This window comes from Cryptomeria japonica, chromosome 10, assembly GCF_030272615.1.
Source record: "Cryptomeria japonica chromosome 10, Sugi_1.0, whole genome shotgun sequence".
Taxonomy (NCBI): Eukaryota; Viridiplantae; Streptophyta; class Pinopsida; order Cupressales; family Cupressaceae; genus Cryptomeria; species Cryptomeria japonica.
In genome coordinates, this window is record NC_081414.1 from 820902128 (window position 1) to 821046306 (window position 144179).

A 144179-nucleotide genomic window follows, 5' to 3' on the forward strand; every position below is an offset into this window, starting at 1 on the left:
ATATCCAATCAATAAATCATCTCCATAACGTGTCATGCTAATCTGGAATAGATAGCGTATACCAATCCATAACCTAGACCAATCTACCGATAACGACAAATATGTCAACCCAATTAGACCAATAATCAAAACACCAAAACCAAGTATCCAAACCATGTCTTAGACATAATCAAGTGATCTCCAGATGATAACAAGTTATCATCAGTGCCAGTGAATCCATATAACTTGTCGGTAAGCATATACCTATGATTATGCATAAGTCATTGACCTTGCCAGTGAACATAATGTGTTGGTTCATCAGTAAACCAATATAACCATAGTGCCAAATCAACAATGTAGATCTCCAGAAGGATAAGTGTTGACATCAATGACAAAACTAATGCAACACATCCATAATACCAACAAGAAATGTATACCTTGTAGATCTACAACTTGATGATGATGATTGCTTTGCTTCTTGAATGTGATCACAAGTGTTGCATGGAATGGAATGTAACATGACAAAACCCTAACACACATACATGCTTGAAAATGCTTGATGATGTATATCTCCGCCTATGCTTTCTTATCTAATTCTTTCTTATCATTCCTGCCTATGCAAATGAGAAAACCAACTCCCTTTTTATACATGCCTAAGAAGATTAATTCATCATCAACATCGGGGAGATTTAGGATCCCAAAGTGTAGATAGGGCCGGGGGGACCTATCTTGGGGCCACCCTAAGAGGGTGGGATAGGGGTGCCACACCCCTATCCAAGGAGGATAGGGGTGCCACACCCTATCCTAGAGGGACAGGGGTGTGGCACCCTTGTCCTGCCCTATCTTGGGGCCTGAAGAGGGTCCTGAGGCTACCTCAGGGCTCAAACAAGAAGGGGTCAAGGGGTGAAAATGTAGAAATAGGTCTTGGCTAGGAATAAGGATGTCATCGCCAAGGTGAGGACCTCAAATGTGGTTAAAATTGCAGGAGGTGCAATTTTATGACACTACATTTAGCACCCACTTTAGCGGGAGTATGGCTTACACCACTACTGCTGGTAAAGTAAAAGGAAGAGAGAGATGAAGATGAGAGATTCTGAGTAAGATCACAAGAAGTATAAGATGTCACTAATCTCGAGGAACCAAGCCCACAATATTAAGATATTAACTCACTCAAAAATATGAAAGATCACACAACACAAAAGGAACAAGACGCACATAACACAAACAAAGCACAAAAGACACATGACAAGACAATGCACAAGATGACAAACCAACTAGCCAAAGAGAGCTCAATACTCAGATACCTCAATAACTAATAAGGACACAAAGACCAATTCCATCACATAAACACAAACAATCACATAAAAGAGAAAAGATGACATCATCTATGGACCATCAATAACAAAACTATGGGTTCATGAGAGGAAGAAGAGAGAGAACATGAATACACACTTTGGTGATCCATGAGAAGAAAGGCAAAAATGAGAGAAACCATGGACTTCTCACCCCTAAAACTAGGTGATCCATGGAGAGAAGGACATGGAAATCTAGCCCCCAGAGCCTGTTTGGGTGATCCATGTAAGGGAGGAGAGTGGGAACACTGTTAGTTCCACCCAACCTCAAGAGCGTGTGTGTGCAAGTGAGGTTTGAAGCACCTCATAGGAGTCTATTCCTAAGTATGCTACAACCCTTTTAGAATGTATAGTACACATTTCAAGAAAGGCGTGACATTTTTCTCTAAGAGTTTGTGCTCTAGTTTTCAGAATAATCACCGTGCAAAAAGTGGTGTCATCTTTCTCTAAGAGTCTATGCTCTAGTTCAGAAAATGACCCACTATATAAGAAAAGAAGAAGTCAAGACACCTCTCTCTAAGAGTTTGTGCTCTGGTTTCGAGAATGACCCACTCTACAAGAGAAAAGTGATGACAACTTGCTCTAAGGGGCTTCCCTCTGGTTCCAAGAATGTCCTACTGTACAAGAAAAGTGATGATACCTTTCTCTAAGAGGCTGCCCTCTGATTCCAAGAATGTCCCACTGTATAATGCATAAGAGAAGTATAGTACAAAGGAGCAGCGTGGGTGCCCCCTCTTAAGATGTCAACATAGGTTGATGTTGATATCTTAAGGAAAGTAGAACAAGGATACCTACCTTCGTCGCAAAGAAGATATCCATTATTCAACAATTTCATAAATCCAAGCAAGAGAGGGAATACTCTTCAAGAAAGGATAAGATAGTTGAAAAGAGATATCCTGCTGTAAGTGTAAAGGTGTGTTAAAGACAATGCACCACTCAGAGGGGGGTGAATCAGTGGTTCTCAATCTTTTCCCTTTAACTATCCTATATGTGCATACCAATTATCAGATCTAACTCAATGCAGACTTCTTTCTTAGTGGGCATACTAATCACAAATGCAATCACACATAAAAGGAACATCACATAACACCAACATATATGAGGAAAACCAAAGATGAGAAAAAACCTTGGTGAGAAATGCTGGTGGAGTCTATTGCTCCAATCCATCCTCATAATGGATCCTTGATTATAATGTTTAGGGAACCAACCTAAGGAGCTCCAACCCTTGATTTTAGGGAACCAACCCAAGGAGCACCAACCCAAGAGGCTACAACCCCTGCACAAAGCTCCAACTCAGTGAATAAAAAACATAATCATTTACAAGTTAATAGCCTTGTTATAAATGAGTTTTATAACTCTTCTTCAAATCTGTCTACTAGATCTTCTATCTAGTTCACTGTCGGTTCTCTCTCTCTCACCCTCTCACTACTACAACCTGATCAGTTCAACCTCTTCTCCTTCTCTACCAGTTGTTTTTGCTAGTTGTCTCTTCTCTTAACTACTTTATTACTCTCCACCACTGGTTTAGATAACTCAGTCAGATATCTACCATCTAATTCCTGTTGGTCCTCAACTTCCCTTCTCTGCAATCTGCTTTGGCTCTTCTCTACTAGTTTAGTCACCACCAGTATACTTCTCTCATAGACTGACTTGTAGACTACTAGTTCCTCACTATTCCCAGTTGATTCATTCAACCTAGTTCTCTCTCACACTCAGTCTCTCTTCTGATACTCATTCAGTACTTGACTGATCTCTTCTCAAATGCAACAACACTCTCTCATTCTGTAGCTTGCCGGTTCCTTTAACCTCATCGGTTGAACCTTCACCAAAACCTATTACTAGTTGTCTCCCTGCTACTCAATCTCTATGATCCTCTATAGATATTGTATGCAGGAAAAGCAGGCTGATAAAACTCAATATGCAGAAAATGGAGCTCTATGGAGCCTTGCTCACACACCCACAAGACTTCTTGGAGCAAGCTATGGAGTAATGAAGTATCACTCAACTTCCCAAGGTTGGTCCCATGGTTCTCTATCTTACACGGTCCCTCAAACCAATGTTTTTGCTCTCAGATCATTGAGCAAAATGGTTTAGGGATGGCAAATGCAAGAACGAGGGATGCTTTTGTTGATTTTAAGATGAGATGCATCCTAGACTATGCATGATGCTAGAAATGCAATAAACTAACTATAAGATGACAAGGTTAGTAAACAAACTATCCTATCATACTATATTAGTTAATGATTTAAGCTAATGATAATAGAAATACTCTAAAATGCATATTAGATTAATTTCTATTTTAAAGAGAGGCTAAATGATGAGCATATATGAAATGAAAGCTTGAATGTATTTGAGCATAAGTATGATACTACAAACTTGGATGATTTTTAAAATGGAAGAATGAGAGCTCTATTTATAGCAAAAATAGGGCAATGGATGGTCAGGATTGAAAGATTCAATTAAGGGTTGAGTTTGAAAGTTGGGAATCCATGTTTGCAATTGGCACCAATGAAATGGTGACAATTGTCAACATAAGGTTGGTTGAGAGGAGATGTAAGAAGCATTAAATGCTTGAGAAGACCTCATGGTTGCCCTAGGGGTTAAGGGTTAAGGTTAAGTTAAGATTATCCATTGGATAAAGCTTTTACCCAAAGAATAAACTCTTGTGCAAAGGTTTAAGGATAACCATGGTCAAAGCAATAAATGCTTGATGAGACCCTTGGGTTAGATGGAGGTTGAGTTAATGGAAATTCTTTAACCATGTAAGAGGGTTTGAGTTAACTATTAATGGTTATGAAGACTTTTGGGACAAATTTGTAAGAGTCCTTCCAAATTTGGGGGCTTTCAACAAGTTAGCTTGTTGAATGGATAAAGGCTTTAATGCCTTTTGAAGACTTTGCTCCAAATTTGAGAGGTGACCTCCTCAAATTTAGGGAAAAGTGATAATGGATGCGTTTGGTTTAATTAATCAGGATTAGAAGAATCTAGAAGAGGTTAGAAAGAGGGTTAGGATGCAAGTGGGAGGTGTAGGATTTTGCAAGTGGGTGAGGGAAAATAGGCTTTAATTGAACTTAATTCAATTTGGTTGCAATTAAATAAATTAGATTTATTTAATTTAGGATAACTATTTTAATTAAATTTGAATTTAATTAAAAGTGGATAGGAGGGATTTAATTGAATAAAATGATTTATTCATTAAATGGTATAGTGAATTTAATCGAGTAATTTACTTAATTAAATAGAGGAATGCAGAAAATTTAATTAAATTGAATTTAATTAAATAGAGAAATGAACATAAAATATTCATTTAGGAATATGGTCATTTTTATACGTCTACATTTTTCCCCTCTTTGAAGTGACGTGTGTGCACATGTTATTTCAAAGAAAATGATGTGTTATTGTGATTTATGATCAGATGAAATTTTTATATCGCTTTTACGATTTTCACGTCGTGCCCCAGATTTGATTTGATGTGTGATGCCCCAGATTCGATATTTGATGGTGATGCCCCCTTGGGAGATGAATCAATATTTTAAAATTTTTGATTTGATTTGGTGATTTGTGTTTGGTGTGTATGATTTTGTCTATGTGAAATGTTTAAATTGATTCATCTCCCGATAATTTACATGTTTTAGGGTATAAGGGAGACTGCAAGCAAATTACATGGCCAGTTCCCTAACCCTAATTTCATTTTTCTCCTATAAAAGGGGAAAAGTGCTTTGATTTGATTCATTTGTGCATTGTTGACTTTGGAGAAAAAGAATTTGGAGAGAAGTCAAAATGCCTATTCCGTATTCCAAGCATCGTTTTGAGCGCGTTCAGAGGTACCAGAGACCTACCGCATATGGACCATAAGTAAGTCAACATATTTGACCCTTTTTTGATTTTTGATTTTGTCATTTTTGGTTAGTTTTTTATTTTTGAAATTCGGTTTTATCGGTTTAGCGCGTCAAAGTCATAATTTAGCGCATACGAAAATTTAGGTAGCGCATAAAGTTTGAATTTAGGGCTACGTCCGAAACAAAATAGTGTAGCGCATAGAAGTTCTAGGTTAGCGCATTGTGGGAAAGTAGCACATGTTGAACATAGGGTAGCACGTCAATTCAATAGGGTAGTGCATGAGCAAGACCTAGCGCATAAGGGTCATAGGGGTTCGCATGGGTAAGGGGTTTTAGCGCGTAGGGTAGACCTAGCGCATAGGGTCAAATAGGTAGCGTCAGCAAGGTATAGGTTAGCACATAAATAGGTTTTAGCGCATAGGGTAGGTTGGGTGGCGCATTGGGGAAAAAGGATAGCGCATAGAAGAATTCTAGTGCATAGGGTAAATAGATTAGCATGTGGGGAAAATAGCTTAGCTCATGGGTGTATTCTAGCACAGGGAGAATCTGTTTTAGCGCATCAGGAAAAATTTTGTGAGATGGGGTGATTTGTGAAATTGTTGTGTTTTGTTGTCATGATTTTTATTGATTTGTCCAATATGAGTGTTGATATAACTTGTTTTGATTTGCGATATTTCAAGTTATGCATAGATATTAATGTGTTGTTTTGATCAAAGCATGATTTGTTTTTGCACTTTGTTTCAAGTTCAATGTGTGAAGCCTGATTTGTGTTACAAGCTAATATGGGTTGAAAACTTGAGTTGTTTTACAAGCTGATATGGGTGGGAAACTTGAGTTGTTTTACAAGTTTTGATATGGTTTTTGATAACTTGATTTGTGTTACAAGCTAATATGAAATGATAGGATGTTGAACTTGATGTAGATGAGCAAATTGTTTCATGTTGTTGATGTGATTTTGATTTTGATATCATTGTTTTGATTTGGAAACTGATATTGGACTTGTTTTGCTGGTTGACAAGAGCGATTGGGCATGGTTCAGTCATGTAAGCGATTTCCTAGGCCTTGGACTTTGATACCATAGTTGGCACAGGCCAACCTTGACATTATCGAGAGATGCGGTCTGACGTCCCTTTTGGATATGCCTCGGTTCACTGTGAACTGGGGGTTACTTACAGTGCTCGCAGAGAGGTGGCACAATGATACAAACACCTTACACTTTGCCACGGGTGAGATGACAGTCACGCCAGAGGACTGTTACAGGATTCTGCACATACCAGTAGTAGGTTCACTACTACCTTATGAGCAGTTGGAGGAGGGTGGCACAGAGGAACTTCACCGCATATTTCACGATGAGACAGTATGCGGATATGAGATCCCTTGGCAGGAGTTCTTAGACTTGGATTATGCACTACTTCCATTAGTACTGGCAGGGTTTATAGGTGGCTTTCTATGTCCTGACCGCAAGTTGAAGGGACTATCCATGGGATGGGGGCTGGTGTTAGAGGACATGGTTACACAGGGTCGCAGGTTTGCATGGGGATCAGCTATGCTAGCCCATCTGTACAGGGATTTACACAAGGTGGTATACCTGGGTTACGATAGTTTGTCAGCTGGCATGATGCTCCTACAGGTATGGTGCTAGGAGCACATTCCAGCCACCAGGCCATTAGCAGACAGAGATAGGCCCGTTGGATGTGCCTATGCCTATGAGTACAGGGGTCTAGTTGTCTAGCGGAAGCTGGGCAAACTAGAGCATTGGAGGAGAGTGCTAGATGACATTGATACGGTCACTTGGCGACCGTAAATAGGGTGCGAGGTATGGGCAGAGGACGGGCTGGAGATGCCCTATGTTTTATGACGAGATACCTAATCGGGAGGATCCCATTCGTGATTGAGAGGTTCGTGGTTACCAGAGTTTTGTGACAGTCTGATCGACAGTAGGGTATACCTCAGGGGGCTTTCTTGTATGCACGGTGGAGGTAGGACATACCAGATTAGGGTCCGACTATTGATAGTGTGGTGGCTATGGAGGAGTTTGTTAGTTTGGCAGGCTAGATATGAGATTATGCCCTGGAGATTTTTGATGCAGGCATGACAGATGAGTTTGCCAGATTGTTCACTGTGCGGGTAGTGGCGAGGATATCGGATCCAGAGGAGATGCGGTCGTCATTTGATGATGATGATGATGAGGGAGGTGGAGACAAGGAGGATGATGAAGATGGTGGGGGAGGATGATAGGGGAGAGGAGATAGAGGGAGGAGAGGAGAGAGAGGTTTGGAGAGAGCAGTGAGATGGGCGGTGAGAGATAGAGGTAGAGGGGGGTTGGCCCTTGGAGCAGGTGGAGAGGGGAGGGTGAGAGAGGTTTTAGCTACAGTGGGGGGGACTAATGAGGCAACACGACCAGTGCAAAGGAGGAGGAAAGATGTGCTACTGCCTCCTACACCGAGGACAGGCAGAGTTAGAGGAGATGCCCCGGAATAGGTACCGCTATGGGTCTGGATCCCCACTCATGTTGAGGATGCACAAATTAGGACCCTACAGGTGACTGTATAGTAGCTGTAGGCACATGTATTGATATATCAACGACAGATTGCACAATTGACCACTAAGCGAGACACGGAGATAGAGCGGTGGGGTTGAGCGGAGGAGCTTGCAACAAGCATACAGAGGGCAGCGGTAGGTGGTCCAATGAGAGACACCCTGAGAGAGCTATCTTTGAGAGCTCAGGAGGTGGAGTACTACCGTTGGCACTATGAGGCTGCGATACCCAGGGATCACTGAGTACAAAGCTTTACACAGTCGAGATCTAGTCGATCTCGAGATACTGGGTCGTGGTCCGAGAGCCGAGGTGTGACAGGGCCATCGAGACATGATCCCCCTGGAGATCCAGGGGTGGGGACTTCTGGTGCCAGACCATCATCGTCAGGGGATAACCATACTTGAGAGACATTGTCTCTATTGTATTTTTGATCATTGTATTCTTTGTACTGGACACAAAGATGACAGATTTTGTACATTTTTTATCATTTTTGAGATATATATATACGACATCATTATCTTTGATCATGTGGTGTGTTATATGGATGTATGTGCTTATGTGTTCTTTGCTTTACTTTATGATGATGCAATGCTTAAATATATGATATAATGTATGATGTAGGATGTATGCTTTGATATGGTTGTGAGATGTATCTTAAAAATGAGATGTATGGTAATGATATGCTGTGAGATGTATCTTGAAAATGAGATGTATGGTAATGATATGCTGTGAGATGTATCTTGAAAATGAGATGTATGATATGATATGCTGTGAGATGTATCTTGAAAATGAGATGTATGGTAATGATATGCTGTGAGATGTATCTTGAAAATGAGATGTATGATATGATATGCTGTGAGATGTATCTTGAAAATGAGATGTATGGTAATGATATGCTGTGAGATGTATCTTGTATGATATGATATGATATGAGATGTATCTTGAAAATGAGATGTATGATATGATATGCAACTAATTATTTTTGGTAGCATCCTCATTCTGTATTTGCCATCCTGATACAACCATATGTTGTTTTCTTTCTTTGTAGGTATCATCATTGAGCATTGATTTGTTTAGGATATGTTGAAAATTTATACAAGCACAATGGTATAATTGAACCATAATGACCTGAGAAAAATTTACATGATGTTTGATTTTGCAAGATAGCACAAGCATCAAGGTATAATTGAACCAGGACGACCTGAGTGCGGATTGCATGTAAACAGACAAGATTAAATCATTTGTATGCATGAAGTGGAATCATGCCTTTAGTGATATTCAATGTATCACATCTCAAGGCAAGTATTCACACAGTACAAGTGATCGCCTCCCAAACAGAAGACTAAGAAAATATTGGAGGTTCCCCATGATCTCTAGCTGTGAAGCATTTAGTGAGAAAAGGGAGAGAATCCAATAATTTTAAAAGTTCAAAATGCAAAAATAGTTAAGATTTTATGCGATAATGCAACATTTACTACTTCAGAAAATCATCCATCCTTGGTATTTCTGTGATTCTTTGTTTTGTTTTGTGATGAAACGTAGTTTTGTTTGTTGGATGCAATGCTTCTGAGTTTTGGAAATAGTTTTGATGATTTATTGCCCCTAGTTGAGTGTGCCTCTTGATGTGAATATGTACAGTGATTTCCAAGCCATGGTGGAATGTGGTAAGAGGATATATATGGATAGACTAGGATAGTGACTACGCTAAGTATGTCCTGAATGGGTATGTGTTAAGTGTTAGGTGATGGCCGATAGTGTTTTGATAAAATGGTATGGATATAGATAGAGGAGCCATCCTTTCACAATAGTGCCTATTTACCAGGTTTTCACCAGTTGCTTTTATTGTACCTTTTTATTTGCTTTTTTTGAATTTTTTTGCTTCTTTTTTTTGGCTTGTTTTGGCTTTTTCCGTGCATTAGATTACTCAAGTGTAGTACTTCTTCAGATGGATGTTGTTAGTTGGTTCGTCAAGTACATCTCCTTCTGAAGTTGTTAGCTGATAGGCACCTGATCCATAGACTGATATGATGCCATAGGGACCCAACCAGTTAGGTTCAAACTTCCCTTTCTTTTCTCGATCTTGCTGATTTCTTGGATTTTCTTTGAGGACTAGATCACCAACTTTGAAGTTGCGAGGGATGACCTTGTGATTGTAGCTCCTGCACATGCATTGCTGATATGCCTTGAGATGAGTGTAAGCATGTTGACATCTTTCATCTAATAGTTCAAGTTCTTGCAGTCGATTAACTCGATACTCTTCATCAGGGATTAAACCTTTCAAAGAGACTCTGAGAGATGGGATTTCTACCTCCAGGGGTAAAAAGGCTTCTGATCTATATACCAATGAGTATGGTGTTGCTCCTGTAGGTGTGTGGATGCTGGTTCTATATGCCCAAAGTGCTGGATTAAGATGTACGTGCCAATCTTTACCTGCATCATTTACTATTTTCTTTAGAATCTTTAGTATTGTCTTGTTAGATGCTTCTGCTTGACCATTCCCCTATGGGTAGTATGGTGTAGAGAACCGATGTTGGATTTTGAATTTTTCACATAGTTCTTGGACATCTTGGTTTTTGAAAGGTCGTCCATTATCTGTGATGATTGAACTTGGAATACCATATCTGCAGATCAGATAGTTTAGGATAAAAGAGGCAATTTGTTTCCTAGTTACTATGGTCACAGGAACTACTTCTATCCATTTGGTAAAGTATTCTGTTGCAGTTATAATGAACTTTTGTCCATTTGAAGATGAAGGATGAATTTTGCCAACTAAGTCTAGTCCCCACTGACAAAAGGGCCAAGATGTTGTAAATGGTTGTAGTTCCTATGCTAGTGCATGTATCAGATTGCCATGGATCTGACATTTAGGACATTTCTTGGTGAAGTGGTATGAATCTTTCTCCATTGTAGGCTAGTAGTATCCCATCCTTAGAAGCTTTTTAGCAAGAGTAGTACCACTTGAATGTGTGCCACAAATACCTTTATGAAGCTCATGTAAAGCGGAATTAGAATCATGACAATCAAGGCAACGAAGAAGAGTACCAACTAGACCTCGACGGTACAAAGTATCAGCAGTAAGGGTATAACGGACAGCTTGCCGGATAAAATTACATTTCTGGTTACGAGATTGGTCAATGGGTAAGATATTGTTCTTGAGGTAGTCATATATCGATACATATAACGGAGAATCTGAACCTGTCAAGGCATAGATAACATGGGATTCATAGTGGTCATAAGCTGGGGAGAATAGTTGCTCTACCAGGAACTCGTAATGACTCTGTTGCTCTAGAATTTGTAGTAATGAAGCGATAGTAGCCATTGCATCGGCTGCTTTGTTGTTCAACCTTGGTATTTGCTCGAAGGTGATGTGCACAAAATACTATTTGAAGTCATCCACCATTCGCTTGTAGGGTAGCAGCTTGTCATCCTTTGTCTGATAGTCATTGTTGATTTGATTGACGACTAGTTGTGAGTCACCGTAGACTTTTAACTTTGTGATTTTCCATTCTACGACCATTTTGATGCCTATAACCAATGCCTCATATTCAGCCACATTATTTGTGCATGGGAACATAAGCCTATATGATCTTGGTATAGTGTTTCCTGAACCATGTTGTGTGTAGGATCTGTCAAAGTATAGGGTCCATTGTTTGGTAGAAATAGTAAGAACGTCCCTATCCAAAAATTCAATCTCCATAGTTTGTTTTCCTAGTAGTGGTGCTTCAGCCAACTGATCTGCAATTGCTTGTCCTTTGATGGCTCATCTTTCTGTGTATTGGATGTCGAATTCACTAAGAATCATGACCCATTTGGCTAATCATCCCGTAAGAGCTGCTTTGCTGAGTAGATATTTGAGAGGATCAATTTTTGCCACTAGCTTAATTGTGTGTGGTAGCATATAATGTTGGAACTTCTGAGATGCGAAGACCACTGTTAGGCAAGCCTTTTTAATGAATGTATAGTTGAGTTCATAGCCATTCAATGTCCTACTGATATAGTATATGGTGCGTTCCTTTCCTTGTTGATCTTCTTGTGCCAATAGTGCCCCTAGCGATATATCTATTGTTGAGATATATAGGATAAGTGGCTTTCCTGCAATTGGTGGTACCAAAACTGGTGGATTCATCAGGTACTGTTTGATTTGATAAAAGGATTCTGCACACTTGGTCTCCCATCTGAATGGTACATTTTTGTGTAGTAAATGGTTAAATGGTAGACTTTTATCTGCTAGCTAAGCGATGAATCACCTGATTGATTGAAGTTGTCCTTGTAGAGATCTGAGTTGACTTATATTCTTTGGTGGTGGCATTTCCATAATGGGTTGTACCTTTGCTATATCTACTTCAATACCTTTAGCTGAGACTATGTAGCCTAGTAACTTGCCTGATGTAACCCCAAAGACACACTTCTTAGGGTTCAGCCTGACTTGGAATTTCTCCAATCGATCAAAGATCTTTGTTAGGATACTGAGATGTTCTGCTCTAGTGAAGGATTTAGCTAGTAAATTATCCACGTAATCTTCCATAAATGTGTGCATCATATCATGAAAGATAGTTGTCATTGCTCTTTGATAAGTGGCCCCTGCATTCTTTAAGCCAAAAGGCATAACATTCCAACAGTATGTTCACCAAGGATAGGTGAACGTGGTTTTATCTTGATCTTCTGGGGTTATTTTGATTTGATTATAGCCTAAAAAACCGTCCATTAGTGATAGCATTGCATGGCCTGCTGTGAGGTCCACAATTATGTCGATACTGGGTAGAGGAAAGTCATCTTTTGGACAAGCTTTGTTGAGGTCTTTGAAGTCAGTGCATATTCTGATACTACCATCTAGTTTTGATACTGGAACGATGTTGGAAATCCATTCTGCATAGTCAATGGGTCAGATGAATCCGACATCTGATAGTTTCTTTAGTTTAGTTTTGACCATGAGTGCCACCTATGGATTCATCTTTCGTAGCTTTTTCTTGATTAGTTTAACTCCTGAAGAGATGGACAAATGATGCATGATTAAGTGTGGGTCCACCCCGGGCATATCAGCATATGACCAAGCAAAGTTAATTTGTTGTTCTCTAAAGAAAATGATGAATGCTGATCTTTCTTCCTCTGTTAGAGATTCTGCATGGTGTAGGTTTCTGACTGCTTCTGTGGTACCAATGTTGATTGATTGAGTAGGCTCAATCAATATGGGTGATCGTTCATGAAAGTGCTCAGGAAGAGTGTCAAGTCTCCCATTGTTAGGTGCCTTAATAAGGTTTTCACCCTCAGATGCGTCCTTTATTTTTACTTTTTTGTGATCTAGAGCTACCATTGACTGGTTTTCAGCATCAGATCTTTTACTTGGTTCATTTTTGTGACCGAGAGACTTGGCACTCCTGGGTTTGCAGACATCGTTACTTTGTTCACTGGTAGAGCCTGTTTCCGGATTTACGGTACATAGGTAATGGATAATAGATTCATCATCTGGGAAAATTGGTATATCATGGATTTCAGGTTCATCCTAGTCGATGAGGTCAGGAAAGACAAGCGGTAAGGAATCGTTAGGTGGATCAAGTTCTGCTACTGTAAGTGTTAGGACAGAGTGTTCATCGTGATTGTTCTTGGTTTTAAAGAAGTCCAGGATTTTGTCGAGGTCTTCGATGGTATTATCTTCCGCATAGACTTGTTCATAATGTTTCTGTTCACTTTCCTTCGCGCCATAGATATTCTACGGTCCAAATTCAAGAGGTCTATCTTTTGTGTTATGTTCTTCTTGAGAAAGGGATATGGAATTAGTATCATTAGGGATATCTGTAGTAGCATTGGAGCAGGTACCCCATTCATATTCATTGGAATAGTCTCAGAGGCATCATCCCAGATTCTATCAGTGCTGTAAATTGGTATGTTGTATGGTGAAAACAAATCTTTGATAATGGATACCATTTTGATAGTTTTTGTTGATTCTGTGTCAGATCCGGCTTCTATTTTTTATATTTGTTCATAGACTGTGCTTCTTCAGGGAGAAACAAAGGTATCCGGAGATGATATTATTTGTTCTTGAGATATTGGTGTTTGAATATGAGCTACTACTGTAGATATGGCCCTTTTATGTTTTAGAAGCTTTTCTTGATGTAATTTCTGATCTTGATATTCCCGTGCCTTGCGGATTGTTTCTGCTGATTCAAAGAGTGCTTCCTGCCAGGATTCTTCTTTGTACTTCTTCTTTACTTTCTATTGAGGTTTTGTAGTTAGGTGGGGTGGCCTTTTTAATAGGAAAGTGAGCTCACAACCCAATTCTATCTTATCTCTATTAGGTTGTGAAGGAAGATCTATACGTTCAGTGACTCCTTTGCATTTCCCAATAGGTCCTTTATCGTCATATCCCATTTGCTACATGATTAAGTATCCTTTTCCATACGGGTGTGTAGGTAGAACAATGTCCAGAGCAGCTGCTTTGTTATCTTCTTCCTCATCTTTGTATAACTAGCTAAGAATATCCTTGTCTTTTGATTCATGTGCTAGAGTGCCCAATTGGATGAAGGTACCATCAAATTTGGTGATGGGCTGAGTTACCAGATGCTTTGATGTAGTAGGCAATCCATGAGATTTGGGTGATGTCGATAATTTAGCCAAACATAGGGGCTCCAAAGAGTATTCTCCCATACCTTGGTCTTTGATTTGCATTTGCTGCTTGAAATCTCTAGATAATGAGTTGGGCTTTGCTGTTTGTAGATCTAATGTTGAAGATCACCGCTTTTCTCTATTATGAGGAACCAAACTATCCTGGGCTGCCCCCATTGCATTACAATGTTGAAATGGATTGTGATCAGCAGATATGGAGATTTCTTGTCTGTCATAAGGAAATTTGACACATTGGTGATATGTAGAAGGCACTGCCTGCATTTCATGTATCCAGGGTCGCCCTAACAAAATATTGTAGGTGAGATCTATGTCTAAGACCTGACATATAGTATCCTTTTGCATTGGTCCCACTTGAATGGGTAACATCACGGTTCCTTTAGAGGACCTTTCCTCATCATCGTATGCCTTTATGGTAATCTTCTTGCAAGGATCAATAGACTCTTCTAAGAAGTCTAATGCACGGATAAGCTTTAAAGTACATATATTAAGTCCGGCTCCTCCATCTATTAAGACTATTTTTACTTGGTGTTTGCAAACAATGACTTCGATATGGAGAGGAGTGTTATGCGGATGACTCAAGGAAGCATTGTCATGCTCTGAGAAGGTGAGGTTATGAGGTCCTATTATATGGGCGACCATGGCTTGAAATCTGTCCGTATCCAGATTTTGAGGTACATTGGTTTCCAATAGTGCTTGCTCCAATATGTTTTTGTGTTTGGGTGAGAGTTTCAACAATTCTAGTATAGATATCTGAGCTGGAGTTTTGCATAGTTGGCTAACCAAGTCATATTGGATCTTTGGTGTAGTAGTTGTAGGTGCAGTATGTCCTTTTAAGACATATTTCTAAGTTTGGGTTGTCACATTGACAGATTCATGATCATGCTCATCTCAGATGGTGATGACATTTACTTGATGATCTTCAGCTGATCTGTGATTTATGGTGTTGTTGTAGATATGGTTGATATGAGCTCCGCGTGTATCATTCAAGGTTGAAGCTCCATCTTTGTTGTAATTTGGAAGAGGATTTTTAAAGGCTCCATGATCACCATTTGTTTTGAGACCATCTACCGTTAAGTCACCTCGATCAATCATGTCTTGCACAATGTTTTTCAATCTCATGCAATCGTTCGTCCGATGACCCTTGTTACAATGGAAATCACAATAGTGTGAATCGTTCCATCAAGGTGGTTTGATTTGGGGTTCATAGTTGCTCATTGCCGGCAAGGAGAGAATTTTATTTGCCAGAAGTTCTTTAAATGCTGATTCTAGTGATTGCCCCAGTGGTGTGAAGACACGCTTGTGGAAATTGTTTGTATTATCGCGTGAATTGTTGTTAGGTTCTAGATTTGCATTTTTGCTTTGAGTATCTTTGGTGTTGTTTGCGTTGAGTTGTCCTTGATTGGAATTTGGTGCATATGTGTTAGCATTTGGATTAGCATTTTTAGGATTTTTCATAGTTTGAGGATTTCCGAATAATGCAAGCAGTGGTTGCTTAGATTTGGGATCATGTGATTCATTGTTGCCTTCATTTTTGTTTCGAGTCCAAAATTGAGATTTGTCCAAGTTGCTGTTGTTCTGGTTATTGTAGTTTGATGAGTTTGTTCCTTCCTTGTAGAATTTGAGTGTTCCCTTTTTGACACATGCTTCCTCTACTTGAATGCCATTTTCAATCAATTTAGCGAAAGACGGTATGCATTGGAGTTTTAGCCTGTAACTCATTTCACCATTCAAGTTGTCGATGAAGATCTCCATTTTCTCCTTTTCAGGAATATCTTGAGGATATCGTGATACCATACGCCGCCAGCGTTGAAGGAAAATCATGAATGTTTCATTGTTCTTTTGTTTGGTGTTGCAGACATCTAGCATGGTTATGGCACGTTGGATGTTATAGGAGTATTGTGTTATGAACTTGTTAACCAATTCATCAAACGATGTGATAGGTGGTGTAATTTTGGATCACCATTCCATTGTTTGTCCTCCCAAGCTTCTTGGGAATAACCTCATCAGATAGGTGTCATCATGAGCAAACTCAAGACTCATGGTACAAAATTCTCTGACATGATCACGGGGATCACTTTTTCCATTGTACTTGTCAAATTTAGGCACGTCTAAGTTTGGAGGAAAAGGGATCATGCACAATCTTCTGTCAAAAGGATAAGGATAGATTTCGTTTAAAGAGTACCGTACTATTGTCCCTTGTTGCATGTCCTGCATTTGCCTTTGTAACATTTGCATTTGTTGAGCAAGGGCAGCCAAAGGTACATTGTCTTGTCGAGGGAAAAGTTCTTCCCTTGTATTGATCCTAGGTTGAAATGGTGTTTGGAATGGTATATTTTGCTCGGGAAGGTATTGTCTTGGTGTATGTTGCTCCGGTATGTTTTGATCAGAGATGTTTTGCATTGGTGGATTTTGTTCTGGTATGTTTTGATCCAGGATGTTTTGTTCAGGGTCTCGAATTTCTGTTTCTCATTGTCGCTCTTGATATTTGTACTACTGAGGTTGTGTCCTAAACACGTCTGTGTCAAGGTTGTCAGGGAGTTTTACTCCTTTACTTGTGAGCATGAGCAAATATATTTCTTTGTCATTTTTCATAAGCCTTTCTACAAGCTTTTGGAATGAAGCGTTTTCCTGACATTCCTGAAGAAGTGCTTCAGAAATTTCAGTCTCCTCTAGGTGTGGACCTTCAAAAGGATTTGACAACCTTCGATTCATACTAGACTCTGTGTGTGTCTCGCTTTGTTGGTTTCTTTGAGAGCGAGTAATAGGCATTTTAGTAGAAACTTTCAGTGACGAAGGGGACAAAATCCTCGTTGATATGTTGCTTGGGGGTGGGTGGTTCTAGTCAAGGTGTGTTATAAGTGATACACTCATCAGGCAAGAATGTTGGATTGATCTTTCCTCCGTGGTTTACGATTTGATTAAAATAAGACTTTTGACAATATGCTCTTGTTTTTAAAGGCTCTTTGTCAAATTCGTTGGATTTGTTTTGGATATAACGTTTGACGTGATGAAGGAATACCCGATGAGATTTGAAGAGTTGACGATTGATGTATAAAAACTTATTTCTCTTAATGAATTTGGAAAAACTAGGTTGTTGTTTCTTCAACGTGATGTTACGATAAAGGCTCTTTCTTCTCAAAATATGGGGATTAGTCATGCATGAGTGATCAATGGTTTCCTTTGATTTGTTTGGATTCAGTTGATCTTGTTTTGAAAATTTCAAGTCTTACTTTATCAAAATGAAGGTTTAGATGCCCCTTCATGACAAAGTGTGTCAAATGATATGGATAAAAGCCTCCCGATATGGAGACTTGATTTGACAACCTAAAATTGTTTAAACAAGTGTTTTTGAGATGAAATCCGTGAGATGGTAAAGGATTCTGTCGATACTTATGATGAGGTTTCCGGATTATGATAAGATAGATATGTTTTATCGTGTGATCAGTTTCGGATTTTTACAACGTTTGTTTTGATACAAATTTATCTCAAGAAATAACCTTTAAAGTTTTGTTTTTGCTACTCCACTTTGATGAAAAAATGTGGTTGATGAAAAGAGGCTTTTGAAAATGTTTTCAAAAATTTTAAAATTCCTCACTGTTTTGCCCCTTGTCTATATGTCTTTGGTCATGTGCTAAAACAGAGACGAAATGCGCTACCAAAATTACTCTACATGCTAAAAGAATGACCACATGCGCTAGGCTACCCCCAAACACGGGCTAAAGATTTGACTGTTCAAAAATTTGTTTTCTGCCTGTTTAAAAATTTACGTGCTAACCTGGGTCTGTGACATGCTAACTTTTAAACCTGATGCACTAATGTTTGGTTGCTACACGCTAAGCTGATGCTTCCACTCGCTAGACTGTTTCTCTAATGCACTAAATGGTTTGACACTGTTTTGATTTTGGGATAAAATGCTGCTGTTTGGAATAGACGCACTAACTTAATGGTTTGATGTGCTAACTTAAATACCCTAAGCGCTAAGGAGTTGTCCCCACGTGCTAATCTGCCCTGTATTTATTTATTTTTATTTTTTTCTTCAATTGGTTTTTTATTTGCAATTTTTGGTTTTGATCGTGAGTTTTTCAGTCTAGATGGATGATTTTCTGAAGTAATAAATGTAAGCACAACACAAAAAGTACAACCATTTTGCCTAATCTAACAGAAAATGTATGTTCTGCGAGGATGTGTTCAAATCCCCAATGTTTTAACAGGTTTGGATACGAGTAATACGCTTCAGAAAGACTCTTTATTCAAAGGTCATAAATAACATCATAGCCCACTAGTCTCGATACTCCGTCAGCTCAAACAGCCGTGTCACCCCCTAGAGGGCGCCCATTTTTTTGCCTTTTTCCAGAAATTAACTCAAAGTGAATCGCTTCACAGTTGAGTAGTTATCTTGGGAGATATATGGTGAGTAATCTTGGGGGCGGATTCTTCCCCACCCTTGCAATATGATGTTATAAATGTTTGGTTATTGACTCAGTTCAAAGTTTCTATTTCTATGGTTTGTAATTAGGCTTCCTGTTCGGTCGTCAGTGATAAACTCCCTCAGGAGGCTTCCCAACCTTTAGAACAAAGGCTTTACGTATCTCAAGGATACTGTGGGAAGGCTAATCACTGCGTGCAACTGTTGAAAAGGACTTTCATCATTTTTCATTTTTGATTATAGTGGGTTGGAATACTTGGTGTCAAAGCCATTCCCCCCTTAGATCGTTCCCTTCACACTAGCCATAAACAACTTTAAGAGTTGATTTCAACTCCTCGGGAAGGCAGGCCTGCTAAAGAGTGTAAATGCTTTGAAGGAAAGAAAGCTTTTTAAGAGAGGTCTAGTTTTTTGGATCACCCAGTTAAGGGGAGAGCATATACCTTCCTCTTTCAATTCAAGGCAATCAAAAATTCTTTTTAAACCTTCAATTCAGTGATTTGCTAATCTCTACTTGGAGATGTTGCTCCAAGAAAAGCATGGTGTTCTTTTTAGTTCCTCAAAGCAATGATTATTTAATCTAGTGAAAGAATCTGGTCAACAAAGCAAATTTATCACTGTGGTCAACAAAAGAAAATTAGAAAAGGGGAATAACTTCCCTCTTTTGATTTTGAACAAAACTTCATAAGTGAGGTTCTTTCCTTTGCAAAATTTCAAAATGAATCCTTTTATGCACCAAAGGATGGTGAGGTTCTTTTTAGAGATATTTTTGCAAAAAGAAAAGTTTGTGTTGTTTTTTTTAGAGCCTAAAATGAAGGTTTTCTCCTATGAAAGCAAGAAAATTTTGATAGTGGTTCTTTTTATAGCCCAAAAATAAGGTGAGTTCAATTTTAAGAGAAGAAAATCAAATTTTAAACTAACCTAGGTAAGTTAGTAAAAAAATCTAACTATCTTAATCCTAAGATGAAGCTCCTATTTGCAATGAAGTTGTTAGAAACTTGCAAAATAACCAGTTAGATACCTCAGTGGACTTCTATAAGTCTAATTTCTAACTTTTGGTTACAATGTTTGTTTTTCTTATTTCGGTCTATGATGCACTACAGAACAAACTGTATGCGCTACAAAATCACAGTAATGCGCTAAAATAAGCCGGTGATGCACTATACTGTCTCTGGGATGCGCTACTATGTGTACTAGAAACGTTGCTTTGTTTTTCTCCTGCACCAAAACTTATAGGAAAAATTAGTAATCTTATGCACTGATAAATGGACTTTACATTCTAGGTGATGGACCCCACGCACTGAACAGTGAACTGAATGCGCTAGGCTATTAACCGGATTCGCTAAACAGTTAACGCGCTAATTCATTTTTCTTGCGTACCTGCAAAAGTGGATATATTTCAAAACTGATTAGATATATGGGGTAATGCCGCACGGTGGGCACCAGAAATGTATGCGGGAAAAGCAGGTCGATAGAACTCAATATGCGAAAAATGGAGCTCTATGGAGCCTTGCTCACACACCCACAGGACTTCTTGGTGCATGCTATGGAGTAATGAAGTATCACTCAGCTTCCCAAGGTTGGTCCCATGGTTCTCTATCTTACACAGTCCCTCAAACCAATGTTTTTGCTCTCAGATCACTGAGCAAAATGGTTTAGGGATGGCAAATGCAAGAACAAGGGAAGCTTTTGTTGATTTTGAGATGAGATGCATCCTAGGCTATGCATGATTTATGGGGTTTACAATTAATTTCAACCAACTCTGTAACAACCTCACCAGTGCACACTCCATCTACCTCTGCATGCATGTCCACCACCTTGACTCCATGTGGCACCTTTGTCGACATCCACCTTATCTTGGACTTCTATGTCAGTTCAGACAGGATCACCGACTAAACAATAAACTGATCCTTCTTTTCTGCCGGTTCTCTAACCCTGCCAATGTCTCACACTTTACCAGTTACCCTTCACATCTGCACTTTACTGATCTATTAGTGGAACACCTTAACTATTCACAAGACATGCCTATCCATACCATGCTCATCCTCATCAGGTAGGAGCACATCTCTTATCCTCTTTGCTTCCTTACCGGTTCCCATAATTACTGGTAGCTATCTCAATGACACCATGTCATCAACCTTCAATTGATTCCATCTAAGCATTTGCATACCGGTTGCACTCTCTCTGTGTAGTTTTTGTTATTCCTTTCATCATCATTAGTGTGAAAATCATCTTAGCTGGTTTGTAAAGGTGACAAACTCATCACTTATTTACTCTTCCTTTTTTGTCTGGGTGGCTTAATATGCCTTCTATGTCTATCTAGTGCTTATCCCTAATTTCATACACTTAAGGAATCCTTTTTATTCACCCATAGATCCAGTGTGATCCTTCAAACACCCACCTTTACCTCTTCTTCCTTACCTCACAAAACTAAGATGCATACTTTGCATAATAGGAGATAAGCTCCACTTACCAGTGGGAGTGAGTCCTTGTCATCTGCATCTTGCAATGTACTCATGTGGCTTCCCTGTTTGTGTAGCATATCTTCAAATAGGCACATGTGATCTGGTGTAGGCACATTCACTTCCAGTCATCTCTTCCACACAAGTCAAACATAGACTTGTATACCGGTGACTCCAGTGGTCATTCCTCTGAATGACATTCTTCTTCTTTACCAGTGACCTAAAATACTAGTTCACATCAATGACTTCATGTCAATAATACTCCCATACTGGTTGTCCTTCTATACTGATTGACATTAATGAAAACACAATGCCAACAATCTCCCCCTTTGGTATTGATGTCAACACATGTAGTATACGACATACTACATAATCTCTCTCCTCCTTTGTGAGATCCAAATCTTCCCCTTTGTATAATCCATGGATTCTCACACATGTAGTATGCGCTATACTACATAATCTTTCTCCCCCTTTGACAATAATGGCAAACAACACTGTCAGGGTTTCTCACTTCCTTGTATGTTCCAGTCACTGTCAAGTATTTATCTCCCCCTTTTTTCTTTACCAGATGCATCAGGTCTTTTGATACCAGTTGGTACAATTTCTCAAGTTACAACTCTGGAGATGAAGGACTCTAGCACCAATTGACATCAATTTATTAGAACCAAGTGTTTATGCAAATTGGAAACACATACATATACAAGTCTGAAACCAATTGAAGACCCATGTGTCAGTGAATACACCATACCTGCCGATCAAACTGCATAATCTCTCCTTTGATATGAAGAATTTATTTTGACCGTAATTAGATGATATCAAGTGTTGAAGCTGACACTGATGTCAATTGTATCTTTTCACATACCAACTGTATGTTCTCCTATGCAGGTAACTCTTGCTTTTTGTAGACAACTCTTCCGGTGATCCAGTTGTGATTTCAATAGGATACACATTGAAACATCTCATAAATCCGGATACCTCTAAAACACAAACATATTGGTACAACCATAGACACTTGCACACCCTCTGTGTCCAGAAGGTCAGATATACATAAGAAAATATGGTTGTCAACTCCCCCTGAGTTATACATCTCAGGTCCACACTGCCAGTCAGGTCCAAAATCAAAGCTCCAAACTTCACTATATACCGGTTGAGCTATACATTTGTGATCATCTGATGATATTTTAGTTCTATTATATCCACCACAACTTATGACATGATCTTGGATGTACACAATGCCATACAATGTAATCATCATGCCAAGAGTTAAACTGGTTAGCCCTTAAGGGATGTATGCATACATAATCAAAAACCAGGCCAACATATGTCATTCATGTCTTCATCAACACCACCTGAGACATAGCTTCCCTTTCCATGTTATCGAGGCTAATGCAATGATCTCCAACCTCATTATCTTAAATATTCTGCAAGTACCTATTATCATTCATGTTGGTGATATGCTGCACATACTGGTTTCCTATATCAGTTCATCATCACTACCGAAGCACCTTCCTATGACTCCTAAAATTTTGTGTCACTATGTATCTAATTTCATTTGTTAATCTCCATCCATTGACATATGATCCAACTCTGATCTATAGGTGTGTAGCCAAGGCAACCACTACACACACTTATCTTCTCATTTCCATCCTTCATACTAGTAGCATCTTGTTCTTCCAAGTGGCCTTCTTCACTGAGGGGGTGAATGATCTATTCAATATGTTACTCCCCCTAAGATCCTGCATCTCCTTTAGGCCTTAGGAGATATCACTTGTACATTGAATACACATTTCCGGTCCATGGTCTTCTTCCTCCACACTTGCTTGATCTCATTCTTCTTCCCATTTTAAGTCATGGGAGCATGTCTTACTTTCTTATACTGATGGGTCCTATCATTTCCAGACTTTGCATCATAACTGGAAGTAGTACTATAGTAGCACACAATAGAAATCCCAACTTCATGATTGGGGAATCTCTTAATATACCAGTTTGACCATCTTCTTTTGGTCATGTTGCTATGACTGACAACTGAAACCGGTGGATCTCTTGATCCTATAGGGACATTTCTCCTTTGATTCCATGCAGTCCTCTGACTTTTGTATGCTCTGTATCCACTTCTATGCAGAGCATAGTTTCTATATCAACCTCCATATGATTTTAAGTTCCTCTTCCTGCATTCAAACTCTCTATGACCAATTCCATTGTAGTTATAACAAACATTATTTGTATAACTAGGAGAGGAAATATGCATGTATCTACTCCTGGATACATTTTGATCATATGCATGATATCTATGAGATCCTATATTGTTCCTTCTAGATCCCTTTATACATTCTTCTTTCGTATGGCCGTGACCATTACATGAAAATGATTAACCAAACAAGGATGGCATATGAATTACAAAATTATTCTTCCATGCATGAAGTGATCTTACTGGTCTGACATCTTCATTTCTCCTTCTTTGACAATGGATCCTGGGTAGTCCATTCTTTGGATTTCTTCCATCTGATCTCTTCATCTCCCACACTTGTCTTGACATGTGGGCAGTAGCATTTCTTTGTCTTCTACCGGTAGGAGGTCTTCTTTGCTGTCTTCTCCCATCTTCCCTTTTCCTTTGGGATCTACATTTTTCCTCCTTCTTGCAACACCAATCTTTATTCTTGTCTCTAAGTCTTCACCGATTGTGGTTTGATCAACCTTCTTCTGGGGAGTATTTCTAAATGTGAAGGTCTAACCGTTGTTTTCTCCATTTGAGGAGATAAACATAATATCATTATGGGGGACATTCTTGTTGGTGGAGCATTTATCGACACCACTTCCTGATCCTCTGGTATCCTTGAAATGCTTTTTATTCTTCAACATCTTGTCTAACCCATGACTGCTACCATCAAACTAGATTCTCACCTTGAGCTCATCTTGACACTTCTCAAGGTCATTATAGAGAACCTCCATTTCTCTAAGAGGCTACTGATATTATTTATCCTTTACTTCTAGCTTAGATACTAGATCTTTACACTGACACTCCTTGGTGTCTTATTCTTGAGTCTTCAACTCTGAGATACATTTTTTTAGATTCTTCAAGGCATTTTATCAACCGGTTTTTCTCCACTATTGCAATATTCTTGAATAACTTTCACTCATTCCTCACTCTGCTAAGTTCTTCAAGTGCACTTACAAGCTCTTATTTAAGATCAACTTCTACTTCCTTTTCTTCTTCACCATCACTATCACTGCCAAACACATCTTGTCGGCAAGAGTGATCTGCATGATCATTCTTAGATGTGTTCCTCTCATATTCTGATTGTTGAGCCATGAAGAGGTGGGTTCCTTCTTCATCAATGTTTTGACTTCTAGCAGATCTGTCTTCATCCTCTGCAGATACATGAGATGCATTTCTCCTTATCATCACAAGTTGGTTTTTCTGTAGTGGGCTCATTGTTGGCATTGCACACTCTAATGGTAATTGAAGGTAATTGAAGGTGTTATCATTGATGGCAACCTTGCAGCCTTGTGGATACCTTTAGGCAATCTTGTTGCACTGACAGACACTTCTGATAGACACTTCATCGGTAGTGACAACAATGTATACCGGCACCCCAGCCGACAGGAACAACTTTTATTTATTGTATTTAATTGTAAATATCTTTTGTAAAGCCGACATGGTATATTGTAATAAGACTCATATATGTATGAGATCTTGTAAATAATTTTGATATGGATAGAGGATATAGAAGATGGATATGGTCGAAGTGATGAGCGAATATTAAGGCATGTTTTGTATAAGGTTATGGTTATGATATGAGCTTAAATCGGTACTGAACTTGGCATAGAAGATGCTGTATTGTAGCAATACATTTTATTGGATTCTCATAATCCATTTTGTAAGTTAGTGAGACTTCCATTTTGTAATTGAGCAGTGAGCTCTAGGCAGTTGGCCTTCCTACATGTGCAAGCACCATATTGTAAGTAATATCCATTCATTGGCTAGTGAGTGTGGGTCACAAATCCAACCGAGGTTTTTCCCACACATGGTTTCCTCGTTAAAAATCTTGTGTTATGGTGTGTTTTCTATGTTGTCTTTATTCTTCTGATTTACTACATTAATTCTTATTTACCAGTACACTGTTTTGGAATCCAAAATACTTAATAAAGTCAAATATTATGCTAACCGGTTAGATACTGATTCAGCCCCCCTGTCAATATCTTTGGGACTATCATTAATCCTAACAATTGGTATCAGAGCTTAGTCTTCTATTTTCAAAAGCCTAAAAACTTGAGGAAGATTCTGACAATGGTACAGATGGACAACTTGAGAAAGAAATTAGAAGGAGCTCTTGCAAACAATGATGAAGAAAAGTTGAAAAATATCAAACTTGAAGATGATCTAAAGACTGCACAAGAATTCATTCAAGGAATTCAGGAGAATCTCACTATTATTGAAAATAAAAGAAAATAACTTCATGAGAAGATGCAGAGTGATGATGATGAAAAAGAAACTCTTAATGATCTTGTGAACAAATTGAGGCAAGAAAACAGTACTATGAGGAATGAAATGCAGGATATGACTATGAGATTTTGTAAAGACATTCAACACAGGAAAAACAATGAAGATGACTTGACTAGGAGACTCAATGATGATGGAAATGAAAATCTAAGACTCAATCCAGAAAATGATATGTTGAAGACAGATCTGATTCACATGCAACATGATAAAACTGAACTTATGAGATAGAAAGGAATTTTGGAAAATGAGTTGGCTACTGCAAATCAGCACAAAGAGAAATTCAAGAAAATTTCAGAAGAACTTGATGATATGCTGAAAAATGAGAAACCTAATGGAGACACTAATGGACTTGGATTTGAAGTTGGGAAAGTTTCGGTACTGCAAACAATCATGATCACAGTAAACTGGTAAGACAACCTAATTCTTACAAATTTAATGGGAAATGCTTTAACTATAACAAGTATGGTCATAAAGCAAATCAATGTAGATCTAGAAACAATCAGAACATCAATGCACCCACTAGTCAATGTTCCAAATGTAATAAAATTGGTCATAATTCAAAAATTTACAGAATGAATGTGAGATGTTATGTTTGTGGAAGATTTGGACATGTATCTAATCAATGTAGAACACAAACTAGTATAGGATATGGAAAGGCTATTCAGAAGAACAATGTGACTTGTTATGCCTGTAACAAGATTAGACATATTGCAAAATTTTATAGAAGTAAGACTTCACCGACAAATAGTAAAGGAGCCAATTTGAAAGGCAAAGAGAAGGTAGATGAGGTAAAGAAAGAATTTTCAAAATAGTGGATTAGAAAGAGAGATTAGAATGTTGATGAGACTATTCCTTCATCAGTAGAACAAAGTATTACACCACCGGCAGGAGACTCTTCATCCAACTGAAAAAGTAACCCTTGGCGGTATTGCAACAAGTTGAATATCATGCAATTTTACTCTTAATTGATGGTGAGAAGATGAACTTCTTCTTTACCGGCAAATGTGTTAAGTTTCACTTAATCGACAAGCATTTACTCTAGTTGTTGGAAGAAAAGACATTATAAATCAATGTTTTTCCCTCTTTTTCAATTCACCGAGCATTCAAAATTTTAGAGAGCGTGAAAATCCAAGTGAAGGCATCCAAAGTGAAGAAGTGAAGAAAGTTCTTTCAAACACTCAAACCTATCAGGCAGCTTAAGGTATTTATTAATGGCTTCCTCCTTTGCTCCGGAATTTATTGTAAACCCTACTGTTGTAGAAGTTGTGAAACACCCTAGGCTAGTTTTTAAGATCATTCCCGAGATAGAAAAATAGGATGATTCCATAGGTACTTTTTCTAAAATCCCAAAAGGAGTTGCTTGCGCAGAAGACCCTAGAATCTATATTCATTGCCATATTGAGGAATTAGGTTCTGAGGAAATATTGAAAATGTTTAGAACTGTTATTTGTGATGAAAATGGAAATGTAAAACCTGAGCACAAGATAATTGAAACCTTAGGTTTTGTGGAAATCTTGGACATCCTTGAATTTCCTAAGGAGGTAGTAAGGCTTGTCCTTAGTAGGGTTCATGGAGAATTCTTTTGTCTAGATTCTATTTGTAAAATCACCAGAGAATCAATTAGGGTAGTGATAGGTCTACCCTCCACTGATAGAAGGCTAGATAAGACTAAGAAGGTTCCTAATAACACTGTCATGACAATAATAGGAGCAACACATGATAGCAGATCCCTGAGAGTGAATGATGTTAAGGATGTAAATGTCAGATTCATAAGCATGATCCTAGGATATAAAACCACACATGCAAACCGACTCAACTCTGTTTCCAGTCTTTGTATTAAAAGTGCATATGATATGGTCAACAATGATGCAAAGATGGATGAATGTGAGTGGTTAAAGGATGAGTTGATAGATAATCTGAAAAAGATAAAAGGAGATAAGAAAGGAACTTTTCATTTTGGCAATCTCTTGGTATGTCTGATGTTGTATCTCACAAAAGAGGTTCCTGGTATTGGTAAGAAAGACTTTGGTTATGATATATTGGTAGGCAAATAACTGTTAGAAATTTTCACTGGTATAAGTACTGATAAGGATGACAACATCATAGAGTACTTCAAAACCTTCAAAGCAAAAATGAAAACAAGAGAGAGACTACCACAAATTATTGTAGACAAATATGAAAAAGAACTATGCTTTGTAATTAAAAAGGATGAAATCTGGATGGAGGCAGTTCTTCCTAGAATTGTATGGGTAACAAAAATGGGGTATGAGGCAGATGTAAACATCATTGAAACTTATGCCAAAGACCTATTAGAAGCCCCTAGAGAACTAGAAGAAAAGGTTTTTGGAAACGCAAAGACAATAGAGAGTGGTGTACAGACATTGAAACAAAGGAAGAAAAGAGAAAAGTACATTAGGAGTGCAACCAAGCAAGTGAAGGACATAAAAGAAAACATAATGAACATAACTGGTGTAGTCACATAAATCTGTCCACTTAATTAAATGAATATTTAATATTTATTTGATTATTTAACCATCAATTAATGAATTAATTAAATTAATATTTAATTAATTCATCTTAACCCTCTTCTCCTATTAATTAAATAAATTATTCAATTTATTTGATTTAATTCACTTAACCAAATTCAGACCATTAATTAAATAAATAAATCATATTTATTTAATTAAATATTCTCACATTTAAATAAATTAATATTTATTTAAATCCCCAAAAATCCCACCTCTCACATTTAAATAAATTAACATTTATTTAAATCACCTTTATCCTCCACCCACTTGTATTTTCCTACAAATGCAAGTTGCACAATTATTTTAAATAAATTATTTATTTAAATCACCTTTATCCTCCACCCACTTGTATTTTCCTACAAAAGCAAGTTGCACAACTATTTTAAATAAATTACTTAGTTAAAATCCTATTTATCCTCACCCACTTGAAACCTTTAATGGTTTCCCTTAAAGTCTTCAAAACTTGATGGCTTTAAAGTATTCAAACTTGATGGCTTTAAAGTCTTCAAACTTGATGGCTTCCTTCTATAGTCTTCTTAAGACTTTAATGGTTTTCCTTAAAGTCTTCAAGCCTTTAATGGTTTCCCTCAAAGTCTTCAAGCATTTTAATGCTTTATCTTCATTTTTCTCATTTAAATAAATTAATATTTATTTGAATATTTATCCAAATGCAAATTACACCATTTAATTGAAATAAATGATTTTATTTTAATTGAAAATACCAAAATTTCTCCCACTTGCATTTTCCTACAAAATCCACTTGCATGCCTAAACCCCTTCTAGAATTTTCTAATCACTTCTAAATAACCTAACCCCTTCTCTAAACTTTGTCACATTCCTAAGCAAAAGGGAAGTCACTTCTCAAACCCTCAAAGTCTTTGATAACCATTGAAGGCTTTCAACCTTCAACCACTAAATGGCTCAAAGTCTTTGATAACCATTAAAGGCTTTCAACCTTCAACCACTAAATGGCAACTATTGAAGGCTTTCAACCTTCAACCACTTAATCCCCAAAGTCTCCAATAACCATTAATGGTTACCTCAAACCCTCCCACATGGTTAAAACATTTGTTTTGACTCAACCTCTACCCAACCCAAAGGTCTCATCGGGCCATTAATGCTTTGACCATGATTATCTCTTAAACATTTACACAAAGGTTTATCCTTGGATTAACTCTTAATCCAGTGGGTAATCTTAATTTGGACTTGACCCTTAGCCTCTAGATAACCATGAGGTCTTCTCAGGCCTTTAATGCCTCCAACTTCTTCTCTCAACCCAATCCTATGTTAACACTTGTCACCATTTTATTGGTGCCAATTGTGCACATGGATCCCCAACTTTCAATCCTAACCCTTGTTAAGATTACTCAATCTTAACCCTTCATTTCCCCATTTCTTCTATAAATAGAACCCTTCTCCTCAAGCAAAAAGGAGAAAAGCATTAGAGTATTGTTGTTATACTGGCATTAGCATAGAGCTTTTTCATAGCATCACTATCTACACTTGCATAGCATTTGCTTATCATATTCAACCATCTTGAATCTCCATATGGCATCCATGGCTAGTGCTAAAAGCTGAGAGCTACACTCATTTGGGACTTGGAGAGGAGAGGAACAAGGGAGGAGCAACTATGAGCATCTTGATTAGCTATTTTATTCTATGTTTATATGCTTTCTATTTCATGCTTAATATCTCTCTTGATATGCCTGTTTAGGATAATCTTTTGTTGCTAACACTAACGTTTGTTTCTTGTGCTCTTGTGTGTGTTGCCATCAAACAAATTTTCTAATCCTTTTTGCAGAGCATCAACTGGTATTAAGGAATTTGAACTTGAAGGATTACAACCGGAGGCACATCTCTCACCGATTGGCACATCATCTGAGAGTAAAATTCCTACAGTTGAAGAGAGTTGATAGGAAGAGAAAATCCTCACCAGTACCCTCTCCTACATCCAAGAAGAAAAGGAAGAAACAACAGGTAGTGAGACCACTGACAAAGAAATTGACACCCAAGAAAAAGAAACAAAAATAGGTCATACCACCATTGGACAACTTATTGAGTGAAATAACTGATGATGGCAATCTATCTAATGTGATAAAACTATACAATACATTTACTGATGCAAAAAAAGAAACTATTGAGAACAACATTATTTTACATCTTGACATTTACAAGAAAGTATTAATTGAAGTTGTAGATGATTTTCCTAGTGAATTATATAGGCGATTAGATGCTAAGAGGTTAGCAATTATGGAGCTAGATAAGAAAATTAAAATTGAGAAACTACTAGTTGTACATCCAGTCATATCTGTAGAGGAAATTGATGAATTGATTAGTGAAGCTAATAGAATGGTTTTTGCAAGTGAACACTGGCATGTGAGCCTAATGGTTGGCAGGGTAAATGGAATTGCAGAAGAAACTATAGACAAGTGGGACATTTTCTTTGTTGAGAAAGAAAAACAGGAAGAGTTGAAAAGACCGAAAATTTTCAAAGTTTATCAGAAGGACAAAGACAAGGGGAAAGGTAAGGTAGGTGGAATACCAAACATTAAAGTAGCCGACAACCTACCACCACCTTTAGTTACTCCATCAGTATAGACTGGTAGCATACTAGCTACTGAAAATGTGGAAACACCACATGAGGATACTAACCTTGAGTCAAAAATTTTGTACACTATGAATATTGACACTCAGGAAGTAAACATTGTAGTTGATAAGGAGAGCATAGAGGAAAAGAAAGATGCTTCTACTAAGCAACCAACATATAACATTGGGGTTGAAACACAAACAGACAAGGTAGAACAAGTAGAGCACTCAGTGGAAACATTGGACAGTAGAATGGCTACTAGTAATATTGATGCTAGCACAGAGAAACCCATAAAGACAGTAATAGAGACATTGACAGTGGATAACTTAGAAAAACAAATAGAGAAACAAGCAGAGAAACTAACAGAGTCACAGGTACACATTGAGGTAGTGAAACCGATAATCATTGAGAAACCAAAACCATTGCTAGTAGAAATGCAAACACAGACTGACCCACTAGAGGTCGATACAAGCAAAATGTTTACTCCCACCAGAAGCACAAAGATTGTAAAGGTAGTTGGCTAGACATCTAGTACTTCACTGACAGAATTTAGACCTACTAATGTGACTGAAGTACTTCTGGATTCAATAAAGAAAATAATATATTGTAATGCATTGGCCTATAAGGCAATTGATGACACTATTCCTATTCTTAAGATGATTGCACCCAAATGCAATGTAGATAATGTAAAGGATTCTTTAAGTTAGTTAGAGACATTGTCTAAATATATTACTGGTAATATACTGATAGTTGATCAAATAAATGAAGAAACATTCAAGGAGAAAATGGAGAAGGAAAAAGGAAATTTTTTTGAGGAAACAAAAAACAAGTGCACAGAACACATCAATATACTTTTACCGGCACTGAATACAACAATTTTGGAGTATAAGGAACTGTATAGGGATATTTGGAAGACAAATTTGTTAACAATGGACATTGATAAGGAAATAAGCAAATTTGAAAAGGAGATAGATGATATAGCTGATAATATCATTGGTTCATCTGAACCTATATCAGTTATTGAGCAAGAAATTGCTGGATTTGAGGAAAAATTTGGAGAAGTTAGAGAAAGAGAAAGAAAGAATCAAGGCAAAAGACAAAGAGCTTAAGCACAAACTCAGTCCTAAATTGGACAACCTTATCTCTCTGAGGAAAGAGATCTCCGAGGAATTAATTCAAGGACAAAAGTCACCAGAGGAACATATGCATCATCTCACCGATACAATCCAGAGAATTGAGGCAACCGTGAAGTACAACAACAGGTTTATACAGAGCTTAAACTTGATTTTAGTAGACATATTCCAGATTGTAACCAACTGGTTACAAAGTTCAAGTTGAAATCTGCACTCATTTGATAATTTTTGGCAACCTTTGTCATTGATGTCAAAGGGGGAGTAGTGGGATAGAGAAAAATGGTTATCAGAGGAGATCATCTACTCAAGGGGAGCACACATTTTTCGTAAAATTTTGGACTTCATTTTTGGATACAGATTTTTGGATTTTTCTCATGAGTGTTGCCATCAATGCCAAAGGGGGAGATTGTTGGCATTGTACACTCTAATGGTAATTGAAGGTAATTGAAGGTGTTGTCATTGATGGCAACCTTGCAGCCTTATGGATACCTTCAGACAATCTTGTGGCACCGGCAGGCACCGACACCGACAAACACTTCACCAGCAGACACTTCACCAACAGTGACAATAATGTATACCGACACCCCAGCCGATAGGAACAACTTTTTTTTATCGTATTTAATTGTAAATATCTTTTGTAAAGCTGACATGGCATATTGTAATAAGACTCATATATGTATGAGATCTTGTAAATCATTTTGATATGGATAGAGGATATAGAAGATGGATATGGTAGAAGTGATGAGAGAATATTAAGGCAAATTTTGTATAAGGTTATGGTTATGATATGAGCTTAAACCGGTATTGAACCTGGCATAGCAGATGCTATATTGTAGCAGTACATTTTATTGGATTCTCATAATCCATTTTGTAAGTCAGTGAGACTTCCATTTTCAAATTCAGTAGTGAGCTCTAGGCAGTTGGCCTTCTTGCATGTGCAGGCACCATATTATAAGTAATATCCATTCATTGGCCAGTGAGTGAATATTGTGGGTCACAAATCCCACTGAGATTTTTCTCACACCAGTTTTCCTCATTAAAAATATTGTGTTATGGTGTGTTTTCTATGTTGTCTTTATTGTTCCTATTTACTGCATTAATTCTTATTTACCGATACATTGTTTTGGAATCCAAAATACTTCATAAAGTTAAATATTCTGCTAATCGGTTAGATACTGATTCACCCCCCCTCTCAGTATCTTTGGGATTTTCATTAATCCTAACACTCATTTCCATACAACTTTTTGAATCTCTCCCATAATATTTTTGTTGATTTGCATCTGTCCACCTATGAGGAAACAACACTAGATATTCCACTAAGTATAGCCTACATTGCTGCTTCATTGCACGGGTTTCTTCTTTTTGCATTTGAATCATTGGGAGGACATACTTTAATAGGGAAACCATTTACAATAGACATCCATACATCATACCCTTGAGAGAATAAGTGAACTTTCATTCTACAACTCGAAATGGAATACTTAGACCCATTAAACATTGGAGATGGGATTGAAATTAAATAGACCATTGTGACCTTAAGCTAGAATCTACCCAAGCTAGAGAAATATTATCAACTGGGAACCTAGGCTCTGATACCAATTGTTAGACATAATGCACCACTGAGAGGGGGGTGAATCAGTGGTTCTCAATCTTTTCCCTTTAACTATCATATGTGTGCATACCGGTTATCAAATGTAACTCAATGTAGACTTACTAGTTAGTGGGGAAACTAATCACAAATGCATTTACACATAAAGGAACATCACATAACACCAACATATATGAGGAAAACCCAAGATAGGAAAAAACATCGATGAGAAATGTTGTTGGAGTCTACTGCTCCAAGCCAGCCACACAATGGATCCCTGATTATAATGTTTAGGGAACCAATTGAAGAAGCACCAACCCTTGATTTTAGGGCACCAACCCAAAGAGCACCAACCCCTAATTTAGGGCACCAAACTAAGGAGCTACAACCCTTGCACCGAGCTCCAAATTAGTGGATACAAAACATAATCATTTACAAGTTAATAGCCTTATTACAAATGGATTTTGTAACTCTTCTTCAAATCTCTCTACTGGATCTTCTATCTAGTTCACTTCTGGTTCTCTCTTTGTCACCCTCTCACTACTGCAACCTTATCTCCTACTGCAACCTTATTGGTTTAGAATCTTGTCCTTCTCTACCTGTTGTCTCTTTTGGTTGTCTCTTGTCTCAACTACTTGTCTACTCTCCACCACTGATCTTGATAACTCAGTCAGATATCTACCATCTGAAACCTACTAGTCCTCAACTTCCCTCCTTGCAATCTATTTTGGCTCTTCTCTGCCAGTTTAGTCACCATCGATATACTTCTCTCATAGAATCACTTGCAGACTACTAGTTCCTCACTATTGTTGATTGATTCTTTCAACCTAGTTCTCCCTCACACCCAGTCTCTCTTTTGATACTTGTTTAGTACTTGAATAATCTCTTCTCAAATGAAACAACAATCTCTCATTCTGCAGCTTGCCGGTTCCTTTCACCTCAACGGTTAAACCTTTGCCAAAACCTATTACTGGTTGTCTCCCTACTGCTTGATCTCTATGATCCTTGGTAGGTATCACACTTAATCTACTTCTCTATTTGGCCTTGTGCATCACTTTGCAACATCTCTCTCTTAGGCATCATCCAATCTATCTTTGGCCCGCATATTTGTAATCAAAATTTCCTGCCAAAAGCAACATTCAAACTTGGTGCCTTAGGGTTTCTTCCACTGATCATGAGGTACATCGAATCCAATCAGATCTCATTTGATCTGAGATCCAAGACAACTATCTACACATCACTGCCATTAACGTGCCTTCCAATACACATTTGCAATGTTTAGTAAATAGGGACAGTTAGTCAGCAAGACACAAGATCAATCATAATAAATGGTTCTATCGATTCCATCACTAGCCTTATTCTCCACCTGGGCACTCTACATCGATCGATGCATCCATCTATTCAACCTTCCTTGAGCTTCACATCTTTGCAACACCTCTACAACACATCCCATGATTTACGGGGCCTACAATTAATATCAACCAACTCTATAATAACCTCATCAGTGCACACTCCCCCTACCTCTATATACATGTGCACCACCTTGACTCCATGTGGCACCTTTGTCAACATCCACCTTATCTTGGACTTTTGTGTCAGTTCAGACAGGATCACTGACAAAACACTCAACCGATCCTTCTTTTCTGTCGGTTCTCTAACCCTGCCAGTGTCTCACACTTTTCCGATCTACTGGTGGAACACCTTAACCGATCAGTAGACATGCCTATCCATAGTATGCTCATCCTCATCAGGTAGGAGCACATCTCTTAGCCTCTTTTCTTCCTTACGGGTTCTCATTCTTATCGGTAGCCATCCCAATGGCACCATGTCATCAACCTTCAACTGATTAAATCTAATGCATCTGCATACTGATTGCACTCTCTCTCTATAGCTATTGTTATTCCTTTCATCATCTTAGCTAGTTTGTCAACATGACAAACGCATCACTTCTTTACTCTTCATTTTCTATCCTGGTGGCTTAATAGGCCTTCTATGTCTATCCAGTGTATATCCCTAATTTCGTGCACTTGAGGCATCCCTTTGATTCATTGGTAGATCTGGTGTGATCCTTCAAATACCTACATTTACCTCTTCTTCCTTATCTCACATAACTAAGATGCATACTTTGCATAATAGGAGATAAGCTCCACTTACCAGTGGAAGTGAGTCCTTGTCATCTGCATCTTGCAATGCACTCATGTGGCTTCCCTGTTTATGCAACATATCTTCAAACAAGCACATGTGATCCGTTGTGGGCACATTCACTGTCAGCAATATCTTCCACACAAGTCAAGCGTTGACTTGTATACTGGTGACTCCAGTGGTCATTCCTTTAAATGACATTCTTCTTCTTTACCAGTGACCTACAACACTAGTTAACATCAATGACTTCAATGAAACAATACTCCCATATCGATTGTCCTTCTATACCGGTTGACATCAATGACAACACAATGCCAACGATCTCCTCCTTTGGCATTGATGTCAACACATGTAGTATACGACATACTAAATAATCTCTCTCCTCCTTTGTGAGATCCAACTCTTTCCCTTTGTATAATGCATATATTCTCACACATTTATTATGCAATATAATACAAAATCTTTCTCCCCCTTTGAAAACAATGGCAAAGGGCACTGCCAGGGTTTCTCACCTCCTTATATGTTCCAGTCACTATCAGGTATTTATATCCCCTTTTTCTCTTTACCAGATGCATCCTCTCTTTTGATACCAATTGGTATAATTTATCAAGTTACAACTTTGGAGATGAAGGACTCAACCATCAACTTACAACAATTGCTTAGAACCAATTGTTTATGCAAATCAGAAACAAATGCATATACAAGTTTGAAACCAATTGAAGACCCATGTGTCAGTGAATAGACAGTACCTTCTGGTCAAACTATATCATCTCCCCTTAGATATGCAAAAGTTATTCTGACCCCAATTAGCTGATATTAAGTGTTGAAGCTGACAGTGATACAAATTTTATCTTATCAGATACCAATTGTATGTTCTCTTGTGCAGGCAACTCTTCCTTTTTGTAGACAACGCTTCCGGTGATCCAGTTGTGATTTCAATTGTATAGACATTGAAATATCTCACAAAACCGAATACCTACAAAACACAAACATACTGATACAACCATAGACACTTGCACACCCTCTATGTCCAGAAGGTCTGATATACATCAGAAAACATGGCTATCAACTCCCCCTGAGTCATACATCTTAGGTCCACACTGCTAGTTAGGTCCAAAACTGGAGCTCCAAACTTCACTATATACTAGTTGAGCTGTGTGTTTGTGATCATCTGATGATATTTGAGTTCTATTATGTCATGCCCAAACTTTTAGGCATGAACGGGATAATTTTTTTTTTAAAATAACAACCTAACAACATTAAATTTGCTAATATGAAACACACTACAAGTTTTGTCTTATCTATGTGTGAGTTAACTCTACCACTAACTCAAGTAAGCGAAAATAATTTAAATGAGGAATACTAAAAGGATTATTTATTATCTCATCAATTTTAATCAATAAATTAATTTAACCAAAAATCTCTAAATTAATTGACAAAGATAATATTAATCTCCAATAACCATTAATTGCTTTTAGGAACTAAATAAATTAGTCCTATCACTTAGATTATTAATGCCTATATTTTATTTTAACAATAATTAAAATGTGGTTAACTAATTTGACTAAAGGGTCAATTAAATCCATAATGTAAATTTCCCTATAAAATTTAGTCTAGAATAGCCTAAATTTAGGTGGACTAAATAATCCCCTAAAGTCAAAATATCTTATAAAGTCATTATAATTTCCTAAACGATTACACTCTACAAGATATTTAAAATCTAAAAAAACATCATATTCGAAAATTTACATGCCCATATGTTTATACAAAACATATATAAAATATAAATACATTATAACATAATAATCTAAAAATTAGACCTTTACATGCATATATATAATCATGTGTAAATATATATATATATATATATATATATATATATATATATATATATATAATTAATTCTTTTGTTTCCTAAATAATAGAATAACAACAAACCCTAAAATTTCTAACCTTATTATTATATATTTTTTTACCCTCATTCTATAGTTTCCTTTATATTTCAAACCTACCCTAACCCAAACCGGGTTAGGGTTTTATGTTATTGTGCAGGGCTGTGGGAGGAGCGGTGGCCATGGAGGAGGAGCAGTGGAGGGCTTGGAGGAGGACTGCTAGGGCGCCGGTGGTGGGCACCCCAGGACACCACTGTGGTTACCCACAGTGGCGCTAGGCGCCGCCCACTGTGGGTAAACACAATGGTGGGCCGAGTGCCCTTCCACTGTGGTTACCCACAGTGGGAGGCCCCCGAGCCGACCACTGTGGTTGCCCATAGTGGCGGCCCCCGTGCCACCCACTATGGGTAGCCATAGTGGCGGCTCGAGCCGCGCCGCCCACTGTGTTTAAACACAGTGGGTTCGGCCCAAAAACCCTCGATCAGACTTTTATTTTTTTAAATTAAAAAAATTCCTTTATTTATTTATTTTTGTTTAATATATATATGTTTATATATTTTAAATTTAAATATATATATACATATATACATATATTACACTCTACAAGATATTTAAAATTAAAAAAAATATCATATTCGAATATTTACATGCCCATATGTTTATACAAAACATATATAAAATATAAATACATTATAACATAATAATCTAAAAATTAGACCTTTACATGCATATATATAATCATGTGTATATATATATATATATAATTCTTTTGTTTCCTAAATAATAGAATAACAACAAACCCTAAAATTTCTAACCTTATTATTATATATATTTTTACCCTCATTCTATATTTTCCTTTATATTTCAAACCTACCCTAACTTGAACCGGGTTAGGGTTTTATGTTATTGTGCAGGGCCAAGGGAGGAGCGGCGAAGGGCTTGGAGGAGGACTGCTAGGGTGTCGGTGGTGGGCACCCCGGGACACCACTGTGGTTACCCACAGTGGCGCCAGGCGCCACCCACTGTGGGTAAACACAATGGTGGCCCGGGTGCCCTTCCACTGTGGTTACCCACAGTGGGAGGCCCCCGAGCCAACCACTGTGGTTGCCCACAATAGCGGCCCCCGTGCCGCCCACTATGGGTAGCCACAGTGGTGGCTCGAGCCATGCCGCCCACTGTGTTTAAACACAGTGGGTTCGGCCCGAAAACCCTCGATCAGACTTTTATTTTTTTAAATTAAAAAAATTCCTTTATTTTATTTTTTTTGTTTAATATATATATGTTTATATATTTTAAATTTAAATAAATAAATAAATAAATAAATATATATATATATATATATATATATATATATATATATATATATATATATATATATATATATATATATATATATATATATATATATATATATATATATTAGATGCATAAGATATCTAGGGCTGACTTCTCTATGCAAATATATATTATATATTTTTTTGAACTTTTAAGAAGATTAATTAAAATTTTCAGATTTAAAACAATGTATTTTCTTTTTTTTTAAAGCCCATGTAGCTAAAATTAGAGATAGACTAATTAACTTTAGATTTATTTTCTGAAATTAAGTAAAATGACAGAATTAAATAAATTTAAGCAGCAACTGTATTAGACTAGAAATCATTGAAATAAATCTGAGAGATATGCATGTTAAATTTATTAAACCATGATATGTATTTGGAAATAAATAATTAGGACTAAATGCAAAATATTTCTTTTACTAACATGCAAGCTTTCTACTTTACTCATTTCCCATTATTTCAATATGCATAAGGAGATAAAATGAACCTTTATTTTCAAAACTAACATGCATACAACAAATATTATTTCATTAACTATAGGAAACTTAATCCAAGATAAACATTTCATTTTTGCCACAAAATAATACTTAATAAAAATAATGCATTTCTTTAAAGTGTATTTAAAATACAATATAGCCAACAATACAAATGGGTGAGATACCCAACTAGTCTCTCATTTCTATTAAATGAGGACTTTAAGTAAAATAGATACATTTTCCCCTTTTTGTTTTTAAAAGTAAATACAACATATAGATTTTTATTTACATTTCTGTAACTGAAAAATATAGCATCCCTTTTCTTAATCTTTTTCTGCAAACCAAGTAAAAATAGCAACTCCTAGCTTGATTTTTTTCTTTTCTTTCCAAGCAACCTGCAAATAAATCATAAGGCTTGACCATGGAGTGCTCACCTCCCATTCTAGGCTTACTAGAAGCCACCCCCGAGCTTGGGGAGCCAGGCCCTAGATAGGTTACACACTTGCAAACACAACAAGCAAGGGAAAAACACACAACAACACTTTCCCAACCAAGGCTACACTTCATCACAAAATGTGATGATTTTACATGGGTAGTAGTGGACCAAATACCCTGAGGAGACTGTAAGAATGGTAGATCACAAAGCCACCTCATGGCAAACAAAGATATATCATAAGTTCATTAACCCCACATTCCTTATGACCCCAAGGCATTCCTGCCATACTTTCTCCCCTTATGACCCCCAAATTCACAAACCATGCCATGCAGCAAGGGTCACATATACACCCCTTGAGATCACTCTCATACTGAGAGCCTCTCATTCAAGGGTTGTCAAACTCCTATCACTCACAAGGCCATCCTACTCTCCCAAGAGTAAAAGGCCTTGGTTACTCCCAAATCACAGGAAATGCATAAATGAATAAAAGAAAGGTCGCATAATAATTTTTACAAAAGAAAATACAAGACAACAACTTTTTCATTCAAACAATCTTTCCAACATAAACATGCAACTTTAAAAAAAATAAAAGAATGAGATGAACCAACCTTCAATCTGCCCAAAGCTTTGCTAGAACTAGTTTGAGGATGAGCAGCCCAAATCCACAAATCTTCCTTCTACAATTAGCCAAAATTCTTTCCCAAAGCTGTATTTTTCAAAATTGTATGATTTCAAAAAATGGAGAGTGGGTGATTACCCACAAAATCTCTTATCCTTGCCTAAGAAGACCTCAGTGAGAGTTCTCATAGGTTTCTAAAACTGAAAAAGGAAAAAGTAAGAAAAAGTGGAAAAAGGATATCTCATCAAAAAGGAAGGTTATCTAACCTAGATGGCACCTTCTAATTCCAATTTTCCCTCACCTTAGGAAACCCACTTTTTGAGGTGACTAAACAGTCACATGGGAGTAGACACATGCCTAAAAACACTCCTAACCCATAGGTATACCTTATGGACTTTAGGAAACACCTTTAAACTACCCCTAGGAGTCCATTTGACCCCTTATAAACCCATCTGAAGTTAAATTTCGGGTCAAACCTGTGTTGACCACTCCAAAGACTCTCTACCCAAGGAAAATTTAGAACCACATTCAAATGTTTGAAAAATCTATGGTTGAAACAACTCCCTCCAAGAGACAAGTCAAAAATCAAGACATAAATCAACACATGTGTCAAGTGACACAATAAAATACATTACAAAATTACACATGAAATTTTTCTTTTGTTGGATTTACACAAATTAATAAATTCAATTTAACACACATGCATCATTTACTTTCACAAATAAAATATGATACATACGGGGTGTTGGCTCTCCAAATAGACAACCCCTAGTTTTACGAACGTACATAGGTCTAGGTTTGGTTCTCCATAATATTTCTATGGTCACATGGATAATTTTCCTTACGCATCCCAATTACACATTAGTACTTCCACATAGCCTCATATAATATTTAAACACATGAATAAGAACACATATCAAACACTCTGTATACAATTGACATTAAACAAAATCAATATATTTTGTATCAAAATAAATCCACATAAGTAATTATCATAATCCTCATAATTTTGATCCATACATAAGACATGCACCCTATTTCTATCATCATAGTAAATTCCTACAAATCCAATAATGATATACATCATCACAAAGTTATCCTATTCTAGAATCATATAGAGTTCTATATCTATAATGCATAGAAATGAAGCATCAATATCTATCAATGTTATCTAAATCATGGAATCATATAATTTCTAAATCCATAATGCATAAAAATAAAGCATCCATAATAGTCTCAACATGAAAATCACTGAACTGCTAGGATGAGTCGGGGTAGGGCCTCACACCCTCCCCCTCTAGGCATGAACTTCCTCCTAGAGTTCATAAAAAAGATGGGGGTACTGTGATCTCATACGTGTTGCATCCTCCCATGAAGTCGTAACCTCATCATAGCAATCCCACTGGACCCTAACCTGGTCCAGCTCTTGACCTCGAAGGGCCAGCGTCCGGCATGCCAAAATGCGAATGGGCTCCAAAGCTAGCTGCCCATCTGACTCCACCTGCAAGGCATCCCAATATAAAATATGAGACTCATCATAGATATACTTCCTCAAAACTGATACATGAAACACATCATGGATGCATGACAGGCTAGGTGGCAATGCTAAATGGTAGGCAATCGGTCTTATCCTCTCAAGGATCTCAAATGGTCCTACAAAGCAAGATGCGAGCTTAGAACCCTTTCCGTAATGGATTGGACTCTTATGCGGCCACACTCTCAAGAAGACTCTGTCTCCAACCAAGTAGCTACAATCTATCCTCTTCGCATCTACATACTTCTTCTGTCTATCATGTGCCTCTCTAAGACGCTGCCTAATCAAATCCACATGTTGCTCCATATCCCGAACTATCTCAGGACCAATAGTAACTCTGTCCTCTATGTGGTCCCAACTCAATGGTGTCCTACAAGGCCTACCGTATAATGCCTGATAGGGTGGCATCCCCAACAAAGTGTGATGCCCATTGTTATAGGCAAACTCCACTAAGGGAAGGTACTCTTCCCATCTGCTCTGATGGTCCATGACGTACATGCAAAGCATATCCTCTAACACCTGGTTAACCCTCTCTATCTGACCATCCATTTCTGGATGATAGGCTGTACTGAAATTGAGCTTGGTGCCCATAGCTGCCTGTAATTCCCTCCAAAAGGAAGAAGTGAAGAGGGAATCCCTGTCAGAGATAATCTTGCGTGGAAACTCATGAAGTCTGACAATGTCTCGCAAGAACACCTGTGCTAATGCTGGTGCTGTGAAGGTAGTCCGAACTGGTGAAAAGTGGGCCACTTTGGTCAACTTGTCAACTGTCACCAAGATGGCATCATGGCGATGAGATGACATAGGGAGACCAATGATGAAATCCATGGATATAGTATCCCACTTCCACTCTGATATAGCATGAGACTGGAGCAACCCACTTGGATGGTGGTGCTCCACCTTGACTCTCTGACACTCAAGGCATCGGGCTACTAACTCAACAATGAGCTGCCACATTCCTGGCCAATGATATAACTGTCTCAAGTCAGCATGCATCTTCTTAACTTTGGGATGTGCTGCATAAGGAGCTCTATGAGCCTCCGTGATAATAAACTCGTGCAATCCCCTAGAAGAAGGTACATAGATGCACCCCCTGTGGCGTAATAGTCCATCAGACTCCAAGGAATAATCCACATATTTCCCTTCTAGAGCATCCTGAGATCGTATCACCTGACAAACCTCTAAATACCATCCATCCTCTGGAAACTGCTACAATATCCGATCTCTCAAATCCATGCCCATAGATATGGTGTATACCTCATGACGTCTCCTACTCAAGGCATCTACAACTATGTTTTCTTTCCCTTTGATGTAGTGAATGTCAAAATCATACTCGCACAAGAACTCCATCCATCTCCTCTGACATGAATTAAGGTTCGGCTGAGTGAATATGTACTGAAGGCTCCGATGGTCTTAATGAAGCTCAAAATGATGACCCAAAAGGAAGTGTCTCCACCTCACAAGTGCATGCACTACTACTGCAAGCTCAAGGTCATGAGTAGGGTAGTTAAGCTCATGAGTCTTAAGTTTCCTAGACTCAAAAGCTATAGCCCTACCATCCTGCATAAGGACTGCTCCTAAACCCTCTAGGGAAGCATCTGTGCAAACCATGAAGTCAGCTGAGGGATCTGGTACTACAAGGATAGGTGTGCTAGTAAGTGCCTTTTTGAGTTCTTGAAAGGCCCTCTCGCACTTCTCTATCCACTCAAATTCTTCCCTTTACGCTAAAGAGAAGTAATAGGATGTGTGACTCTAGAGAATCCCTCAACAAAGCATCGGTAATAACCTGCTAAGCCTATGAAGCTCTTGACCTCTATCACACTGGTTCACACTGACCAATCCATAATAGCTTTGATCTTTGATGGGTCAACTAAGATCCCATCACCAGAAATAACGTGCCCAAGGTACTTGACCTCTGAACAAAAGAAAGCACACTTTGACAAACTGCCATACAACTGATTGTCCCTCAAACACTGCAAAACTTGTCTCAGGTGCTCCTCATGCTCCTCCTCATTCCGAGAATATATCAATATGTCATCGAGGAACACAATCAAAAAATGGTCAAGAAATGTGTGGAATACCCCATTCATGAGGCTCATGAAAACAACTAGAGCATTTGTAAGACCGAATGGAACCACGGTGAACTCATAGTGGCCATATCTAGTGCGAAATGTTGTCTTTTGGATATCACTTTCCACTATTCTCAACTGATGGTATCCTGAATTCATATCAATTTTGGAAAATACTTTGGCACCCTAAAGTTGGTTGAATAAATCATTGACCCTAGGCAAGGGATATCGGTTCTTGATGGTTACTTTGTTCAACTGATGATAATCCATGCCGAAGAGATCTGTCATTCTTCTTCATGAAGATGACTAGTGCACCCCAAGGGGATACGCTAGGACGTATGTGACCCTTCTCTAGGAGTTCCTCAAGCTGCATCTTAAGCTCATTAAGCTCATTTGTAGTCATCCTATAAGGTGCTCTTGAAACTGGCTCAGCTCTTGGTACAAGATCTATATGGAAGTCAATCTCTCTAAGGGGTGACATTCTAGGTAGCTCTAAAGGAAACACGTCTGAATATCCCTTAAGGATAGGATGGTCATCAATCGATGTTTCCTTTTCATCCTATTCCTCTCTATCACTGATGGTGATGGCAAATAACTAACATCCCTTTCGCATGCTCCGCTTAAGCTACATTGTGGAAATCATTTGAAGAGACACGGGTCTCTGAATCCCGGTGATTACTATGGGCAAACCATGATCATCCTCACACTTGATCTTTTTCAAGTGGTAATCCATCTTGGCTCTGTGGGCATAAAGCCAGTCCATGATAAGTATGATGCCATATGATCCAAGTGGTGTAGCTCTAAGGTCTACTAAAGTGGTGGTATTGCCAATCTGAAGCTGACATGCCCTAACCTCTGATTCCACTAACACTCTAGCTCCTGAAGCTAACTCCACTTCCCAACTGACACCTTGTCTAGTTGCCACTATCCCGCAACACTCCACAACCAATGGAGATATAAAGGAGTCATTAGCTCCTGAATCAAATAATATAGATACACTGCTACCTCTGATCATACCTGCAGCCTTAATGATTGTGGCCTGGTGCTTTGCCTGGCGGTTTTCAACTGCTACGAAGACTCTATGGGACCTGCCCATATCTCCAACTATAGGCTCTGATGTTGCCATCCTTAGATTCCCTACCATCTAACCCTGAGGACACTCTCTCGCCATGTGCCCCATGGCTCCACATGTGAAACAAGCACCACGTGCCTGAAACTGAATGCCCTGAGGCCTAGAGAAAGATTGTCCCCCTGTCCTGCTAGAACCATTGTACCCACCCCTGGAGGATTGTTGAGTCCTCGCCGGAGGTGTGTAAGGAACCTGAGATCGTTGATCTCACCTCTGACCCTGAGATTGCCACTGCTTGGGCTTTGCACCCTGCTAACTCTGCGGAGGCCTCTGCCTCTGGTTTTGCTGTGACTGTTGCAGAGGAGGGGGTTTGGAGAACCTTGGTGTGTGTCTGCTATTACCCTTCCAATGGGGTTTCTGAAACCCATATGTCTGGGGTATAGGGTTTTAGTTCTGGAACCGATCCCTTGTATCTTGTGGCTTGACCTAAATCTCCTCTGCTATTAAGGCCTTCTCCACAGCAACCCGAAGGCTCCCTGGAGCGGACATCCTCACTAGTCCTGCTATGTCAGCATTCAGCCCTCTGATAAAATGGTTGCTGAGAAGTTTCTCATCTTTCAAGTAGTCCACGTATGACAAGAGCTCAAAGAACTTGCTCTCGTACTGGGTCATTGAGAGACCCTTCTACTGGAGGTCATGGAACTCATCTATCCTACGCTATCTGTAATGCTCTGACAAGTACCTCTTCCTGAACCTCTCTGCAAAAATCTCCCATGTGAGAGTATCAACAACTAAACCACACTTGTATTCCTCCTGTCTCCACCATGTGGAGGTCGTTCCTCTCAATAGGTGGACTGCTACACGTGCCTTTAGATTGCTCTCATAAGAGTGCAATGCAAAGCACCTATCAAGGCTCAAAATGCAAGCCTCAGCTTCTACCCCATCGGTAGATCCCCCAAAAGATGGTGGCTGGAGATGCATAACCTCTTTGATTAGATCCCCTGGATCCTGATGTGATCTCTCATAATACACTGGCTCTGCTAATGGAGGTGGTCCTGGTAGGTGAACAGACTCAGGCTCATGCCCAACCTGACTCTCTACGGGATTAGGAGGTGGACTCCTACTCCGTTCCCTATCTGTCGATCTATGGCTCCCTGAGTTCTGGTTTTCAACATGATGATCCTCTACTGGAAGCCTTTCCTGGACTATCCCTATCAGGTTCTGGAGTGCTTCTAAGATGTCTTGATTTGGGTCAACCGACCATTCGGGAGGAGCCTCTGGGTTCCTTTTTGGAACCGATTCCTTCCTATCGACTTCTTCGCGTGCCATGCTTTCACGCCTAGGACCTCTACCACGTCTGTGAGCTTGTTGCGTAGTCAGAGGCATCCTTATGAGAAAAATAAAAATAAAATAAAATAAATAAATAATTTTTCGGAGAAATATTTAATTAATTAATAATAAATATAATAGAATAAAATTAATTAATTAACTAATTAAAGCGAAACGTAATGCAGAAAGATTCGTAGTGTTGGAAACCTTGCTCTAGTACCAAAATGTCATGCACAAACTTTTGGGCACGAATGGGATAAATTTTTTTTAAAAATAACAACCTAACAACATTAAATTTGCTAATATGAAATGCACTAGCAAGTTTTGTCTTAATAATGTGTGACTTAACTCTACCACTAACTCAAGTAAGCGAAAATAATTTAAATGCGGAATACTAAAAGGATTATTTATTATCTCATCAATTTTAATCAATAAATTAATTTAACCAAAAATCTCTAAATTAATTGACAAAGATAATATTAATCTCCAATAACCATTAATTGCTTTTAGGAACTAAATAAATTAGTCCTAGCACTTAGATTATTAATACCTATATTTTATTTTAACAATAATTAAAATGTGGTTAACTAATTCAACTAAAGGGTCAATTAAATCCATAATGTAAATTTCCCTATAAAATTTAGTCTAGAATAGCCTAAATTTAGGTGGACTAAATAATCCCCTAAAGTCAAAATATCTTATAAAGTCATTATAATTTCCTAAACGATTACACTCTACAAGATATTTAAAATTAAAAAAAACATCATATTCAAATATTTACATGTCCATATGTTTATATAAAATATAAATACATTATAACATAATAATCTAAAAATTAGACCTTTACACACACACACACACACACACACACACACACACACATATAATTAATTCTTTTGTTTCCTAAATAATAGAATAACAACAAACCCTAAAATTTCTAACCTTATTATTATATTTTTTTTTTACCCTCATTCTATATTTTCCTTTATATTTCAAACCTACCCTAACCCAAACTGGGTTAGGGTTTTATGTTATTGTGTAGGGCCGAGGGAGGAGTGGTGGCCATGGAGGAGGAGCGGAGGAGGGTTTGGAGGAGGACTGCTAGGGCATCGATAGTGGGCACCCCGGGACACCACTGTGGTTACCCACAGTGGTGGCCAGGCGCCGCCCACTGTGGGTAAACACAGTGGCAGGCCGGGTGCCCTTCCATTGTGGTTACCCATAGTGGGAGGCCCCTGAGCTGACCACTATGGTTTCCCATAGTGGTGACCCCCATGCCACCCACTGTGGGTAGCCACAGTAGCGGCTCAAGTTGCGTCGCCCACTATGTTTAAACACAGTGGGTTCGGCTTGAAAACCCTCAATCAGACTTTTTTTTTTAAATAAAAAAAATTCCTTTATTTATTTATTTATTTTTGTTTTATATATATATATATATATATATATATAAGATGCATAAGATATCTAGGGCTGACTTCTCTATCCAAATATATATTATATTTTTTTTTGAACTTTTAAATAGATTAATTAAAATTTTCAGATTTAAAACAATGTATTTTCTTTTTTTTTAAAAGCCCATGTAGCTAAAATTAGAGATAGACTAATTAACTTTAGATTTATTTTCTGCAATTAAGTAAAATGACAAAATTAAATAAATTTAAGTAGCAACTATATTAGACTAGAAATCATTGAAATAAATCTGAGAGATATGCATGTTAAATTTATTAAACCATGATATGTATTTGCAAATAAATAATTAGGACTAAATGCAAAAATTTTCTTTTACTAACATGCAAGCTTTCTACTTTACTCATTTCCCATTATTTCAATATGCATAAGGAGATAAAATGAACCTTTATTTTCAAAACTAACATGCATACAACAAATATTATTTCATTAACTATAGGAAACTTAATCCAAGATAAACATTTCATTTTTGCCACAAAATAATACTTAATAAAAATAATGCATTTCTTTAAAGTGTATTTAAAATACAATATAGGCAACAATACAAATGGGTGAGATAACCAACTAGTCTCTCATTTCTATTAAATGTGGACTTTAAGTAAAATAGATACATTTTACCCTTTTTGTTTTTAAAAGTAAATACAACATATAGCTTTTGATAATTCTGATACTTAATGTAAAGTACAGATGCCAATAGCTAACAAGATGAGAGGGGGGGGTGAATCATACAAACTTAATCTTCCATAAAAACAACAGATTCAACCTTGGTAACTTATACTTCAGCAATATAACCAAAACTGCTAAACATGCAAACTCATATACACATAATGATCATAACACTCATAACACTAGATTTAACGTGGAAACCCAAATAGGGAAAAACCACTGTGGGATTTCAGACCCACTAAGAAATATACTCTTCTAGAGTATGCTCGGTTAAAAGCAAATCCTGTTAAAGATTACAAACACATTGCTAGATGTGACCCGGTTAAGGATTTCCCTCAGATTTGTTAGGATCTTCACTTTGTTAGAAGTGACCTTGTCAAAGGATTTCAAACACTCATTTGGAATGTTACCTTGCTAGAGGGTTTACAAATAAGACTGTTAAGTCCACTCAGTTAAGAGATTTTTTGTCACTTACAAAATAACAGTAATAAAATCTATCTACAACTTCACATCTAAAAATGCTAAAGCAGATTCTTATTTGTTCAAAACAATCTAGTCATAGGACTTATCTTGTCCCTCTGCTAGGCTCTCTACTCTGTTATTCAAACATGTCTTCAAGCTTTGGTACTCGGTAATCACTATGTAGCATCCCTGTGCATACACTTGCCCACATACATTGTTTATCAACAATTCCTCATTTATAAACAATTGCTAACCGCTGAATCTCCTTGATCACATTTCCCATGTTCAATATTAGCCATCAGATCTTCAAACTTGACTAGGCTCAATGTATCCTTTAGATCTGAAAATGTTTTACCTTGTCTCGGGACTTGTAGTCCTTTCTTGGAACTTGCACAAGGTTATTGCAGTTCGATCTATGTTGTAGAACTTCCTGCCGATTTTCCTTTGCCATAGATCCTTAACAAACTTCATGCATGACATACTAATCATTTATATATCTCTAGCTAATCATTGTCCTTCATTAAATAATGCTTTTATCCATCCAATGTGCACTGTCATAACTTGATTGCAACCTGGTAAATACTAAACTTTACTCGGTAGACATTCCGCCTTCATTAACCGATATCGATAACCGTAGGGTTTACCGACTAGGTTCCTTAGGGTTTACCAACTAGGTTCTTTGCTCAGTTGCATAGTATAGTATTAACCTTACAATCAACAACATATGTAGGACATCAAAACAATATAAACATCATGATCTCATCATTGTCTAACTCGGTAATAGTTGCCCATTGAACAACTTATTCCTCCCTTTATTCATCACATTCTTTCTGTGTCTTTTACTGACATCTTAATTCTCTTCTAATCAATCTTCTCAAGATATGGCAACATCATACTGAATCAGATAATCAATTTCTTGACATCAATGACAAAATAACGTTATAAAGATAGTTATCATCCTTATTCAGTTATATCAATAATCTTCAACAACCTTCTCAATATCCTTTATGAGTATCAACAATCTCCTGATATTGAAATGCCAACAATCTTTCTTATTGTAATGCCAATAGCTTTTTATTTACATTTCTGGAACTGAAAATATAGCATCCCTTTTCTTAATCTTTTTCTGCAAACCAAGTAAAAACAACAACTCGTAGCTTGATTTTTTTCTTTTCTTTCCAAGCAACCCGCAAATAAGTCATAAGGCTTGACCATGGAGTGCTCACCTCCTAGCCGAGGCTTACTAGAAGCCACCCCCAAGCTTGGAGAACCAAGCCCTAGACAGGTTACACACATGCAAACACAACAAGCAAGGGAAAAACACACACCAACACTTTCCCAACCAAGGCTACACTTCATCACAAAATGTGATGATTTTACATGGGTGGTAGTGGACCAAATACCCTGAAGAGACTATAAGAATGGTAGATCACAAAGCCACCTCATGGCAAACAAAGATATATCATAAGTTCATTAACCCCACATTCCTTATGACCCCAAGGCATTCCTGCCATACTTTCTCCCCTTATGACCCCCAAATTCACAAACCATGCCATGCAGCAAGGGTCACATATACACCCGTTGAGATCACTCTCATAACAAGAGCCTCTCACTCGAGGGTTGTCAAACTCCTACCACTCGCAAGGCCATCCTACTCTCCCAAGAGTAGAAGGCCTTGGTTACTCCCAAATTATAGGAGATGCATAAAAGAATAAAAGAAAGGTCGCATAATAATTTTTACAAAAGAAAATACAAGACAACAACTTTTTCATTCAAATAATCTTTCCAACATAAACATGCAACTTAAAAAAAAAAAAAAAAGAAGGAGATGAACCAACCTTCAATCTGCCCAAAGGTTTGCTAGAACTAGTTTGAGGATGAGCAGCCCAAATCCACAAATCTTCCTTCTACACTTAGCCAGAATTCTATCCCAAAACTGTATTTTTAAAAAATGCATGATCTCAAAAAATGGAGAGTGGGTGATTACCCACAAAATCTCTTATCCTTGCCTAAGAAGACCTCAGTGAGAGTTCTCACAGGTTTCTAAAACTGAAAAAGGAAAAAGTAAGAAAAAGTGGAAAAAGGATCTCTCATCAAAAAGGAAGGTTATCTAACCTAGATGGCACCTTCTAATTCCAATTTTTGTTCACCTTAAGAAACCTACCTTTTGAGGTGACTAAACAGTCACATGGGAGTAGACACATGCCTAAAAACACTCCTAACCCATAGGTATACCTTATGGACTTTAGGAAACACCTTTAAACTACCCCTAGGAGTCCTTTTGACCCATTATAAACCCATCTGAAGTTAAATTTCGGGTCAAACCTATGTTGACCACTCCAAAGACTCTCTACCCAAGGAAAATTTAGAACCACATTCAAATGTTTGAAAAAGCTATGGTTGAAACAACTCCCTCCAAGAGACAAGTCAAAAATCAAGACATAAATCAACACGTGTCAAGTGACACAATAAAATACGTTACAAAATTACACATGAAATTTGTCTCTTGTTGGATTTACACAAATTAATAAATTGAATTTAACACACATGCATCATTTACTTTCACAAATAAAATACGATACATACGAGGTGTTGTCTCTCCAAATAGACAACCCCTGGTTTTATGAACATACATAGGTCTAGGTTTGGTTCTCCATAATATTTCCATTGTCACATGGATAATTTTCCCTACACATCTCAATTACACATTAGTACTTCCACATAACCTCATATAATATTTAAACACATGAATAAGAATACACGTCAAACACTCTGTATACAATTGACATTAAACAAAACCAATATATCTTGTATCAAAATAAATCCACATAAGTAATTATCATAATCCTCATAAATTTGATCCATACATAAGACATGCACCCTATTTCTATCATCATAGTAAACTCCTGCAAATTCAATAATGACATACATCATCACAAATTTATCCTATTGTAGAATCATATAGAGTTTTATATCTATAATGCATAGAAATGAAGCATCAATATATATCAATGTTATCCAAATCATGGAATCATATAAGTTCTAAATCCATAATGCATAAAAATAAAGCATCCATAATAGTCTCAACATGAAAATCACTGAAATGCTAGGATGAGTCGGGGTAGGGCCTCACATATTATATCCACCATAACCTATGACATGATCCTAGATGTACACAATGCCATACAATGCCATCATCATGCCAAGAGTTAAACCGGTTAGCCCTCAAGGGATGTATACATACATAATCAACAACCGGGATAACATATGTCATTCAAGTGTTCATCAACACCACCTAGGACATAAATTCCCATTCCATGTTATCGGGGCTAATGCAATGATCTCCAACCTCATTGTCTTACATAACCTTGAAGTACTTGTTAGCATCCATTTTGGTAATATCCTACACATACCGATTTCTTGTGCTAGTTCATCATCACTACCAGAGAACCTTCCTCTGACTCTTGACATTTTGTGTCACTATGTATCTAATTTTAATTGTTAATTTCTATCCATTGATACATGTAGTAGTGATCCAACTCTAATCTTTAGGTGTGTAGCCAAGGCAACCACTACACACACTTATCTTCTCATTTCCATCCTTCATACCGACAACATCTTGTTCTTCCAAGTGCCCTTCTTAACCGAGGGGGTGAATGATCTAGTCGATATGTTATTGAACCTGAGATCCTGCATCTCCTTTAAGCCTTAGGAGATATCACCTGTGCATTGAATGCACATTGACGGTCCATGGTCTTCTTCCTCTACACCTACTTGATCTCATTCTTCTTCCCATTTTCAGTCATGGGAGCAAGTCTTACCTTCTTTTGCTAATGGGTCCTCTCATTGCTGGACTCTACATCATAACCGGAAGTAGTGCTATAGTAGCACACATCATCCATCCCAACTTCATGATTGGGGAATCTCTTAATATACCATGTTTGGCCATCTTCTTCTGGTCATGTTTCCATGACTGACAACCAAAACCTGTGGACCTCTTGATCCTGCAAGGACATTTCTCCTTTGATTCCATGCAAGCCTCTGACTTCCATATGCTCTTTATCCACTTCTATATAGAGAATAGTTTCTATACCGACCTCTATATGACTGCAAGTTCCTCTTCCTGCATTCAAACTCTCTATGATCAATTCCATTGCAGTTGTAACAAACATTATTTGCATAACTGGGAGAGGGAATATGCATGTATCTACTCCTAGATACATTTTTCTCATATGCATGATATCTATGAGATCCTAGATTGTTTTTTCTAAATCCCTTTCTACATTCTTCTGCCCTATGGCCATGACCATTACATGCAAAGTAATAACCAGAGAAGGATGGCATATGACTTATAAAATTATTATGTCATGCATGAGGAGATCTTACTGGTCTGGCATTTCCACTTCTCCTTCTTTGAGAATGTTTCCTGGGTAGTCCATTCTTTGCATTTCTTCCATCTGATCTCTTCTCCCATACTTGTCTTGACATGTGGGCAGTAGCATTTCTTTGTCTTCTACCAGTAGGAGGTATTCTTTATTGTCTTCTCAAGTTCCTACTTCTGGTGAAGTTGTCTTCTCCCATATTCCCTTTTCCTTTGGGATCTACATTGTTTCTCCTTCTTGCAACACCGGTCTTCATTATTGTTTGCCAGTCTTCACCGGTTGTGGTTAGATCAACCTTCTTCCGGGGAGAATTTCTAACTGTGAAGGTATAATCCTTGTTTTCTCCATTTGAGGAGACAAACAAAATGTCATTGTGGGGTACATTCTTGCTAGTGGAGCATTCATCGACACCACTTCCTAATCCTCTAGTATCCTTGGAATTATTTTGCTTCTTCAACATCTTGTCCATGGCATGATTGTTGCCATCAAACCATATTCTCATCTTGAGCTCATCCTAATAGTTCTCAAGGTCATTTAAGAGAATCTCCATTTCTCCAAGAAGCTGCTGATATTGTTTATCCTTTACCTCTAGCTCAAATGCTAGATCTTTACAACAAAACTCCTTGGTTTCTTCTTCTTGAGTCTTTAACTCTAAGATAAATCTCTCAGATTCTTCAAGGCATTTTATCAACTAGTTTTGCTCCACTATTGCAACATTGTTGAATAACTTATACTCATTCCTAACTCTACTAAGTTCTTTGAGTGGACTTACAAGCTCTTCTTCAAGATCAACTTCTGCTTCCTCTTCCTCTTCACATTCACTATCATTTCCAAAAACATCTTTTTAGTAGGAGTGATTGGCATGATCATTCTCAGATGTGTGCCTCTCATCTTCTGATTCTTGAGCTATGAAGAGGTGGGTTCCTTCTTCATCAATGTTGTGACTCCTAGCAGATCTGCCTTCATCCTCGACAGATGCATGAGATGAATTTCTCATCTTATCATCACAAGTCGGTTCTACAGTAGTGGGTTCATTTCCATAGAGCTTCTTCAATCTCTCCCATAATCTTTTTATTGATCTGCATCTGTCCACCTATGAGGAGACATCACTAGATAGTCCACTGAGTATAGCCTTCATTGTTGCTTCATTGCACTAGTTTCTTCTTTTTGTATTAGAATTGGTGGGAGGATAGACTTTACTAGGGTAACCATTTACAACACACATCCAAACATCATACCCTAGAGAAGATAGTGAATTTCCATTCTACAACTCCAAATGGAATAGTTAGACCCATTAAACATTGAAGCTAAGATTGACACTAAACAGACCATTGTGTCCTTAAGCCATAATGTACCCAAGCTAGAGAAAGCTTATAAAGTGGGAACCTAGGATCTGATACCAATTGTTAGACACAATGCACCAATGAGAGGGGGGTGACTCAGTTGCTCTCAATATTTTCCCTTTAATTATCTTTTGTGTGCATATCATTTATCATATCTAACTCAATGCAGACTTACCGGTTAGTGGGGAGACTAATCACAAATGCATTCACACATAAAGGAACATCACATTAAACCAACATATACAAGGAAAGCCAAGATGGGAAAAAACATTGGTGAGAAATGCAACTAGAGTCTACTGCTCCAATCTAGCCTTACAATGGATCCCTGATTACAATATTTAGGGCACCAACCCAAGGAGAACCAACCCCTGATTTTAGGGAACCAACCTAAGGAGCACCAATCCCTGATTTAGGGCACCAACCTAGGGAGCTACAAACCCTGCATCGAGCTCCTACTCAGTGAATACAAAACATAATCATTTACAAGTTAATAGACTTGTTACAAATGGATTTTGTAACTCTTCTTCAAATCTCTCTACTCGATCTTGTATCTGGTTCACTGTCGGTTCTCTCTTTCTCTCCCTCTCACTACCGCAACCTTATCAGTTCAACCTCTTCTCCTTCTCTATTGGTTCTCTCTCTATCAGTTCTCTTTGCTAGTTTTCTCTTCTCTCAACTTCTTTGCTACTCTCCACCGCTGGTCTTGATAACTCAGTCAAATATCTACCATCTGATTCTTGTCGGTCCTCAGCTTGCCTTATCCGCAATCTTCTTTGGCTCTTGTCTGCCAGTTTAGTAACCACCGGTATACTTCTCTCACAGAATCACTTGCAGACTACCAGTTCCTCACTATTCCCAGTTGATTCTTTCAACCTGGTTCTCTCTCACACTGAGTCTCTCTTCTGATACTCATTGAGTACTTGACCGCTTTCTTCTAAAATGCAACAACACTCTCCCATTCTACTTCTTTACAGTTCCTTTAACCTCACCAGTTAAACTTTCACCAAAACCTATTACTAGTTGTCTCCCTACTACTCGATCTCTATGATCCTCTATAGATATCAAACATCATCTACTTTTCTATTTGGACTTGTGCATCACTTGGAATCATCTCTCTCTTAGGCATCATCCAATTTGTCTTTGGCCTACACATTTGTATTTAGAATTTCCCGCCAAAAGAAACATTCAAACTTGGTGCCTTAGGGTTTCTTCCATTTGTTCACTAGGCACATTAAATCCAATCAAATCTCATTCGATCTGAGGTCCATGACAACTATCTACACATCATCGCTATTAATGTTCCTTCCAATACATGTTTGCAATGTTTAGTAAACACAGACAGTCAGTCGGTGAGACACAAGATCAATCACCATAAATGGTTCTGCAGATTTCATCACCAATCTCATTCTGCACCTGGATACTCTACATCAATCAATGCATCCCATCCATTCAACCTTCCTCAAGCCGCACACCTTTGCAACACATCCCATGATTTACGGGGTCTAAAATTAATTTTGACCAACTCTGTCACAACCTCTTCGGTGCACACTCCATCTACCTCTGCATGCATGTCCATCACCTTGACTCCACGTGGCATCTTTATCGACATCCACCTTATCTTGGACTTTTGTTTCGGTTCAGATAGGATCACCGACAAAACACTCAACCAGTCCTTCTTTTCTGCTGGTTCTCTAACCCTAAAAAGGCCAACTTTGTTTTTGCCCTAAAAACGCATGTTATAAGCGGCTGGGATGCTTAAGGCATTGTAAGGTTGATGTACTATTTTTGCTAGATAATAAGAAAGATTGTATGGCTGTGTATGGTGGACGTAACCCATTCTAGGTGAACCATGTTAAATCTATGTGTTATCTGTGTCCTATTTTATTCCTTTGTCTTTTGTATTTAAATCTACATATAACTGTTAGTTCATATTTGCTTTGTATCTGCTTGAAACCCTAACAATTGGTATCAGAGTGAGGTTTTACTATAAATTGGTAGGACTCTCAGATTTGAGTGGAAGCAATGGAGGATTCCAAATTCAAGGTCGAAAAGTTTAACAGCTAGAACTATCAGTTATGGAAAATGCAGATGGAGGATTACCTGTATCAAAAGGATTTATAGCGGCCATTGGAAGGAAAGGCAAAGAAAGTGACCATAATGTCAGATGAAGAGTGGGACATTTTAGATAGAAAGGCACTGGGATCCATTCAGTTGTGCCTTGCACCGTCTGTAGCATTCAATATAACAGAAGCAAAACCGACTATAGATTTGATGGCGACATTGGCAAAGTTGTATGAGAAACCCTCGGCTTCGAATATGGTATTTCTTATGAAGCATTTGTTTAATTTGAAAATGAGTGAGGGAGGATCTGTAGCAGAGCACTTAAATTAATTTAATACAATTACCAGTCAACTGTCTTCGATAAAAATCACCTTTGCAGAAGAGGTTAGGGCTCTCTTGATTTTATGTTCTTTGCCAAAAAGCTGGAATAGCTTGATTATGGCTGTAAGTAACTCTATCTCTGGTAAAAATACTTTGGTATTTGATGATACTGTTGGTGTTATCCTAAGCAAGGAAATGCGAAGGAAAAGAACAGGTGAGACTCCAACATCATCGGGTAGTGTTTTGAATGTGGAGAATAGAGGAAGATCAAAGGAAAGAGGAAAAGGCCCTGGGAATGAGAAGTCACGAGGGAAGTCAAAGAAATTACGCTCTCAATCTAGAGGAAAGAAAGATTGCTAGTACTGCGGAAAGCCTGGTCATCTAGAGAAAGACTGTTGGTCTTGGAAAAACAAAGAAGGAGACAAAAATGAAAATGACAGTAAGGAAGCTAATATTGCAAGTAATACTTTACAAGATGCTTTAATCTTATGTTTGGATAATGTTAATGATTCCTGGATAATAGATTCTGTGGCTTCATTTCATGCTACACCCCATAGAAAATATTTTCTAGATTATGTTCAAGGTGATTTTGGATAGGAATATTTGGGTGATGATGAGCCCTGTCAAATTGTTGGAAAAGGAAAGATAAAGATCAAGTTGCAGAATGGAAGTGATTGGTTTCTACAAGAGGTAAGACATGTTCCTAATTTAAGAAGAAATTTAATTTCTATTGGGCAACTAGGTAGTGAAGGTTGCATAGTTACCCTCTCAGACAGTATGTGGAAGGTCAGTAAAGGATCATTAGTAATAGCTAAAGGTGTGAAGGTAGGCACATTATATCTGTGTACAGGTAACACTTACTCTACCCTAGTTGCTATAGATAAAGTTACTGCAGGGACAACAACAATATTTGTTGCAAGAACAGATTTGATAATGTGGCACCATAGGCTTGGGTACATGAGTGAGAAAGGGATGAAAACCCTTCACTCCAAAAATCTATTGCCATGACTAAAGAAGATTGATTTAGAGTTCTGTGAAAACTGTGTTTATGGTAAACAGAAAAGAGTCAGATTTCTCAAGGTTGGGAAAGAGAAGAAGAGTGAGAAGTTAGAGCTTGTACATTCAGATGTATGGGGACCGTCTCAGGTATCATCTCTTGGTGGATCTTGTTATTATGTTATTTTTATTGATGACTCAACCAGAAAAACATGGGTAAATTTCCTAAAACAAAAATCAGATGTTTTTGAAACTTTTAAGAAATGGAAAGCTTTGGTTGAGAATGAGATAGGGAAAAAGTTGAAGTGTCTCAAATCGGATAATGGAGGTGAGTATTGCAGCAAAACATTTGAAGATTACTACTCCTTAAATGGGATTCAAAAGAATAAGATAGTTCTAGGAACTCCACAGGAAAATGGTGTGTCAGAGAGAATGAATAGGACTAACATGGAACGCGCAAGGAGCATGAGATTGCATGTTGGATTGCCCTTACATTTTTGGGCAAATGCTGTACATACTGCTATCTATTTGATAAATAGAGGACCTTCAACCCCTTTAGATGGTGGTATTCTAGAGGAGGCATGGAATGGTAAAAAGGTAAATTATTCTTTTCTGAAAATCTTTGGTTGTGAAGCTTTTGTCCATGTTGATAAAGAAAATAGAACCAAGCTTGATGCTAAATCTCAGAAATGTACCTTCATTGGATATGGGATAGATGAATATGGCTATCAGTTATGGGATTTTGAAAATAAGAAAATAATTAGAAGTAGAGATGTTATATTCAATGAGAAGGTCATGTATAAAGAAAAAATGTAGGAAAAGAAGCATGAACAGGATAAACAAGAATATGTGGTGTTGGATGAGATTCCTGAAAATGAAATGCCGCAAGTACCTGATGCTCAGCAACAACAAATTTTTCCACAAACTCCTACAAGAGTTAGACGTTCTACGAGGTCAAGTAGACCCCCTAAAAGATTTTCTCCTTCTTTGTATTCTATTTTATTAACGGATTCTGGTGAACTAGAAGAATATGAAGAAGTAATGCAAGTAGATGCCAAACAACAGTGGGAGCTAGGCATGAAAGAGGAGATGGACTCCTTGATGAAAAATAAGACTTGGGACTTAGTCCCTTTACCTGCAGAAAAAAGAGTCTTGCCTAACAAATGGGTTTATAGGCTGAAGGAGGAGGAAGGAGGTCAGAAAAAATATAAGGCCAGACTTGTGGTAAAAGGTTTTGCACAGAAAAAGGGTATATATTATGATGAAATATTTTCCCCAGTTGTAAAAATGACTTCAATTAGAACTGTACTTAGTCTTGTGGCTACAAATGATTTACATCTTGAACAATTAGATGTCAAAATAGCTTTTCTCCATGGAGATTTGGAGGAGGAAATTTACATGTTGCAATGACAAGGATATGAGGTCAAAGGTAAGGAGAACTTGGTGTGCAAGTTGAAGAAAAGTTTGTATGGCCTAAAGCAAACACCCCAACAATGGTATTTAAAATTTGATAGTTTCATGGCTGAACACGGTTATCATAGATGTCATTCTAATCATTGTGTATATTTTAAGAGATTTGATAATGGCAGTTATATTATCCTATTTCTTTATGTTGATGACATGCTTGTTACTGGGTCTAACATGCAACATATAAATGATCTTAAACAGAAATTAGCCAGGTCATTTGCTATGAAGGATTTGGGTGCAGCTAAGCAAATTCTCAGTATGAGGATTACACGGGACAAGAAAAATAGAACCTTGAATTTATCCCAAAGTGAGTATATAAAGAAGGTGTTGAAAATATTTAAAATGCAGGATTCAAAAGCAGTTAGTACACCTTTGGCTAGTCATTTCAAATTGACTAAGGAGATGTGCCTAAAGGCACAGGAAGAGGTAAAGAAAATGTCTAACATCCCATATTCATCAGCTGTTGGTAGTCTAATGTATGCAATGGTATGCACAAGGCCAGATATTGCACATGTAGTGGGAGTTGTGAGCAGGTTTATGAGTAATCCGGGTATGGAACATTGGAATGCTGTGAAATGGATTTTTTGGTATTTGAAAAGAACTACTATGAAGGCATTATGTTTCAAAGGATCTAATGTTTCTCTGAGTGGATTTGTTGACTCTAATCTGGTAGGTGATATTGATTTATGGAGGAGTACTATAGGGTATGTATTTACTATAGGGGGAACTACAATCAGTTGGATTTCTAGGCTACAAAAGGCTGTTGCACTTTCAACCACTAAAGCTGAGTATGTTGCTACTACAGAAGCCAGCAAGGAGATGATTTGGTTACAATGTTTTCTGGAGGAATTGGGTCAGACACAGGAGGATAGCCCATTGTATACTAATAGCTAGAGTGCCATTCATCTTGTGAAGAACTCTGCTTTTCATTCAAGGACAAAGCACATTCACTTCATCCAGACTGTTTTGGAGGAGGGTCAGTTACAGCTTAAGAAGATTCACACAAGTGAGAATCCTGTCGATATGTTCACGAAGGCAGTTCCATAGGAGAAGCTGATTTCTTCATCAGTTTCTGTTGGTCTTCTTGATTGATAATTGTGGAATTTATACTAGTCGAGTACTAGTGTTTTATCCAGCGAATGTTGCATGTATAGTGGTGTCATGTAGTATCGGTCTCCATGTGAGAGATTGTTCGGTGTAGAGCCTGATCAGTCTCCAAGTGGGAGATTGTTGAAATGTGGTGACTGATTAGCAAAGTACTGTACACTTAGCACATATTCTCGCTGGGGTCTGGGGTCAGGTTGGGCCCCGGGTAGGGGTTCGGGGGCGGCAGCCCCCGAGAAAAGCGGGGGTTCGGGGGCAGGAGCCGTCGAGAAATTTTATTTTGGGTATTTTTTTGATGAAAACTGACATTGTAATAAAACCCTAAAAAGGCCGACTTTGTTTTTTCCCTAAAAATGCATGTTATAAGTGGCTGGGATGCTTAAGGCATTGTAAGGTTGATGTACTATTTTTGCTAGATAATAAGAAAGATTGTATGGCTATGTATGGTGGACATAACCCATTTTGGGTGAACCACATTAAATCTTTGTGTTATCTGTGTCCTATTTTATTCCTTTATCTTTTGTATTTAAATCTACATATAACTGTTAGTTCATATTTGCTTCGGATCCGCTTGATACCCTAACATACCTTTCATGTCTGCACTTTGTTGATCTACCGGTGGAACACCTTGACTGGTCACCAAACATGCCTATCCATAGCATGCTCATCCTCATTAGGTAGGAGCACATCTCTTAGCCTCTTTTCTTCCTTACCGGTCTCATGCATACCCGTAGCCATCCCGATGATACCATGTCAACAACCTTCAACTGATTCCATCTAAGAAATCTGCATAGTGGTTGCACTCTCTCTCTGCAACTGTTGTGATTCCTTTCATCATCATCATTATGAACATCATCTTAGCCCATTTTTCAAGGTGACAAACTCATCACTTCTCTACTCTTCCTTTTTTTTCACAGTGGCTTAACATGCCTTCCATGTCTGTCTAGTGCATATCCCTGATTTCATGCACTTGAGACATTCCTTTGATTCACCAGTAGATCTAGTGTGATCCTTCAAACACCTGCCTTTACCTCTTATTCCTTTTCTCATAAAATTAAGATGCATAATTTTCATAATAGGAGATAATGGCCACTTACCAGTGGGAGTGAGTCCTTGGCATCTGCATCCTGCAAGGCACTTATGTGGCTTCCTTGTTTGTGCAACATATCTTCAAACATGAACATGTGATACGGTGTGGGAACATTCACTATTAGTCATCTCTTCCACACAAGTCAAACACTAACTTGGATAGTAGTAGATCTAGTGGTCATTCATGTGAATGGCATTCTTCTTCTTTACCAGTGATCTGCAGCACTAGTTGAAATCAATGACTTCATGTCAACAATACTCCTATACCGGTTGTCCTTCTATATTGATTGACATCAATGACAACATAATTCCAACAAGGTGATCCTTGGAGGAGAAGAGATCTTTTTTCAAAAGATATCTACCCCCAAGAGGAGTTGTCTTAGAGAAATATAACATCTTCTAGAACAAAGAAGAGAAAAAGAATGCAATCCTTCCTCCTATGCCTAGGTGAAAGGGATTCTTGATGAAGGATGACTCACATTTATCCCCAAGAGGGATGGGTGAATTTATCATAGATGTACATTACCAAGTGTTAAAAGAGGTTGTAATCAAGGGCTTACATCTCTTGTATAAGAGAGTATCCTTGAGAAAACAACCAACAATTTCACATAAGGAATAACATTAAGTAATAAAGCTCACACCATCCACACAATAGGGAATAGTGGATCCTTAGAGAAAGAGAGAGGGAGAGAGATCATTTCCCCCCCCGTGCAGGACAATGAGAAGAATTATACAACTTCTAGAGAGATATTTCTCATAAAAGACGCACCATTTCAAGAAAGGAATACATCCTAACCGAAGATCATGCATGTGCTTTCATGAAGGATAACTCCATTCAAGAAAGGACATCAAGTTATGAATAACACAATAAAAGAGGTAATTTTTAAAGAGAGAGAAAGGGGAAGAAGAAGATTCAAAAAAGTCCTCTAAAGAGATTATTCATAATAGACATATCGTTTCAAGATAGGAGAAGATCCCACTTACGAAACATACATGTACTCGCATGAAGGAATACTCTATTCTAGAAAGGACATCAAGTTATGAATAACACAATATACAAGGTAATTGTCAAAGACAGAGAAAGGAGAAGAAGGTTCACAAAAATTCTCTAAATAGAGATTATTCACAATAGATGTATCGTTTCAAGCAAGGAGAAGATCCCACTCATGGAATAGACATGCGTTCACATGAAGGAAAAATCCATGCAAGAATGGACATCAAGTTTATGAATAATGTACTCCATGAAAAAAATAGTGAAACCCTAGAAAGAGGAAAATAAATATTCTTGCCCCACAAGAATAGAGGCAAAAATAAATAGACTATTATGTTGTTCACTAAGTATGATTGCAGCTGAAATTGTACCACCATGAATGACAAGGAGCACCCAATAGGTAGGTTAACTATGTCACATAGTGAGGAGAAACATAATAGGAACTTGAATTTTATTTTAAATGATTGTGATGAATATGCCATTCATTGTCAGATGTTATTTTAAAAATGCCTGAATCAATGCAATTTTGTATTTGTATTTTCAAAGCTTGACACTCATTAGTAGAATGACCATGAGTTTTATGATATTCACAAAAAGAAGAATTTTGAGAATGTTGTTTATGTTTTCTTCTTCTTTTAGGGCAAAGAGGAAATTTGTTGGAATTTAGAAGATTTGTCAACACATTTTCTTGTTGTAATTCAAAATTAGAATGAGAAGGTGTGGATTTACAAGACAATGGAGAAGAAGATGTTGACAAAGGAAAGTGTGTTTTCTCATGACTTTGTCGCTCACATTCAAGCATTTGTCCATTGCATCCAGGTGTATGTTCAAAAGAAGGTTCAATCTTATGGGGAATTGGATTGAATTTTAAAGAGGCCCAATCAATTTCAAGATTTATGTTAAGAGAAAAATTTGGAATGTGAAATTGAGGCATCTTAGACTTTCTAGACAAGGTAGGAGTGAAAGCTAAGGACCCCCAATCATCCTCCAAGAGTTCTTCTTTAGGATCTTCTTTGGTAGGAGATGGGGTATTTGAGTGAATTCAAGAAAGGATCGTAGGAACTAAGAAAGCATATGATGCTTCACTTATGTTCGCATCAACTACCTCATTAGTATATGTGTAAGGCACAACATGATATTCAGGAAGAATCTTTGTTTTGTAGGAACATGAATGGAATTGATTTGATTTTTGTTAGGCTCTTGATTTTTGGGAGAGAGAGAATTATGATGAGAAATAATATCATCCTCTTGTTCTAAGGTACGTTTATGTTCAAGACACTCATTAGAAAAGGGACTATCACATGTAATTAATGCTTCATCTTTAGAGGGAAGATCATGAAAAGAAGGTACGGTATCACTAGGATAAGTAACCATAATATCATCCTCTTGCACCAAATAGTCCTTATGAGGGAGGTACTTTGTAGGAGAAGAAGGGACACAATTCTCCAAAGATTCATATTTAGGAGGGAGATCCTTGAAAGAAGTGTCCATATTCCCATTTTGCACCAATGTGCCCACATTACTGAGATTAATGTTGGGAGAGGGTCAATCATAACTATGAATGAACGAGAGAACTAAATTATCATCATATGTGTTGGTTAACAGATTTAGCGTTTCTTATGATAAATGACTCATGTATGCCCTTAGTTTTGACAAAGACAAATAGAACCAACAATTGGGTAATCCAATGAATATTTTACCCTCTCCATAAGGGTGCAACTTCTCGTATGATCAATGAATTTTTAAACATACACAACTAGTAAATTCACTTTTAACCAGAAAGTGACAAAAGGCATTTCACATTCACTAGTCAACACCACATGAATGCTAAGAAGATAAATGTTCTATATGTAAACCCGTAGATTTACAATCAGAATAACTTCACTTCTCAGAATTTTTAATTAAAAAAATAATAAAATCATGGATTCTAATTGAGTCTCTCTCATGTCTTAAAGGACAAAGGGAATCAGAACATCCACACAAAGTTAACGAAATAATTACTTATCAAATTCATTCACAGACACATGAAAAGTGGATAATCAAAGAAGCAACAAATTCTAGACAAATAGATATATTCCAACAGAGATTCTTCTTTTTGCTTTCAAATACATAGATTTGGAAGTTAATGAAAATGTCTAATTTTATTCACTGATAAAATCCTTCATTGAAAATCCACAATACCTAAAACAAAGACTGCTAATTTTTCTCAAAATTTCTCGAACCTTTTTAAAGTCTTATTCTAGAAATATATAGCTAAACTTCTTACCCTAACCACCCAGTAACCATAGAGTTACACCACTCTTGTTAGGATTCCCAAAGATACTAAGAAGGGGGGGGGGGTGAATCAGTATCTAACCATTTTACAGATTTTTTGAACTTATTAAGTAATTTGCATTCCAAAACAATGTACCGGTAAACAAGAATTAATGCAGTAAATATGAACAATAAACACAACATATAAATCACACCATAACACAAGATTTTTGGCGAGGAAACCTGATGTGGGAAAATCCTTGGTGGGATTTGTGACCCACAATATTCACTCATTGGCCAATGAATGGATATTAATTACAATAGTGTGCCTCCACATGCAGGAAGGCCAACTGCCTAGAGCTCACTACTCAAATAAAAAAGGAAGTCTCACTGACTTACAAAAATGGATTATGGAAATCCAATATGATGTACTGCTACAAAAAGAATCTGCTATGCCAGGTTCAGTATCGGTTTAAGCTCATACAATAACCATAAACCTTTCTCCAAAATCTGCCTTAATATTCGCTCTACAAATCCATCCTATCATCTCTCTACAAAATGATCTACAAGATCTCATACTCATATATGAGTTTTATTACAATATGCCATGTCGTCTTACAAAAAGATATTACAATTAAATACAATATACAATAATCAAAATCATGTCGGCTAGGGTGCCGATAAACATTCTTCTCACTGCCGGTGAACTATCTACTGGTGTAGAGTTTGTCAGTGTCGGTGCCATAAGATTGAAAGGTTGCCATCAATGACAATACCTTAAATTACCTACAATTCTCATTGGAGTGTGAAATGCCAAAAATCTCCCCCTTTGACATTGATGGCAACACCCATGAGAAAAATTCAAAATTGTATCCAAAAATTGAAGTCCAAAAATCTTACCAAAACTGTGTGCTCCCCTTGAGCAGATGATCCCTAAGTCAATCATTTTTCTCTTCTCTACTACTCCCCCTTTGACATCAATGACAAAGGCTGTCAAAATGTCAACTAAGTGTAGTTTCAGCTTTAGCCTTGTAATGAGTTGGTTATAATCTGAAATAGGTCTGCTAATAGCAAGTTCAGGCTCTGAGTAAATTTGTTGCTATCCTTCAATGCTACCTCTCTTCTTTGAATGGTACCGGTGAGATGATGCATTTTCTCTTCTAGTGTTTTTTGTCCTTGTACAAGTGCTTCTGAGATCTATTTCCTTAAAGAGATGAGGTTATCCAGCTTAGGACTGAGTTTACATTTAAGTTCTTTTGCTTTTCCTTTTATTCTTTCCTTCTCCTTTTCCAATTTTTCAATTTTCTCCTCAAATCCAGCTATCTCCTGTTCTATAACTGATATTGGTTCAGATGAACCAATGATATTGTCAGCTATATCATCTTTTTCTTTTTGCACTTTCTTGATCTCCTTATCAATATCCACTGTCAAAAGATTAGTCTTACATGTATCTCTATACAGTTCTTTAAACTCCATTACTATTTTACTCAGTGTTAGTAAGAGGGTATCAATGTGTCCCATGCACTTCTTTATTGTCTCATCAAAGAATTTCTCTTTTTCCTTATCCATTTTCTCTTTAAATGTCTCCTCATTTATTTGATCAACAGTCAATATGTTGTTGGTGATGTACTTAGACAATGTGTCTAATTGACTCAAATAATCTTTATTTTCTACATTGCACTTGGGTGCAATTAATTTAAGAATAGGAATGGTATCATCTATAGCCTTATATGCTAATACATTACAATCTATGATTTTCTTAATTGAATCTAATAATACCTCACTCACATTTGCTGGACTAAATTCTATCATGCAAGTTCCAGATGATTGTCCAACTACCTTAACAATCTCCATGTTATCGGTGTGAGTAACCTCTTTGCTTGTCTTGACCTCTGGTAGGTCAGTTTGTGTCTACATTTCTATCAGTAAAGGTTTAGGCTTCTCAGCTATTTTCGGTGGCACTGTCTCTATATGTACATGTGACTCAACCTTTTCCTCAACTAGTTTCTCTACCTATTTCTTAGACTGTTTCTCTATGCTCTCTTCTGTCGGTTTTTCTGATGGTTTCTCAGTGATATCAGTCGATGCCTCTGATGATTTTTTAGTGGCATCCACTGTCGGTTTATCTATCTGCACCTTAGCACTATCCACTAAAAGTAACTCAATAGGCTTCTCTATATTTTCTGTAGTTGGTATTTCATCTATATTTTTTTCAATGTTTGTATCAATGGTATCAGTCACCATTTCACTAACCCCAATTTCAATATGTTCCACTATTTTTTCTACATGTGTCTCTACCTCAACATTTTCAGCTGGTGGCTTAGTTGCCACATCTTTCTTCTCACCAGTGGTCTCCTTATCAACCATAATATTGACCTCCTGAGTATCAATATTCATTGTGTATAGGATCTCAGACTCAGGATTTGTATCCTCATTTGGAGTCTCCACATCCTCAGTAGCCGGTGTTGCATCTATCTGAACTGGTGGAGTAACAGTAGGAGGTGGAAAATTGTCTATTACTTTTATGGTAGGTAGTCCACCTACCTTGCCTTTTCCCTTATCCTTATCCTTTTGGTATACCTTAAAAGTTTTTGGTCTATTTAGTTCTTCTTGCTTCTCTTACTCCACAAAGAAGATGTCCCATTTATCTATTGTCTCTTCTGTGATCTCATTAACCCTGCCGGCCATTAGACTTACATGCCAGTGACCACTAGAAAATATTGTTATGTTAGCTTCACTAATCAACTCATCAATTTCTTCCATTGATTTAACCAGGTGAACAACTAGCAATTTCTTAATCTTTATTTTCTTATCTAGTTCCATAATGGCCAACCTTTTAGCATCTAGTTGCCTATAAATATCACTAGGAAAATCATCTACAACCTCTATCAAAAATTTCTTATAAATGTCAAGGTGTAAGATGATGCTATTCTCTATGCTTTCCTTTTCTTCATTGGTAAATGTATCATATAATTTACTAACATTAGAAAAAATCCCATCATCTGTTATTTCATTCAAAAGATTTTCAAGAGGAGGGATAACCTGTTTTTCCTTTCTCTTTCTTGGTGTCATATTTTTAGCTGGGGGCCTCACTGTTTGTTGTTTCTTTCTTGCCTTTTTAGGTGTAGGAGAGGGTACCAATAAAGGTTTTCTCTTCCTATCTACTCTTTTAAACTCTGCAAGGATTTCACTTTCTGATGAAGTTCCAACTAGTGAGAGGTGAGATTTCGGTTGTAACCCTTCCAAATCACTTTCTTTGATACCAGTGATATTCATTATGTTTTCCTTGATCTCTTTCACCTGTTTATTTGCACTCCTAGTATATTTCTCTCTTTTATTCCTTTGTTTTAGTGTTTGCACACCACTTTCAATGGTTTCAGCATTACCAAACACTTTTTCCTTAGGTTCTCTAGGGGTTTCAAGTAGGGCTTTGGCATATGTTTCAATTATATTCACATCAGCCTCATAACCTATCTCTGTCACCCGAACAGTTCTAGGAAGCACTATAAGTTTTGATACTAAAATTAAAGTATAGATTCCAATAGCTAACAAGATGAGAGAGGGGGGGTGAATCATACAAACTTAATCTTCCATAAAATCAATAGATTCAACCTCGGTAACTTATACTTCAGCAATATAACCAAAAACTGCTAAACATGCAAACTCATAAACACATAATCATCATAAAACTCATAACACCAGATTTAACATGGAAACCCAAATAGGGAAAAACCACTGTGGGATTTTGGACCCACTAAGAAATATACTCTTTTAGAGTATGCTTGGTTAAAAGCAAATCTTGTTAAAGATTACAAACACATTGCTAGATGTGACCCGGTTAAGGGATTTCCCTCAGATCTATTAGGATCTTCACTTTGTTAGAAGTGACCTTGTCAAAGGATTTCAAACACTCATTTGGAATGTTACCTTGCTAGAGGGTTTACAAATAAGACTATTAATTCCACTCAGTTAAGAGATTTCCTGTCACTTACAAAATAACAATAATAAAAATATATCTGCAACTTCACATCTAAAATGCTAAAGAAGATTCTTATTTTCTCAAAACAATCTAGTCACAGGACTTATCTTGTCGCTCTGCTGGGCTCCCTACTCTATTATTCAAATAGGTCTTCAAGCTTCTGTGCTCGGTAATCACTATGTAGCATCCTTGTGCTTACACTTGCCCGCATACATTGTTTATCAACAATTCCTTATTTATAAACAATTGCTAACTGCTTAATCTCCTTGATCACATTTCCCATGATCAATCTTAGCTATCAGATCTTCAAACTTGACTAGGTTCAATGTATCCTTTGGATCTAAAAATGTTTTACCTTGCCTAGGGACTTGCATTCCTTTCTTGGAACTTGCACAAGGTTATTGCAGTTCAATCTGCGCTGTAGATCTTCCTGCTGATTTTCCTTTGCCATAGATCCTTAACAAACTTCATGCATGACATACCAATCATTTATACATCTCCAGCTAATCATTGTCCTTCATTAAATAATGCTTTTATCCATCCAATGTGATTTGTCATAACTCGGTTGCAACTTGGTAAATACTAAACTTTATTCGGTAGACATTCTGCCTTCATTAACCGATATCGATAACCTTAGGGTTTACCGACTAGGTTCCTTAGGGTTTACCGACTAGGTTCTTTGCTCGGTGACATAGTATAGTATTAACCCTACAATCAACAACATATGTAGGATATCAAAACCATCTAAATATCATGATCTCATCATTGTCTAACTCGGTAATAGTTGCCCATTGAATAACTTATTTCTCCCCTTATTGATTGCATTCTTTCTGTGTCATTTACCGACATCTTAATTCTCTTCAAATCAATCTTCTCAAGATATGGCAACATCACACTAAATCAGAAAATCAATTTCTTGACATCAATGAAAAAATAATGTTATAAAGATAGTTATCATCCTTCTTCAGTTATATCAAATAATCTCCAACAACCTTCTCAATATCCTTAATGAATATCAACAATCTTTCTTTCTACTGAAATGCCAACAATCTCCCCCTTTGGCATTGATGGCAAAACCAACTTTTAAATGGTAATACCAACAAGATATTCAAATTGATTCGGATTCAGATTGTTGTTAGACTTCTCCTGTTATCCTTGAGCTGTTGTCTTGCATTTAGTCTTCTCTATTTTGCAATCTTCTCCCTGTTTCATTAGTCTTCTATTATTCAAGGCTTTACCATCCAGTCAACCATTTAGTCTTCTCCCCTTTGACAACAATGCCAAAAAGTAAAAGAACTAAATCATGATTTCTTCCTCTGTGAAGTGATTTGCCTTGCTATGTATCATCTCAGTCTCGGTCAGGGCAACTTGTCTCTATTCACTATTTCCTGCACAACTTCAAAAAACCTTCTAAAGTGCATAAATCAGCATCAATCCACACATAATATTCTGTAGATTCATCGAATTGATACTTTCACCAAACTTTGTCAGTGAGTAGAAGATAGGGGTAGACCCCTAACTTGCTTCTGAGATACTCAAAAGTGTCCCTTGGCAATGGCTTTGTGAAGATGTCTGCTAATTGCTCCTTTGAACTGATATATTCCAGCACAACTTTCTTCTCTTGAACTTCTTCTCTGAGATAATGATACTTTATAGATATATGCTTTATCTTAGAGTGCATTACTGGATTCTTTGAAATGTTAATGGTACTAGTATTATCACAAAATATAGTTACTAGCTCGGTAACTTTCTCATTTATACCTTCCAATAGTTGTTTGATCCATGCTATATTGGTACAATTCAATGTTGCAGCAACATATTCAGCTTCTGTTGTTGACTGTGAGATACATCCTTGTTTCTTGCTAAGCCAACTCACTAGTCTTTCTCCCAAAAAGAAAGCTCCACCACTTGTGCTTTTCCTATCATCTATGTTGCCTGCCCAATCAGCATTAGTATAAACTTTTAAATCAAAATCATTCTTCTTTTCATATACTAAGCCATAATCTTCAGTGCCTCTCAGGTATCTAAAAATTCTCTTGATTGCTGTCATATGGGTTTCCTTGGGATCTACAGAGACTCTTGCAACAATATCTACTACATGTGCTATATTTGGTCTACTATGCACAACATATTGCAACTTTACAATCATAGATCAGTAAAGTATCACATCAACAGATGTAGATTCATCATTCTTTGATAGTTTACAGTTAGTAGTCATAGGATTACTTACTGGTTTAGAATCCTCCATTCCAAATTTCTTCAAGATTTCCTTTATGTACTTGGATTGAGTAATGAAAATCTCATCTTTCATTTGCTGTATCTATAAACCTATAAAATATTTTATCTCACCGATTAGTGACATCTCAAATTCTTTGCACATTTCATTTCCAAAATTCTTGCATAAAGAGTCATTTCCACAAAATATAATATCATCAACAAATATGGCTGAGATCAGTATTCCATTGTCCTCATCATTCTTCATGTACATATTGTTGTTTTCACTTGTCCTTATAAAACCAATCTTGATCAAATAAGAGTGCAGTCTTTCATACCATGCTCTAGGTGCTTGTTTCAGACCATATAAAGCTTTGTTTAGTTTACATACCTGATCTTTACTCCTGTCTTCAACAAATCCTTCAGGTTGTTCAATATAAACTTCTTCTTCTAGTATACCATTCAAAAATGCAGATTTAACATCCATTTGATATACCTTGAAATTTTTGAAAGCAGTATATGCCAACAATATTCTTACTCACTCAAGTCTAGCTACAAGTGCAAAGGTCTCACCATAATCTATTCCTTCTTCTTGAGCATAACCTTTGCAAACTAGTCTTGCTTTGTTGTGAATGACCTCACCTTTTTCATTTAGCTTGTTTCTGAAAATCCACTTTGTACTGATTACATTTTTGTCCTTCGGTCTTGGGATCAGTGTCCATGTGTCATTCTTCTTGATTTGATCAATCTCTTCTGTCATAGCATTTACCCAATCTTCACTGTTAAATGCCTCTTTCACTATTCTCGGTTCAAATTCAGATATCAGACATCTGTTCTGTCTCAATTTGTTCCTTGTCATCACTGGATCATCCTTATCTCCTATAATCTGACTTGATGCATGATGTCTTCTGACATATTTGGCTAGTATAGGCTCGGTAGGCTCTGTATGATCTTCTTCATCACTTGGTAACTGGACATTATCTTCATTTTCATTAGCAGCTTTCTCGGTAGGACTTCTCAGTTAAACATAAACAAATTCTTCATAATCTTCCGGTTCTTTGGAATTTCCTTCATCATTTCTTTCTGCAAATTCATCAATTTTCACATTTGCACTTTCCACTATTTTGTTAGATGATTTGATCAGACATTTAAATGCTTTACTTCTAGAAGAATAACCAAGAAATGTCCCTTCTTCACTTTTCTGATCAAACTTTCCATTTCTGTCATATTTGTGAACATAGCATCTACTTCCAAAGATTTTAAAATAACTTACATTAGGTTTCTTGTCATACCAGATCTCATATGGTGTCTTCATAGTTCCTTTCTTTAGTTGAACTCGGTTCAGGGTATAAACTGTAGTGCTGATTGATTCTCTCCAAAATATTTGAGGTACCCTTTTTTCTATCATCAGGATTCTAGCACAATCTACTATTGATATGTTTCTTCTCTCAGCTATCCCATTTTGTTGAGGTGTTCTCGGTGCAGATACTTGCCTTTTTATACCATGATCATTGTAGAATAAGTTAAATTCATCAGAAGTGAACTCTCCTCCTCTATCAGATCTAAGACATTTCAGCTATCTTCCTATTTCATTTTCAACTCTTCCCTTGTATCATTTAAACATTTGAAAAGCTTCTGATTTTTCTTTTAAAAACGTGACTGACATCATCCTTGAGTAATCATCCACAAATAATATGAAATACTTATCACCATAATAAATTTGAACTTTCATGGGACCACAAAGATCAGTGTATACTAGATCTAAAATTCCTTTAGAAGTGTAGGACTTACTTGTAGAGCTTGATCTTGTCATCTTACCCATTTGGCATCTTTGACACATAGCATTCTCAAGTTTTTCAAGACTTGGTAGACCTCTTACTCGGTGCTTCTTACTTATTTTGATTAGATTATCAAAATTTACATGACAAAATCTTTTATGCCATAACCAGGTATCATCTATCTTAGCATAAAGACACTTGTTCTGAGTGGAGTCAAGATGAAATGTATTACCCTTTGTTTGTGTCCCGGTAGCAGCTAACTTTCTATGCTTGTCATGAACTTTGACAATTCCTTTCTGAAATTCTATTCGGTATCCTATATTGTTTAGCTGTGCTACACTCAACAAATTGTATTTCAAACCTTTAACCTAGTATACATCATCACATTTAGCATTGTCAAGAAGTGTTATAGATCCTTTACCTTTCACCGGACATGGTGCATCATTACCAAATCTTACATAGCCTCCATCATAGTCTTCTAATTTAACAAACTTGTGTTTATCACTTGTCATATGATGTGAGCATCCACTGTCTATGATCCAAGAATCATTATTATTTATGTGAGATATTAGGGCTTTTTCTTCATACCTTTCTTCATCAGATCCATCTTTAATAGCCACATAAACAACTTCCTCAGTATTAGTTTCATCAGATTTGTCATCGTTGGATTCCTCATCAGCTACTAGACATGTCTTTCTATCTCTCCTTCTGAAGTCTAGGTGTCCTCTATATTGGTTTTCTTTTTGCCTGTTATCTTGGTATTCTCTCTTTTCACTAGATTCTTTGTCAGGACAGTTAGAAGCCATATGTCCTATTTTATCACAATTGAAACATTTTAAAGGTAGCTTTCCTTTATACTTACCTTTTCCTCTCAGTAACCTTCTGGCTAATAATGCTTCAAACTCTTCTTGCTTCTTGATTTCCTCATATAGTTTGTGTACTTCTTCCATGTTCTTACAAAATCTTTCACTTGCTCCACCGTGATTCCGTTCAGAATACTTACTCATTCTATCATTGTAATCATTAGATTCACCAATACGAAAAGAACTGAATGCAGATTCTAATTTATTTACTGAAGACCCACTGTTATCAAAATTACTTAACTCAAATGCATGTAGCTTACCAATAGTAGCATCCAAAGAAACTGGCATATTAGGTACAAACCTCAATCCATTGATTGCAGAGACTCGAATAGCATAAGCAGGTAGAAGGGTTCTCAACAACTTACTTGTTACATCCTTTTCTTCAATAGTTCCTCTTGCTCCTTTAATTTGATTGACAATCTCCTTTAGTCTTGTACTATATTGGGTTATGTTCTCACCTTCATTCATTCTTATGGATTCAAGTTGTCCTCTTAGACTATCTACTTTTTCTCTTTGAACATGTTCATCACCGCCATACATAGAAATGAGCTTAGTCCACATTGCTTTTGCATCATTGCAGCCTTCTAGATCATTAAACTCTGAGTCGGTCAATGCTGATGTTATTTCAATCATAGCTTGAATGTGTTCTTGCTTTTCCTTTATCTCTTCCAAGGTCATAGGGTTGGTGCTTGGTGCAATGTAATCATTCTCTGGATAATATGTTGCATATTCTCCAATTCTTGATAAATGTAGCTTCATCCTTTTCTGCCATGTGGAGAAACTTGACGTGTTTGGCTTCGGTGCATCCCTTTCATACATCTTCGGATCTTTGCCTCAAGTACATTTAAACTTTTCTTCCGGAGTCCAAATCTCTAATACCAATTGTAAGTTCTGATAATAAAAGTAAAGTACAAATGCCAATAGCTAATAAGATGAGAGGGGAGGGTGAATCATACAAACTTAATCTTCCATAAAATTAACAGATTCAGCCTCGGTAACTTATACTTCAGCAATATAACCAAAAATTGCTAAACATGCAAACTAATAAACACATAATCGTCATAACACTCATAACACTAGATTTAACGTGGAAACCCAAATAGGGAAAAACCACTGTGGGATTTTGGACCCACTAAGAAATATACTCTTCTAGATTATGCCCGGTTAAAAGCAAATCCTGTTAAAGATTACAAACACATTGCTAGATGTGACCTAGTTAAGGGATTTCCCTCAGATCTGTTAGGATCTTCACTTTGTTAGAAGTAACCTTGTCAAAGGATTTCAAACACTCATTTGGAATGTTACCTTTCTAGAGGGTTTACAAATAAGACTATTAAGTCAACTCAGTTAAGAGATTTCCTGTCACTTACAAAATAACAGTAATAAAAACATATCTGCAACTTCACATCTGAAATGCTAAAGCAGATTCTTATTTGCTCAAAAAAATCTAGTCACAGGACTTATCTTGTCCCTCTACTGGGCTCCCTACTCTATTATTCAAATAGGTCTTCAAGCTTCTGTGCTCGATAATCACTATGTAGCATCCTTGTGCTTACACTTGCCCGCATACATTGTTTATCAACAATTCCTTATTTATAAACAATTGCTAACCGCTTAATCTCCTTGATCACATTTCCCATGATCAATCTTAGCCATCAGATCTTCAAAATTGACCAGGTTCAATGTATCCTTTCGATCTGAAAATGTTTTACCTTGCCTAGGGACTTGCATTCCTTTCTTGGGACTTGCACAAGGTTATTGCGGTTCAATCTGCACTGTAGATCTTCCTGTTGATTTTCCTTTGCCATAGATCCTTAACAAACTTCATGCACGACATACCAATCATTTATACATCTCTAGCTAATCATTGTCCTTCATTAAATAATGCTTTTATCCATCCAATGCGATCTGTCATAAATCAATTGCAACTCGGTAAATACTAAACTTTACTCGGTAGACATTCTGCCTTCATTAATTGATATCGATAACCTTAGGGTTTACCGACTAGGTTCCTTAGGGTTTACCGACTAGGTTCTTTGCTTGGTGACATAGTATAGTATTAACCTTACAATCAACAACATATGTAGGATATCAAAACAATCTAAACATCATGATCTCATCATTGTCTAACTTGGTAATAGTTGCCCATTGAATAACTTATTTCTCCCCTTATTTATCACATTCTTTCTATGTCTTTTACCGACATCTTAATTCTCTTCAAATCAATCTTCTCAAGATATGGAAACATCATACTAAATAAGAAAATAAATTTCTTGAAATCAATGACAAAATAATGTTATAAAGATAGTTATCATCCTTCTTGAGTTATATCAAATAATCTCCAACAACCTTCTCAATATCCTTAATGAATATCAACAATCTTTCTTTCTACTGAAATGCCAACAAGTACTGCCTCCATCCAAATTTCATCTTTCTTGATCACAAATCAAATTTCTTTTTGATACTTGTCAACAATACTCTGAGGTAACCTTTTCCTAGTTTTCATTTTTGCCTTAAATGCTTGGAAATACTCAATTATTTTGTTTTCCCTTTCTGTTCCCATGCCCATGAAGATATCCAACAGTTATTTATCTACTAGTATGTCATCGCCAAAGTCTTTCTTGCCTATACTAAGAACCTCTTTAGTAATATATAGCATTAGGCATACAAGAAGATTGCCAAATCTGCAGGTACCTTTCTTGTCTCCTTTTATTTTATTCAGATTATCAATCAATTCATCTTTCAACCACTCACATATATCTATCTTGGCATCATTGTTAACCATATCATATGCACTCTGAATACACAGACTTGAAACTGAGTTCAGTCGGTTAGCATGTGTGGTTTTATATCCTAATATCATGCTACTGAATCTAACATTTATATCTTTCACATCATTAACTCTCAGGGATCTGTTGTAATGGGTTGCATCGGTTAGGGTCATCACAGTGTTGTTTGAAACTTTCTTGGTCTTATCTGGCCTGCTATCGGTGGAAGGTAACCGAGTCACTGCCTTAATTTCTTCTCTTGTGATTTTATGGATAGAGTCTAACCAAAAGAATTCTCCATGAACTCTACTAAGTACAATCCTTATCACTTCCTTAGGAAATTCTGGAATGTCAAGGATTTCCACAAAACCTAGGGTTTCTATAACCTTATGCTCAATTTTTTCAATTCCATTCTCATCACAAATCACATTTTTATACATTTTCATGATTTCATTAGCACCTAGTTCCTCAATGTGGCAATGTATGTATATTCTTGGGTCTTCTGCATATACAACTCCTTTAGGGATTTTAGAGAATGCACCTAGGGTATCATCCTGCTTCGCTACTTCAGGGATAATCTTAAAGATGGGCCTAGGGCATTTAACCACTTCAATAATAGTAGGGTTTGCAATGAATTCAAGAGCAGAGGAGGAAGCCATTGATAAATACCTTAATCTGCCTTTTAGGATTGAATGCTTGAAAGATCTTGCTTCACTTCTCACTGAGAATACCTTCGCTTGGGTTTTTCATGCTCTTAGAAAGTTTGAATGCTTGGTGAATGAGAAAGAGTGAAAACCATTGATTTATAATGTCTTTTCCTTCAACTACCATAGTATATGTTTGCTGGTTAAGTGAAACTTAACACATCTGTTGGTAAAGAGTTTCATCTTCTTACCATCAACTAAGGGTAAACTTGCATGATTTTCAATTTATTGCCATACCCCCAAAAGGTTTTAGTTTAGTTCAATGAAGAATCTCCTACCGGTGGAGTAATACTCTGTTCTACCAGTGAAGGAATAGTCTCATCAACATTCTGATCTCTCTTTCTAATCCATTGTTTTGAAAATTCTTGCTTTACCTCATCAACCTTTTCTTTGCCTTTCAAACTAGATCCTTTGTTATCTGCCGATGATGCCTTACTTCTACAAAATTTTGCAATATGTCCAATTTTGTTACAAGCATAACAAGTCACATTGTTCTTCTGAATAGCCTTTCCATATCCTATGTCGGTATGTGTTCTGCATTGATTAGATAAGTGTCCAAATCTTCCACAAACATAACATCTTACATTCATTCTACAATTTTCTGAATTATGACCAATTTTGTTGCATTTGAAACATTGATCGGTGGGTGTATTAGTGTTCTGATAGTTTCTAGATCTACACTGATTTTCTCTATGACCATACTTGTTACAGTTAAAGCATTTCCCATTAAATTTGTAGGCATTAGGCTATCTTACCGATTTGCTGTGATCATGATTGTTTGCAGTACCAGAGCTTTCACCAACTTCAAAGCCAAGTCCATTAGTATCTCCATCAGGTCTCTAATTTTTCATCATGTTATCAAGTTCTTCTAAAATTTTCTTGAATTTCTCTTTGTGTTGATTTGCAGTAGCCAGCTCATTTTCCAAAATTCCCTTCTGTCTCATAAGTTCAGTTTTATCATTTTGTGTGTGCATCAAATTTGTCTTCAACATATCATTTTCATGACTAAGTCTTGTATTTTCAGTTATACCATCATTGAGTCTCCTAGTTAAGTCATCTTCATTCTTCTTTTTGTCTTCAATGTCTTTACAAAACCTCATAGTCATATCTTGCATCTCATTCCTCATAGCACTGTTTTCTTGTCTCAACTTGTTCACAAGGTCATTAAAAGTTTCCTTTTCATCATCATCACTCTGCATCTTCTCATGAAGTTCTCTTCTTATTTTTATAGCAATAGTGAGATTTTCTTGAAGTCCTTGAATGAATTCCTATATGTAGTCTTTAGATCATCTTCAAGTTTGATATTCTTCAACTTTTCTACATAATCTGCAAGAGTTGTTTCCAATTGCTTTCTCAAGTTTTCCATCTATACCGGTGTCAAAATCTCCCTCAAGTTGTTAGGCTTTTGAAAATAGAGGACCAGGCTCTGATACCAATTGTTAGGATTCCCAAATTAAAAACAAATTTTCTGAACTTATTAAGTAATTTGCATTCCAAAACAATGTACCGGTAAACAAGAATTAATGCAGTAAATATCAATAATAAACACAACATAGAAACCACACCATAACACAATATTTTTGGCGAGGAAATCCGGTGTGGGAAAAACCTCAATGGGATTTGTGACCCACAATATTCACTCACTAGCCAATGAATGGATATTACATACAATAGTGTGCCTGCACATGTAGGAAGGAAGGCCAACTGCCTACAGCTCATTGCTCAAATACAAAAGGAAGTCTCACTGACTTATAAAAATGGATTATGGAAATCCAATATGATGTACTGTTACAAAAAGCATCTACTATGCCAGGTTCAATACCGGTTTAAGCTCATACAATAACCATAAACCTTTCTCCAAAATTTTCCTTAATATTCGCTCTACAAATCCATCCTATCATCTCTCTACAGAATGATCTACAAGATCTCATACTCATATATGAGTCTTATTACAATATGCCATGTTGGCTTACAAAAGGATATTACAATTAAATACAATATACAATAATCAAAATCCTGTCGGCTAGGGTGTCGATAAACATTCTTGTCACTGTCAGTGAACTATCTACCAGTGTAGAGTCTATCGGTGTTGGTGCTATTGCAAGGTTGCCATCAATGACAATACCTTCAATCACCTACAATTCTCATTGGGGTGTGCAATGCCAACAACTCTGCCTGAGGGTAAGTTAAATAGTTTGTTTTAAAAACTAACTTATAAAACCATTTCTTGTCTAAACACAACAGAAAATAAAGAAAACACGAGAACAGTTATCCAATTCATGGCAACAAGTGACCAATTTGATTTTTCTTCCACTCCATGAATACCTCCATGAATTGTTGGATGACAGGATCATTCAGAATGCCTACGTGTAAAATTTATTGTTGCCAAACCTCCTTATCACGATGCACCTATTTTACTTTATCCACATGATTGTTCAAATGATCTATGCATACAAACATTTAGGATACAATTTTGGTAATGGTGGAGAAATCTCTTGGTGACCACTGTTGCACTCCTAACCATATCAATTTGCACTTCAAAGTATTTTCTTATGTTGTTGGTAGTGGCAATAGTTTGTCCATCCTCCTTCATATATTTCACCCCTATGCATTTCAGATCATTAAGCATATTTTGCACCAATTCAAATAATTCTAGCCCAAGTATAACAAATTCTTCATAGCCCTGTTTTATTATCGAATTTCTCCATTCAATGTTCTTTTTGCAGATGTACTGAAAATTGTCATCAAATCCCTATAAAGGCTTCTCTACAAGGAACTTCATTATGCCGTGCCTTTTAACTTCTTCCCTGTAAGCTACTGTTTGGCCCCATTTGGATTCTTTGTTCTTCTAGGTTGTGTTTTCCTTTCCCAACTCTCGGATGACTTTAGAAGCATCATCATAAACCTTGCTCAAATGCCCAATGTATTATTTTCCCTCTTTCCTGAATGTATCCAACCATTCAAGGAACACCCCATGCACCATTTTATTCCTTTGTACTTCTGCGAGCAACTTCTGATTGCTAGGGGATTTAGGATCAAAGAGTACTGATTGTACAGAAAGTAGTTGGGGATTTGGTCCATGGATTGCGTTAATGTGTTCTGTCTTTTTTCTTAAGGCTTTATTTAGTTCCTTTTTGTCTTTTTCATCCTTCCAGGTCCTGGTTATGATCTTTTTCATTGAAGCTTCAAGATGACATACATCCGTGTCCTGAGAAGCAATAACTATATTTATCCTTTAACCAGTAAAATCCTGGGCTGTAGGGTCCTTTGTTTTCTCATCTGTCAACAAGCATGTTATCTCTACTGTCCAATTCCCACTATTGGTATCAAAATCAATCTTTGAAATAGTTTTCAGATTCTTCACTTTGGGAGTTTTCCCCAAGCACTTGCTCACCATATCTTCCAGCGCGATCAAAACTGGAACTACAATATTTTTCTTATAATTCGGAGTATTTTCTAACCATAGAGGTCCAGTGCGCACAAAAGTTTCATCAGAGCCAACTTTAGTTTCTTTTTTACTCCTTACTTCCAATGTGGTAGTAGTGTTTTCCAAATTATCCACTTGCTAAGTGTCATTTGCATCATCATCATTTAGTACCTCCAAGTCTGGATGAGTTGAAGGATTGTCCATATCAGGGGAGGCTTCCAAATCAACTACAACTGAATACACAAGAGATTTATTAGTTCTGCTTCTGGTTTTGGCCTTGATGATCCTGGTAGGAACTGGTTCCTTTTTTATTTCCACTGGCCTAGCACTCTGATTAACTTTAGCCTATGTCCTGGATGATCCTGCAACACAAGATATAACACGAGAGTTAGCCAATGGGACTTCAAAGGATGAGGTTGAACCTTTCTTGGACCCCTTTCCCATTCTTCGATCTCTTAGCCATCTCTTTGTTCTTCTGATAACAGGAAATGTCCTTTTTTGAATCTGGTCCTCCTCATCTTTTTCCCAGTCCACTTCTGGAATGACTCCTTTCTACCTATCATCCACAATCTAAAGATCCATCAATTCACTCTGATCATCTTTAATGTTGGCAATATTAATTTTCAACTCAAAGGCCATGACCTGCTATAGGGTGAACCTTTGATGTGTCCTCTTCCTAACTTCAAACTCATCGCAACAATCAACCCAAAAATCCTCTATATTTGGCATATGGATAAAATTCTTTCTCAATTTTAGATGGTTGACGACAAATCCTTTTGCATCAAAAATTTCGCGTGGACCATATAATTAAAAATTCAATTTATTAAATTCAATTTCCAAATTCAAGGCATCACAGACACTATTACAAATGAAATAAGTTAATTCAATTGGAAATAAGACACCTGACTGATCTCTAGCTCTATAATATGTATCAATATAGGCCAGCTGCCTGCATATCTCCATTAAAATCTATTGGTCAAATGCATATGTAGGGAGCTTGTATGGTTCTCCTTCAAAACCCCCTACCCTTAGGTAATAAAACTTGGGAAACTATATGAAGAAGCTGCCATAAGTACCAATCAATTGCATAGCTTCATCTAACAACCTTTTATGAATGTTTCCCTTCAGTTTATACATCATTCTTCCTAGGAATATGTCATGCAGTTTACAATACTTTTCACAGTACTTTTGCTGTTGTAGATGTGTGTGATATTCAAATATTTTCATATTATCCACCCACCCTTCATGATACAAACTAGGCCATGACCTAATACATGCCAAGCAATATAGAAGATATGATAACATATAGAAGTTTTTGTTACCGAAGCAACTGAAACCTTCATGCAACCTGTCTGCAATCAATTTTGTCTAATCAATATATCTTTTCTCACCAAAAATGACCTGTATGAAGAAATACATCCAATCTTCCCAATAAAAGGCAATTTGATTCTCCCCTCACTCTATGTAACAAAATGAATATATCCTTGAATTCTTTGATTAGATGTTCCTGGGTCAATGGACTTGGCAGCTAGGAACCTCCTCTTTGAAACTTTAACAGCTAGTTTCTAGCAATGAAATTCCTATAGAATGATTTCTTTTCTAAGAAAATCCCTTGTGATTTACACACCGTCCAATCCTCCTAGTGCTCCTTCTCAGGTATTTTCATAATGGAAGCAACAACCTCCTAACTAACCCTACGCAGAACCTCACCATCTGCACCTCTTATACATCTCTTAGCAGGGTCATATCTATTCATTCATTCTAGAACCAACTCAGGACATGACACCGCTGGAGGGAAAGTTGTCGCTTCCACTAATCCACTATCTAGAATCTTCCACATCAAGGGAGAACTAGTGGGATTCCATGCCCTTTAATGAAATTCGTCTAGGTCTATCGATGGCAGAAAAGTGGCCCCTAACTCAGGCAAGGTACTAACTAACCAAGAATTTTGGTCTATCTTGGGAAATTTAGGTCTCATTTTGAATTTACTGACATAAAAAGAAAAACAAGGGAGATGAACTGAATGAACAGAACTACCAAACAAATCTTCCAATTTAAGAAATCATAGGGATGAGAAGAAGATTTTGAACTCACCTTTCATGTAGAGCTCAGAATCCAAAGAGATAAGAACAAAAAATATCACTTGTGAAAATCCCTTACTGAATTAAGCAAATGAAGAAGGCCATTTTTGTTTTTTTTAAATAAATCAGATCTTGATAACATGCTTAAATATTGGTCACACGATTTGATATGATTGTAACTGCATGCTTATCCATGTCAAATTACTCTGAAAATACTTAATTCTGATAATTCATTAATTACAAGTCTTTTCCCTCCATATCCTTCCCTAAAATAATTATTCTCAAGTATGGCTCTTTATTGTGACTCATTCCCTCAAGGTTCACATTTTAAATCTGGTATATACCCTCCATGCTGATGCTTCACCACTTTTGTCTGCCACTTTTATGTACAAAGCTAACAATCCTTGAACTTTGAACTTTGAACCTTGAACCCTCCGAGAAGTAGTTCAAAAGTTCAACTTCAAAAGAATAGAACAAAGACAAACCAAGAGAAAGAAACCAAAATGCCACGACTTACATGTTACAAGGACATGACTCGGACAAGACTCTGTTGGCATTTGCATGAAGATTGCATTAATGATATGTTATGTTGTCATTGATGTCAATTAACTGGTAATGATATTGTTAAAAAAATTGTAATGATGTTTTGTAACCAGTAGGAAGAATTTGTGGAGTGAATCAGTATTGCTATGTATTGGAGAGTTGAACCGGTAAACCCTACCTATTGATTTGATAAACCCTAACCAATTAAGTTTTGTGAATTGGTTATATTGGTTTATGATTTGATGAAGAACGGTAGTGATTATGACATGTATGATTATTGTATGAAAAGAGTTTCAAATTAATTTTGGCACGTTATTGTAATGATTTATGTCTAGGCAATGAGCAAGTATATTGCATGTAATGCAAAGCGGGTAGTGAGTCACTCAGTTCGATGAAGCGGTGATCAAAGAATGATCAAGGCTTTCTTGATTGATGTGTAGAGATTGCTATGTAATCCAATGGTAATACTTGATCTGACTTGTTTGTAATCTTTATGAGAGAATTAGGTTTTTAATGTGTTACCGACCTAATTTGATTTGTTTAGTTTCAGAGTTGGAAAAGTTTTAGTTGAGTGTGTGGTTTTTGAAATGGATAATGTATCTACAATTTGAGTAAAGGTAGATAGGAGCATGAAAAGGATCTGAACAAGAAAGTGTAGTGCTATTCAAATAGATCAACAAACTCTTGTTGTTTTCTAACAATTACAATAGATTGAAATCCCCTAATCGGGTAAGCTCTAACAAGCTTGGTGCTATTCAAATCCTCTAACTAGGTGATCCATTAGCTTGGATTTCAAATCCTCTACCGAGGTTACTCCGTATAGGGTATTACTTCTAACAAGGCATTATAGTCAATCCCTTAATCGGGTGGTCCCTAGCAGGATCTGTTCTTAAGAAGACTTTTGTAAAGCTTTAATAGGCTAGGCTCCTAATAGGGAAAACTTCAGAAGAGTTCAAATAGTTATCTTGTGAGTCTCATCTCACTGTTTTTTTTCCCATTTGGGTTTCCACATTAAAAATATTGTGTCAAGTGGTGAATGTTTTTGTGGTTATGTTCTTATGGTTGATTTCTTAACTACTTAATCCACTTTGATAAGTCATGATAACCAAAAGAATTGTGAAATGAAGTTTTACTTATGTCAGTAAAAGCATTTTGATGTTTATGAGTTTGAATCTGTTTACTGTTAGTTTGTTGTAATAGTCAACCGATTTATCTTGAGGGTTTTTATCTTGACAATGATATTGCATTGATAGTTCTAAGTTTACTTTGAGAGATTGATTTTGAGATTGGTGAAATTAGTATCAGTTTTTCTATATACTGATTCACATCCCTGTTACTACTTATCAAATTGCCATTAGTTTTTATATTCAAAGTCATACTATATATTTTAGTCGGTTAGTATTACTGAATCATGCAGTCGGTACACACAAAGAAGTTGGTATGAACAGTCTAGTCAGTTACAGAAGAAAGCAGTCACAAAATGCAGTATTCACCGAGTATTGTTTCATGACTACTAAGTAGTAAAGTTAACTCACTGAGTTGATATTCATCGAGTAAAACATTTTACCAGATACATTGAACTTGGACATGCACATGAAAACGTGTTACAAGATCGAGGCACATCTAACTGTTATTACATTGGAAATTGCACTGGAAGATTGTGTATGATTGCAAGGTCAATCTAACCAATGAAATATTTTGTTTAGTTATTCATTCGAGGAATCTTTTTTGTAAGATCGAAGCAATGAATTAGATCACCACTGTAAGAGATCTATTTATACAGCATGGGAAGAGAGAAATGTATGTGTGTGTATGTATGAAGGAAGACTATTACAGAGACACAGAGAGGTCACCGAGAAGGTTATTAGTGAACAGTTGAAGAACAGAGTAAACAGAAGGGTTTACCGAGTTACAATATGGGTTACCAAGGTATGTTATAAGCTAGGTAATCTTATTCTAAGCACATAGAATCTACTATAGCATTTCAGATGTAAAGTTGCAGATATTTGTAAAGTCTTACTGTAATATTTTGAAGTTGTAAGAGAAACCTTTAACAGGGTAAAAGACTCTAACCAAGTCTATAAATTGTAAATCCTCTAACCAGGTGCAACATTCAAATTAATGTTGTAAAATCCTTTAGTAAGGTAGATCTAACAGATCTTGTTACTCCTAACAAGGTAAACTATCAGAAATAGCTAAATGTAGCTCTAACTGAGCAATCTTTATTATTGTAGTAGTGAAGTTGTGGGTGCCATCCCCACTGTAGTTTTTTTCTCTAACCAAGAGTTTCTGCGTGACCAAAATATATGTGTTATGGAGTGAATCATGTATGATTGTTATCTATTTGTTTTAACTTTATTTTATGTTACTGCACTATTCTGTTTATGCATAACAGTAAGGTTATTATTGAAGAAAATTTTTGGAGTACTGATTCACCCCTCCCCTCTCAGTACATTAGCTTTCCATATTGAGCCTAACAATTGGTATCAGATCTTGAATCTTGGAAAAGGGTTCAACTACCTAAAGAGAAAGATCTTATCAATGGAAGGCTACAGACAATCTCGAAGGATTGTGTATCTACAAGAAGAGCTGGATAATGCAAATCAAGTGATTGCAGACATGCAAAGGCAAATGCAAAAATCTCTAAAATTAAGGAGAAGATTATCTGATGACTTGCAGGATTCTCAAGAGTTAGTGGAACAAATCGAGACATCATCTAAGAATAGTATATCTGAAGAGACTGAAGAAATGATTGGAGTGTTGAAAGAAAAGAACAAAGCATTGGCTGATCAACTAAAAGCAATGAAAAGGGAACATGAACATTTCAGTACATAGATGACTGAAAATCTAGATGCATTAAGGATAGCTGAGGATAAAGCAAGAGATCTACAAAGAGAGAAACAACAACTTGAAGCTCTAATATCTAATAAGAATGATGAAATCATAAGGCTAACTGCTATTCAACAAAATATGACAGATCAACTAGGTTATGCACATGATGAAGCAATTCTAAAGAATGATGAAAATCAATCATTGAAACTTGAAGTATCAAGGTTGACTGGTGAACTTGAAATAGAGAAGAAATCCAAAGAAACATTGGAGAAAAGTTATGAACCATCAAAGATGTTGGATGAGCAACTGAACACAAGAAGACCTTACAAAGATGCAGGACTCGGTTACAAAGGAAAAGAATCAACCGAGAAAGGAATTCATACTACCGAGAGAGGAGAATCATCAAAGCAAGCTGGAAACATGAATAACATCAAAAGGAAGAAGCCTATTTGCTACTACTGTGGAAATCAAGGTCATACTGCCAACATATGCCAGATCAGAAAAGGTAAGCAACCGAATATCACTAAGTCCAATAGATATTGTTACAATTGCAATAAATATGGTCACACATCTAATCAATATAGGACAAAGTTTGTTAACAACTATCAGAAGGCAAAATTCAAAGGGTTTTGTAGAAACTACAATAGATATGGACATAGTACCGAGAAGTGTTGGTCTAAGCAAAAGAACTACATGTGGTATCCACACCGAGCAAACACTAGAGGTTACCGAACTCACATAGATCCTTACCAACAATATGCAGTAGTACCATGGGATTACAATACAAGGATATGGTGTGAATGTTGTGGAAGATATGGACATATTAGTGCCAACTGTTTTATAAGGTTTGGAATGAACAACTGAAGATCATGGAGAAATCCTGGTATGGCATGTTTTCATTGTCACAAAGTTGGACATTTAGCTGGAGATTGCAGAGATCAACCTAGAAGAGACACTGAAGAGATAAAAGAAAAATTCAAGATGATTTGGAAAAAAAAGGAAATTATGTCAGATGAAGAAAGCACCTTACCTACCGAGTTAGGTGCACCTATATCAAATTAGTCAGGAAAAGGTATGAAGGGACTGCATTCTCTAAAGGTTAAATCATAACAGTTCCTATTCTATTATGTACAAAATTCAAAATCTGCATAGTTAAGATGCAATTAGTCAGTTTATAATACTTTACAGGAAACCTATCAAGTCAGTGTATATAGGAAACCTATCAAGTCAGTTAATAAAGGGAATTTGGTTACTCGGTTAAAATGAAAAAAAAGGAGTCAATTGGTAAAAGGTGAACCGAGTGCATTTAATGTTTTGACCTAACTTGCACGGAGCCCGATAAGGTATTTTTGAGTACTTAAAAGTATTTTCATGGTAATTTTCATGCACCAAGTTTTCGAGAAGCAGAGCTGAGCGAATCAAGGTGATCAAACTTCATTCAGAGCAAATTTTGAGGTATTTACATCAAATCTATTCACATTGTTAAGCTAGTTTCCGATCTAGTCAAATTGCTATTGTCTTCCGAGTGTGAAGTGTCAATCATTTGTAAACCCTAAGGATAATTTGCTAAATCTTACCCAAAACCTACAATGGCACCCAAGATCCAAGATCCCATAGTTGTCAAAAATGTGGAGAAGCCCTCGCTGAAATATTCTTTAACTCCCAAAGTTGCCTCTGAACCGGATGACAAAACTGCATTTTCACTCATCCCGAATCGAGTCTTGTTAGTAGAAGATGTTAGATTCTTCACCAAATGCCGTGTTGAGGAACTCGGTCATGTCGAGATTAGTGACACATATGATGAACTTTGCACTGATGGCAAACTAGATAGCAAATTTGAGCATACCAAAATCAAGGGATTAACTGAAGCCCTAGTCTATCCCTGTCTATTCAGACCCCAGTGGGTTAAGTTTGTCTTGAGCAGAGTACATGATGATTTCATGTGGCTATAAGAGAAACCGTTTAAGATCACTAAGGAAATAATTCATCTGATCACCGAGTATCCTATCTATGATCATGCACAAGCATAAAAAATGATATCACAAAAAGAGCTAATCAGTCTAACTGGAGTAGAATCTGATTACCGAGGACTAAAATTGAATAATGTCACTGATAGAACTCAAGTTTGCAATTAGAGTAATTGGTTACTATTTCTTCCAATCTACAAGGGAAAATAGTGTACCATGTGCTACAGTTGACTTGGCCTACAAAATAGTGAAAAGGGAATGAAAGTAGATTTATGTGAAGTGCTACTGAAGAACTTGTTTGAGAACCTGAACACAATAAGGAAGCCAAAGAAGAATGACTCGGCAAATATAGTAAAGTTTGGTTCACTTCTTGTATGCATGTTTTCTACTTTGAGAAGTTCTTTCCCTCAGTTGGTAAAGTAGTATGGGAGCTACACCGACCTATCACCCATCAAATCAATGACTTTATCAAGAAACTGGGAGATAACTTTAATGATATCATGGATGACTATTTCTGCAAATTTCAAGAGAAGATGCACAATAGGTACATGATTCCACCACAACTGGTAGAAAAATATAAGGATAATATATGTTTTGAGGTAGACACTGATTATTGTTATGTGAATGCTGTTGAACCGAGGACTCAATCTTTGCCACCAATGGGTTATGAGATTGATTATGATATAACACAATAGCAAATTGATGCCTATTTATCATTGCCAAGGCATGCAACCGAACTTAGATATGGAACATATGAAGAGGTGAAGGAAAAAGTAAAAATGAGCATTGTAGTACCTAAAGCTATAAGAAAAGTTACAAAAATGATAAAGGTTTTATCTGATAAATTCAGAGAAGAATCCTCCTCTACACCTGTCAAAGGCAATCTTGCCATTACCGAAGAGGAATCAGAAGCTCAAGAGGCAGCAATAACATTAAGTACAGAGTTGCCTAAGGGTAAAGTTCTGAAAAGAAAGAAACAGGACATTTCAAAAGCCCTACCGACTCCACCAACAAAGAGACCCAACGCTAGAGCATCAGCTGCATCATCGAGTAAGAAACAAAAGAGTGTTACTGCACCCAAGGTAACCAAGACCTATAAGAAATCTACTCAGAGACTCATTTTGGAAAAAGAGTCAAGTGATACAAAATCTGATGATGCGAACAAATTTCAGATTGTAAAAAGCAAAAAGGTAAATATTCATAGTGTTGAAATTTTTTGTGCAAATCTTAAAGAATACAGTGGATTTGTAGGATTTAGATATGTTAAGTATGAGACTAGGAATAATGATGAGAAGTGACAAATTGAAGAAGCTATCATCTATACACTTCTAAAGTTTCGACTAGCTCCATTAGAACTAGCAAAGTCACTTCTGAGTGAATTATACTTACATATTGATAACAGATGGAAATATGCAATGGACTCAAAGAGACAAATAAGAGAAAGAAGTCTAGTCCATCTATTCCCTGATATGTCTATAGCAGAAATCAAGGAGAATTTGACCACATACAATTCTAAATTTCTTGTCAAATAGAGAGCCTTAAAATTGATGAATGGGCTATACATAGATGTGGAGAATGAGACAAAAGCCAAGTGGTAGGAGATCTTCAAACAAAAGGATGTCGATGAACAATCTCAAATTGAAATTGTTGATGTCACCGAGCAAGATCCAGATGTCACTGAGCAAGGTCCAGACCCAGCTAACACTATTCAAATTGATGAAGATGTAATGGATGAAGAAGCACTGGAGTAGGAAATGATTGAAGGCACTACCTATGCAAAACTTGTATCTAGTGAATCTGTTTTAGAACAAGTTCAGCCTTATCCGCTAATGAAGACACCTGTCTCATCTGAAGCTCCCAAGGACACAAAGCAAGGCACTGAAGGTAACAAATCTGAAGCAGCAGAAGATACAACCAAAGATCAGACGTCTCAAGCACCATCGAGCACTGCAAATGTTATAGCTGAGACCCCTAGCACAGAGACACTCAAGGACACTACAACGGCTATAGGAACCAACCAAAGTGTTGCATCTACCAAGCAACCTACCAAGGGTCAGCAAGCCTCACAAGCACTTGTCTTAGTGCAACCAACCAAAGGAAAAGAAAGGAAGGTGAGAAAGCATAGTTTCAAATTTGACTTGACTAAACCGATAGTGTTGCCCAATGTCGACATCTCAAAATTAAAAGGGCAAGCACTTATTGATTTCAGTGAACTATGCAAAGGAAAGGCCGAACAGGAAAAACAATTGGCTATTCAAAAGAAGAATAAAGTAATTTAGAAGGTTAAGACACTACTAACAAAAATGCTACCTTCAGCAACAGTGTCAACCGATGCAGCCATCCACATTCAATTGGATGAACTCCTTACTCAAATATAAAAATCTGGAGTTGATGCATCTGAGTACTTAAGCAAGCTAAAGGATAAAGAGCTTACAACAAAAATGATTGAAGAGGTACAAAAAGCTCTCGCTATAGGAAAAGTAAAGCTTGTCAAATTCATTGTTGAGTTGTCCCCTCAACTCAAGCATATTCTTTATTTATTCCAGAAACTATGTACATTTTCCTTATTCGTTAAAGATATCAAGAATAAAATTCATGCAATTGAGAAAGAGATCACCGATCTCTCAACTAAGTTGACCACCGAGCCTAATTCAGTTCAGAATTTTTATACAAATCTTCAATAGCTCATGGCTCAATAGTTAGAACTCAGGAATGAAGAGCATAAAATTAGGATGGACATAAAGACCCTTCAGACATTATTCCTTCCTCATCTCTCATCAGTACAGGAACAGATCAATAGAGCTACATACTACACAAGAGGGAAGCTCTCTTGATGGCTTAATATCACTCTTAGCTGATATTCAAGCACAAAATTCATTAATGGAAAGTGTAAAGGATTCACTCTCAGTTGCCCTCACCAACACCCGGACCAAGTATAAGTCTATTTTTGATCAGTTACGGCCTCCGGATGGAAATTAAGTTTTTGATATTTGTCAAAAAGGGGGAGTAATATTATAATACTACATAGAGGAAAGTAATACCCAACAAAGGGGGAGTAATACTATATTTGGAGAGTGATATAGTTTTGGTAACACAGTTTTGAGTATTGTATACAAGGGGAGTATACCGAGCAGAATATACAGAGCATTCAGAGCACACAAACACAGAATAGAATCGAACATGCAAAATTCAGAGTTATATACAGAATAATGATAAGGGGAGTATATCTGCATATACTATTTCATTGACTATTGTATATATTGTCAAGTGCAGTCATTTTGCAAGTATATAGTTTTTGAGTTATGACTTTGAAAGTAGTTTTTGTCAAACATCTCAACTAATGTCAAAAGGGGAGATTGTTACTACTTATCAAATTGCCATTAGTTTTTATATTCAAATTCATACTATATATTCTAGTCAGTTAGTATTACCGAATCATGCAGTCGGTACACACAGAGAAGTCGGTATGAACAGTCTAGTCGGTTACAGAAGAAAGTAGTCATAGAATGTAGTATTCACCAAGCTATTTACCAAGTATTGTTTCATGGCTACCGAGCAGTAAAGTTAACTCACCGAGTGAAACATTTTACTAGATACATTGAACCTGGACATGCACATGAAAACGTGTTACAAGATCAAGGCACATCTAACCATTATTACATTGGAAATTGCACTAGAAGATTGTGTATGATTGCAAGGTCAATCTAACCAATGAAATATTTTGTTTAGTTATTCATTCGAGGAATCTTTTTTGTAAGATCGAAGCAATGAATTAGATCACCGCTGTAAGAGATCTATTTATATAGCATGGGAAGAGAGAAATGTATGTGTGTGTATGTATGAAGGAAGACTGTTACAGAGACACAGAGAGGTCATTGAGAAGGTTATTAGTGAATAATCGAAGAACAGAGTAAATAGAAGGGTTTACCGAGTTACAATATGGGTTACCAAGGTATGCTATAAGCTAGGTAATCTTATTCTGAGCACATAGAATCTACTATAGCATTTCAGATGTAAAGTTGCAGATATTTGTAAAGTCTTATTGTAATATTTTGAAGTTGTAAGAGAAACCTTTAACAGGGTGAAAGACTCTAACCAAGTCTATAAATTGTAAATCCTCTAAGCAGGTGCAACATTCAGATTAATGTTATAAAATCCTTTAGTAAGGTAGATCTAACAGATCTTGTTACTCCTAACAGGGTAAGTTATCAGAAATAGCTAAATGTAGCTCTAACCGAGCAATCTTTATTATTGCAGTAGTGAAGTTGTGGGTGCCATCCCCACCACAATTTTTCTCTCTTACCAAGAGTTTCTGCGTGACCAAAATATATGTGTTATGGAGTGAATAATGTATGATTGTTATCTGTTTGTTTTAACTTTATTTTATGTTACTACATTATTCTATTTATGCACAATAGTAAGGTTATTATTGAAGAAAAGTTTTGGAGTACTGATTCACCCCTCCCCTCTTAGTACATTAGCTTTCCATATTGGGCCTAACAATCCCCCCCTCTTAGTAGTTGATCAAATTCTTATTCTTTCATCATACCATCAATTGGTATCAGAGCTTATCAGGTCCTCTAAGGTCTAAGCCTAAAAACTCGAGGTAAAGATATTGCAGATCATGATGAAGAAGGAAGGTCTAAAGTTTAATAGAGAAAACTATAGGATATGGAGTGATAGGATAAAAATTTATATCAAGAGTCTAGGAAATCAATACTTGGAACATGTTTCTACTCATTATGTTGTACCTAGTGGGATTATGATTGATGATCAGAAGAAAGAGCAGCAAGAAAACAATCAAGCATTAGAGACTATTATCAGTTCTTTGTCTGATGCAAAGTATGTAGATGTTCATGGTCTAGAGACTGCATATGGTGTATGAAAAAAACTTGAAGAGACTTATAGTGGTGATGAACATGTTAGTATTTCTAAAGAAGAGAGTCTAAGAGGAAAGTTTGATGACATGCAGATGGCTGAAGGTGAGAATATCCAACAGTATGGTCAAATGATAAAAGAGATAGTCGGTGAAATTAAGAGTACAGGAGGTAAAGTGGAAGATGCCACAATGATCAGTAAGGTATTGAGAACCCTGCTACCAGTCTACGCTATCTGAGTTGTAGCCATTCAGTAGCTAAAGTCTATTGACAAAACTAAGGTAACCCTTGACTCCATCATTGGCAAGCTTACTTATTTTGAATTAAATGGTTATGATGGTAGTATACAGAAATCTAAGTCTGAGTTTAAAGCTTCTATTTCTAACCCATCTATGAGCAGAAGAAGAGATGTAAGTCACAGTTATGAATCTAGATCCAGCAGAGAAGTTGATGATGAAGACGAGCTTGAAGCATTATTGGCCAAGCGGTTGCACAAAGGTACTGGTAAATGTATAGGTAAATTACCTTAAACATGTTTTGCATGCAACAATATTGGACACATAGCTGATAACTATCCTAATGGTGATAATAAGCACAAATAAGAGAAATTCAAGAAGTATAAGGGTAAAGGCAAAAGAGATTGTCTTATTAATATTCATGGTGGTATCACTGATGAGGAATCTGATAGTGATGCTAATGAAGATATTGTGTTTATAGCCATTAAAGAGGAGATATCTGATCAGAAGGCATTAGTGTCTCAAATGGATAACTCTGATGATTGGATCATTGATAGTGGTTGTTCACATCACATGACCGGTGATCGGAGCAAATTTCTTTTTTTGAAGGAATTTGATGGCAGAGTTGTAAGATTTGGTAATGACTCACCCTACATGGTTAAAGGTAAGGGAAAAATTTCTCTTAATGGAAAGAGTGGTGCAGATGATGTCTACTAGGTTGAAGGTTTAAAGCATAGTCTTTTGAGTGTAGTGTTACCTATTTTCACTACAAGCTCAATATGCTTCAGAAAGAGAAACAAGTGCTAAGTATGAAAAGAATACATGTTTTTGTCTAAGTTGTTTGCTTCATGTGCAGATATAGGAAAGGTTAAATATAGCACATGGGTTAAAATGTGGATCTCATGAGGGTTGAGCCCAACATGTTGATGGAAATGGGTGTTTCTTGCAGTTTCTTGAATTTTTGCCTTATCGGCGAGACTTACCTCGAAGACCCAAAGAGTAGTACAGAGCGCAAAATATTGTCATCGGGTTATTAGAAGGAGCTATCTTATGTAATCCTGATCACCTGATAGAAAGTGCAAAGCGGTGTGCGAAGTCATCAGCTATTGGAGGGAGTGTTTTCATCCTATCCCGATGACCCGATGGAAATGCCCTTGTTTAGGCTATTTATCCCACATTGGCCGCGAGGAGGAGTATTTCAATATTTATATGTAAGGCCGCATATATACTTAGTGTCAAAGCTTATTGTCTTCTAACAAGGAGCAACTCAGCATTGGTGGGCCTCCCACGTGTGTGCGCATCTCAAAGCTACCAATTTTTGTAGTGAAAAGGCAAATTAACAGGTGAGCAGGTTGCAAAGGATCTGATGGCCATCGCTATACCACTATGCAAAAGTTCTCAACTTCTAATCATTGCGAATTGGAGACAAAGAACCTACTAAAAATGGAAATTTAAAGCTCAAGCAGATCATTGAGATCAGACGGTTGTGAAGTGCCTAAAATGAATACCCTCACAATAGGTGGCAGGTCAGGTGGTGCCGAGGTGGACTTTGAGCATATCGCAAAGTGAGATGTGGTGACACACCTTGCGACATGTGGCATTTTATCAAGGTGAATGTTGAACACACCTTGTATTCAATGGATCTCTAAACGGATTCACCGAAAGCACCAGTTTCATCAAAATTCAAGCATAGATGAAACTGCAGTTTCGATGAGACATAAAAACTATTCGCCGAGGGAGGTAGATTGGCCGAAAAACTGATGTCAAACAAACCAAAGTAAAAAAGTGGGCCCAGTGGTGTTGAGGTGGTGAATGAGGTCTTGCTCAGGTAGATCAGGTAGCAAATCAAAGATTGACATGTGGCACGGATGCTTAGAGAGACTAAAGACTGAGCAGATCAAGAAAGATCAATGGTAGTTCGAAAGATGTAACAACCATCACTATACCGCTATAGAAAGAAGCCCGCTAGTTATCATAGCGACTTGGTGACAAATCACATGCAGAAAAGGTGAGTGGCTAAGAGGTTAAAGATCGAGTAGTTTGAGGACAGATCAACGGTCATCGCTATACTGCATGATGAAGATACTCACTGGTTATCTCATACGACTTGGTGACTAGCGAGGTGGTAGGTGATTTGGCTCTCTAGGTGGGCTTAGAACGAGTGAGGATTCGCCACGTGGTAGAGAGAAGATGAAGAACCAAGTCAGATGGCAGACAAGGTGGACCTGCAAGCAAATCAGAGGCTGACACATGGAAAAAGTCTATGGACGAGTGGATGTCTATATTTTTTTTTAATGAACTTTGAACTGGTTCAAAGTGGTTCAATGGTTCAAAGTTCATTATCGCTGCTCATTCCCATGGGCCTAGGATGAAAAGAGCAACATGAGAGATAAAAGCAAAAAGCGGATTGGTTAAAAGTTGAATAGGTTCCTGAAGATCTGAGGGTTGTTGCTATACCGTAATGAAAAGGTGCATAAAGGTTAATCCTTGCGACATAGCGACAAGCCGTCAGCAATTCCAGTGGTTTCTATTATATGCTGATGGTTAATGCAGGTGGCTAAATCAAATGGTCAGGTAACCGGTAGCGTCCAGGTGAACTCAACGCAAAAGGATGTGAAGTTGTGTTCAGTCTGGCTACTCTTTTGATAGTTTTGGTGGAGCTTCTCTCTCAGTTAAACCCCTGATTTTGAGGAAAGGCTTAGAATTGATGAGAACCGATCCATCTTGGAGGCAGAAAATTCAATTTTTGAATTTTTTTGTGAGCTTTGGTATAAGTTTTGTTTTGCACTTTTTAAGGGGGGTTATGGAGTTTTTGTACTAGGGTAGCATTAGATATTTAGGCTCCTGTAATTCATTTTTTTTAGGAGTTTTTCCAGATTTGTAATGCAAAAATTTCCTTGTTTTCAATAAAGAAGCTGAGTTCCTCCTTAAATTATTTGGTCTAAGTGTTATGATTGTAAGCATTTTGATTAAAATTTTGTGATTATTTTGTAGAATCCTTCATTTTATCTTAGTTTCTTTAGACGCTTAGGGCTGAGGTACATGTTAAAGTGCAGGTCTCTGATTGTGTATGTGAATCTGTTGCATCAAATTTGTGAGAACGTTATTATTCTCATTTTTGTGAACATCAGTAAGTTAGCCTTTCAAGAGAATCTTTTATGCAAACATGTATGTTTTGGGTTTAAGCAGTTTCATTAGTTGGTTACCTTGTGGATTTGTAAGCAGTTTGCAGGTCTTTTATTATTGGTGGATCACCTCGCAGTAGTTAATTTTTAGTTTTATGCATATCCTTCTTCCCTTTTCTCAAAAATTCATTTATTTTATTTAGGTGATCAAATAGGAAGCTGGCCTATAATCCGTAGGTCTTCTCTCATAATAGGATACCCACAGCCTGAGAGGAGTCCAATGTGTCACTGGATTGCACGAATTTCAAGCTTGCATCAGGTGCAAATCCAGGTGACAACTATTTTTGGCATGCCCGGTGGGACTGTTGGACTTTATAGTTCATAGAAGGACACCTTGGCTGTTGTTTTGGTGTGAGCAGCAGTGTTTCCAATATTTGGAGGCAAGTTTTACTCATACACCTAGCGACTCAAAGTTTAAAACTACTGATTTCAAGGATCAAGTGCTGGTGTTATTTTCAAATCAATTCTTTCATTTTAGTTTTCAACTATTTATATGTTTGAGGATGTCAAATTTCTATGGCCAAAATGTATACCCACCTCCATACCATGAGAGTGTCTCTCCTATACCATCTTTCCATCCATATCAAAATAGCCTTAATGTTGGTTTTTACCTAAATAACTCTTTGTTAGTAGATAACCAACATACTTAATATGCTTACCACCCACCCACCCCTACTCAAGTCCCTTGGTAGTCTGAATATGGGAATACTTAGCTTCAGAGTACCAATTCAGTGAGTCTAAATGATATGGATGTGCACTTTCAAAACTAATTTGATGAGATTGGTAGACAAAGAGAGCTTCAGTTGTAGTAGGAAGAATGGTCTTATCAAGCCTATCTACATGAGCAAAAGTTGGAAGATCAAAGAAGGCAGTTTGAAGAACATATTGCAAAAGAACTAGCAGAAAAAGATGAGCGGATGAAGTTTTTGCTAGCTCAAGTTTAGAGGCAACAAGCTCAAGTAGGTCCTTGCATCCCATGTTTCAACCAACCATCATTTGAAGCTGCAAACCATCCTATGCAGGAGGCGGTTCATGAGGACAAGTTTCCAAGTTTCAAAGACTTACCTTCTGAGTCTTTAATACTAAATAGTAAGCCTCCTCATGATCCTCCTATAATAAAGATTCCAAGTTGGAAAGGTTCATCTATTCCACCTAGTGAGATTCCTCCATCAACCATGCAAATAGAACCATGCCTTGACATACAAAAAGAAGAAGAGCAACCCATTGATCAAGATATGTTACTTATTTGGGAGGAGATTAGAAATTTACATCACCTGCATTTAGCTATAAAGTGTCATCAATTGTAGCAACAAAATATTGAGCAGGAGAAGACCTCTCAATATGAATCTTATATTGCTTCAGTCAATGATCCTCTTATTTCTGCTGAAAATGATCCAATTGTAGCAGTGCTTTCAGAACAACAAGAACATGAAGTATTGGACTATGTTGAAGAGCAAGATACTGTGCACATTTCAATGCCAGTAAATCAACTAGGACAAGAAAAGGAGGATAATGATGATGAAGTGTTCAACTTCATAACTACTGAACTTCCTTCTTTTTATGATCAAGATGAAGAAGTTATGCATACATAATTGGTAAATCAAGTTCTTGATCAACATGAAGGAGAAGATGATGATTTTCTACAAGAGGTTGTTGTTCAAGCTGAATAAATTCTAAAATCAGAGCCTATAATTGAAAATAACATTGTTGATGTTTTATCAGGGCATGATGAAAGTTACATTAAGCCAAAAATCATCCCTCCTACTCAAAAAGGTGAAGAAGACATTGAGGAAGGCATGTTCTGGAATGATTTAGATACTTTTTGTATCAGTTTGGATACCAAACCAACACCTCTAAGTGAGGTTTACAATGAATAACATGATCATATGGAGGAGGTTACCATTTGTTCACCAAGTTAGTCATAGTAGATAGACCTTTCCAATCAACAAGATGATAAGATGGTAGTTCATGAACACAAGATCAATAAGAAAATCCTGAGCTTTGTCCTTACAAGAGGTTGTCCTATTAGGTAATCATCCCAGATGGAGTCCAATAAAGTCCCCATGCATGAAGCTTTACTGGGAGATGAAATGAAAGATGTCTTTGTAGATGTTCAATCCTCATATCCTTTTTGGGAGAGCAATTCATATGATCAGTTTGATCAGGTAGGTGGACTTGTTCACCTTGTTCAAAAGATAGTACTTCATTTTGTTGGTTATCTTTATGTGCCTTTTTTCTCCTTAGCTGACCTTAAGTATGCAAGTCATTGTAAATTGGGAAGGGAAGCTATTTCAGTCATCCTATAAATGGTTTTGTTTAGCTAAGTTTTATCTTGTTGTCAGTGTAGGATAGGTTTTAGTTGTAGTTTTTTGTTTTTCCTAAGTGCCTAATGCACAGTTCTGAAGGAGTAATAAGAGTCATACTGTTGCAATCCATCAAAGCTATAAAAGAGAGGTGTCCATCATATGAAATGAGTAACATGTTTATCCCCTCTCATGCACAAAAAGAATCTCCCTCATGTAGTTGCAATAAATTGTTGTAGTGTTTCAGAGGTGTTTTGTTATTTTGTCCTATCCTAATCTGTCAATACACATACCTAATTCATGATAGTAAGGTGTTAATCTCACTACCATAAACCACACACCTGTACTCCATAGATTAGGATAGGTTTTTTAGAGAAAACATAGTTTTTGCAGTCATGTGTGATATGTTGTTTCAAATTTCTATCAGTCTCAGTGACTTTGTGCCCAATGGAACGCATAAGGCAGCTGGTCAAAATGTTTACCAGGCAAACATATGGTAGATGTCGCCAAAAATGTTACCTATTTTTGCTACAAGCTCAATATACCTCAAAAGGAGAAACAAGTGCTAAGTATGAAAAGAATACATGTTTTTGTCTAACTTGTTTACTTCATGTGTAGATACAGGAAAGGTTAAATATAGCATGTGGGTTAAAATGTGGCTCCCATGAGGGTTGAGCCCAGCATGTTGATGGAAATGGGTGTTTCTTTGTAGTTTCTTGAATTTTTGCCTTATCGACAAGACTTACCCTGAAGACCCAAAGAGTAGTGGGGAGCACAGAATGTTGTCATTGGGTTATTGGAAGGAGCTATCTTATGTAATCTCGATCACCTGATAGAAAGTGTGAAGCGATGTGCGAGGTCATCAGCTATCAAAGTAAGTGTTTTCATCTTATCCCGACGACCCGATGGAAAGGTTCAGGTTTAGACTATTTATCCCACATTGGCCGCGAGGAGTATTTTAGTATTTATATGTAAGGCCACATATATCCTTAGTGTCAAAGCTTACTAGAATTTGACATGGAGCAACTCAGTGTTGGTGGGCCTCTCGCATGCATGTGTGACTCAAAGTGGCCAATTTTTGTAGTGAAAGGGCAAATTAACAAGTGAGCAGGTTGCAAAGGATCTGATGGCCATCGCTATACCGCTATGTGAAAGTGCTCGACTATTAATCATCGTGAATTAGTGACTATTGAGGTGGCATCTAGGTGGAAGTTGAGGTGGCACCTAGGTGGATCATGTGGCAAAATGGAAGCTGACACGTGGTGACACCATGGCATAAGAGAAATCCTCTTAGAGAGACTAAAGACCGAGCAGATTTAGGTAGATCAACGATGATCAAGAAAGATCTGACAACTGTCACTATGTCATGATGGGAAGATGATCGCCAAATACTCCTCATGACTAAGCAACAAAGCAAATGTTGAAAAGGGAAATTTAAAGCTTGAGCAGATCGCTGAGACCACATGGTTGTGAAGTACCCAGAATGAATACCCTCGCAATAGGTGGCAACTCAGTTGGTGCCGAGGTGAACTCTGAGTGTATCGCAAGGTGACACGTGCTGACACCCCTCGCAATAGGTGGCATGTCATCAAGGTGGATGTTGAACAAACCTTGGATTTGATGGATCTCTAAATGGATTCACCGAAGGCATCGGTTTCATCAAAATTCAAGCATTGATGAAATTGCAGTTTCAATGAGACATAAAAACTATTCACTGAGGGAGGTAGTTTGGCTGAAAGACTGATGCTGAACAAACCAAAGTAAAATAGTGGGCTCGGTGGTGTTGAGGTGGCAAATGAGGTTGTGCTTAGATGGATTAGGTAGAAAATTAGAGATTGACATGTGGCATGAATTCTTAGAGAGACTAAAGACCGAGCAGATCAGGAAAGATCAATGGTAATCTGAAAGATCTAATAGCCATCACTATACTAGTATAGAAAGAAGCTTTCCAGTTATCATAGTGAATTGGTGACAAATCACGTGCAGAAAAGGTGAGTGGCTAAGAGGTTAAAGATTGAGACATTTGAGGACAGATCAACAACCATCGCTATACCGCATGATGAAGATGCTCGCTAGTTATCTCATGCGACTTGGTGACTAGCAAGGTGGTAGTTGAGGTGGCCATCTAGGTGGGCTCAGAATGAGTGAGGATGTGCCACGTGGTAGAGAGAAAATGAAGAACCAAGTCAGATGGTAGACAAAGTGGACCAGCAAACAAATCAGAGGCTGACACGTGGCAAAAGTCTACAGATGAGTGGATGTCTATATTTAAAAAAAAATACTCTTTGAACTTGAACTTTGAACCGGTTCAAAGTGGTTCAATGGTTCAAAGTTCATTATCGCCACTTGTTCCCGTAGGCCTAGGATGAAAATAGCAACAGGAGAGATAAAAGCAAAAAGTAGAGTGGTTAAAATCCGAACAAGTTCCTGAAGATCCGAGGGCTGTCACTATATCGCAATGAAAAGGTGCATAAAGGTTAATCCTTGCGACATAGTGACAAGCCATCAATAGTCTTGGTGGTCTATTACGTGCTGATAGTTAATGTGGGTAGCTAAATTAAATGCTTAGGTAACTGATAGTGTCTAGGTGAACTCAGCGTGAAAGGACGTGAAGTTGTGTTCAATCAGGCTACTCTTTTGGCAATTTTGGTGGAGCTTCTCTCTCAGTCAAACCCCTGATTTTCAGGAAAGGCTTAGAATTGATTACAACTGATCCATCTTGGAGCCAAAAGATTCAATTTTTGAATTTTTTTGTGAGCTTTGGTATAAGTTTTGTTTTGCACTCTTTTAGGGGGGGTTCTGGAGTATTTATATTGGGGTAGCATTAGATATTCAGGCTCCTGTAACTCATTTTTTTAAGGAGTTTTTCCAGATTTGTAATTCAAAAAGTTCCTTGTTTTCAATAAAGAAGCTGAGTTCCCCCTTAAATTATTTGGTCTAAGTGTTATGATTGTAAGCATTTTGATTAAAATTCTATGATTCTTTTGTAGAATCCTTGATTTTATCTTAGTTTCTTCAGATGCTTAGGGATGAGGTACATGTTATAGTGCAGGTCTCTGATTGTGTATGTGAATCTGTTGCATCAAAATTGTGAGAATATTATTATTCTCCTTTTTTGGGAACATAAGTAAGTTAGCCTTTCAAGAGAATTGTTTATGCAAACATGTATGTTTGAGTTGTGAGTTTAAGAAGTTTCAAATAGGAAGCTGACCTATAATCCGGAGGTCTGCTCTCATAATAGGATACCCATAGCCTGAGAGCAGTCCAATGTGTCACTGAATTGCAGGAATTTCAAGCTTGCATTGGGTGCAAATCCAAGTGATAACATGTATCATAACTCAATGACAGAGGATACCCATTGGAATTTAATAATGGTATGTGCAAAATCTATGGGAGCAAAGGTGAACCGATTGCAACCGAGAAGCAAACTAAAGGTAACCTATTTCATCTTAATCCTAAAGTGAGCAACTATTTAATTGTAGAGATAGATGATATTTGGCTTTGACATATGAGATTTTGTCATATAAACTTTGATAACATTGTTAAAGTGAGTAAGTCCAAGACAGTGAGAGGTTTGCCTCAGTTGGACAAACCGGTTAATGCTTTATATAAGGAATGTCAATTGGGAAAGATGACATCCTCAACTTTCAAGAGAAAATCTTTTTCAGTGGAACATCTGTTAGATTTGGTTCATACAGATCGTTGTGGACCAATAAGGACAAAAAGTATTCAAGGTGATAGATATTTAATGATCTTCCCTGATGATTGCTCAAGGATGATGTGGGTCACATTCTTGAAGGATAAGACTAAATATTTTAGTAAGTTCAAAGCATTTAGGGCCTTAGCTGAGAAGGAGAGCGGTAAAAAGATAAAGTGTCTGAGGATAGATCAAGGTGGTAAATTTATTTATGAGGAATTTAGTACATATTGTAAAGAAAACGGTATCAAATGGAAGCTTTCTGCACCAAGGACGCCACAACAAAATGGTATCATAGAGAGAAACAATTGGTTAGTTGTTGAAGCTGCTAGGACGATGTTGATACAAGGAGGTGTAGCAAAATTTTTTTGGAGAGAAGCTGCTAGCACAACGGTCTACACTATGAACCGGATTCTAGTAAAGATAGGTAAGGACAAAACTCCTTATGAATACTAGTATGGTAGATCACCTAATGTTATTTATTTCAAGATATTTGGAAGCAAATGTTTTATTAAGAGAGGTGATTATGTTAGTAAATTTGAGGCTAAAAGTGATGAAGGTATATTTCTTTGTTATTCCACTAAGAGTAAGGCCTACAAGTATTTTAACAACCGGACACAGAGAATTGTTGAGAGTGTTGATGTTCGAGTGGATGAATATCCTTCCATTTTGTTTTTGGAACCAGAAACTGTGAAACTTGAAACTGGTAAAGCAAGTATTGATGTACCAGTTCAAGCAAAATAGATAAATTCAGAAGAAGATGATGATAATGAAGATGATGAACCTAAAGATAATGATCATGTTATTCTGAGATATGTGAGACTCAATTACAATCCTTAGCAGATTATTGGAGATAAGGATGGTGGAGTACTAACCAGAAGAAGAGTCAGAGAGAATTCCTGCATGACCTCCACTATTGAACCAAGAACTGCTAAGGAAGCATTTGGTGATGATCATTGGGTTAATGCTATGGAAAAGGAACTAGATCAAATTGAGAAGAACAACTCATGGACCCTAGTACCCCGACCAGTAAATTAAAATGTGATAGGTGTTGGTATTTTGGTATGGTTTTGTCATTGATGTCAACACCTACTAAAACACTAGCACTTTGGAGATCCAGCAACATTCACTAGCAAGCAAGTAACTATTGCACAATTACTAGTATATGGTTCACCGGCTGGAAATAATGATCACCGACACTTGGAATGATATGGAAGACACTTGGTAATGTCGAAGACATTGTGTGGACACTTTGTTTTGAAGAAATAATCATTGGTATAATCATATTTGCATATTTACTTTTACCGGCAAATAGGTCCAGGGTAACCTAGGGTTACACTGGCAGGTTTATCTTTTCCAGATCAACATGGCTCACTATGGAGATGACTTATTATTGTTGTAAATGCATTAAGCCGACATGTTTAATCAGTTATTGCATCGGATATTATATTGTTTGTAAAATGTTTTTATTGTAATATCTTGTAGAGCCGACCTACTAAAATTGGTCTTAGGTTATGGTATAAATGTAAGATCTTATTTATAAGATCGAATGTGGAATGCGAAAAAGAATTGTGGGAAGGTATATGTGAGAATAAGAAGAACTATACATGAAGACACCATTTGAAGGTGAAGTTAGGTTTGTATGGAAGCATATCAGCATTACACTGGTACTGAATCTAGCATATGAAGATGTTATTTTGTGTAGTACATTCTTATTGGATTTAACCATCCAACTATAGTCAGTGTGACTCCCATTATGTGATTGAGCAGTGAGCTCTAGGTTGTGTTAGTGAACAGATTTTGCTCTTTGCATTTAAATGATTAATTTTACGACTCTGTTACCTTCTTTTAAGAACAAATGGTTCACTAAACAGTTGGGTCGGCGTTTGTTCAATCACCTCCCTCTGAATTTTTGCCTAGGTACAACTCCCTATCTAGATTTTTCATAAAGTATGTTTTTATTTTTATATTTATATCTGAATGAAAGCTTTTAACCAGAAAGTGTATAAGGCCACCTATATCATTCTTGTATGAAAGGCTATAACTTTCCTCATATCTCATAAATAACGGAAACTATCTTCTTAATTTTTGAAATATGTAATTATAGTAACTGAAACAAAGTTCAATATACTTCTTCCAAATAAAGATGAACAGATTCAGAGAACATGAATGCACCCACAAACATGAATCTTTTCCAGAGTAAACAACACATTCAAAGGAAAGAGCATCAGAGGAATAATGAAAAACTGCAATGAAATAATCAAATACTGTTTCTTGATCGGATAAACATATGCAAAGACATGTTATCTATTCGGATTCAAAATGCACAGATCTTTCTTATCCCCAAAACAATATCACCAGATTTCATATATATATCTTTATGTAATCAAACACATAATGATACCTCTACTAATCTTTTTCCACCACAGATTTCAACCATCTGATTCCTCCTTTGATTAGGAATGAGAAAATACAAAAACAAACACACGTTCCAGTTTTTTTTTTAAATCAGTTACTAAAAATCTAACCCTTCTACCATCGATTCTACTTAATTTATAGTCTAAACGGGGTGGTCTCCCTGAAAACTCGACCACTCCCCGATAAAACAGTTATGAAACCAACAAAAAATATTTTGGGATAGTTGTCCCGAAGTTTTTGCATAACTATGAAAAATGTTTTGTTTTAAAAAAAATAAGGAAAACAAGCCCAAAGCGGATGCATTATGTTATATCTCATCATCACCCTCTTCTCCATCTTCGCGAGCGTCATGAGCAGCTGTGATTTCTTGGATCATTGATTGGCTTGGGATTTTCATTGCATTAAGCTTCGCCTTTGTCACCTCTTTATTCCACCTGTGTTGCACCATTTTCTCTGAGTGCTTCGGCAGCTGATCATTCCCAATGAATACCATAGATTCGATCCTAGCCACTTTGGTTATATCCTCTGGTGCGAAACTACTCCTAACTCTGATCTTCTCCATGTTCAACCGGAATGACTTGACTGCTTCCTATGTACTTGCCCCACAGATTCCTAGTTCCCAGTCATGATCGGGATTAACCACTTTATTATCTTTGACAATACTGCTTTGCAAATCCTGGAGTTCATAGACAGAGGTTTTTGCATCCGTAATTACTGACTGAAAGGTGAGCACCCACCACATGATATTTTTCTTAAGCATGAAAAGTTGGCATTCATCAGATACCAGCTTGATTGAATGTTCTGTGAGAAATTTGGTAGTTCCGTACTCTTAGATTTTGGTAAATAGAGGCAGGACATTTTGCCATTTGTGCTCTTCTTTCTCCAATGGTACAAGCTAATTTTGGGTTTCGGAAATCAAGCCCTATACCTCACCACACAACTTTCGAGAGTCGGTAATGTATTTTTCACCATCTTTGATTACTTGTTCAATCCATTTTTCAACTGCTTCAACGATGCTCTTAGCCCGTTGAACTTGATCCATCAACTTCCTATTTTTCGGAGAAGTTGGGTCAAAATTCTCAGTGGCATGGGATATTGGCATTGCTCCAAGGCCACCGATGCTCTCGATGAACTGAGCCAAAACACTTATATGTCTTTTAAGTTCTCTTTTCTCTCGTCCATCCTTCTCTGACTGGGTAAGCATCTTCTTCGCTGACACTTGAAAAAAAATGGTTATCTGTATCCCTGCTCATCTTTCCCAATTCTATTTTTGTTATTTCAAAATCATCAGAACTGGCCTCTTTGTTCTCATCCCTTGGTTTGTAAGAAGAAATTTCCGCCATCCACTTACCAGTTTCCTCGTCATTGTTTAGGTGCGTGGTGGTCTTGAACCTCTTTGGCTTTGGATTCTTCTCAGAGTACTTGGCAACCATCTCTTGAATTGGAATGGTCATAGGAAGAGAGCTCCTTTTCTTGTTCACTGAGGTTGTTAAGCATTTAGGAGTCACAGCAGAATGAGAAGTTCCTTCAATCATCTTTGGGGGTGGCGTCATAGCCACAGTCACCATTTGGGAGTCTAGAGAACAAGCAACTTCACCATCCAAATCTTGAATTTCAAAGATCTGAGCTTCAAGCACGGCATCTTTAGCTCCCATATCCTTGACCTGGTCCATCCTCTTCTGGGCGACACTACGTGATCGAGTATACCATGGGGTATTGAAATCCAAAGTTGGGCTAGGTCTGCGTCTAGGCTAAGCCGACTTGATTTCCTTACCTGCATGAAGAGGAGCACTGTTAGAAGGACGTTTTGGTGAAGACATACTTCTCGTAGAAAGAGGCTTGGCGTCTGGCTTCATTTCTTTCTTTTTGGTCACCCATGCCACTGTTCTGTCCAAAACTCATTCGGTTCTCGATTGAATGTCATCATTTTCATCTTCATCCCAATTAATTGGGGGCATTTCAGTCTTTGCGTGGGCTAAATACCCTGGTTCAAACAGTTCAAGATAATCTTCTTCAAGCCTTTTAATATCTATATTTATTTGCAGAGAAATAACCTGTTCTAGCACCAGTCTCATATTTTCTCTTTTGAAGACTTCAAGTTAATCTGAACAGTCTTCCCAGAAATCTTCTAACTATGGCGTGGGAAGATAACGCATTAAACCAAGGCTTTGAGAAAATCCTTTGTTGTCAAGCCATTTTCTTTCAGCATACAAAGAGAAATTAAAATTTCGAAGGTCTGCTCCTATACTTAGTGCATCAAACATTGAATTACAGGATAACACTCACAAATGTATTGGAAAATGACCTTCCCACTTGTCCTTTGGCTGTGCCTTCTTGACCATGGAAGTCAGTTGTCTGCATACTTCTGCTAGGACAAAACAATCAAAATAGAAATGTGGAAGCTTGAAGGGTTCCTCTTCAAAGCCTCCCACTCGTATATAGCAAAAGTGTGGAAAATGGCTGTAAAAGCTTCTGAACTTCTTAATCAAAGCATGCGCCTCATTTGAAATCCGTTTGGCTTTTGTACCTGTAGACGTATAAAAATGACCACATTCCTAAATGAATATTTTATGTTCATTTTTCTATTTGATTAAATCCAATTTAATTAAATTATCCACATTCTTCTATTTAATTAAATAAATTATTTAATTTATTTAAATTAAATTCACTATACTATTTAATGAATAAATCATTTTATTCAATTAAATCCCCCTAGCCACTTTTAATTAAATTCAAATTTAATTAAATAGTTATCCTAAATTGAATAAATCTAATTTATTTAAATTCCCCAAATTCCAACCAAATTGAATGAAAATCAAATAATTCAATTAAATCCTATTATCCCCCATCCACTTGCAAAATCCCAAACCCCTTCCTAATCCCTTCTAGAATCTTCTAATCGATTCTAATTAACCTAACCCTCCTCTAAACTGTGTCACATCCCTAAGCAAAGGGAGGTCACTTCTCAAATAGCCCAAAGTCTTGGATAACCATTGAAGGTTTTCAACCTTCAACCACCAAAAACCCCAAAGTCTTTGAAAACCATTGAAGGCTTCCAACCTTCAACCACTTAATCCACAAAGTCTCCAATAACCATTAATGGTTATTTCAAACCCTCCCACATGGTTAAAACATTTGTTTTGACTCAACCTCTATCCAACCCAAGGGTCTCATCAGGTCATTAATGCTTTGACCATGATTATCTCTTAATCATTTGCACAAAGGTTTATCCTTGGATTAGATCCTAATTCATTGGGTAAACCTAACTTAGACTTGACCCTTAGCCTTTAGATAACCATGAGGTCTTCTCAGGCCTTTAATGCCTCCAACCTCTTCTTTCAACCCAATCTGGTGTGGACATTTGTCACTATTTCATTGGTGCCAATTGTGCACATGGATCCCCAACTTTCAAACTTGGCCCTTGATTAAACCTTTCAATCCTGACCATCCATTGCCCTGTTTGTGCTATAAATAGAGCTCTCATTCCTCCATTCTAAACAATCATCTTTCAAATTTGAAGCATCACACTTATGCTCAAATTGTTTCAAGCTTTCATTTTATATATGCTCCTCATTTAGCCTCTTTTAGATCAGAATTAATCATGAATATGCATGTTTAGAATAAGTTCTTTATCATTTTAGTTCAATCATAGATTAAATATAGTATGCTAGGATAGTATTCATACTAACCCTATCATCTTATCATTTAGTTTATTGCATTTTAGTATCACATATAGCTTAACATTCATCTCATACTAAGATCAGTTAAAAATCTCTCTCGTTCTCATATTTGCCATCCCTAAACCATTTTGCTTAGTAATCTGAGAGCAAAACATTGGTTTGAGGGACATTGTGAGATAGAGAACCATGGGACCCTCCTTGGGAAGCTGAGTAACACCACGTTACTCCATAGCTTGCATCAAGAAGTCCTGTGTGTGTGTGTGGATTGGTATTTTACGTATTTTTCACATGTTAAATTCTAACAACCCACTTTTCCCACATACAGTACCTTTCAGTTCATGACACATATCGCCCAAGAATACATTATGTACCCTTCTAAAATCTTGTAGGGCATTGTCTTTTTGTAGCATTGGATAAAACTCATACACCGGAACATCTTCTTCAGTGGGTTGTTTGGGTATGCCGGTTAACTCCTTAACACAGGCCAGACAATACAAAAGATACGAGGACATGAAAAAGTTTTGCTGAAATTTCTTGGCTAGACTCAACTGCTCTTTCATCGAATCAGCAATTAACTCCGCCCAATCCAGATATTATTTTCCTTCCAGAACTAATTGGACATAGCAATATATCCAATCATCAAAGCTATAAGCTTTGGCAGAACCTTTGGCTTGATGTAACAAAAGCATTACATCATGGATATGTGGCAACATGTGGTTCTTGTTAGGATTTTTAGGTAGTCTAGAACCACCTCTCTAAGGGACTTTCAACTAGTACTTCGCCACATTATTCCTGTGTCTAGCTCTATCCGCATTGAACTCATCAATTGACTGAGCAGGGGAGAAATTAGAAAACTGATAATCTGGTATTTTGAACACCGAAGTAATCACTTCATGGTTAATGGCGAGAAGGGTTTCGCCATTATCTCTTTTGATGGTTTCAGATACAAGGTCGTATCTGGCAATACACTCCCGAACAAGATCTGGACAAGAGATTGCTGGAGGAAAGGTTGTAGCTTCTAAAAGTCCACTACTCAAAATCTCTATACAGAAAGATTTATCAACACCCCTAAACACCCTTTCTTTCAAATCTTCAAGGTTCTCACCCTTGAGGTCAGTATCACTAACTATGGCTTTTGTGGATGCCATGCTAAAGACGTTTCCAAACAAGTGTAGGGTGGACTTCATGATTTCAAAACAAGAAACCCAAACTTGATTGCAATGAAACCAAACCTCTGTATGAGAGAAAATGCAAGGGAAAACACTAGAGAGAATAAGGAAAGACTCACCTTCATAGCTGTATAATCGGACGACGGCTAGCGGCAAGAAAAACTCCTATCCAGGGAAAATATAAACACAAATCCAGTAGCAAGAGCAAACACAGAACACAAATTATTTTCATACCTTATAAAGAAAGGTAATAATGCAGACACATTAAATGCAATGATTTCACAATTTCATTCTGAACGCGGCAAATTGATAGATTAGACCCCCACACGCATGCATTGAATGCATGGCGGCATACTTTAAGAAACTGCCAGTTCCCACAACGTTCATTTACTTCAAAAAAACCAAAGAACGACATCACTTTACAATATGGTTCTGCCTCTCCGTATTTAGCAATAAATGCACTTCTCAAAACATTAGAAACGCGGGACCCACCAGCATTGAACCTGTGTGAACATCTTGAACCAACTTCTTGAGTGTTCAAGTAGTTCAAGATGTATGCCATGTCAAACTGTTGACTGCTTTGCCATGTTGAACACGTTGAACATATTTGAACCCTTTGAACTTAGTTCAATAAGTTCAAAAACAAATATTATGTCACCGAACAAGAAAAAATTTATTAAAGAGCCGCTGCAAAAACTTAGAGAAAATGTTAGTACGAAAAACCTTTTCTGAACACTTCGGAACCTATTGAACCTAAATGAACATCTTGAATCTAGTTCAGAACGGTTCGACGCGTTCAAGGAGTACAATGAATTGTCCGAACTTGAATGAAAATGACTAGAGAAAGGAGTTGAGACCGCATTTAAAGACTTGAACCAAGGTAATATGGTATGAACTAGGACTCCAACATAAAAAGGAAATTATGACCCATTCTCGGCATGAAGAATAAATGACGCGGTAACATTGGCTCTAACTGGGGTTTGTATTTTTCAAAGGAAAATGCAAAGAACTCACAGACTTTGGTTTCGCAAAACATAAAACAACGGGGAAAGGGTTAAGAGCACAACCAAAAATACCTAGACTACTATGTGCAAGTGACTCAAACACTAGACTTATAATTTATAGAGCTTGAGATCTTGCCCATTGTAGGTATAAGGCATGATCATTCCATCAGCATAGCTAAGTCTGAATGCATTTTGTCCTACTGCTTCACAAATTCTGAAAGGACCTTTCCACAATGAATCAAATTTGTCGTGAGCACCTTTGGACTCTTTCCTTTTGTCCCATAGTAGCACCTCATCTCCTACTAGGAAACCTCTTGGTCAAGCTCGCATGTCAAAAATCCTCTTTACTCGGCTCTGATGCTCTGAAATCCTATCCACCAGCAATTCTCTCTCTTCTTCTAACTTTGTCAGATACATGATTCTTTCCTCCAAAGCATTTTGAAAGAAGGAATCTTCCACTATTGTTTGCAGCTTGGTTGCTGATAACTCCAGTGGCAAAGAAAGTTTCACTCCTACACCATACACAAGTTCAAAAGGTGCCATCCCAATAACCCTCTTGGGTGTGGTCCTATCCGCCCATAAAGCCTCATATAACTTCCTATGCCAATTCTTAGCATTCTCGTCAACTAGCTTCTTCATGATGACTATCAAATTCTTGTTGCTAGATTCGGCCAAACCATTGCCCTGTGGAAAATAATAAGAAGAATGCGAGAGTGAAATTTGATGATCATAGCAAAACACGGTCAACTCCTCAGAGGAGAAATATGACGCATTATCTGTCACAATTTTCTGGGGTACCCCAAAATGAACTAGGATGTAATCCATGAGAAAATTACATACAATCTCTGAATTGGCCTTTTTGGTGGGAATGGCTTCTACCCACTTTGTAAAGTAGTCAGTAGCTGTCAAAATGTACATGTGACCTGCACTGGAATGAGGGTTTATTGGGCCTATGAAATCAATGCCCCACTATGTGAAAGGTTCATCCATCACTACAGGCCTTAGAGGTAGTGCTGCTAAATGTGGTTTCCCAGAAAACAATTGACATTTTTCGCATTCTTTTACATGAATATAGGCGTCTCGAAACATGCCAGGCCAATAAAAACAATTTCTTAGAATTTTGAATGCAGTAACAGATGATGAAACGTGTCCACCACAAACATCTCCATCATAAGCTTCTAGGAGCTTTTGTTGTTGAGGTTTATCTACACACCTTAGGTATGTTCCATCTAACCCCTTTTTGTATAGAACATCTTGCCAAATTACATACTTTGCAGCCTTTAATTTTAAATTCCTTTGTTCTTTAGCCAATAGATGATTTGGGCAACTACCATAAGTTAAATAGTAGGCCACATCAGAGAACCAAGTATCCTGCAATCCAACAAAAAGAGTTAATGGTAACTCCGCTTCAGTTTCCACCTCATTTTCCACTATCAACTTGCATAAGCCCTGCCCTTTGATTGTCTTCATAGGGTGAATATCTAAGTCATACTCTTGAATTTTTGTCACCCATGTTGCTCGCTTATTTAGTCCAACCTCCTGTTGAGTCAAAATTCTTTTTACGGCTGAATCTGGAACAAAAACCACAGAGTGAGAATGCAAGATATAATATCGAAATTGTTTCATGGCTTTTACAACAGCATATGCATGTTTCTCCATAGATGAATATTTGAGCTCATGCTTCTTGAGTGGAGTACTCATGAACGCTATAGGCATTTCAGCCCCATGTTCATCCAACTGCAACAGAATTCCAGACATAGTATGGTCTGATGCATAACAATACAGAATAAAATCTTTCATGAAATCTGGGTTAACAAGAGTGGGCGCATTTGCAACTGATCTTTTAATTTTCTCGAAAGCATTTTTGGCTTCTTCGGTCCACTTGAAAGGACATTGCTCACTTAGCAAACCAACAATATGTTTTGTGGTCTCAGCAAATTCTGGAACAAATCTCCTTAGGAAATTCACTTGACCAAAGAATGATCTTACTCCAGTCCGGCTAGAGGGTAAACTGAGATGTTGAATTGCATTAACCCTATCGGGATCAATCTTGACTCCCTCTTTTGAGACAATATGTCCTAACAATTTGCCTTCAGTGACGCAAAAAACTGATTTCTTAGGATTCAGAGAAATCCCGTGTTCACGACAATGCTATAATACTGCACTCAAATCCCAGAAATGATCTATCCTTTTTTTTTAAAACACCGTGAGGTCCTCCAAATAAACTACAATTATTCTGTCTTGAAAATCCTTGAAAGAGGAATCCATAGCCCTTTGAATAGTGGCTCTGGCATTTATTAAACCAAAAGGCATGCGGTTATATGTGAATGTTCCCCATGGAGTGATGAATGATGTCTTGTGCTACTCATGTTCTGCTATAGATATCTGGTTATAACTAGAAAAACCATCCAACATCGACATCATCTCCGACCCAGACACTGTCTGTAATATGTGATCCATATTTGGTAAGGCATAGTTGTCCTTCAGGCTTACTTGATTCAAAATTTGAAAATCAACACAGATACGAATTTCCCCATTTTTCTTTCTTATGGGTACAATGTTAGCTACCCAGGTGGAATGGTGAATTGGATATATGATTCGGGCCTTAAGCATTTTCTCAACTTCCTTAGAAATTGCATCTGCCATGATGGGATTAAAGTTCCTTAATTTTTGCCTAAAAGGAGAGAAGCCTGGCTTCAGCAGAATCTGATGTTGAAAATGTCCATTTCTAAACTCCTTCAGATCATCATAAGACCAAGAAAAAACATCAATATACTCCTTAAGCAGTGTACCAAGTGTTCTCTTTTCCTCTGCAGAACAAAACTGGCCGATTGTCACTTCTTTTGGATTAGCTTCATCTCCCAAGTTTATTTTCTCACATTTTCCTTTCCCATCATTCTTGGGAACTTTATTACCTATGAATGCATCATCTCTGGTGAAAAATCTCTCTAGAGTCACTAACCCCTTAGGAATTTTGTTACCTTTGAGCTGAATAAAGTTATTTGTAGGATCCACCTCTGGGTCTGGACTGAACTCTTTGCAAACACTATTGGAGCCTTCAAAATATGACTGAGAAAATGATTGAGCACATTCTAGGAAATCTTTGATCTGTGCATCTGCATCAAAAACCTGCCAATGGTCTACATTATCAGGAACACTAGGCCTATAGATCATTTCAATCTTATATGAGTTATCTTTAAAATTCAGATGTGGTAATAAAAGTGAGGCAAACACGACCAATGAATCTGCCCTACTATTTTGTTCCCTCGGAATTGCTTCAATCGAGAAAGCGTCAAAGAATTCTATCTCATCTCAAACTCTATTCCTGTAATGCCTCAACCTATCATTCTTAACCGTATAAACATTCCTCACCTGCCTAACAATTAACTCTGCATCACCTTTGACTTTAAGCAACTTAATTCCTTTACATTTAGCCTTACTTAATCCCAATAATAGTGCCTCATATTCAGCAGTATTATTAGTGTTTTTAAAATCCAACTTGAAGGAAAAGGGGAAAATATTACCAGTTGGTGACAGCAAAACCACCCCTGCTCCAGAACCAGAGTTAGCGCAGCTTCCATCAAACTCCATCTGCCATAGTCCACCAAGTTCATCAGTTGTCTTATCCATTTTCTTTTCACTAGGTGCAAGGACAAGATAGTTTCCAAACTCACACTCCTGAAACAGAATCTGGGCTTTTGGGTTATCTGAGGGAAATACAGTATACTTATTCTTGGGTTCGGGTTCAAGCTTGATTTTCTAGTTTCCAAGGGGAATAACGGCTTCAGACCAATCCATTTTGATTTCACCTCCAAGATCCTTGCAAAACGTCCTACTCAGAAGCATTTTGTAACTCGCTGGAATATCAATGACCAGTATAGTTAATCTTACTCTTTTGTTTGGGCATGCTGCCAGCACTGCCTAGACATCCTTTACCTGACCAATAAGAGGAACCTATTTTCCATCCATTCAAAAGCATCTTCCAAACGTTTTAGTAAGGGTTAAACCTAAAGATTTAGCTATAGAAGAAGGCATTATATTGTCTGAAGCCCCTGAGTCAATTATGCAATTACTTAACTTTTGGCCATTTAGGAGAAGGGAAATATAGAAAGGTTCAGGTTTCAGAATTTTGACTTCAAGCCTAGACCTTGTGTCATGAAAAGCACAAGAATCTACCAGATTAGCTAATGAGGAGGGGATAGATGAAGACCCATCGACAGTAGCTAAATCACTATTTTCCATACAGCTGTGTACTTGAGACTCTGAAAAGGAATCCCCTTTAACGTATTTGACCAGTTTATCCAACTCTTTTGGGTTAAGCTTTAAGTGCTTAGTGGTAGGTAGTTGAACGGGAATTCAATCATATCAAAGGAGGAAGAAGAGGAAGAGCTCTTATGATCTTCATGGTTCCTTTGCAAAATCTTAACCTTGGGAACCTTTGAAAAACTATTACCTGGGAGATCTTTGCTTTTGAAATTGTTTCCAGAAGGATTCAGAAAGGAAGAAGGTTGGGAGGTTCGTTGATTCCTTGTTAGGATCGCACATGAAGAACCTTCAAGAGTTGCCAAAATGTTACTATCCTTTTCTGAATCTGACTCATATTCGAGGTAGAATGTTCCAGAGTCACCAGGTGCCTCTTGAATTCTTTCTGCTTCAGTGAGCTCTCCTAATTTGTCCTTTGTGTTTTGCATCTGAATGTGTCTTATCATATCAGGACATGAAACCCCATCATGATCAGTGGTAAGATGAAATGAACACATGACACCTTTGTTAGGAGGTGCCTCTATCTGTAATCTTTGTGGAGCTGTAGGAAGTTGCAATGGTCATCCATAGTTATACTGATTTGAGGTTCTCCTGCTTATATCCTGATAAGGTTGTGGATAAGAGTTTCCAGGCTTAGGTATTTGCCTCTTTAGAGCAATCATATTATTGACAAGCCATTGAACAATTGGGTCGATAGAGGACATAGAAGCTTGAGATTGTCCTTGAGGAATTTGTACATCCTTCCTCCATTTGCCAACTATTATCAGATCATCTTCAAGCTCTATAGCCTCATTTTGTGCAGTTTCTAGGTTGGTCGGCCTACTTCTTCTGAGGTGGAATCCTACATCAGGTGGCATGGAATTTACGAAGAAACATCACTGATTATCTGCAGTTGGTCTCTTGGCTTGAGGAATTTTGTGAATAATCTTATTATATCTTGCTACATAATCCCTCATCGGCTCATGAATTTCCTTCTTCATCTGTGTGAGTTGAGCTAGTAACGTGTGTTCATCATCAGCACTTTGGAATCTATTTTCAAAAGCGGTTTTCATCATTTGCCAGCCAGTTATGGATCCTTCTTGCAACTGGCTAAACCATTATGCTACCCCTTCAGTGAGGGTTTGGGCAAAAAGCCTAACAGCCACGTCCTCATATTGAACTGCTAGGATTCCCATTGCTACATTAAAAGAGTTCAAATGCTCTTCAACTAAAACTTTTCCGTCACCTTTATATTTGGGTAAAACATCCTTTGCTCCTTTTGGTAGTGGATTATGGGCTGCGAGAGCAAGAGGTCCAACAGCCGCACCCCAGGGTTGAGCCATAATGAATACTAGATGAATGGTTACAAGAGGTGGACAATGAATTCTAGTAAGTGTTAATGCTTGCCAAGGAGAAGAAGAAGATATAGGAGTAGCTCTGTTAGGAGATGAAGGTCTGTTGTTGGCCTTCCTTCTAGGAGTAAAACTTGGGGCAAATGACAGATTTTGCAATTCTTCAAAACAGTTATCAATTACTCCTTCTTTCCTTTGTGCTCTAGTATATGGATGAAAATCCAGGATGATTAAAAAAAGGTTACTTCAATCAAGACTCAATCTCAACAATCTTCCTGCACTCCAAACACTTTTGCTTATTATGGGCTCGCGTTTATGACATACTGGTCTATTGAAAAATTTGGTTTTCTCTTTGTTTCGTTTCCCAAGCAGAGTCGCCAGAAATCTGTTAGTGAACAGATTTTGCTCTTTTCATTTAAATGATTAATTTTAGGACTCTGTTACCTTCTTTTAAGAACAAATGGTTCACTGAATAGTTGGGTTGGCGTTTGTTCAATCACCTCCCTCTGAATTTTTGCCTAGGTACAGCTCCCTATCTAGATTTTTCATAAAGTATGTTTTTGTTTTTATATTTATATCTGAATGAAAGCTTTTAACCAGAAAGCGTATAAGGCCACCTATATCATTCTTGGATGAAAGGCTATAACTTTCCTCATATCTCATAAATAACGGAAACTATCTTCTTAATTTTTGAAATATGTAATTAAAGTAACTAAAACAAAGTTCAATATACTTCTTCCAAATAAAGACGAACAGATTCAGAGAACATGAATGCACCCACAAACATGAATCTTTTCCAGAGTAAACAACACATTCAAAGGAAAGAACGTCAGAGGAATAATGAAAAACTGCAATGAAATAATCAAATACTATTTCTTGATCGGATAAACATATGCAAAGACATGTTATCTATTCGGATTCAAAATGCATAGATCTTTCTTCTCCCCAAAAACAATATCACCAGATTTCATATATATATCTTTATGTAATCAAAGACATAATGATACCTCTGCTAATATTTTTCCACCATAGATTTCAACCATCTAATTCCTCCTTTGATTAGGAATGAGAAAATACAAAAACAAACACACGTTCCAGTTTTTTTTTTAAATCAGTTACTAAAAATCTAACACTTCTACCATCGATTCTACTTAATTTATAGTCTAAACGAGGGGGTCTCCCTGAAAACTTGACCACTCCCCGATAAAATAGTTACCAAACCAACAGAAAATATTTTGGGATAGTTTTCCCGAAGTTTTTGCATAACTATGAAAAATGTTTTGTTTTTTTTAAAATAAGGAAAACAAGCCCAAAGCGGATGCATTATGTTATATCTCATCATCACCCTCTTCTCCATCTTCACGAGCATCATGAGTAGCCGTGAGTTCTTGGATCATTGTTTGGCTTGGAATTTTCATTGCATTAAGCTTCGCCTTTGCCACCTCTTTATTCCACCTGTGTTGCACCATTTTCTTTGAGTGCTTTGGCAGCTGATCATTCCCAATGAATACCATAGATTCGATCCTAGCCACTTTGGTTATATCCTCCGGCACAAAACTACTCCTAACTCTGATCTTCTCCATGTTCAACCAGAATGACTTGACTGCTTCCTGTGTACTTGCCCCGCAGATTCCTAGTTCCTAGTCATGATCAAGATTAACCACTTTATTATATTTGACAATACTGCTCTGCAAATCCTGGAGTTCATAGACGGAGGTTTTTGCATCTGTAATTACCGACTGAAAGGTGAGCACCCGCCACATGATAGTTTTCTTAAGCATGAAAAGTTGGCATTCATCAGATACCAGCTTGATTGAATGTTCTATGAGAAATCTGGTAGTTCTGTACTCTTCGATTTTGGTAAACAAAGGCAGGACATTTTGCCATTTGTGCTCTTCTTTCTCCCATGGTAAAAGCTGATTTTGGATTTCGGAAATCAGGCCCTATACCTCACCACACAACTTCCGGGAGTCGGTAATGTATTTTTCACCATCTTTGATTACTTGTTCAATCCATTTTTCAACTGCTTCAACGATGCTCTTAGCCCGTTGAACTTGATCCATCAACTTCCTATTTTCCAGAGAAGTTGGGTCAAAATTCTCAGTGGCATGGGATATTGGCATTGCTCCAAGGCAACCAATGCTCTCGATGAACTGAGCCAAAACACTTATATGTCTTTTAAGTTCTCTTTTCTCTCGTCCATCCTTCTCTGACCGGGTAAGCATCTTCTTCGCTGACACTTGAAAAAAAATGGTTATCTGTACCCCTGCTCATCTTTCCCAATTCTATTTTTGTTATTTCAAAATCATCAGAACTGGCCTCTTTGTTCTCATCCCTTGGTTTGTAAGAAGCAATTTCCGCCGTCCACTTACCAGTTTCCTCGTCATTGTTTAGGTGCGTGGTGGTCTTGAACCTCTTTGGCTTTGGATTCTTCTCAGAGTACTTGGCAACCATAAGCTGAATTGGAATGGTCACAAGAAGAGAGCTCCTTTTCTTTTTCACTGAGGTTGTTAACCATTTAGGAGTCACAGCAGAATGAGAAGTTCTTTCAATCATCTTTGGGGGTGGCGTCATAGCCACAGTCACCATTTGGGAGTCTAGAGCGCAAGCAACTTCACCATCCAAATCTTGAATTTCAAAGATCTGAGCTTCAAGCACGACATCTTTGGCTCCCATATCCTTGACCTGGTCCATCCTCTTCTGGGCGACACTACGTGATCGAGTATACTGAGGGGTACTGAAATCCAGAGTTGGGCTAGGTCTGCATCTAGGCTGAGCCGACTTGATTTCCTTACCTGCACGAACAGGAGCACTGTTAGAAGGACGTTTTGGTGAAGACATACTTCTCGTAGAAAGAGGCTTGGCTTCTGGCTTCATTGCTTTCTTCTTGGTCACCCATGCCACTGTTCTATCCAGAACTCGTTCGGTTCTCGATTGAATGTCATCATTTTCGTCTTCATCCCAATTAATCGGGGGCATTTCAGTCTTTGCGTGGGCTAAATACCCTGGTTCAAACAGTTCAAGATAATCTTCTTCAAGCCCTTTAATATCTATCTTTATTTGCAGAGAAATAACCTGTTCTAGCACCAGTCTCATATTTTCTCTTTTGAAGACTTCAAGTTCTTCTGAACAATCTTCCCAGAAATCTTCTAACTGTGGCATGGGAAGATAAGGCATTAAACCAAGGCTCTAAGAAAATCCTTTGTTGTCAAACCCCTTTCTTTCAACATACAGAGAGAAATTAAAATTTCGAAGGTCTTCTCCTATACTTAGTGCATCAAACATTGAATTACAAGATAACACTCCCAAATGTATTGGAAAATGACCTTCCCACTTGTCCTTTGGCTGTGCCTTCTTGACCATGGAAGTCAGTTGTCTGCATACTTCTGCTAGGACAAAACAATCAAAACAAAAATGTGGAAGCTTGAAGGGTTCCTCTTCAAAGCGTCCCACTCATATATAGCAAAAGCATGGAAACTGGATGTAAAAGCTTCCGAACTTCTTAATCAAAGCCTGTGCCTCATCTGAAATCCGTTTGGCTTTTGTACCTTTCAGTTCATGACACATATCACCCAGGAATGCATTATGTACCCTTCTGAAATCTTGTAGGGCATTGTCTTTTTGTGGCGTTGGAGAAAACTCATACACCAGACCATCTTCTTCAGTAGGCTGTTTGGGTATGCCGGTTAACTCCTTAACACAGGCCAGACAATACAAAAGATACAAGGACATGAAAAAGTTTTGCTGAAATTGCTTGGCTAGACTCAACTGCTCTTTCATCAAATCAGCAATTAACTCTGCCCAATCCAGATATTGTTTTCCTTCTAGAACTAATTTTACATAGCAATATACCCAATCATCAAAGTATAAGCTTCGGTAGAACCTCTGGCTTGATGTAACAGAAGCATTACATCGTGGATATGTGGCAACATGTGGTTCTTATTAGGATTTTGAGGCAGTCTAGAACCTCCTCTCTGAGGGACTTTCAACCAGTACTTCGCCACATTATTCCTGTGTCCAGCTCTATCCGCATTGAACTCACTAATTGACTGAGCAGGGGAGAAATTAGAAAACTGATAATTTGGTATTTTGAACACCGAAGCAATCACTTCGCGGTTAATGGCGAGAAGGGTTTCGCCGTTATCTCTTTTGATGGTTTCAGATATAGGGTCGTATCTGGCAATACACTCCTGAACAAGCTCTGGACAAGAGATTGCTAGAGGAAAGGCTGCAGCTTCTAAAAGTCCACTACTCAAAATCTCTATACAGAAAGACTTATCAACACCCCTGAACACCCTTTCTTTCAAATCTTCAAGGTTCTCACCTTTGAGGTCAGTATCACTAACTATGGCTTTTTTGGACGCCATGCTAAAGACATTTCCAAACAAGTGCAGGGTGGACTTCATGATTTTAAAACAAGAAACCCAAACTTGATTGCAATGAAACCAAACCTCTATATGAGAGAAAATGCAAGGGAAAACACTGGAGAGAATAAGGAAAGACTCACCTTCATAGCTGTATAATCAGACGACGGCTAGCAGCAAGAAAAACTCCTATCCAGGGACAATATAAACACAAATCCAGTAGCAAGAGCAAACACAGAACACAAATGATTTTCATACCTTATAAAGAAAGGTAATAATGCAGACACATTAAATGCAATGATTTCACAATTTCATTCCGAACGCGGCAAATTGATAGATTAGACCCCCACACGCATGCATTGAATGCATGGCAACATACTTTAAGAAACTGCCAGTTCCCGCAACGTTCACTTACTTCAAAAAAACCAAAGAACAACATCACTTTACAATATGGTTCTGCCTCTCCGTATTTAGCAATAAATGCACTTCTCGAAACATTAGAAATGCGGGACCCACCAGCATTGAACCTGTGTGAACATCTTGAACCAACTTCTTGAGTGTTCAAGTAGTTCAAGATGTATGCCGCGTCAAACTGTTGACTACTTTGCCGTGTTGAACACGTTGAACATATTTGAACCCTTAGAACTTAGTTCAACAAGTTCAACACAAATATTATGTCACCGAACAAGAAAAACTTTATTAAAGAGCCACTACAAAAACTTAGAGAAAATGCTAGTACGAAGAACCTTTTCTGAACACTTCGGAACCTATTGAACCTAGTTCAGAACGGTTCGACGCATTCAAGGAGTACAATGAATTGTCCAAACTTGAATGAAAATGACTAGAGAAAGGAGTTGAGACTGCATTTAAAGACTTGAACCAAGGTAATATGGTATGAACTAGGACTCCAACATAAAAAGTAAATTATGACCCATTCTCGGCATGAAGAATAAATGATGCAGTAACAGGTTGTTGGCCTTTCTACATGTGTAGACCCCATTTATGTACACTTACTATCTGGAGTAGTATCATTTGATTATGGGTAAGGTTTCCCACTGTGGTTTTTCCCCTTACAGGGTTATCAAGTACAAATAATGGTGTTATGTGTTGTGGATGACTTTATGTTTATGTTTCATGCATTAATCTTTACCGGTATAGCAATTAATTGTTAACACTATCTACCGGCATACTACACTGGTTTATCGATATTAAGAATTAAGTTGGTTAATTTGTTTTTGGTTTAAGTTTATTTGACAACTGATTCACCCCCCCCCCCTCTCAGTTGTCTCCGGGACCTAACAATTAGTATCAGAGCCTAGTCCTCTTTTTGCAAAATTTTAACAACTTGAGGAGATCCAATGACTACTAATTATTTCAAGAAGGACAATCCTAAACTTGATGGAACCAACTATGGGATATGGAAGATTAGAATGGAGACACATCTGAATTGCATTGGTAAAGACATCTGGGAAGTTACAAAGAATGGTTATACTGCTGTTGTAGCTAGTCAGACTACTCCAACTACCTTAGCTAAAGATGAGGAGAATGATTGCAAAGCAAGAGAAGCACTTTTAAGTGCCTTATTAGATCAACAAATCATGGGATTATCAGATAGGTCTACTGCTAAAGCTATTTGGGATCATCTGGAAACACTGAATGAAGGAGATTCTATAGTCAAGATTGCAAAACTTGAAAGTTTCCGAGTCAGGTATGAACATCTGAAAATGGAAGAAGATGAAAGGATTTCTGCTTTTATGGAAAGAGTAAATGAAATTGTTTTGGGTATTAAATGTTGTGGAGGAACCTTGAGTGAGGATGAAATTGTTTCAAAAATCTTAAGAGGTTTGCCACCGGCATATAAAATGAAGGTTACTGCTATAAATGAGTTGAGAACAATGCCTAATACATTAGTAACTAGGGGTACATTGATTGGAAAACTTTCAGCTTTTGAAATTGAGGAATTTGGTCCTGTTACTACTATAAAGATAGATTTGGCCTTTAGAGAATCAACATCATCTGCTCCATCATTCAACAAATCAGATTGGAAAGCCTTTTATGCAAAAGAACTTGAAGAAACTAGGAAGGAGAATGAAGAACTTGAAGAACTTGAAGCACTATTTGCAAGGAAAATGCCAAAAGGTCCTATTGGAAGTAAGTATGAAGGTAAATCACCCTTTAAATGTTTTAACAACAATAATATTGGTCATATGGCTTCGAGATACCCTGATAGACATGCTAGACTAAGAGAAGAAGCTAGAAGGACATACAAGCCTAATCCAGAATATCGTGTTACACTGTTGATGGAGGTGTGACTGATGATTCTGATGAGGATCCAATAGACAATGGATGGGTTTTTGTTGCTATAACAAAAGATCAACCGACACCTACTGCTCAACCGGTAGAACAAGCCCTAGCAGCTAAAGTTGAAATAAAAGATGAATGGATCATTGACTCAGGATGCTCACATCATATGATAGGAGACAAAGGTAAAATCTTGAACTTTCAAGAATACAATGGAGGTTTAGTAAGATTTGGAGATGACAAAGCCTGTTCAATCAAAGGTAAGGGTACAATATCTCTTGATGGTAAACATAACACTGACAATGTCTACTATGTTGAAGGATTAAAGCATAATATTTTAAGTGTTGGTCAATTAGTTGAGAAAGGATTTCAGTTACAATTTAAGAATGGAAAATGCAAAATCATGAATAGAACTGGTTTAGAAATTGCAACTGGTAATCAGACTAGAGATAATATCTTTCATTTGAATAATAGTGAAAAGGCATGCTTGATTGCACATATAGATGAAAGTTGGTTATGGCATAAGAGACTCTGTCAAGTAAACTTTGATTGCATGGTGAAGATCAATACTTCTAAGGAAGTTAGAGATCTACCTAAAATTGTGAAACCTCATAATACAATTTGTAAGGAATGTCAATTTGGTAAACATGTTAAAGCTAGTTTCAAAAGTATTCTAGAAAAATCCAATAATGCTCTTGATTTGATTCACACTGATTTATGTGGTCCAGCTAGAACTAAAAGCTTACAAGGTGATAGATATTTCATGCTAATTATTGATGATTACTCTAGAATGTGTTGGGTTACTTTTCTCAGAGAAAAATCAGAAGCACTTGGAAAGTTCAAACTGTTCAAAGCAATGGTTGAAAATGAAACCGGTAAGAAAATCAAATGTTTAAAATCAGATCAAGGAGAAGAATTCACATCTAAGGAATTTAATACATTTTGTGAATTGAATGGAATCAGAAGACGGCTATCAACACCTCAGACACCATAGCAGAATGGAGTTGTTGAAAGGAAAAATAGAACTATCTTGGATGGAGCAAGAAGTATGTTATCTGAAGCAAATCTACCACATGTATATTGGAGAGAAGCAGTTAGCAAAGCGGTCTATACATTCAACAAAGTTCACACCAAAGGTGAAACCGGTAAGACCCCTCATGAACTATGGTTTGGTAATACTCCTACTCTTAAGGATTTCGGAATTTTTGGAAGTAAATGTTATATTAGAAGAGATGAGTATATTGGCAAATTTGATCCTAGAAGTGATGAAGGAATATTTCTTGGTTATTCATCTAAGAGCAAGGCATATAGATGTTGTAACAAGAGATTGTAGAAAATTGTTGAGAGCACAAATGTAAAGATTGATGAACAATTCAGAGGAACTTCAAGGTATATAGACTCTAAACTAGCAACAGAAACTGTGACAAATGAACCTAGACTAAATCCACCGGTATAGAATGAAGATCCAGTTACCCCAGTACCATCAGAAGATTCCACAGTAATTGAAGAACAACAAAAAACTAAGACACCCCGGTATGTAAGATTGAATCATTCTGAAGATTAGATAATTGGAAACAAATTTAAAGGAGTTGTGACAAGAAGAAGATTGGCAAATGAAGAGGTATGTCTTATTTCTCAAATTGAACCATCATCTGTTAATGAGGCATGTGAAGATAAATTTTGGATTAAATCTATGGAAGAAGAATTAGGACAAATTGAGAAAAATAATACTTGGACATTAGTTCCCCGACCTAAAGATAAAAATGTAATTGGAACCAAATGGGTATTTAGAAACAAACTTAATGAAGATGGTAAGGTTGTCAGAAATAAAGAAAGACTAGTGTGTAAGGGATATTTTCAAAAAGAAGGAGTTGATTACAATGAAACCTTTGCACCAGTAGCTAGAATTGAGGCAGTCAGATTATTCTTGGCTTTTGCAGCTCACAAGAACTACAAAGTTTATCAAATGGATATTAAATGTGTATTCTTGAATGAAGATCTTGAAGAGGAAGTCTATATTGAACAACCTGATGGATTTTCTTTGACAGATGACAATGATATAATTTGCAGGTTAAGAAAAGCTCTGTATGGATTGAAACAAGCCCCAAGAGCTTGGTATGCAAGATTGGATAAGTATCTTTTAAAGATTGGTTTTACTAGAGGAAATGTAGACAACAATTTATATTACAAAATAACTAATGATGACATCTTGATTATAGAAGTATTCGTTGATGATATAATCTTTGGAGGAGAAGATGGATTATGTAAGGAATTTTCTATTAAAATGCAGCAAGAATTTGAAATGTTTATGATTGGTGAAATAGAATTCTTTTTAAGATTGCAGATTTCACAAACTGACAAAGGTATATTTTTTAGTCAATCCAAGTACTTGAAAGAGTTACTAAAGAAATTTGGGATGGAGAACTCTAAACCGGTAAGCACACCTATGACTACAAATGACAAATTATCTCAAAGGGATGAATCTACACCTATTAATCCAACTAGATACAAATCTATGATAGGAGGTTTACTGTATTTGACACAAACCAGACCTAATATTATGAATGTAGTATGTATTGTTTCTAGATTTCAAAGTAATCTTAGGGAAAATCATGAATTAGCAGTAAAAAGGATTTTCTGATACTTACAAGGCACTGTAAATCTTGGATTATGGTATCCTAGAGATGAAAATTTTGATCTATGTGCATACACAAATGCAAATTGGGTAGGAGATGTGGATGATAGAAAAAGCACCACTAGTGGAGCATTCTTTCTTGGAAAGAGATTAGTTTCTTGGTTGAGTAAGAAATAGAGTTGTACATCTTTATCAACAGCAGAATTAGAATATGTTGCAGCAGCAACTAACTATACACAGGTACTATGGCTTAAGCAAATATTGAAAGACATAAAGGTAAAATGCAAGGAACCTATTACTATATATTGTGGTAACACTGCAGTAATTGATATATCTAAGAATCTGGTATTACATTCTAAAACAAAACATGTTTCTATCAAACTCAATTTTCTAAGGGAAAACGTTGAAGAAAAGGAGATAAAACTAGTTTATGTGAATTCTAAAGAATAGCTTGCAGATATTTTCACAAAACCTTTGCCTAAGGAGACTTTTGAATATCTCAGAGATCAACTTGGAGTCATACCACCACTGGTAGAGACTTAGATAGTTGATGATTGTCATCAACTGGCATAGCTAAAAGACAAATCTTTTACTCCGGTCTTTGATGAGGAAGCTACTTCTCAGGGGGAGTGGTTGGTATTTTGAATTGATTGGTATTTTGTATATGAACTTGGTTTTATTATAACTTTGGTATTTGATGTCAAAGGGAGAGAGATATCTATGGAAAAACATATTATCTTTTAAGGAGAGATTAGTATTGAAAATCTTTGGACAAACACATGTTGCTCCCAGGGGGAGAGATTGTTGTTTAGAGATTGTTGGTTTTTGGTTTTTGGCATTTATGTTTTGGCACTTTGATGGTTTTTCCATCTTGTGTTGTCATCAATGCCAAAAGGGGAGATTGTTGGTATTTTGGTATGGTTTTGTTATTGATGTCAACACCTACTAAAACACTAGCACTTTGGAGATCCAACAACATTCACCGGCAAGCAAGTAACTATTGCATAGTTACTGGTATATGGTTCACCGACAGGATATAATGATCACCGACACTTGGAATGATATGGAAGACACTTGGTAATGTCGAAGACATCATGTGGACACTTTGTTTTGAATAATTAATCATTGGTATAATCATATTTGCATATTTGCTTTTACTGGCAAATAGGTCCAGGGTAACCTAGGGTTATACCGGCAAGTTTATCTTTTCCAGATCAGCATGGCACGCTATGGAGATGATTTATTATTGTTGTAAATGCATTAAGCCGACATGTTTAATCGGTTATTGCATCGGATATTATATTGTTTGTAAAATGTTTTTATTGTAATATCTTGTAGAGCCGACCTACTAAAATTGGTCTTAGGTTATGGTATAAATGTAAGCTCTTATTTGTAAGATCGAATGTGGAATGCGAAAAAGAATTGTGAGAAGGTATATGCGAGAATAGGCAGAGCTATAAATGAAGACATCATTTGAAGGTGAAGTTAGGTTTTTATGGAAGCATATCAGCATTACACCGGTATTGAATCCAACATATGAAGATGATATTTTGTGCAGTACATTCTTATTGGATTTAACCATCCAACTGTAGTCATTGTGACTCCCATTCTATGATTGAGCAGTGAGCTCTAAGCTGTTGGCCTTTCTGCATGTGCAAACCCCATTTATGTACACTTACTATCTGTAGTAATATCATTTGATTGTGGGTAAGGTTTCCCACCATGGTTTTTTCCCTTACAGGGTTTCCACGTACAAATATTGGTGTTATGTGTTGTGGATGACTTTATGTTTATGTTTCATGCATTAATCTTTACCAGGTATAGAAATTAACTGTTAACACTATCTACCAACATACTAAATTGGTTTACCAGTATTAAACATTAAGTTGGTTAAGTTGTTTTTGGTTTAAGTTTATTTGACAACTGATTCACCCCCCCCTCTCAGTTGTCTCCGAGACCTAACAATAGGTAGTAAGTGGGTGTTTAGGAACAAGTTGATTGAAGATGGTTTTGTAGTTTGCAATAAAGCTAGATTGGTTTGCAAAGGTTATGCACAAGAGGAAGGAGAAGACTATGGTGAGACTTTTGCACCAGTGGCAAGATTGGAAGGTGTGAGAACTTTTCTTGCATTTGCAGCACATAAGAAATTCAAGGTATACCAGATGGATGTTAAGTCAACATTTTTGAATGGGATACTGGAAGAAGAAGTATACGTTGAGAAACCAGATGGTTATGCTTTGTCTAATGAGAAAGACATGGTATGCAAATTGCATAAGGATTTATATGGATTAAAGCAGGCACCGAGAGCATGGTATGAAAGGCTTCACACACACTTGATGAAGATAGGATTTTTCAGAACCAGTGAAGATAGCAACATATATGTCAAATCTGAAGGAGATAAAATACTGGTCAATGAAGTATTTGTCGATGATATCATATTTTGAGGTAACGATGACATGAGAAATGATTTTGGAGATGAAATAAAAAATGAGTTTAAAATATCTCTAGTGGGAGAAATAAAAATTTTCATAGGCTTGCAAATACAGGAAATGAAGAATGGTATTTTCATCACACAGTTTTAGTATGTGAAAGAGGTTTTGAAGACATTTGGTATGAGTGACTATAAACCAGTTGGGACACCAATGCTTACATTTGTAAGTTATCAAAGGAAGATCAATCCACATTTGTTGATGAAAAGGAATACAAGTCAATGATTGGAAAATTGCACTATGTTGTTCACAGCAGACCGAACATAGCTCATGTCGTTGGCCTAGTTTCTAGATTCCTAAAGAATCCTAAGAAAACAAATTTGATAGAAACCAAGAGGATGTTTAGATATTTGAAAGGTACTATTGACTATGGATTATGGTATCCATATGGAGGAAACTTTGACTTGAAGGTGTACACAGATGCAGATTGGGCAGTGTAGACACCCAAAATTGTCATGTCTAATTAAATAAATATTTTATTTATTTAATTATCTAAGCTTAATTCTTCTATTAATTAAATAAATCTTTATTTATTTAATTAATTCATTTATCCTCTTCTAGCCTTATTTCTCATTTAAATAAATACATTTATTTATTTAAATTATCCTTTTCCTAAATTGAATAAATATTTTATTTATTTAATTATCCCACTTCCTCTATTAATTAAATAAATCTTTATTTATTTAATTAATTCATTAACCTTTTCTACCTATGACACATGTCATTCATCTCTTAATTCATACACTACCTACCCCTTTCATTATTTTATTATTTCTTTTACCTACCCTCTAATCATAGCCGACCTCCTTTTACACCTCTCAATCTTATCCCTCAATTTCATATAGTGTCTTTTATATAGGGAGATGCTTCCTTCATTATCAAACCCTAATCGTTCTATGCATTCTAATCATCTTTTATGCACTTGACTACACTACGATCCTACTAGCAACCACATTCTGTTCTTTGTTGAGCTCTTGTGCACATAAAATCTGAGAGCAAATATATCAAGCAAGATCAATGGAGATAGGAAGAATGGAGATCGAAACCCTATTGGACATGTGATGGTATAATCTTTGTGATTTCGTTTGATTTGCATTGTCTTAGGTAATCTTCATATGTTATGGTGGATCTTTGTTGTTGTTAGGCTAGGGTTTTGTGGTTGAATTCATTTAGCCTTTCAATATCGTTATTATTTTTATCCATTTTCACCATATACATTTTGGCACGCCCCGTGGGACATGGATTTTTCTTAGATCTGTGTTTTTTGCAGATTTTTCTAACCCTATATTGCTATTTTGTAAAACAATTTGGAGAATAACCTTGTGCAGCTAGGGTTTTGGACACAAAATCAAGATCTTGGAGAGATTCGATCATATCTCACAAACGGCTAGGAAATTTTGCACCAAATTTTTTTTGCAGGTTGAAAAGAGTATCAGGAGCTTTCAATCCAAAATTCAGAATTTTGGAGCACATTTTCATTTTCTATGAATTTTTTATGATTTTTCATAAAAAATTAATTTTGAGAGCAAATGAGAGACTTTTTCGGATTTTATTACATTTTTGGAAATCTCTCATAATTATACACAGGATCTGTTCTTTGTGATTTTAATTTTGATGCAAAATATTTCCCTAAAAATTAGATCTTTAAAAATTAGGGTTTTTCCTTATTGTGATCAGATCTCACAAACGGCTTTGAATTTTGACATAAAATTTTTTGTTCAGGTTAGGAAAAGTATCAAAAAGATTCAGTAAAAATTTCAGATTTTTTGGATCAATTTTTCATTTTATATGAATTTTGTATGATTTTTTATAAAAAATTAATTTTGAGAGAAAATTAGCAAATTTTTTGGATTTGCTTACATTTTTGGAAATCTCTCATAATTATACATAGGATTTGTTCTTTGTGATTTTAAATTTGATGCAAAATCATTCCTCAAAAGTCAGATCTTTGAAAATTAGGGTTTTGCATTATTTTACTCATATCTCACAAACTGCTTAGATTTGTTGTAGAAATTTTTTTATGCAGGTTTGGAAGACCATCAAGACTCTCCAGTAAAAATTTTAGATTTTTTGGATTGATTTTTCATTTTATATGAATTTTTTATAATGTTTCATAAAAAATTAATTTTTGGAGCAAATTAGCAATTTTTTTTTATTTTCTTACATTTCTGGAAATCTCTTGAAATTTTACAGGTGGTCTTTTTTAATGATGAATCAGATCTTTGAATTGGTCAACAAAATGCATTGTTGAAGGCCCCTATTTCACAAAGTCTTTTGGATCTAAAATTTACCTTAACTTGTGTGCTTGCAGGAAGGGGTGATCATTTGAAACAATCCAAACTACTAATAAATCTTTGTTGCAGGTCCTTGGCAAGGGTTTTTGGATTTTTATTGTGTGCCTTGTTTTCATAGACTAGCAAACACTTCAATTGGTGCACTAAAATTGAATCATTGTCTTTTGTGTCTTGAACAATAGACTCTTTTTGTTTAATCTTTAGAGGGTCTGTCTTCCCGTGTGGTCATTAGGACTACTAGTGAGAAGAGAATGACCCAAGTGGTAGCAAGGAAAACCCACCTCTTCCAAACCACTATAAACAATTGTATTCATGGTGAAAACTATAGATAACGTGTGCTGATTAGTTCATACCAACACTATGTCTCCCCATAAAACTGTTTGATCAAATTTATTTGATCAGTTGTAGGGCGTAACCCCTATCGGTTGGGAGCCTTCTGTATTTATAGAGCTAAAAGTGCTGCATGTATGGCCACATGAGCGGATGCCCTTACTAGCACCTTTTTGTTTTAGAAGCCAAAATCCTTCTAGTTGTTGAGGCAGGAGGTCGGACCTCTGGTAGTGGCCCACACACATACGGTTCTTAGTAGAGATACAAAGTTCGCCACGGGGAGTTTTCGTGGGGACTGATGCCTGGCTGACCCAAGAAGTGAGTGCCGAGGGTGGAGCCAGTGAGGTCAAGCATCTAAGTATCCGCTCTGAATAGCGTAGCCTCGAGGGTAAAACCTCATGTGGGATCAACAACTATTGTCTTGGCCAGCCATAAGAATTGTGCTTGACTTATTTTAAACATTCAAAACATTCAAGACCAAACAACAAAGCATTGTGTCTTTTGTGTCTTCAAGTGTATGCAAAACATTTTTACATCAAACAACACACTTTTCTTAGAGTCATTTTGAGTCTAAACACTTGCAAACATTGAGTCCTCATCAACATTGTGTCCTCTTGTCACGAAAAATAGTCAAACATTCAGATTTGGTCACAACTTCACAAATTGGAAAAATTTTACAATCCAGCAAACAAGAGCAATCAGTTTCAGAATTCTTGAGCTTCCTAAGTTGTTTCTCTAGGTTTTCATCTAGCATTTAACTTGTCTTTGGGTCTCACAAAATCCATCATTGCTTTACACCTTACATTACATTCACATTTGTCTAAACTTGAGTCAAAAGGTCACTTGCTTGTCCTCATCATACTTTGTCAACACACTACATATAACAACATTTTGCTAAGTGGTCCCTCATCAAAGTCTATCACCTTTGGGTCTCATTTGGTCTTATTTAGAGTCAAGGTCAACTTACCTCATCAAGAGAAACTATCCTCTCTTTGGAAGTCACACCTACTCTACTACATACATACTTGGTCTTACACTTTGGACATTGCAAGTACACCTCAGATTAATTTACATTCCATCCAACTCTTAGTCTTCCATACTCTTTCCATTTTCATCTAGTCTCACACATCTTGGTCAATACCTAGTTCATGGTTGAAACCTGTCTTTAAAAATCTAGGAGAGAAACTAAAGAGGCTCAAGAGTCCGCAAACATGAGTTCTTATGAGTATGACAATGATATCTTTTTCAATTTTGATCATACTACATTACCTGACATGGATGCCTATAGAAACATTCCAAATGTTGAGAACATGGACACTACAAACAACAATGATACACACAATGATGATATGGACAACTTTTCAGTACATTCAGCAGATGTGGAAGAATCCATTATGGATCCCCGTTTCAATCGATTGGTTGAGGAAATAATGAGGAGGGATAGACAATACTTCTTACAAATGATGGCACAAAGTGGAGCCAAGATACCTCATGATTTTGACATGTCTCAAATAATGGAAAATCGACCTTTGCAACAACCTCACTCCAACATGGATCAAAGGAGACCTAATAGTGGAGGCAATAGAGGACCACATATGGTACCTGAATCACCATCATCTTTGTTTCAAAAACCAGAGGTCCCACATACACATGGTCAAGCATATGGTACTCACCTTCACAAACCATTATGGAAGTCTTATGCAGAGAAATATGCTCAATCACATATCAATGCTAAGGATCAACCACCAAAGCAATTGGATATTCAAAGGCATGCTCAAAATTTGGACACAAGGAAACCCCGTGTCAAATTTGAGGGCAACACATTAGAACATGACATGCCTGTAGAGTATGGTATACATGGACAAAATAGATATATCATTCCTCAACATGAATCTATACCAAGTGGTCCATATATGCAGCATCACTATAGACCTCCTCCATATGAACATGTGTATGATCAATATCATCCATATATGCAATATGCTCCTCCTCCAATTGGTGCCTCAAGCATGGGGTATGGTCCAAGAAGTCAATCTCCACCTAAGAGCAATTTGGAACAACAAATCAGGAATTTACAAAAGAAAATGGAGGACATAAATACACCAAAGTCAGCTTACACAATGAGAGACATATGTCCTTATCCATTTGACAAGAGCATTCCAATGCCTCCTTTTCCTACACACTTTGTGACACCTAAGTTTGATAAGTATAGAGGAAAAGGGGATCCTGAGGCACACATAAGATAGTTTTTCACAGCTTGCATTGAGGTAGCTTCAGAAGAGACATATTTGATGAGATTATTCCCACAAAGCCTAGGTGGTCAAGCTATGGGATGGTTCTCCCAACTTCCACCTGGTATTAAGTCATGGGGTGACTTAGCAGAGGCATTTATTCAACATTTCTCCTACAACATAGAGACAAACATATCAGTCACTAATTTGTGCAACACTAAGCAAAAAGAGGGAGAGTCTTTTGCATCATTTTTACAAAGATGGAGAAATCTAGCTAGCAGATGCTCTTGTGAAATTCCACAAAAACAAATGGTGGAGATGTTCACCCAAAATGTTAACAAAGACATTGGCTATGATCTAAGAAAAGCTTGTTTGTCCACCTTCAAGGATGTTATTGAAAAAGGCTTAGCGACAGAAAAGGTCCTAATTGAACAAGGAGTCATCAAGATATTCAAGGAAAACAAAGATGACTTTAAAGGAAAAGACAAGCCAAGATTTTGGAATAAAAACAAGAACACAGTCAATGATGGTGTTGTTGATGCCAACACAGTGCGACCCAAATTCATTTTTTTTGGATCAAGTTCTACAAACAATCAAGTGAATACTCAAAAAACTTCTAGATCATGAAGGAAGTACACCCCATTGGGAGAACCACTTGAGTCAGTCTTCAAGAAGCTAGTGGCAAACAAAGTAATCACAGTTCCAGATTTTCCTCCATATGAACCAAAGGTTAAACCAAATTGGTGGAACGATGATGAGTATTGTGAATTTCATAAGAGCAAGGGTCATAAGACAGGAAATTGTCATCGACTGAAGAACATCATACAAGATCTCATTGATAGAGGTGACATTGAGATTGAGGGACATTCCTCCAATCAAGAACATGAGATGTTTAAGGAACCATTCCCAAAACATGACAAGGGAAAAGCTAAAGCCATAGAGGATCAAACCAACTATACCAGAGCATCCTACAACTATGATTCAACTATCAATCACATCTCAATGGACAATTATGTCTCTACCATTATCATCAAGGACAAAACATCTGAGAATTCTACCCGGAGACCCAGGATTGTCCTAAAAGGCATTGGATCTTCTTCCGAACCTACCTCTGAATGTCATGTCACAACTCGTCACGGTAAAATCACTTTGCAAGGTGATCCAGCCAAGAACACTGCCTCCTTATCAACCAAACCTAAGTATGACCTTATAGAACAGTTAGGGAAGACACCCACGCTCATCTCCATCCTTGAGCTCTTACGCATATCCCCCACTCATAAAGCCATTCTTGACAAAACCTTGAGAGACACTGTCGTTCCTACTGATCTGAATGTGGACCAGTTTCAAGCCATGGTGGGATACCTTTCCATTCCACACTCCCTTACTTTCACAGAAGCTGATGATGCCTCCATAAGTCAGCCACATAATGCACCACTACATGTTGAAGCCTTCACACACAAACATCGAATAAAATGAGTCCTAATAGATGGAGGAGCTGGTCTAAACATTTGTGCATTGGGCACTATTAAACAATTGGGATATTCTGACAAAGCTGTGAATTCTACAAATCAAATCACCATCAAGGCATATGATGATGAAGAACGTTCGTCCAAGGGCACAGTCACCTTGCCTCTCAAAGTTGGGCCAGTTACAAAGGATGTGGTTTGTCAAGTCTTGGATCTAGATCTCACTTATAACATATTGCTAGGACATCCTTGGATTCATGAAATGAGGGCAGTCCCATCCACATATCAATAATACATTAAGTTTCCTCACAATGGAGTGGAGGTAATAGTTAACGGTGATCCTAATCCATTCATATACTACAATAATTTGAGATCAAAAACTAAGACCATCATTCCCAATAATCATGAAGTTGTTCCTTCCTCGGCATACATTGATCCTGAGTCATTAAAACCTTCGACATCAAAACAAGGTGAGCTTAAAGGCAAGTTTCAAGACAAAGGCATGGGGGAATACACTTTAAATCAGACCATGTACTTACAACAAGTCATGAGTTTCCCAAAAGAATATGGAAGACCACATCCTAACAAGCAAGTATCCATCATGGTACTCAAATGGGACCCTATACCTTTCAAAGATGGGGTGAACTAGAAGAGGAAGACTTATACAAAATGCTTTACAAAGACATTGAAGATGACACAGAAGATCACATTAGTCTACCATGTGAGAAATATGACAAAGGCTTCAAAATTCTACAAAAATTCGGGTATGATGGAAAAAGCCCTCTGGGGTTACGAAAGGAAGGCATCATTGAACCTTTACAACCTGAATTGACATTTAAAAAGGAACGCTCGAAAGGACTTGGTTTCCTGACTTCCAAGGTCCGCATTCAAAGGATAGAAGAAGCCTTACAAATCAAAGCTGCCAAAATTCAACAAGAGGATTGCTATTCCACAGACTCCAATGAATGGGAATGGGGTTCAGATAAGTCCTCCAATGACTATGAGCTCACCGAGACATTCAGAGAGCCAGATGAACCCACAAAAGAAGAGGAATTTTATAACAAGTTCAGAGTTGGTCAAAAAATAACCCATGAGGATTCCACACATTCCTTGTCTCAAGGTTCTAGGTTGAAATCACATAGGATGAGAACACCTGTCCCAGAAAGCGCTACTAGTGATGATAATTTGGATTTGTTCACAATCGAGACTGATTAGGAGAGTGCCATCGATGACCTCAATAATTATCTTGACATACCCGAATATAATTGCATCCTCACTCTTAGCCCCACTAACTTCGAAGACATTGAAGGACTTCCCCTTGTTCACCACCAACTCATTGACTGGGATCATGAAGGACCTGCACAGTTTGACACATTCCAAAATGATGAAGCTTTTATTGACTATCTGGTCATATGAGATGATCTTCCTCCTGGGGACCATAAAGTGGGATACACTATAGAACTCAATAGCATGGCATATTTTGGTGAGGGTGTCGGACCTTCCAGTCGCAAAAATGTGAAAATAAGAACAAACCAAGGGTCGTATGGCGAAAACCACATTGTGGTGTTGTCTGACCCCAAAAAAGTAAAAAGAAAGGACGTATCTGAGGGTGAAAACCTCTCCAAGGCATCCAAAGATGGAAGGCTCAACATTCTCCCAGCATCATATGAGGAAAAGTCATCCATGTTGGTAGAGGAGACTATCAAAATGAACATTGGTACAGAAGAGGTTCCACACAACATATTCCTAGCTCAATCATTGACGGAGTCAGAAAGGTCAAAATTCATAAGTTTCTTCAAAGAACGACAAATCAACTTTGCCTGGTCATACGCTGATATGCCTGGACTGGATCCGGATTTGGTAATGCATCATTTGACAGTTAAACCGGGGGCAAAACCAGTGAAACATAAATTAAGAAAAATGCATCCACAAGTGGCATTACTAGTTAAAGCAGGACTTGAGAAATTATTGGATGTCGGATTCATACGCCCAATTGATTATCCTGAATGGATCTCCAACTTAGTGCCTATTAGTAAACCAGATCGCAGCATCAGAATATGTACAGATTTCAGAGACATCAACAAAGCTTGTCCAAAGGATGACTTCCCATTACCAAATATTGACTTGATTGTTGATCTCACATCAGGTCATGAAATGTTATCATTAATGGATGGATTCTCTGGTTATAATCAAATAAGGATCGTGCCCGAGGATCAACACAAAACATCATTCACTTGTCCTTGGGGAACTTTCTACTGGAATGTCATGCCCTTCAGGCTAAAAAATGCAGGTGCTACATATCAAAGAGCCATGACTACTATCTTTCATGATCTCATGCACGTAACCGTGGAAGATTATGTCGATGACCTCTTGGGAAAATCAATAGATAGAAATACACATTTGGACATACTTTCAGTCATCTTTGATCGGTTGGAAAAATACAAAGTAAGATTAAATCCCAAGAAATGTGTCTTTGGAGTAACCTCTGGGAAGCTCCTAGGATTCATTGTATCCAAAAGAGGAATCGAAGCTGATCCAGTAAAATTCAAAGCCATCTTAGAAATGCAACCACCAAGAAATATCAGTCAACTTCGATCCTTACAAGGCAGACTCCAGTCCATACGAAGATTCATAGCACAACTGGCAGATAAGTGTAATCCTTTTCAGCACCTGCTACATAAAAACATCAAATTCAAATGGGATGATAACTGTCAATAGGCTTTCCAGACACTCAAAGATTATCTTCTGAATCCGCTAGTTCTGATGCCACCAGTTCCAGATCAGCCTCTATTACTATACATATCAGCTACTCCAACAGCACTGGGGGCACTCTTAGCAAAACAAATTACTGAGGGAAAGGAAAAAGCAGTATACTATATCAGTCGCACATTGGTGGGATATGAGATAAACTACACACCAATTGAGCGTGCATGTCTCGCCGTGGTCTTTCCTTCGCAGAAATTCTGACATTACATGCTCACTCATAAGACTAAGTTGGTTGCAAGGATAGACCCATTGAAATACCTTCTCAATAAAGCAACACTTATTGGGCGACTGGCCAAATGGGTAATGATCCTGAGTGAATTCGACATTGAGTATGTGAATAGAAAAGCAATAAAAGGACAAGCCATCGCAGATCAATTAGCAGATGCTCCCATGATAGATGATGTTCCTATAAGTTCAGAATTTCCAGATGAATCCATTTTGACAATGTCACATGCAAAGCCATGGCAACTGTACTTCGATGGCTCATACACACAGCATGGGGTAGGAGTTGGCATCCTCTTTTTAACTCCTCAAGGGGATTCTATACCAAAATCATACCGCTTATCATTTCCTTGCACTAACAATATAGCAGAATATGAGGCATTAACAACAGGATTACGGATTGCAGTTCAGTGGAAGATCCAGGAACTTCGTGTTTTTGGGGACTCTCAACTTGTCATCCGTCAAGCAACTAATGATTACCAAACAGAAGATGAAAAATTAATGCCTTATAAACAAATGGTGGATGACCTGAAACAACACTTCACAAAGATAGACTTTGAGTAGATACCAAGAGAGCAGAATCGTGCCGCAGATGCCATGGCTACAATTGCTTCACTGATTGATCTACCTCCAAACGAGACCTGCTATGAGTTCCTGGTCGATAACCTTTTGGTTCCTTCATATGAGATCATGCCTATTGAGATGATATGTGTTGTCGATCCTGATGTAGCATCCTAAAATTGCGACACTTGCAATTTCGACTGCATTTCGGTCTTCACGATGGCGACGCAACACGCAACCTGAATGGAGACCCTGAAACTTGCTCACGACACCAAAAACTGCATTTTTCAAGTACCCTGGCCTAAACCTCCTTGCACCCTGATGTCCCGGGAGGTGGGACCAGAGCGCCCAGCACCCTGGTCCCTCAGGACCAGGGTGCCCAGCGCCCTAGTCCCCAGGACCATGGCGCCCAGCGCCCTGGTCCCTAGGTCCTATTTTGGGCCCAGTCTCCTAAGGGGTCTCGGGTCTTTTTGTTTGCAATTTGGAAATTAACTTTCCTGGTCGGCCTAAGGTTGGGAAAATCAGTCTATCAGCCCTAATTGACAAGTATATAAACTACATTTTTCTCTCTCATTTAGAGATAACACATACATGATGAAAAAGGTGTGGAAACTATACTCAAGCATTCAAGCATTCAAGCATTCCTTCTAAGTCTCCATTCAAGGCTAAGTGTTGCATTCAAGACAAGGATTCAACCATTGAAGAGGAGATCACATACTACTACAACATATAACATACAACATCTAAACCTTCACACATAAGGATACAAACATCCTTAGAACAAGGTATTAGTACTTGTTTTACAGTCATTTACATTTACAGCTCTTTCTCATTTCTTGGTTAATTCCAAAACCAGGGTTTGACCTAAAGGTAAACCCCTAATCCCTAACCCCCCAATTGTCTTCGCTTTTCTGTGTGTAGGTTGCAGGTACGCGGCTGAGATTGAAGATCTGGAATCCTTGTGCAGAGACGAACATATCCCCCTTCGTTTCGCGGATTTTTCGGAGGACCGTGGCGCCGGGCGCCATCGTCCCGACAACTTTTGCTCAAATTTGCAGGACAGCGCCGTATCGACATTTTAGTGCTAATTCCAGGTCCGCAGCTTCATCCTATATCCCTATCTCAGTTTATAAAGCGAATCTTTGTCACTTTCTATGCATTCCTAGCTCAATTCTTCCATGCACATTCTTTACAAAAGAGGGTAGCCTTGCTGTCTTAACCCTTGAAACTCATTTAGCATCCAATCTTGCATTGCGTGGGATTGGATCTTGTGGGTTTCAACCCCTCTTTTGAATGTAAAGTCTCCCCCCTAAGTGAAAACCATCGAATCCTAGCGAACCTCCCTTCTCTCTCCTTGGAGTTGGAAGAGGGGAGAGCAACTAGGGTTCGATCGCGATTTTTCCACTTTACATTTTGGTGAACCTGACGTGAACATCCTTTCTGATTTTTCATGCTTAGATCTGAAAAAATTGATTACATTTCCATGTTTGATCTTTTGCAAAATTTTAGAGGTGATTGCATAAAAACCCTAAAATTTCTTTTTAGTAATTAAGCTTGTGAAATTTTTAATTGTTAATGCTTGTTTCAGATCTGTCCTTCTATTACAAATTATCAATTCATATCTATGTTTTAATTTTGAAAATTAAGTGGTTAAGTGTCAAAACCCTAATTTTTGAAACCCTCTTGATTCAACCTTTGTTCGACAATTTCACCGATCAAAACATCTCCAAATCAGCTATAACTTTGGATTCTGCAATAAAATCACAATATCTTTCATCCCTGAAAATTTGGAAAAAAGTTGTGAGGACCGTGGCGCCGAGCGCCATCATCCTCGACATTTTTTCCGAAATTTCGGGAGCAAGATCTCACTGTATTTTTCTGCTAAAATCCAGAATTTTGGCTAATTTTATCAATTTTAACACCTTCAAAATTACAGTCAAAGTTGGTCTTGTGATTGCTTGGATTAAGGCTTTTAAACATTCAAAAATCATTGAAACTGAAATTTTGTGTCAAAATTGTGTTCTTACTGTCCTAAATCTGAAAAGTGCGTTAACATTCATTAAAAAATTTCAGTGCTTTATTCAAATTCTTGCATTTTGTGACTTTTGAAATTAAGTGCTTAATTACAACAACTTTGATTTCCGCTTTCAAAATTGAATTTTGCGTGAAATTGAGTCAATTTTTAAATTTCAAAATTTGCATTGCTCTTGACATTCCCTCTAAAATCATAAAATTCAAAATTTCAGTTTCCCTCTCTTTTTCAAAATTCAAATTTTGCATTTTTCAACAATCTGGGTAGGGTTCAATTTTGAGATTGCAACTTTAATTTGGCCTATCTACAGATCGTAAAATCACTCAATTTTTTCAGATTGGCTTTAAAATCATCATACCTTTCATCCCTGCAAATTTCGAAAAAAGTTGCAAGGACCGTGTTGCACTCCGAGCACCACGGTCCCAGACATTTTTTCTGAAATTTCGGGAGACTGTCGTGATTACATTTAATAGCTTAAATCCAGAAGATTGGCTGATTTTACTGAAAATTGCTACCTCTAAAATCAAAATTTTCTCTCCTTCTCTAGTGCATGAGTTTTACAACAATAAGCCCTACTTACACTATTCCCATTAGACGAAGCCGTAGAATTAAGTCTTTCCGAGGTTTAACTACTGAGGAGATGGAACCTAATTTGAATAGCCTTTTTAACGAGGACATGGGTAATTCCTCTAATCCTCCTAATGATGAAGAAGCTCTCCATGAGGTTTCTGTAGAACAAATTTTGAAATTGGATAACCAATTTGACGATTTTCACCAATGGATGTCTCATGAGTACCCTGATAGTCAAGCTCTTCCTTTAATTGAGGGTCTAAAACGTATGCTTCAAAGTGATAAGAATGGAATTGATATTTTGCGTGGTATTTCACACATTGTGGATTCGAACGTGATGCCTATGAAGAGTTGTGCCGAAACTTTAGGTTATACACAATCTCCTACACAAGTCAATCATTCTATTCCTTTGATGACTTCTATTGCTAGCATACCTACCTTTACATCAAACATAATGGCTACTTCTACACAAGACATTCCTCCTGTGATCACTAGTCATGGGGGCAATCCTTCCTTTTCAATTAACCCTCTTCCTTCATTCAATCCGACTTCTTCATTCACTCCTTCAATGAGTGTTCCTATTACATCTCCGCAAATGAACATGACGCAAGGGGGCAATTCATTTAATCATTCCATTCCTCCTTGTAGTGTTCCTCCTGTCCAATCATCTCCTATGACTAATTATCATAGGGTCCCACCACCTTACTCTTTACCTTCTTTCAATAACATAACACCTCCATCTCAATCTAACACATCTAATATGAACTCTTCGACTGAAGCGACCATTAACAATCTTGCACAAACTGTCTCTTCTTTACAGCAACAAATTGCCTCTATGAATCAATCTAAGTTTAGTGTGCCCACATTTGATGTTGCGAGCCCACTTTCTCTTGACATTGTCTGAGCTATCCCTCCTAAACCTGTTGAAATCCCACATTTGGAGCTTTATAATGGTAAAGGAGATCCTCTAACACATGTTAAGACTTTTCAAACAATATGTACTGATTTTGCTTATGACCCAAGGTTGCTTGCAAAATTATTCACGAGAACATTAAGAGACAAAGCCCTACAATGGTATTGCTCGTTGCCTTCCTATTCTATTACTTCTTTCGAACAACTTGCAAATGCTTTCATTCAACAATTTCAAAACAATATAAGTCCTAAAGTTACTTTGATTGATTTAATGCATTGTAAACAAGGTGTTAAAGAAAAAGTGACTGATTTCATTGGTAGATATAAGCATTTGTATGCTCAAATTTCTTTTCCAGTGCCTGACAATGATATTCGAGACAAACTTCTGTTTTCTGAGTTTACTTCTTTCCAACAGTTGTGTGCCACTCTTCACAATTATCAACTGACTGTGAGTCAAATGGAACAATCACATCCTATGGCTCCAAGTGATAAGGGTGATAGCAGTCAACAACCATTTGGGAAGTTTAAACCAAACAGAGACTCCATCAAATTCAATGAAAACATCATCAACAACAATGTGAATGCAGCATCAGGTGTGCCTCCTATTTCTAAATTTTTCAAGAAAGAAAGAAAGTATACTCCTTTGAATGAATCATTGCATAGTATTATGAATAAATTATTGGAACAAAATGTGCTTACTCTTCCTCCTATAAGACAAATTGATCCTGCAAAGATTACTTCACCTTATTTTGATAACAAAGCCTTTTGTCAATTTCATCGTCAGCCTGGGCATGATACTGAAAAATGTTTTTCTTTAAAGGGTAAAATTCAAGATTTGATTGATAATAATACTATTTCTGTTTCTGGAGTGAATGATAAAGGCAATACATCTGTAGCTCCTCCTAATCAAAATCTTCAGATTTTCACTGATCCATTACCTTCTCATACTTCTAATGCGATTGAGACTAATGATTCCTCTCTTTCATCTGATGGTCTTGTGTCTATGACTCCAAATGTGATTAACTTTGTAGAGCAGCAAGAAAACCCTAAAGAACCTTCCATCACATTTGATTCCAGTGAAACCATTAGGGCACCTGATGGTCCTTTATACATAGTTGCAAAAGTCAAGAATACACCTTGTCGTGGAGTGCTTATTGATCCTTCGTGCATGGTTAATGTTATTACTGAAGAATTTCTTTTTACTTTGCAATTGAATCAAGTGATTTATGACAAAACAGATGTGATTGTGAAACTATTTGATGCATTTTCTTCTCCTGCAATTGGTTCTATTACATTGCCTATTAAGGTCTATAACAAATCCCTTGATGTGAACTTTGCTATTATTCCATCTTCCGAACAATTTCGTGTGAAGCTTGGCTATCCTTGGCTATCTTCTCTGAAAGCTATTTCTTCTCCTATTCATAAGTGTTTGAAATTTCCCCATAATGGTGAAGTTGTTACTGTCAATCATAGCCTCTTTAAACCAGCTGAAAGAACCTCTAGTGTTCCTCTTGATTACTTTTGGCCTAAACAATTCCAATCCCTTCCTCCGCGAAGTGATCATCTTTTCAAATCTTATCAAAAGTGGAAAACAGATATGATCCTATCTTTAAGTGAACCTAGAACACCTAAACTTGACATTCCTATCATTCTTGAGAAGGAAGTTCTTCCTTTGAAAGATAAAACTAATGTCTTTCCTCAAGAAGATTCCCAACCCATCCCTATGGATGTGACTATGTCTATGTCTAATAAACTTCCTACAAGTAGACCTATACCTCCTCGTCATGATGGACTTGGTCTCCTTCCTAAACCAAAAATTCCTCCTTTATATGGAGCAGTTCCTCCTCCTTCCTTTTATAGAGAGAAGAGACCTTCTTCTTCTCCTATTATTCAGCCTAAGAGACCACAACCTAAACACCCAAGTGATAAGGATGAGAACATTCCTCCTCCTCAATCTTCTTCACCTCCTACTAAGACTAGACGAAATCGTTCTGCACGTGAACGCCGACGAAAGCATCATCTTAGAGCTCAAGCAGCTGCTTCTCAAACTTTGCCATCTCCAAAAACACCTTCAACGAGCATTATTCCATTTTCTCCTCAGCCGGACATTGAGCCTAAATCTCCTAAACATAAGATGCATGATGGTCTTGATCCTGTGCGAGTTAAAGATCCTATTTTTATAAATCTTGATGATGATATAGATGAAAATGTTATTCATGATGAAAATATTACTTCTCTTGCTTCTGATAGTGAATATGAACTTGTTGATATTGATAACCATTTATCTAATGAATTTTCTAAAGCACTTATCCTAGCTCCTAGACAAGAACAATGTGGCTCGGAACATGAACATAGCCCTTGTTTGGATCTTGTGATAGCTCCATCTGTTGTGTTGAATGTTCCTCCTCTAGCGTGTTCCCTGCCTTCCCGAAACATTGATCAGCAAGATCGGGGGGTAGATGACGTGCTAGACTAGTTACATTAGCATAGCAGATTCTCTCCTCCTCTCTTGTGTTACTTCTTCTATATGTTATTCTCATTCTTCTATTTGTTGTCCTTAGTGTTGTCTACTTGAGGACGTTGCAAAGCATTGAGATCTCTCGATCTCTCTCATGTTGACTCAAAAGACA

General features: G+C 37.2%; 1 protein-coding gene across 1 annotated transcript; it reads left to right on the forward strand.

Moving 5' to 3' along the window:
• The first annotated feature begins 7261 nt into the window (after nt 1-7261).
• On the forward strand, nt 7262-98103 carry LOC131859312 (adoMet-dependent rRNA methyltransferase SPB1-like). Its single transcript, XM_059212907.1, has 4 exons — nt 7262-7391; nt 30955-31205; nt 95880-95900; nt 97819-98103. The coding sequence occupies exons 1-4, from the start codon at nt 7262-7264 to the stop codon at nt 98101-98103; spliced, it is 687 nt and encodes a 228-aa protein (XP_059068890.1).
• The last annotated feature ends 46076 nt before the right edge of the window (nt 98104-144179 follow it).

Coding starts and splice junctions, on each gene's coding strand:
- LOC131859312 (XM_059212907.1), top strand. CDS start 7,262: ATGACAGATGAGTTTGCCAGATTGTTCACTGTGCGGGTAGTGGCGAGG. Junction 7,392..30,954: donor CAAGGAGGATGATGAAGATG/GTGGGGGAGGAT, acceptor TAAACATTGTAG/TTGATAAGGAGAGCATAGAG. Junction 31,206..95,879: donor AGAAACTAACAGAGTCACAG/GTACACATTGAG, acceptor TGGTTAATGCAG/GTGGCTAAATCAAATGGTCA.